Consider the following 144179-nt stretch of genomic DNA (forward strand, 5'->3'; position numbering starts at 1 on the left):
AAGGTATTAGAAGGGAAGGGAAGAAGTCACTAAGGAGAATGAGAGTAGGCAGGTAGAATTCAAGGAAGGGGGGATAAGAAAAATGAAAAGACAAAAGAAGAAAGAAATAGGAACTAAAAAAGAACAAAAATTTAAAAAAATATTAATAATAATTAAAAAAAATTAAAATTGAGATTAGAAGGGAAAGAAGAAAAAAAGAGAGAAAAGAAAGAAAAAAACAAGATAGAAAAATGAAAATGAAAGAAAAACCCCAATCAGAAAAAAAAAAACAAAAAAAAACAACAACAACAACAACAATAAAAAAGATTAATAAATGCCGTCTTAGAGTTTGATTAACTTCTCTTCCACTAGGTGGCGCTGTGCCCCCCAGGTCAAGTCTTTCCCGTCAGTATGCGGGAACCAATCACTGTGCAGCAGCTCCTCCCAGACTGGGCGAGTCTCCAATCCTGAGTGCCTAGGGCCTCCTCTTGTGTCCAAACACTTCCACTTTTCCTCTAACCAGGCCCCTCTCACCACAATACTGGCTACAGGCCAGGTCTGCTGCTCCCGGGAGCCCTGTTTTCATGAACCACTGGGCTCACTCCTCCATATTGCCATTCCCTCAGACCCTAAGCTTGTAGAGCTTGGTGCTGAGAATCCTCAGCGAATTTTGCTTGCCCTCCGGTAGCCACACCCCCGTAGCTGGTGCAAGAGACCTCAGCAGCCAGCCCTGGCAGGAGCGGCAGTCCCACACCACCTCTGACTCCCTCGGGCTGGCTGTAGCACTCTCGGGAGAGCTGGGAGGGGCTCTTAAGGTTTCCCTGATGCGTGGAGAGGGAGAACCAGGAGACCACACACCTGCTGCAGCAGGCTTCAATGAAGTTATCTCCTCCGCCGCAGTCATGCCACGCCAGCCCTCCGCCCCTGTGGTGTCCTCCGCAAACGGCTACAGTTCGCCTCCCCCTGCCGGGCGACCAACGCCACGGGCGGGTCCCCACTGTCACCCAAGCCCCGCCTGGACCCTGCGGCCACTACCCACGAAGGCCCGGCAGGCATCCACCTCTGGGGAAGGAGAAGGGCTGACCCGCCGCCTCAGCCGGATAGCTTAATGCTGAGTCGCAGCTGTCTGTCTCAGCTTTTCAGACGCGGTGGTGCGGGGCACGGAACATGGAGGGGCTTACTCACTTCCCGCCGCCATCTTTCTCCTCTCGCTATTTCGGGATGATGGCGGGGTACTGGCTCGCTCTGTCCGGTGTGTCTCTGCCTCGAGCTCCCACGCCTCTCTCTGCCGCGGTTTCTACAGCCGGCGCTGCCCTATTCGCTCTCTCCGCCCCCGGCGTTCCCGGCTTCTAGCCGCACCGCGGCCCGGTCCGTGTCTTTATGGCTCGCGGCTCCAGCGGCGCCCGGGGCCGGGGAGGCGACGGCCTGACTCCGGCAAGTACCACAGTCCCCAGGCCCCGAGTCCCGGCGGCCACAAACCGACACTTCTAGTAGACCTCCCAGATCCCTGCAGGACCCCTCTTCATGGAATTCTGCTAGAAGTTCCTCAGTGTGAAGACTGCCGCTGTTCCAAAGGGTCTTTTTGATCTCGTTAGTGCGGAGACATTAGAGTCGCTGCTTCCTCCTCGGCGGCCATGCTCCCTCCCATTACAAAGCTCTTGACATATCATATTTCATACATTAGATTGAAGTGGGTTATGAACCCCCAATTTTACCCCAAATGCAGATTGCAGAATCACGTTGGTTACACATCCATGATTTTACATAATGCCCTATTAGTAATTGTTGTATTCTGCTACCTTTCCTATCCCCTACTATCCCCCCTCCCCTCCCCTCCCATCTTCTCTCTCTACCCCATCTACTGTAATTCATTTCTCTCCTTGTTTATTTTCCCATTCCCCTCACAACCTCTTATATGTAATTTTGTATAGCAATGAGCGTCTCCCTTCATTTCCATGCAATTTCCCTTTTATCTCCCTTTCCCTCCCATCTCATGTCTCTGTTTAATGTTAATCTTTTCTTCCTGCTCCTTCTCCCTGCTCTGTTCATAGTTGCTCTCATTATATCAAAGAAGACATTTGGTATTTGTTTTTTAGGGATTGGCTAGCTTCACTAAGCATAATCTGCTCTAGTGCCATCCATTTCCCTGCAAATTCTATGATTTTGTCATTTTTTATTACTGCATAGTACTCCATTGTGTATAGATGCCACATTTTTTTATCCATTCATCTATTGAAGGGCATCTGGGTTGGTTCCACAGTCTAGCTATTGTGAATTGTGCTGCTATGAACATCGATATGGCAGTATCCCTGTAGCATGCTCTTTTAAGGTCTTCAGGGAATAGTCCGAGAAGTGCAATAGCAGGGTCAAATGGTGGTTCCATTCCCAGCTTTCCCAGGAATCTCCAAACTGCTTTCCAAATTGGCCACACCAATTTGCAGTCCCACCAGCAATGTACAAGTGTACCCTTTTCTCCACAACCTCTCCAGCACTTGTTGTTGTTTGACTTCATAGTGGCTGCCAATCTTACTGGAGTGAGATGGTATCTTAGGGTGGTTTTGATTTGCATTTCTCTGACTGCTAGAGATGGTGAGCATTTTTTCATGTACTTGTTAATTGATTGAATATCCTCCTCTGAGAAGTGTCTGTTCAGGTCCTTGGCCCATTTGTTGATTGGGTTATTTGTTATCTTATTGTCTAATTTTTTGAGTTCTTTGTATACTCTGGATATTAGGGCTCTATCTGAAGTGTGAGGAGTAAAAATTTGTTCCCATGATGTAGGCTCCCTATTTACCTCTCTTATTGTTTCTCTTGCTGAGAAAAAACTTTTAAGTTTAAGTAAGTCCCATTTGTTGATTCTTGTTATTAACTCTTGTGCTATGGGTGTTCTATTAAGGAATATGGAGCCCGACCCCACAATATGTAGATTGGAGTCAACTTTTTCTTCTATCAGACGCAGAGTCTGATTCGATATCAAGCTCCTTGATCCATTTTGAATTAACTTTTGTGCATGGCGAGAGAAAGGGATTCAGTTTCATTTTGTTGCATATGGATTTCCAGCTTTCCCAACACCATTTGTTGAAGATGCTATCCTTCCTCCATTGCATGCTTTTAGCCCCTTTATCAAATATAAGATAGTTGTAACTTTGTGGATAGGTCTCTGTGTCCTCTATTCTATACCATTGGTCCACCCGCCTGTTTTGGTACCAAGTACCATGCTGTTTTTGTCACTATTGCTCTGTAATATAGTTTGAAATCTGGTATCGCTATACCGCCTGATTCACACTTCCTGCTTAGAATTGCTTTTGCTATTCTGGGTCTTTTGTTTTTCCATTGAATTTCATGATTGCTTTATCTATTTCTACAAGAAATGCCTTTGGGATTTTGATTGGCATCGCAGTAAACCTGTGGAGAATTTTGGGTAATATCTCCATTTTGATGATGTTAGTTCTGCCTATCCATGAAAAGGGTATATTTTTCCATCTTCTAAGATCTTCTTCTATCTCTCTCTTTAGGGTTCTGTAGTTTTCATTGTATAAATCTTTCACCTCTTTTGTTAGGTTGATTCCCAAGTATCTTATTTTCTTTGAGGATATTGTGAATGGAGTGGTTTTCCTCATTTCCATTTCAGAAGTTTTGTTGCTAACATACAGGAATGCCTTTGATTTATGCGTGTTGATTTTATATCTTGCCACTTTGCTGAATTCATTTATTAACTCTAGCAGTTTTTTGTAGACCCTTTTGGGTCTGTTAAATATATTACCATGTCATCCGCAAATAGCGACAATTTAAGTTCTTCTTTTCCTATTTTTATGCCTTTAATTTCTTTTGGCTGTCTAATTGCTCTGGCTAGAATTTCAAGGACTAAATTTAATAGAAGTGGTGATAGAGGGCATCCCTGTCTTGTTCCAGATTTTAGAGGGAATGCCTTCAGTTTTTCTCCATTTAGGATGATGCTAGCCTGAGGTTTAGCATATATAGCTTTTACCATGTTGAGGTAAGTTCCTGTTATCCCTAGTTTTTCTAGTGTTTTGAACATAAAGGGATGCTGTACTTTGTCGAATGCTTTTTCTGCATCGATCGAGATGATCATATGGTTCTTGTCTTTAAGTCTATTGATGTGGTGGATTACATTTATTGATTTCCATATATTGAACCATCCTTGCATCCCAGGGATGAATCCTACTTAATCATGATGCACAATTTTTTTGATATGCTTTTGCATTCGATTCACCAGGATTTTATTGCGAATTTTTGCATCCAAGTTCATTAGAGATATTGGTCTGTAGTTTTCTTTCTTTGAAGTGTCTTTGGTTTCGGGATCAGGGTGATGTTGGCCTCATAGAATGAATTTGGAAGAACTCCTTCTTTTTCCATTCCTTGGAATAGCTTAAAAAGTATTGGTATTAATACTTCTTTGAAGGTTTTCTAGAACTAAGCTGTATACCCATCTGGTCCAGGGCTTTTTCTGGTTTGTAGTCTTTTGATGGCTTCTTCTATTTCTTCTTTTGTTATTGGTCTGTTTAAATTGTGTGTGTCTTCCTGACTCAATCTGGGCAGATCCTATGACTTAAGAAATTTATCGATGTCTTCATTATCTTCTATTTTCCTGGAATATAGGGTTTCAAAATACTTTCTAATTATCTTCTGTATTTCTGTGGTGCTGTTGTGATATTGCCTTTTTCATCCTGTATGTTAGTAATTTGAGTTCTCTCTCTTCTTCTCTTCGTTAGCATGGCTAAGGGCCTGTCGATATTATTTATTTTTTCAAAGAACCAACTTTTAGTTTTTTCAATTTTTTCAATGGTATTTTTTGTTTCAATTTCGTTGATTTCTGCTCTAATTTTAATTATTTCTTGTCTTCTACTAATTTGCTGTTGTTTTGCTCTTCCTTTTCTAGGTTTTTGAGGTGTAGTGTGAGTTCATTTATTTGTTCTTTTTTTCTTTTTTTGAGGAAAGAACTCCAAGAAATGAATTTCCCTCTTAAAAGTTCTTTCATTGTGTCCCATAGATTTCGGTATGTTGTGTCTGCACTGTCATTTCTCTCTAAGAATTTTTTTATCTCCTCCTTTATGTCTTCTGTAACCCATTGATCATTCAGTAACATATTGTTCATTTTCCAGGTGATGTAGGATTTTTCCTTCCTTCTTTTATCATTGATTTCCAGTTTCATTCCATTATGATCAGATATGGTGCATGGTATTATCTCCACACCTTTATATTTACTGAGAGTCGCCCTATGGCATAATATATGGTCTATCTTTGAGTAGGATCCATATGCTGCTGAAAAGAACGTGTATCCACTTGATGATGGTTGATATATTCTATATATGTCAGTTAAGTCTAGGTTATTGATTGTGTTATTGAGTTTTATAGTTTCTTTGTTCAGCTTTTGTCTAGAGGATCTGTCCAATGGCGAGAGCGGTATGTTGAAAGTCCCCCATAATTATTGTGTTGTGGTCTATTTGACTCTTGAACTTGAGGAGAGTTTGTTTTATGAACGTTGCAGCACCATTGTTTGGTGCATACAAATTGATAATTGTTATGTCTTGATTGTGGATGGTTCCTTCTAACAGTATATAGTGTCCTTCTTTATCCCTTTTGATTAACTTAGGTTTGAAGTTGATTTTATTCGATATGAGTATGGCCACTCCTGCTTGCTTCCGAGGGCCATGTGAGTGGTATGATTTTTCCCAACCTTACCTTCAGCCTATGTGTGTCTTTTCCTTTCATATGAGTCTCCTGAAGGCAGCATATTGTTGGATTTGTTTTTTTAATCCAGGTTACTAGCCTATGTCTCTTGATTGGTGAATTTAAGCCATTAACATTTAAGGTTATAACTGAAATATGGTTTGTACTTCCAGTCATGTTTATTTATTTATTTATTTTAGTTTGGCTAGTTTTCCTCTTTGGTTATTTTTCTCCCCCTTTTCTGAGACACCTCCCACTGTTAGTTTTGGGCGCTATTTTTCAATTCCTCTTCTTGTAGTATTTTGCTCAAAATGCTTGGCAGTGCTGGTTTTCTGGCTGTGAATTCTTTTAGCTTTTGTTTATCGTGAAAGATTTTAATTTCATTGTCAAATCTGAAGCTTAATTTTGCTGGATACAGTATTCTTGGTGGGAATCCATTATTTTTCAGCATTTCAAATACGTTGTTCCAGGATCTTCTCACTTTCAAAGTCTGTGATGAAAAATCAGCCCTTAGCCTAGTTGGTTTACCCCTGAATGTAATCTGCCTCCTTTCTCTCGTAGCTTTTAATATTCTCTCCTTGTTCTGTATGTTAGCTATCTTCATCATTATGTCTTGGAGTTGGTCTATTACGGTTTTGGATGTTTGGGTTTCTGTAGGCTTCCAGGATTTGGCAATCCATTCCATCTTTCATCTCTGGGAAGTTTTCTAGGATTATTTCATTTAATAGGTTGTCCATTCCTTTGGTTTGAACCTCTGTGCCTTCTTCTATCCCAATGACTCTCAAATTTGGTTTTTTTATGGGATCCCATATCTCTTGGATAGAGTGCTCGTGAGATTTAAGCATCTTTTCTGTGTTGACTATATTCTTTTCAAGTTGATAAACTTTGTCTTCATTATCTGATATTCTGACTTCTACTTGATCTAGTCTATTTGTAATATTCTGATTAGAGTTTTTAATCTGGCTTATGGTTTCCTGCATTTCTAGGATTACTGTTTGTTTGTTTTTAAATCTCTATCTCCTCATGAAGCTCGTTCTTTGCAGTTTGAATTTGTTTGTTTAATTCGTTTGTAAGGGTCCGGCGAAACGTCGGAGAAAGAGACCACGAGACTAGCTTCATGCAATTGCAAGGGGGATTTATTGGATCCGTTCCAGCGCGCTGGGACTCTGTGCTCACTCAAGAAGGGAGAGCAGCCCAGAGCCCAGAGCAGAGGTCAAGCAGAGCTTAAGTACACTTTTTGGAGAGGGTGGGGGGCTTTGCATACATCAGAACAAATCATCATGAGGCGCGGGAAAATTGAACAACAACTCTGATACATGATTAGTCCATTCATTGGCGGGAACAGGCTGGGCAGGGGTGATTGGTCACTTCTAAACTGGGTACACATTCAAACTGATTGGTTCGGGCCCTGTGACGAACTGCACAGGGCCCTAGGCTGAATGGCCAGTAGGGCGTTGTCTTAACTATCTCAGGAATCTGGGTGTAACAGAGGAACTTAATAGTACCTAATCTTTTACATTTCAATTCAAGGTTTCCAGCTTAGAAACTTTACCCTTTCATTCCCCACTCCTTTTTCTGACTACTTTTAATCTTAAAAGTAATGAATCATAATTATTGGGGAGTCTCATTTTTCATCTCTGTCGGTGGAGCATATTGCCTTCTGATTACCATGGGTTGTCCTGTGTTTCCTGGAATCATTTTTAGCATGGCCTCCATTTTAGATTTCACTCGGTATTAGACCCTGATTTATCTAACTACACTGACTACCTAACTTTAAATCTGGCTTCATTCCCCCCTCTAATTTGGGAACTCCTTACTGCTGTGAGGAAGGGGGACGAAGAGGATCTCTCTGGCTTCTTCAGGCTGAAAAGGGACGGTGAGGGGCAAGCAGTTTGGAGTCCCCCTTAGAAATATCGGGTCTATCGAGTGGTCCATGCTAAAAGTCCAATTGAGAAGTAATAGGCTGGAGGGCCATTCGAGTGGTAGGTGGTCTATAAGAGAAACAAGAATTCATTAGTACTGGAACCATATTGATGCAGTAATAAATGCCACAGCACAGGAATATGCCAATGAGTATAATGACCAAGACAAAGATTAACAATGTTTTCCATCAGGCAGTACCAGGAACTAAGAGCTAAGATATTGTTTTCACAACAAAGTTGCTGAGGACATGGCTTCCATCTGAGCATGTAAATCTTTAAGGATATTTGTCACATTGTCAGAAATGTCAGGGATGTCAACACAACATTTAGGGTTACAGATGTCTTTTCCTTTAAGATATAGTCTAATAATTTAATGCCATCTGATCCTGCAAAATCCTTTTACTAGTATGACCTCTGTGTCTAATAGAGAAATCTTTAATTTTGCTACTCAGGGCTGGATAACCATACTAGCAAACATCAAGCCTACCTGCGCTGGTTAGAAATAAAGGCCTTAGACTAAAACTACTCTAGCAGTCCCTTTGACAGTTATCAGGCATTTCTGTCTAAGATTCTCTTTTGTAGCCTCCAGTCTACTTATTTATGGAAGTTACATTTAACTATTATTATCATTTAAGATGTCCAGGAACAGCTGTGCTTTGGCTTTGACTGTCTTTGCTAAGTGTTTAAGATGAAGCAAGTCAAACTGACTTCTGTTTCTACCTATTGTTAACAGTCAGCTGAGTCTCTGGGAAGTCCTCGGGAACTTCACAGCAGCTTAGTGCCATTTGCGCTAGGATGGGTCCAGGCCTTGCTTGACCATACGGCTTACCTCAGAAGCATCAGGGATATCTCCCTTTTCTGATGACCCTCCTCTTCACAGCAAATGCACTGATTGGCCTTCTGTCCTCCACTGGTCTCATTAATCTCCCTGCTCGGGAAGTTATGTGGCCTAGAGTTGCAGAGCCCTTTGAAAAAGTTCCCTATTCCCTGATTCAGACTGACTCAGAGGGCAAGAGCCAAATTTTTAATTTTAAAACTTAATCTTAAACATCTAGCAAATAAGTCAACAGTCTTATATGTCTATCTCTCTATCCTGTAGGTGATAACTCCTTATCTTAAGTTAACCCAGGTTGTGAGTTCTTAGAGCAGTACCTCTTTAAAAAATTAACAGGTAATCCTTAGACCATCTAAAAGCAAACTTCAAAACAAAACTAACTAGGATAAAAACATATTTAGTCTATGTAATAGCTACCTAGAATTTTGGCAGAGTACATCCCCTGTTTGAGATCCTGGCAATCGTGACAAAAACCAACTTTTGGACACAACTTTAAATGCACTGAAATCTGGCCTACTTCTTTCATAGTCACTTTCACACGCAGTGAGTTGGGACATAGAGCCTTATCTGAAGTAAGGCGGGGCTCTTCATAAGTCTTAAATACTATAGTTCTAAAGCTGATCTTTGCTTTTTAGACATCATTTTACAAAACTTACATAAATTGTCGCTCAAGTTCACATGAATATTAGCTAACACAACATAATATCACATCTAAAACATGAATTAAAAAAAAGGCTGAAAGCTTTTAACCTCTTGTAGGAAAGTAGCAAAGCACTTTTGTGTTTTACAATAAAACCTTTACCCAGATTAGGCTCTCATTAACTTAAAAATACATTTAAATTGTCTCAGTGTAGAAAGCAACATAGAACTTTACATATCCATCTTATTGATAACAAGTCCAGTTATAGAACACAAATGATATAATTGAATCTCCAACATGTTTGGTTTTTTTTTTCTTGAACCTAAAATTACGATACAACTTTAGAACACCAGCTTGTAAAGCTTCTACCTTACAGACTTGTATACCTGGAAGATATGAACACATTAGTAACATCACAATTACATTGATGATTTTATGCTAACCAAGTTTGGCTTTTAAAGAAATAACATAGCACAATTTTCTAAAACAACAGCATTTGTTTAACCAGCTGCTTAATTTCTTTAAGATTACTTGCTCAAAAACTTACTTATAACCAACTTGCACAGACCTTTTTTATCACTTACTTAAACACTCTTAATTACTTAATCACATAGACTCTCTTATCCAGAAACACATTTTCCCTCTATTAAATCCATACCTAGAACCTTCTAGTTTCTCTTTTCTATCTGTTAACCTCCTTCTGTTCACATCTTGAAACAATACTTGTAAACTTTTTAATTTAAGCAGATTTAACATTTTATTAGGGCCTTTTTGAACACCTAGAAAAACTTATAAGCTTAGTTTAAGACCTCCTTTTTTATCTGTTTACCAAATTTAAAGTGAACCATTTGAATCACGTGAATCAAAGATATTTGGATCCATTTTTAATTTTTTTATGAGCGCTCCTCATCTGTTAATTGTCATATCACTGCAGGATATATGGACATACACACATACAGACATACCGACATACAACACATAACAAGAGTGTGCACACATAACAATAATAAAGGCCTCGTAGTTTTTCGCAGATGAAATCTCCATTGCAATGTTTTAAAAAAAACTCCAGTTGATCAAAAAATAGAACTTATCAGAAAAACATTAACTTGTCTGTAGGATAAAAATCATGAGCTCAAAAAAACATAGAATCTAAGAAAAGGCAAAAGTCCTTTAATCTAGTTTGAGTTCCCATAAAAAGATACCTTTACCTTTTTTTTCCTTGGGCCTGAGTTCCAAGCTGCTTCTGTTTGCATATCAGCTTAAGCCCTGGCTAAGGTCTGGAAGGAGCAGGGAAAAACTGCTATTTTGAACAGATACTTTAGGCCTAAGGCATTTTAGCCATAAGTCATATTTCCAGGTTGGGATGTTGAAAATTATGATACAAATTTAAGAAGCAATTCCCAAAATTTTATATCTTTTTACACTAGAAAAACTTGCTCACATAAAACTGGAAATAGGATCTCTACCATCAGAAGAAATTTCTTTAGGACCTCTAAGCCACTTTCCTTGTTCTGAAGTTCCTAAAGTAGCATTAAGTTACATTAAATTTGCCTAAAAATTTTAGAAAGAACCACACACTACCATGCATATCTGAAATTAGGCTTTGAAAATTCCCAAGACTGTTCCTAAAGTAGCATTAAGTTACATTAAATTTGCCTAAAAAATTTTAGAAAGAACCACACACTACCATGCATATCTGAAATTAGGCTTTGAAAATTCCCAAGACTGTTCCTAAAGTAGCATTAAGTTACATTAAATTTGCCTAAAAAATTTTAGAAAGAACCACACACTACCATGCATATCTGAAATTAGGCTTTGAAAATTCCCAAGACTGTTACTAATTAATGTCATTTCAATAAGCTAGACCAACGTTTTAATTCAACACTTTTTTCCTAAATCTTACACACAGAGAAACAGATACCAAATCATAATTTACTATCCTTGCCCAAATCAATGCACTGTATACCTAGTGAAATCTCCTTAGACTACCCAGTTCAAAATTGAAACTCTTTAGAAGTATCTGAAATCAAACTAAACAATTGCTTAAACCCAACTTTTAACTGCAAGATAGTGCAATGCTTTAGAAACCCATTCAGATACCAGATTGTTACAATAAAGAAATTATTTTTTAGACACACATTTAACCTAGTTTATCTTTAAGAAACAATCAGACAACCAGATAAGAATATATCCCTCCAGGTTTTGAACTCTCATTTAATTATGACTCCCATCAGTGGCACCATAGACTTTCCCACAGGTGGACCAGATGTTTTCACATAGGGGCAACTATAGGTGTAAAATCAAGGGTCTCAGTGTGACTGACTTTACTGCATTTAGGTGGAGTAATCCTTAAGTGCAGGGAAATTATGAGGAAATTTTCCCCAAAGCGAAAATGGCTCTGGCAGCTGCTGGGAATTCCTCAGTTTCCCTTTCACTTGCAAGATTAGCTCCTCCAGTTTGGTTTGACCTTAGGCACTAGGCTTTTTTTTTTTTTCCTAACTTTTTAGTAGCCAGCTCCCAAAAAGCCCATCCTCTGCTTACAGTTATTTCGAGTGCTAGGCTTCCCCAATAAAACATCTCTAAAGCCAATTAACACCAATTTAATAATGAGGACAGGGCTTTGAGAAAAGTCAAAGCGAGATGTCAAAGTTGTTAAATCTCCAGCAAGCATCTCTATATGCACTCAAGCTGATTACGGGAGGGAGAGAAAACATCGCTTTCCTAGTCTCAGTATTAACCTTAGTTGGAATCTATCATCTGCTTTGGGCTTCATTTTTAAGCAGCCCGACTCGAGGAAGACCCATTCGATTCTTTTGCGCCGGGATTTGGTGATTGCAGCCGGGGAGGGCTGTAACATTCGGGGGGGGGGGGTTTGGGGACCCGGTCCCTTCTACCCCCACGAAGGAGGGAGAGGGCCAGGTACTCCAGAGCCGCTTTTTCTGCTCGCCGGGAGGACGGAAGGGGGGGCAATCCCCCGCCAACTCCGCCCGCTCTGCTGTGGTGCGAATGGGCCCAGTGGCAACTGGTTGCCGGCAGAGGAGGGGGAGGAGGGGCGGTCCCCCGCGGACCTCACCCCCGATTCCGTCCGCCCATCCCCCAAACCTGCGGGAGCATTCCCCCTCCCCCCCCAGGGGAGACGGCCACGGGCGGAGAGGACAGATGGGTGGAAGGGCCAGGAGGAACAGGGACAGGATGAATCCGCCATACCACGGAATCCTCCCGGCAGACTGCGCAGACCCCACCCATACAGGAGGAGATTCGCAGAGGTCCTGAAAGGTTAGATCACTATGATCTGGATGGCCATGCGGCCCTGGCTGAAACGGGAGGGACTCTCCTGGGGGCCATTCAACTCCGAGGGTGGGCCACTCTGAAGCGCAGGGAGACAACACAAACGTGACGCAAACACGGACACACAGTAAACGTTTAACACAAATTCAGAAGCAAAAATTAAAGACAGACAGTGAATTCAACAGAAAGAGTTGCCGGCAAAACCAGACGGGTTGGCAGTAAAATACACCGACGAGGGTTCATCCGCCCCTCTACCTGATGGGGAGCACCTCCGTCCCCCCGAGTCCCCCAAAGCATCCCTTGGGGGCGTGGCCTGTGACTCCTGAGGCACGTCTGCCAGTCACCGCCAGGGGGAGCTTACACTCTCCACTGACAGCCACACACACACACACTGCCAACCCCACCCGAGGCTCTGAGAGATTATGCCCTTTGGGGACTTACGCCCACCATTGAGCCGCCAGAGACCAAACCTGAGCGATCGCACCTGAGCCAAACCTGAGCGATCGCACCTGAGCAATTGCGAAAGAAGAACAAGGGGGAGAGAAGGAGAAGAAGGAGAGGGGAGAGAGAGAGAGAAAGAGAGAGAGAGAGAGGCACCTTACTTACCCCCGAAGCAGTTCGTTAGGTCTCCCCGTCCGGCGATGCGCAGTTCCCGGCCAACGCACCAAATGTAAGGGTCCGGCGAAACGTCGGAGAAAGAGACCACGAGACTAGCTTCATGCAATTGCAAGGGGGATTTATTGGATCCGTTCCAGCGTGCTGGGACTCTGTGCTCACTCAAGAAGGGAGAGCAGCCCAGAGCCCAGAGCAGAGGTCAAGCAGAGCTTAAGTACACTTTTTGGAGAGGGTGGGGGGCTTTGCATACATCAGAACAAATCATCATGAGGCGCGGGAAAATTGAACAACAACTCTGATACATGATTAGTCCATTCATTGGCGGGAACAGGCTGGGCAGGGGTGATTGGTCACTTCTAAACTGGGTACACATTCAAACTGATTGGTTCGGGCCCTGTGACGAACTGCACAGGGCCCTAGGCTAAATGGCCAGTAGGGCGTTGTCTTAACTATCTCAGGAATCTGGGTGTAACAGAGGAACTTAATAGTACCTAATCTTTTACATTTCAATTCAAGGTTTCCAGCTTAGAAACTTTACCCTTTCACGTTTTCAAAATATACTTTCAATGCTTGGACTTGCTGTCTCATGTCTTCTCTAATATTCCATTCCATCTGATTTAGGTATTCCTTGATTTCTTTCCCTGTCCATGTTTGTGATGCTTCTAGGTCCTCCTGTAGATTTAAGTTGTCCTGCTTTGTTTGTAATCCTTTTTTCCCTTGTTTTTTCATGTTGTTCACATTACTTTCCAGCTCTGTTTGACTGCTTTGTAACTGCTTTCTCCTATACATTTGTTTTGGCTTTGTATATCTCTGTTGTCTCTCCTTTGTGGTGGGAGATTATGCCTAGAAATGTTGGGCTTTATTGTACTTTAAATCTGATTCATTCAATTCATAAAAGGCTTCCAGGTTCTGTATGCATATAGTGATTTGTTGTTTGTTCTTAGGACTTTATGTTTAGGTTAGGTGCTATGGTGGTATGAGGGTTAGTATGTCTTGACTACTTTAGAAGATTGTTCTACTGAAGGTGGATAATAATAGGCAATTGGATCAGGGTGTTGGTAGTAGCTAGGTATTTAGGAGCCCTATAGACAGCCTCGAGACCTTCACCTATTTGCATTTAGACAATTACACGTAATGGAAGACATAATGCTTGGGATGAAAGTTGGGGGGTAGGGGAATGAAGGTGCTCTTAAAAAGAAAGAAGGAGAGAGAGATAGCTAGATTAGAGGAGAATGAAAAGAACAAGAAAACTTGAAACGGGAAAGAAAGAAAGAAGGAAAAGGGGAAAAGGAAAAGAGAGAGAAGAAGAAAAAAATTGAAGTCTTAGAGATCCATTTTCTTCTCTTCCAGTAGGCGGAGCTGTGCCCTCCGAGCGGAGCTTCTGCTCTCTACCTGCCCATAGCGATCCTTGTAAGGCGTCTCCTGGGAGTCAGTCCAGAGCCCTTTCACTTTTCTGACCCTTACTCCCCTTCCTCCTTTCAGCCAGCCAGCCAGGTCCTGTTCACCAGAAGCGGTTCCCCAGAGATCCAGTTACACTTGCAGCCCTACCGCGTGTCCCATTTAAGCCCCAGTGCTGTGGTAAACTGGTGGCTAAGACCTTGGGAGTCACCGCTGGTGATATGGGGGTTTGGGGGTCAGGGATCCCCTCTACTTCCCTAAGGACACGACCCCTGAGAGGTCCATAAAGTTTCCTGGATGCTTGTATCTGGATGGGGAGGGAGTCACAACCTGCTAAAGTGGATTTTGCTGGGAAGGAATTCCATCGGCTGAACTCCCATGACGTCACCTCTCTGCTATGGCGGGCCTCAGGCTCCTTGCCCGAGTGTCTGAAGGGAGGGGTCGGACTGGTCCTTCCCCAGTTGGCCTCAGCTCCCAGCTCGCTAATTCATGAAGGCTTGGCTAAAGACTTCTTCCTGCCAAGCTGCGTCTCGGAGGCTAGCGGGACCTAGGTACGTTTGCTGCGGGCAGACGGGCCTGCAGCCGCGCGCCACAGTGCGTGGACTGTGGCTGGCGGATCTGGACCTCTGCGTCTAGTGGGGCAATCCAGAATAGCAAGTAAGCGTCTAAGTTGACTTAATAAGCCACAAGTCTTTTCTCTAAGGTGATAAGAGCATGAGTTGTTATTGACACATTGGCTTATTCACAAAGTTCTTAAGTCTATTAGATGCAATGCCAAGTTCCAACCTCTAGATGCCGCTGCCAGACAGTGCAAACAGAGCAAGACAGCAAGCAGAAAGCAAATGGCGGCTCCCAAGGAGTGAATTTTCCGCACAGAAACCAAGGCCCAGCAAACAATCCCAATCCACAAACTCTCCCGGAAAAAAAAATATTCAAAAAGAGGGGCACAGTGAGCTTTCTTTGCCTTGGGTACTTACACATTACACATTCAGCTTCTCTGCCCAGAGCGAAGCAAAAGAGGAAGCAGATGGGAGCAAAGCGCCTCCGGCTCTGAGCAGCAATGCGTCCAGGAGCCAAGCGTCTCCTTTTCGATCTCTTTGTTCCTCCTGCTGCTTGGCAAAGTGATCCGCTACAGATTAACGGTGAAAGGAACTCTAACAAGCTTCACGAAATCTCACTTAAAGCCGCTGCTCTGAGCACCATGCTCAGGACTTCAGCAACCCCCGGTACGCAGCGGCCATGATTATCCAGAATTTCTCTTTAAAGTGTATTAAACATGGTTGCTATGGTCTGAATATGTTCTTCCCAAATGTGTATGTTGTGACAATCACCATTGTGACAGCAGCCAAAGGGACAATGAGACTTAGTATACTCTCCAAATCAACTTAAATAAATTGTTTCTCAATTCTAATGACATGTACGTTTTCACTGGTTGATAGTACAGGTAGAAAAAGTATGTAAAGTGATTAGTAAGTCAAAACATGTGATTAGGTCATGGGGCTCTATATTTTTAACAGAATGAATGCCCTTATTAGAGGCTTCACACATCATTCACATCCCTTTCCCCCCTTCTGCTTTCAGTCAACTGATGATGCAGCAATACACGCCACCTTGGGCAATGTGAATATACTTAGTGTGACTTAACTGTACACTTCAAAATGGTCTAAATGGCAAATTGTAAGTGTATTTTACAATAGAAACATCGAAAGATGCATTTTCTATTGTTCAGTGTTTCCTGCTATTATTTAGTAATCACATTTATTAAGAACACTAACCAGCCAGGCACAGTGGCTCATGTCTGTAATCCCACTGGGAGGCTGAGGCAGGAGAATTGCAAGTTCAAAGCCAGCCTCAGCAAAACAAAAGCAAGGTGCTAAGAAATTCAGTGAGACCCTGCTCTAAATAAAAAACAAAATAGGATTGTGGATGTGTGCTGAGAGCCATTGCCAAGTAGGAATGACGCATGGCAATTTCTTTGTCAGCCTACCCAATGTTGCTTAGAGGAAGGACTCTCCATATTGGACCCAGGTCATTTGCAGTGACATTGCATGTATGCTTGAGTAAAGGGACCTTGCTCAAGGACCAGGGCGGATCCAGGTTTAGGGTGTATCCTGCTGAGATTAGGGAGTATCCCGCTCCTTGGGTTCAGGGCTGTTCCAGGTTTAAGGTGTACCCTGCTGGGAATAGGGTGTATCCTGCTGCCTCAGTTTTGCCGGCTCCTTGAGTTCCCATTGAGTTCTCACGGGATTCAGAGAGTATTTGGGATTCAGAGCCCAGGGGATTTGGCCCAGAACGTGAATTTCCCCAGAACGTGATTGTAGAGTGCCAGTGTGAGTTCGGGAATAAAGAATTGATGTTTGAATCTACAAGGCTGTGAGTCGCTCGTGCTTTTGTGCCCAGCCAGACTGTGGCAGATGTAGCTCTCTGGTACTCCAAAAAAGAAGCACTAATCAAAGTTTCACAACCCTGTATTTGAGATTCAATTCTGCTTGCTGAATCTCTGAAAACTAAAAGCATGTCACTTAGCTAAGCCTCAGTTTCCTCATCTGTAACACAGGAATTATAAAATGCTTCCTTACCCATTAGAGGTTGCTGTGAAACTTCAACTTGGTAAAGTCTAAATACACAAAGCTCAATAAATGTTAGCTCTGATTTTATTTTTAAGTTTTCAAACCAATTTGATTCTTGTACTTTGTATAAGGAAGGCTAAAAAATGGCTTTAGCATTAAAAAGGCCATTTGTTCATTTCTCCTTAGTTCTTAATGTTATGGAGAACTATAAGACAACATGCCCTAAAACCCATTTCATATCATAGTCAAGTGATGAGCCCATGTGTTGATCACTGAGTCAATAGTTAATAATCTTAAAGTATCATACTCCAAGAGGCAACAATTTCAGAGAAGCCACAATAACTTATTGTACTTGAAATAATTCACATATAATAATGTGTGTATAAACCTGTACATATAATTTTTATCAAGTATAATATGATCATACAAAAACATTGACTCACAATATAGTTCACACATACCAAAGAAGGCTATTTTATTTTTGTCCCTTTTACATCATATTTTAGTCAAGATGATGAAACCCAGAAAATAACAGGAATGGACTAGTTTATAAAAACTGGGTATTTTATAAGTGAAACACATTCAGTCATCTACATCTCTCAAATTGCAAACAATGTGATTTACTATACTCCCAAAATGAACTTAAATAAATTATTGCACAATTCTAATGACATATACGTTTTCACTGGTTGATAGTCAGGTAGAAAAAGTATGTAAAGTGATTTATAAGTCAAAACATTTCATACAAAAGGATTTTTTTTGGGGGAACTGGAAATTGAACTAAGGGACACTCAACCATTGAGCCGCATCCCCAGTCTTATTCTGAATTTTATTTAAAGACAGGGTTGCTAAGAGTTTTTCCATTGTTAAGGCTGGCTTTCTACTTGAGATCCACCTGTCTCAGCCTCCCAAGCTACTGGGATTACAGGCATACATCCAAAGGAATGGTTTTAACCAAACCCTCATAATGTCAAGAGAAAATGCATTGAAATTAAAAATATCTGAAGCACGCATTTTTAAGACCATTATAAAAAATACAAAAAAGGTTAAAATGTCATAAAATAAAAATTTATACAGATAAAGTTAAGGGGTTAAAAACTATCAAATGTATTAAAATCATCTAAAGCCAAATAAGAAATAATTTATCTATATAATTTAAATTATAATATTATATAAATGTATTGCATATGTAGTATATAATATATAATAGATAATATATAATATATAAATATAATTTAAATTATATAGTTTAGTTATTTGGCTTTAGATGGTTTTATTGCTTCTGATAGTGTTTTTTCCCTTAGCTTTATCTGTACAAATTTTTATTTTATGACAGTTCTAAACTTTCAGTATTTTTTTTTAAATAACATTTATTGGTGTCACTTACAGTAGAAAAAAGTTCCTACCCCAGATGTGCATGACCCAATTGTTAAATAGAACATTTCTGAGGTGAACACACATCCTGACCCACATTTTAATATCCAGTTTTTTAAGATAGCCAATTCCTCCTCTCTCTCTTCCCCAAAACATGTGAGCAACTGCTAATGGAAAGCAGTAAACAGCCATTTGGGCTATAGCATTTTCAACTCCACTCTGAGGTGAAGATTCCAATTACATTCCAGACTTAAGTTCTCTCAGTTTTCTCCTAAGGAAAGTTATGAGTCCAGTATTTACAATATTACAGCAATAGCAGATCAGTGTCTTCAACTCCTCTCTTTCTGCTGTATCCTCTTCACCAGTTGGGGGAGGGCCTACATTTCCATAGAATTTGCTGATAATTGGCTGAACAATTTCTTCTAGTTCCTTCTTTTTAGTTTTGAAGTCTTCAATGTCAGCTTCTTGGTGACTTTCCAGCCATTCAATCTTTTCCTCGACAGCTTTTTCCATGGTCTCCTTATCTTCAGAGGAAAGTTTGCCTCCCAACTTTTCTTTATCTCCAATCTGATACTTTAGAGAGTAGGCGTACTTTTCCAACTCATTCCAAGTATCAATTCACTCCTTGAGTCTTTTGTCTTCCTCAGCAAACTTCTCAACATCATTAACCATCTTTTCAATTTCTTCAGGTGTCAGGCAATTTTGGTCATTGGTAATTGTAATCTTATTTTTGTTCTCTGTACCTTTGTCTTCAGCTGTCGCCCAAAGAATAGCATTCACATGTATCTCAAAAGTGACTTCAATCTGGGGGACCCCATAGGAGGAATTCCAGTGAGATCAAATGTACCCAGAAGGTGGATGTCTTTTTTCAGGGGTCCTTTACCTTCATAGACCTTGAGTGGAACAGTAGGTTGATTATCAGAAGTTGTAGAAAAGATCTGAGACTTCTTGGTGGGTACCACAGTGTTCCTTGGTATCAGTTTGGTCATGACACCTCCCACAGTTTCAATACCAAGTGTCAGGGGACATACATGAAGCAGTACTAGGTCACCTGTATCTTGATCATCAGAGAGTACACCAGCCTGGACAGTGTCACCATATGCAACAGCCTCATCCGGGTTTATGCCACAGGATGGATCCTTGCCATTCAAGAACTCTTTAACAAGTTGTTGAATCTTTGGAATTTGAGTAGAGCCACCAACAAGAACAATCTCATCAATATCAGACTTCTTCAAGTCAGAATCCTCCAGTACTTTCTGAACAGGCTTCATGTTTTCTCTTCAAATTTTGCCTGAGTCAGGGTTTCAGAAAAGTCTTCTCCTTCATAGAAGGACTCAATTTTAATTCTTGCTTAATGTTGAGCAGACAGGGCCCACTTGGCCTTTTCTACTTTACGCTGGAGTTTCTGCACAGCTCTGTTTTCTTTCCTAACATCTTTGCCAGTCTTCTTTTTGTGCAGCCTGATGAAATGTTCCATAACACGATGGTCAAAGTCTTCTCCATCCCGATGAGTATCTCTATTGGTGGCCATGACTTCGAAGACATCAAATTGTCAATGGGGAGAAGAGACACATAGAAGGTTCCACCACCCAGATCAAACACCAGGATGTTCTTCTCTCCCTCCCTCTTATCCAGACCATAAGCAATAGCAGCTGCTGTAGGCTCATTGATGATCCTCATAACATTCAGACCAGCAATAGTTCCAGCATCTTTGGTTGCTTGCCAGTGGCATCATTAAAATAGGTTGATACAGTAACACCTGCATGGGTAATCTTCTTTCCTAAATAAGCCTCATCAGTTTCTTTCATTTTAGTGAGAATCATAGCAGAGATTTCTTCTGGAGCAAATGTCTTAGTTTGCCCACCTCCAATATCAACCTGAATGTATGATTTATGTTTATGTTTCTCTTCAAACACTTTGAAAGGCAAGAACTTGATGTCTTGCTGCACAGAAGGGTCATTCCCAGTGGTGCCAATGAGCCACTGGGCATCGAAGACCGTGTTCTCAGGATCTGAGGTGAGCTGATTCTTGACTGTATCTCGGATCAGATGTTCTTCTTCAGGGGTGAAGGCCACATAATACGGCCTGATGCACTTGCCCTGATCATTGGAGATGATCTCCAGTGGCCATTCTTGAACACCCTGATGCAGGACTAAGTGGTCCCCAGGTCGATGCCGACCACAGTACCCATGTCCTTTTCTTGTCATCCTCCTCAGCCATGCTGCACAGAGCAGCAGCAGAACCACGGCCACCAGAGAGAGCTTCATCTTGCCCTAGCTATTGGCCAGTTGCTCTCCTCAGCAGACAGCCAGAATTTGCAGGCAATCCAGTAACAGGCCGCAGCTGAGAGGAGTGAGGTTACAGGTCTCTTACACTCGAGATGCCTCAACTCTGTCCATCTGTGTTGTCTCTGCCAATGTCTCAAACTTTTTAGTATTGATGTGCCTTTCCTTTCTACAATTGCATTAATTACCATATGTAAAATTTGACAAGTAGAATGCTAGTAAACACAGATTCGCAAGCTTTTAGTCCACTATGTAAATATTTAAAAAGTTAAGTGAATTGCCAATGCTTCCATACATGCTATAACAACACAAGTGGTCAAAGATGCACTAGAACATTATGTGGGAAAAAAATATATTCATACCCAATCAACATTTTTCAGGCACTTGCATTCAGAAGCATTTTATGAATCAGCACCAGGTTTGCTCCAAAATAAAGCTCATTTTCCCCTACTGCCCCTATTTGTTGAGAACAATATTATACATTAAGGATGCATTTACATGAATCATTTTATAGAGAAAATTATATTAAATTTAAAATTATAATACTTATTTTATGCATAACTTCAAAAACAGAATTTAAAGACAATACCAGTGAGCACTAACATTCTATATGACTAAAACACTGTCATTCTATATGACTAGCAAACACAATACAGGCCAAAAGGCAAAATATACACTTTGGCAATAGTATACAAAAGGGGTTCTATTACAACATTCTTTCATAAAATAAACACAATACATAAAAATGAAACAAGAAAAAGAAAAACTGAATTTTGAAAACCTACACAAACTGTGGCATTTCAAATTCAAGGTCTTGTAACTCTTCCATTTGTTTTAGCCTGAGTCCCTGGCACATTGGATTCATGTCAGGCAGGCCAACCTCCTCACAGTTCTCTTTAGGCTCAGCAACTGGTTTCAAAGCATAAGCTGATGTGCTGTCTGCCTCTGGAACAGATTTTTCCACATGACTCAGGGGAATAAGAGCTGTGCTAGGAGGCACTGCTGCTGAAGGTGAAGCTGGTCTCTCTTCAGTCTCCCTGACTTTGCTGGTCGGGGTAGGTGGTTTGTAAAATGTTGTCCCGAGATGGGGCTGCAGTAATCTGGGTGCTCTTGCAGGAGCAAGACGGTGAGAATGAGAGGACAGTCTCACGGGTGTCTCTCTTGCTGAACTGGCTGGTGTGTTGGGCTGTGTGGCACCGTTGGAATGGTCACCACTAACCTTGATGCTCATTGTCACTTTTTCCTGGAGTACACTTGGCACAATCACTGCACTCCTGCCAGTTAAGTTCTTTGGTTCACATTGTTGTTCCTGAGTTTTTTGTGGAATCTGCAGATCAAAACCATTAATTTGGGAGCCAACAGTAGTAGAGGTATCTTTTCTATTAAGTCCTTCAAAGGTAAGATTCTGGCAAAACTTGTCTGAATTGACATTTCCCACATTTCTGCTGTTTTTCTCATTAGGAGAGCTTGCAAGATGGAACCTATCTACAGGTAAACAGCAACATCTGATCTTGGGGCTTGGCATAGGCCTCTGTATATCATTTGTTGTCACATCAGATTTCAGACTAAGTGGTTTTGTGGTTTTACACATATTGTCCATCTTTTGTGATGATGATTCAAGTTCTTTGTGGTCTGAAAAAGAAGAGATTTTTTTTTAACTTCATGAAGCTTGGTTAATAAGGAAGTGTGGTTATTTATGAATGGGCATTCTCTCAAAGAACAGAGTCTTACATATTTTTTCCAACATTATTTTCTCAGTCATCTATGCAGAGGAATTAAAAATCCATACAATATTAAAGGCACATTTTTAATTAAAGCATTACTTTTTCAAATTCACCTTAAGAGAACAAATAGTCACAAAGCACATAAAATTTAAAAAAAAAAAACACTTCCTGTAATAACTTGTTTTTATATACTACCCATGAATGAATATTTTCTGTGTTAAGATTTTCCTGATTTCAACAGGCAGACAATGGTAACCCTAGAACAGTAACACTACTCTGTACACCAACAAATGCCATGTCCTGAATCCCAAGGACTTTGCCTATCACTTAATCTGCTTTCCAGCTACATTCTGTCCATACTGAGGGCAACACACCAAAGAGGGCTTGGATGCTCTCCCAGCTGATCCACTAATACATGGCAATATCCTCTGGACAAAGGAAGGTTGAAGAGCTGTCAAAATTGCCATTGTGCTACTGGTCCTGGAGACTCCAGATTTACCTCCTTCTCTTTCTCCTCTATTCTGGTCCCAAGGTCCATTTTCTCACCTATAACTCTAGCATCTCCCACTCTGTCTTTGCTGCATGTACCCCAGAATCTCCTGTTGCTAGAAAGGTGCAGCCATCTGGCCATGATCCGCGTCTCCCTGCAGAGAAACATCAGACAACTGTGTGCCTTGCCGCTGGTCTGATGGCTTTCCAACAGCCTTGTTCATAGCCCACAGTCCTCATCCCTACCACCTAGTCTTTCTCCCATATCCTTGGGCAGTGGTTTGTAGACAGGTGCACAGCAGCATCACTTGATGATGATCGCAGGTCATCATCTCATCTGACATCCTTCTTCACCTGAGGCTTCTGGCCTCTCTTTCCTGCTTCCCAGGCAGTGCTCATGTGATTTCCTGTCCTGGACCCTTCTCCACATTGATAGAAGGGAGCTGAGCCATTGTGGTTGGATGGCAACCACCAGAACATATTTATAGTCCTGCAGAACTTCTAGCACCACTTCTAGCTGCCTGGGTGATGTCACAGCTCCTGCTCAAGTACTGCCCTGGGCAAGCCTAGTGCACTAGCTCTACCTGCCTTCTTCTGTCAAGACAAACTCCTATGTGGAGATATGTTGGCATGTGGTGTTAATGATCTTCTAAAGAAAAGGCTCAGAATTACCTGGTATGTAATAAAAATTTCAAATATTTTAAAATTATTTATTGTTATTAGTATACCTATCTGGGAATCAAATTTCATTGGACAGTGAAACAAGGTTCCATTTAGGAATGAGACAGGATGAGGTTCAAATCCTGAATCAACAATAATTTAGGGACATGACCCTTGGCATTATTTACCTTCTTCAGACAGTTAGATATGGCTTAAATGAGGCCAAGATTCATAGCACAGAAGTGCTAATAAGATCAAATCAGATAAATGGAATCAGTGAGTCCAGTGCTTTTCTTTGCAGAGAGGTAATGGACTGTCTTTGTTTTCAGACTTTCTCAGGCTACACTCATTGATATTTTATTAATTTAATATATCAAATTTAACATTTATGACTATGTATTGAAAAATTCGGATTCAGCTCTACTAAAGCAGTAAGGAATGAAAGGTTTTCAACCCCCTTACCAGAAACCATTCACTGAAATAAAATGATCAAAAAACAGAGAACAAAAAGACTGGAGCCAAGAAAATGGAAGACATGTGTGCTTAATGTGCTAAAGTTAGGCCACAGGTAAAGGGACATCAAAAAACTTTAGGAGTCTATTTTTTTTGAGTTTCAGGAGTCCAGCTTTTTTCTATTTTGACTTTAATTGATGACAAAGAAGTAAAGATGAAAACAAATCTCAGAAAGAGAACAAAAATAATTTATGAATTTCAAGATATCTTTTTACAAGAAAGAAACAAACCGTGATATTCATTTAAATGACATTCACTAAACTTTCTCAATGGCTAGAAAAGTTAAATAATAAAACCTTGAAGTTTGAACTTACCTCAACTAAACTAACCTTTTTTTAAAAGGATGAGTATTGTAGATGGACACAATATTTTATCTTCATTTATTTGTTTTATATGGTACTGAGGATCCAACTCATGGCCTCACACAGGCCGAGGCAAGTGTTTTACCACTGAGCTACAAGCCCAGCCCTCACCTTGGTTTTTAATCATGACTTCTTGGCAAGGTTTGAAATATGCAAAGATATATGTTACATGACCACTCACCAATGAGACATGCATCCCTTTTTTCCAATGCATTTTGCTTGCATTCTGATTCCTCAAATGATGTAGCCAATTCATAATTTTTAATTTCAATATCTGCAGTGTGAATATCCTATTGATACAAGAAAAGTTTTAAACTAAAAGCAAAACACACCTCAAACAGTTCAAAGACTATTAACTTGTTAACATAAACATCACAAATTTAATTCAATTCTGTAACGGTCAAAACTCACTTGCTTTGTAGAAAAATATTGTGACATTGTGGAATGTTCTGTTGATATTACGGGTTTGGAAGGAGGGCTTATATCCACCGAAGGTGCAACAACGTCAGTATTAGATGAAACATTTTGTGGCTCTAGGGACCCATCGAAGATCATCTGTGCATTGGTAATAAGGAACTCTACCAACAGGGCCTGATTGGCATAGGCAACAAGAGAGGAGGAGATGGTACCAGGAGTGGTTGTAGGCCTGGGCCTCATGAGACAGGGTCCAAATACCACCCCCAAGTTTTTTGAGTTCATCAGGTTCTCTTCAGAATGGTCTACAACCCTGAAAAGAAGAACACATAAAGTGTATGAGATTTGCCTAATAGAGGTCCTTAATGGTAGTTTACTATGACTTGAGAAGGTTGGAGAAAACTCGGGCTATAGAAGACTACAAAACATTTGTCAAGGGTCAAGTTAGGTAGGTCTAGGGAAAGAATCCTTTGTTTCATTATGATACTTACCACACACCAAACTGAGTTTCAGAGTACTATATTAGGATAAAATGCAAGTAAGTAGAAGGAACTACTGAACTCAGTAGCAGAAGGAAGAAAAACACCTCTAAAAATTGCTCCATCATTGTATGTCGGATATACTCCCCGTTTCTTATACTGGAAACTGGCACTGTCAATTTCTCTCTCACTGCCCAGTTAGTTTTCTTTTTTTAAAAAAATAATTTTTACCTAGAGATGGACACAATACCTTTATTTTATTTATTTATTCTTATGCAGTGCTGGGTATGAAACCCAGTGTCTCACATGTGCTAGGCAAGTGTTCTGTCACTAGCCACACTCCCAGCTGCCCACAGCTAGTTTTCTAGCCTAGATGATTCTCTCTCTTGAACATCTCTCTGTTCTATTGCCACTATCAATGTTCTGGTTTTACTTCAAACACTCTCAGCTTGTTATTTCTATGACTATCCAAAGAAATCTCTCTGCCTGGTTTAGCTATCAGGATGATACTAGATTCATCTATGGGTGAAAAAGCTGTGATATATATATATATATATATATATATATATATATATATATATATATATATATATATATAGTGAATGGGGTAGTTTTGCTATTTGTCTTTCAGAGGATTCATCACTGATGTATACAAATGCATTTGATTTATGGGTGTTAATTTTATATCCTGCTATTTTGCCAAATTCATTTATTATTCTAGAAGTTTTCTGGTGGAGTTTTTTTGATCCTCCAAGTATAAAATTATGTCATTGGCAAAGAATGGTAATTTAAGTTCTTCTTTTCCTATTTGTATTCCCTTGAATTTCTTTCATCTAATTGCTCTGGCTAGAGTGGCAAGGATTATGATGAACAATTTTTAGATGAAATGCCCCCAATTTTTCTTCATTTAGAATGATGTTAGCCTTAGGTTTAGCATAGAGAGCTTTCACTATGTTGAGGTTTATTCCTACTACCCCTAGTTTTTCTAATATTTTGAACATGAAAAGGTACTGTATTTTGTCAAATGCTTTCTCTGCATCAATTGGTATAATCATAGGTTTCTTCTCTTTAAGTTTATTGATGTGATGAATTACATTTATTGATTTCTGTATGTTGAACCAACCTTGCAACCCTGGAATACACAACTTGATCATGGTGCATTGTTTTTTTTTTCATATGTTTTTGTATGTGATTTGCCAGAATTTTATTGAGAATTTTTGCATCTATGTTCATCAGGTAGATATGGATCTGAAATTTTCTTTCCTTGATGTGTCTCTGGCTAGTTTGGGTATCAGGGTGACACTAGCTTCACAGAATGAGTTTGGAAGGGTTTCCTCCTTTTCTATTTCATGGAATAATTTGAAGCCCTTCAAGATATGAATAGTTAAAAAAACTGTGGTATATATACATAATGGACTATTATTCAGCATTACAAGAGAATAAAATAATGGCATTTATGGGTAAATGGATGGAGTTGGTGAATATCATGAAGTAAGCCAATCCCCCAAAATCAAAGGCCAAAATTCTCTCTGATAAATAAATGTTGATACATAATTGGGTCTCTGTGTTTGGAGGAACATTGATTGGGCTCAGGAGAGGGAAGGAAGAGGAGGGGTATGGGGTAGGAAAGATGGTGGAATGAGACAAACACCATTATCCTAAGTACATGTATGATGGCACACGTGGTATGACTCTACATCATGTACAGAGAAATGAAAATTTGTGCTCCATTTGTGTACAATGGATTGAAAAGCATTCTGCTGTCATATATAACTGATTTGAACTACTAAAATTTTTTTAATTTTTATTTTATTTATTTATTTGTATGTGGGGCTGAGGTTCAAACCCAGGGCCTTGCACATGCTCTACTGCTGAGCCACAATTCCAGCCACAAAAAATAAATTTAAAAAAATTTAAAAAGGAGATCTTAATTGTTGTCAGAAAGGTCTAGCAGGCAAATCTGAATATGTGAAATTCCTGATTCCAAGTTCTTTAGTGGGTATAGAAACAACATGGTCAACTAATCTGCCAGGTAGGTAAAATTTTTTATCAAGTCTCTATGAAGGGTAGCACAGTTCCTGCTACTACTTGCTATATTGTAGCCTAATGAAATCAAATTTTCTAAATGCAAAATGCTTTCTTGTGTCTCCATGTCTGTTTCTCTCTGCCTCATATGCTCTTCTGCACATTCACTACCAAATCACCATTCAGTTCTTAAAATCAGACACAAGGGCTTTTGCCTCTTCTGCTCTATTCCTACCCCCAAAACTTCCTCTGCATGCCTACAAGCTGTGCACAGCTACTAGAAAAAGGATGATGGTGGACTGTGGTTATATACAGATCTGTACCCCAAGAGGATAAGCCCACAAATAGCAGAAACCCTATACTTCCATCCTAGTTTCCCCAGCCAGAGCCTCGCACACAGGAAGCATCTGAGGGAACCATGTTTGCTGCATGAACATGTATTCAATGTCTCCCTCTCCCAACACATAATAAAAACATCCTAAAAATCATTTTGAAAATCATAACACAACAGTATAATGTACTGAATACTATTGCCCTGTTCAATTAAAAATGGCTAAGATGGTATAAAAATTCTTACCTCCTAAGATGGATGATAAGGTAATGTAGAGTGTTGAAATTGGACGGTGGCAATTGTCTTAGAAGGTCCTTGGTTTTGAGAATAATTTGGTTGATTTCCGTACACATATTTGGAGATGTGTTGTCTTCAGAGTTGTCCCTTTTGGTGTCCTGTTCTTGGTTAATATGTTGGATGACATTTGCAAGCTCCATAAATTCCTGGTACCATTGGAATAAAACCAATGGTTCTGGTAGCTAAAGAAACAAAATTATATTAAAAATACCTTTGGGTTGAGGTTGTGGCTCAGAGGTAGAGTGTTTGCCTAGCACATGCAGGGACCTGGGTTTGATCCTCAGCACCACATAAAAATTAATAAACAAAATAAAGGTATTGCATCTCGCTACAACCAAAAAATAAATATTTTGAAAAAATCTTCTGCCTGTTTTCTTTGTTAAAGTCAAGTATAAGTGAGAATTGCTCAAATAATTTAGCATGTCCCTTTAGATTAACAAAATTTTCTAAAGTCAATCTGTATTTATTGATATCTTTTTCAGTACTGGAGATTGAACCTAGGACCTCAAGCATGCTATGCAAGCACTCTAGTACTCAGCTTCATCCCTGCCCATAAAATAAAATATATATGTTTGGTAGAGAAGTGACTTAGAAAGCAAATCAAAATCTTGACTATAAATTATATTTATGTCAATAACAAATTAATAATGAGTGAAATTCTAAACTTTAAATGAAGTTTAAGCTTTAAGCTTCATTATGGGATTTTAAAACTCTTCATCTCTATCCTAAACACATTATATTCACATCTGCCCCCCAAATAGCATAATCTTCAGCTGTTTTACTGGAACAAACATAGAATAGTGAACAAAATCTATAAAATGAATCAGAAACCCATGGATTTTATGAGTAAGGGGTAAAAATATCAAAGTGCTAAAGGGCACAGATTTTACTTGGGCAAGAATGAAGATCAGCACAAGATAATATGACCTACAAAAACATACTGTCAACATCTCATGAAACTTTAAAACAGGCTGATTTGCCATGAATAGATCAAAAGAAGTAGTTCTTACAACAAATATCCACTGCCATAATGAATTTCAATGTTTCTACTGATCTACAATAGACAATTCAGTGAACAGTTAGCTACCTGATGTCCTATAATATCTGTGGGAAGTTAAGGTGTTGCCTTGTGATCAGTTTCTATCTTCACCACTCTGGGATCTGAGGCAAGTCACATCACCTCTTGGAGCTTTAGGTCAATGAGTCAGATAAAGGCTACTCTCTAACACTATTGCAAGAATTGAGCACACTTTCCCAAATGAAAGTCTTAGACATACAAAATTCCTCAACAGAATGCAAGTTTATTGTATTGGACCCAATTCATCTCCTCTCCCTGACTGACTAAACAAGGTTAAGGATGACACATTATGAGACTTCCAGTCATTCAAAGGTATCAACCTCCATTTCTCAGTTGAGGGGTCTGTAGAATGTGATTAAAGGGTTATCAATGCTTTCCTGGGCTAACTTTGTAAATCCAGCAATTTATACTTAATTTCTTTCCCTCCTGCAATTCCACTAAAATACAGTAGGCTCATAAGGACTAGGAAAATAGAGAAAACAAAAAGCAACAATTCACAAGTAGAAGAGCAGATGAATAAGTCCTGATGCAGCATTTCCAAGAGAACTGACCCTTTGTCACTCAACATGATCTTCAGAATCCTAAAGGGATGTGGACAATCACTACCAGGTCCTCTGATCTTGGCTTAGGTTGCAGGTGGGCCAGCTGAGAAAGCTTAGCTCTCTATAGAATCCTGTCTCCACTCCATGTACTAGGGCAATCTCCTTTCTAAAACTCTGGAAATTTTTTCTCTGGGCAATGGGATACAGAGGCTCTCTGAATTGAGGCAATGCCAAACATAAGGAACAGAGAAGTAACTGTCTTCAAATGGGGATATGTTGGCTATATGCACACTGAAAGCACAGATCCTACAGTCTTAGTAACCCTGGCTCCCACAGTATTGGTACTGTATCTCTAGGCAAGGAAAAAACCCTTTCCTGGGGGACTGGGGTTGTGGCTCAGTGGTAGTGCACTCATCTGGCATGTGTGAGGCGCTAGGTTTGATCCTCAGCACCACATAAAAATAAATAAATTAATTAAAAGTATTGTGTCCATCAAAATTAACAAAAATGCCATCCCAGGAGGACCACACCAGTGCCAGAACAGGGAACTAGAGACATGTAGTTAGGCATATACCAAACAGTCCACCTAGACCACTTTATAGTAAAGTTCAAAGTTTTTAAAAAGCCTTGATGTGTGTTCAAGTGCTTCCAAAGTGATTTCAAGCCCAAACTCATGTAACTAGACACCATGAAAGACAAAAATCAAAATGGGTAGATAAAGAACAAATTGAAGGTGTAAAATGATGCTGTCAATATGCTGGCAACTAGTCAGATATGGTGAAAGAGCACTGGAAATGCAACTGATCTAAATTGAGATGTGCTCTAAATGAAAAATAGATACCATATTTCAAAGAAGAAGAGCTGCAATACAAATAAATAAATAAACAAAATACCTCATAATTTGAAAAACTAGATATTCAAAATGTTAAATGATATATTAAAATTCGCTTCACTTTATTTTTAATTTTTATGTTGCTATAGAAAATTTAATGTTATATATGAGGGTCACATTGTATTTCTACAAAGGTTAGAGGCCAAATAGAGAAAAGAACCCTTAATGAGAAAAATCTATGAATATCCACAATAAAAGAGCATCATATAATCATTTAAAAAATGTTATCAAAAGAATAGAAAATCAGACTTCTTGAATATTAAAACATGATCTCACAAATGGAGTAATTTACTTATTCAAGAAGAAAAAGACAAGGAAATGTCTTAGAAAGTTTTTGAAGAAAAAAAGAACAATAAAGAAAAGGTAAGGGAACTGGAGAACAAGTATGCTTGCCAAGCAAGTGCAAGACCGTGAATTTTTAATCCCCATGAGTACAAATAACAGATTTATAAATATGTATATGTGTGTTTGTGTATGTGTACACACACACATCCCCAAACAAGAGCTTCAAGTACAAGGGTGGGAGAATGGCAATAAAAATCAAGAAAAGTTCCAAGAACTAAAGTGCTCACAACTGACGGAGCTCATGGAGTGGCCAGAATACTGGATGGAAATATATCCACATCAAAGTACATCATTATAAAATCTTAGAATAATGAGGGGGGTGATGACATAGTCTATACCAATGAAAAATATGAAATATAAAATATTTTTGCTCTTTGCATTTGATGGTAGGTTTAGAATAAAACTTTAACCTGCTGAAGGTAACATTTTAACACTTCACAGATATCGTGTGAAGAAAATTCGGACAGATCTACTAAATGCCTTCCGTTTTCCAGAGCTTGACACAGTATTGCGATTTTTGCCTTGTTGCCACTCACTCGATAAATTCCCTTGAAGAGAAAAGAAAAACAGAATGCAATATTTTACTTTAGTACAAAGGGCTAAATGCAGACATCTAGACAGAGATGATGTATCTACTTCAATTTTATTAGTACTTAAAAAATACAAGTTGAAGTCAAATAAATTAACATTTTCCAAATAAATGTGAATAAATTCAGTTATTACAAATGGAGAGTGCTGATTTTCTTAAAGTCTCTTTTTCATTAAGACAAATCAAAAAGGCATTTATGTTTTTAGAGTTTTAAGAGAAAACAACATACTTGTAAACACAAGGCAGTCTTTTCAATTTCTAAAGTACACATTTTGATTATGAAAGGAATGCCATCTGGCTCCTTTTTGGCAGCACAGGACAATTCTGCTCCAAATAAGTGCATTTTCCCCCGAAGTTTCCGATGTCCGCAAATGATGGTTAAGTTTGCCATGCATTTTTTATGGCAGACAAGAAGACACTATAAGAAAATGATATTTGAAAACTGATTGACTCACCTTAAAATTATTCACAACTAAGCAAAATACAGGCCGAGTAATAACGACAAAAATATGTTAAAAAGTACTATTTGTGGTTTGTGAATTACAGTTAACAGGAAAACAAAGAAGAAAACTATAGAAATAAACTGTGGGACTTTATTAAAATGTACTGGCAAGCCAGGTGTGATGGCATATGCCCATGATTCCAACTACTTGAGGGGTTGAAACAGGAATTTCACAAGTTGAAGGCCAGACCAATCTAGCAAGAACCCATTTCAAAACACAATTTTAAGAAAGGGTAGATGGGCTGGGGATGTGGCTCAAGCGGTAATACTCTTGCCTGGTGTGCGCGGGGCGCTGGGTTCGATCCTCAGCACTACATAAAAATAAAATTTAAAAGAAGATATTGTGTCTACCAAAAACTGAAAAATAAATATTAAAAAAACTCTCTCTCTCCTCTCTCTCTCTCTCCCTCTCTCTCTCCCCCTCTCCTTCTCTCTTTCTCTTCTCTCTCTCTCTAAAAATATGGCATGTGCAAGACCCTGAATTTAGTTCCCAGGAGTACAAGCAACAAATTTATATATATTTAAATGTGTGTTTGTGTGTGGACACACACATCTCTAAATAAGTAAAATCCTAACAAAAAAGTATATGGCAAAAGAAAAAATTGTGATTCCCAAAAGATCTTACCTCTTCGCATTTAAGACCTCTAAATATGAAAATGCGTTCACAGTATCGACATCTTCCTGGAAATCTCCATTTTCTGAACTTATGGGTGGCAGCTGCTTTTGCCATTAATGATTGCTGAAATGTTCCAAAGGAGCTCGGTCCTTACAACAGAAATGTTAGTATGTAAGAAGGGTAAAATGACAAAAACATATACCACATGATATTGTACTTGGAATAATTTTAGACTTTGAGATTACTTATATACTACAAAAAGCTATTATTTTGCATTTCTAACATAGAAAGCATCTCATTTATTGATCTCTTATAAAACACATTTTTATGCTCTTATGACAGTGGAATGCATTACAATTCATATTACACATATAGAGCACAATAGTTCACATCTCTAGTCATATACAAAGTATATTCATACCAATTAGTGTCTTCATACATGTATTTGGCATAATGATGACCTTCTCATTCCACCATCATTTCTAACCCCATGTTCTCTCCCTTCCCCTCCCACCCCTCTGCTCCAGAGTCCTCCCTTGTTCCCCCTCCCTACCCCACTATGAATCCACCTCCTTATATCAGAGAGAACATTTGGCATTTGTTTCTTTGGGCTTGCCTAGCTTCACTGAGCATTATCTTCTCCAACACCATCCATTTATCTGAAAATGCCATGATTTTATTCTCTTTTATTGCTGAATATGTAGGATTTTGGAAGAACCCTGCATGTTTTTATGCAGAAATTAACAAGTTGATTCTAAAGTTTATATGAAAATGTTAAAGATATAGGAGAGCAAAAGAAATTTTAGAGAATCTAGACTACTTGACTTCACAATTCACTGTAGAGCTACAGGATTCAAGCCAGTGTGCTTTTGGCCTGGGAAGAGACATGCAAATCAACAGAATAAAATAGAATTCAAAGTAAACTCTCTTGTATTTAGTGAAGCTATTTCTTTTTTTATAAATTCATTTATTTTTTTAAATACATGACAACACTGGAATGCATTTCAATTCTTATTACACATACAGAGCACAATTTTTTGTATCTCTGGATATAAAGTATGTTCACGTCAGTTTATGCCATTATATATGTTCTATTTTTTGCACTACAATTCGTAATACACATATATACCACAATTTTTCATATCTCTGTTTGTATATAAGGTATGTTGACACCCATTTCAAGTCTTCATATATGTACTTTGTATAATGATGTCCATCACATTCCACCATCCTTGCTAATCCCCTTCCCCCTCTCTTTCCCTCCCACCCCTCCCTAGAATTAATCTCATCCTCCCATGCTGTTCCTCCCAACTCAACTATAAGTCACCCCACTTATAGCAGAGAAAACATTTGACATTGTTGTTTTTTTTTTTGAATTGGCTAACTTCATTTAGCATTATCTTCTCCAACACCATCCATTTACCTGCAAATGCCATAATTTTGTTCTTTTATCAGGCTGAGTAGTATTCCATTGTGTATAAATGCCACTTTTTTTATCCATTCATCCACTGAAGGACATCTAGGTTGGCTCCACAGTTTAGCTATTGTGAATTGTGCTGCTATAAACATTGATGTGGCTTTGTCCCTGTAGGGTTCCGTTGATTTCATTGTATAGTTATTTCACCTCTCTTGTTGATTCTCAGGTATCTTATTTTTTTTTCAGGATATTGTGAAAGGGGAGTTTTCCTCATTTCCTGCTAAGAGGATTTGTGACTGATATACATAAATGCTTTTGATTTATGGGTGTTGACTTTATATCCTGCAACTTTGTTGAATTCATTTACTATTTCTTGAAGTTTATTTAACTTTTGTTTGGAAGATCTCTCTAGTGGTGAGAGAGGTGGGTTAAAATCACCCAAGATTATTGTGCTGGGAGGTCAATTTGACTCTTGAACTTGAGAAGAGTTTGATGAGCATAGCTGCACCATTGTTTGTGGCATATATATTTATGATTGTTATGTATTGTTGATGTATGGTTCCCTTGAACAGTATGGAACGTCCAACTTTATCCCTTTTGATTAGCTTTGGTTGAAGTCTACTTTATTTGATATGAGTTTGGAGACCCCTATTGCTTCCTCACTATATGTGAGTGGTATGATTTTCCCAACCTTTCACCTTCAGTCTGTGTATGTCTTTTTCTATCAAATGAGTATCCTGTAGGCATTATATTCTTGGATCTTTTTTAAAAATCTAATCTGCTAGCCTATGTCTTTTTATTAGTGAGTTTCAGTCATTAATGTTTGGGTGACTATTGAGATATGGTCTGTATTTCCAGTCATATTTGTTTATTTTTATTACTTAACGTGACTTGGTTTCCTCTTTGATTAGTTTTTCTTTTAGTGTACTACCTCCTTCTGCCGGTTATCAATGTTTTTCATTTCCTCTTCATGAAATAATTTGCCAAGGATGTGTTTTAGTGTCGGTTTTCTAGCTGTAAATTCTTTTAACTTTTGTTTATCATGGAAAGTTTTATTTCATCTTAAAATCTGAAGTTTAGTTTGGCTGGATACAAGATTCTTGGTTGGAACCCATTATCTTTCCAGTTTGAAATATGTTGTTCCAGGATCTTCTAGCTCTCAGGGAATGTGTTGAAAAATCTGCCGTTATCCTAATTGGTTTACCCCTATAAGTAATCTGATTCTGTTTGCTTGCGGCTTTTAAAATTCTCTCCTATTACTGTATATTGAGCATTTTCATAATAATGTGTCTTGGTGTGGGTCTGTTGTGATTTTGCACATTCAGTGTCTTGTAGGCTTCTTGGATTTGGATTTCCATTTCATCCTTCATGTCTGGAAGTATTTCTGATACTATTTCATTGAATAGATTGCTCATTCCTTTGGTTTGAACCTCTGTGCCTTCCTCTATCTCAATGACTCTTAAATTTGGTCTTTTTATGCTATGTGATATTTCTTGGGTTTTCTGCTTGTGGTTTCTTATCATTTTTGCTGTGCTTGTCTACATTCTTTTCAAGATGATATACTTTGTCTTTGTGGTCTGATGTCCTATCTTCTAAGTTGTATACTCTGCTGGTGATGCTCTCATTTGTGTTTTTAATTTGGTTCATTATTTCTTTCATTTCAAGGATTTCTGTTAAAATACACACACACACACACACACACACACACACGCATATATATATATATATATATATATATATATATATATATATATATATCCTCAATCTCCCTGTAGAGGTTATCTTTTGCTTCTTGGATTTGTTTATGTAGCTCATTGTCAAAGTGATCTTTCACTGTCTGTATTTGTTGTCTAATGTCTTTTTCAAGATTCCAAAATATCTGAATTATGTAAATCCTGAAATCTTTCTCTGTCATTTTTTTCTGCTGTTTTTGATAATTCTTCTAATGATGCATTGTCTTCAATTGTTTGTGGTATTTTCTTCCCTTGACTTTTCATGTTGCTGGTATTTCTTTCCTGCTCTGTGGGACTGGAGTGTTATTCTTTTTACCCTATAGATTTGTAGTGCTCTTGTATATTCCAAGATCCCTTCTTTGTGGGGAAGAACAATGTTGACAGTTCCCAATATCAACAATACATCACTTATGTGTAAATTACTGCTATTAAGACTTTTATAGTCTCAATGTCTAGTAATGTTAGATTCAATTATATTTTAAAATATAATCAGTAGTTTCATAGAAGATGTACACTTTCTTCTGGTGGTGGACAGAGAACTGGAGGTCAGGTATCTGACATTATGTTAAGGGCGAAAGATGTGAGGGCAATGGATTAATAAAACTTAAGAAATTTGGAGGAGAACTCTAATCAAGAAGGTTAGCAGCAGGGGAATAGACAGGAGGTAATTTAGGGGAGACAAGTATGTGGGAGGACAGTAGAATGCATAAAAACAAACACATATATGTGTTTAGAAAATTACAAGAAGTAAAAATAGTAAAAATTAGGAGGTTTAAAGAGAAAGAGAGGGAGGAAGAAAAATAAAAAGGAAGCAAAAAAGAGAAAAGAGAGAGAGAGAAATAAAAAAGAGGGGTGGCTTATGCAATTCCTTTATATTATATTATTATGGTCACTCAGTTCTATTTCATGCAAAGTTCTTGGTTGTGGGGTTGTGGGGACCAGAGAAGGAGGGGTAGGGGAGAAAGAAAGAGGATAAAATGGAAGAGAAGAAAACAAAAAACAAAACAAACAAACAACAAAATACTCTCAGAGTTCCCTTTTCTTCTCTTTTCTTTCAGTAGGTGGAGTTGTCTATTCCAAACTTGGTTCTCTGACCTCAGGGTGGTGTAGGTAACCAGTGTGAGAAGACTAAAGCTCTTCCTGTCTTATCTGGGCTTCCCTAATCTTGGTCTCTCTGAGTTGCTCCTAAGGTTTTAGCCCCCTTCTCTCTATTGCTTATCAGGTCTCAGCTGGGGGACCTCACTCCCTCCACCTTAGAATCGCACCAGGTGGGCAGCTTCCTGGTGGCACTGCTCTCCTGTTCACCTGAGAGCTGATTTTGTGCTGATCGTTTCTATACTGAGTTATTGCAGCTGGAGGAGGGGATTTGGAACCCAGGTACCTGTTCAGTCACAGATCCGGCTGGTAACCACACCCACCAAAGATGGTGAGAAAGGTCGAGTCAGTCCTTTTCCCAGTTGGGGTGTCTGGTGAGGTGGGGGGAGCTGGGATGTCCTTGTGCTGTGCCTAGAATGTGGTCTGGGGACCTGCGTGAGAGCAGAGCATCCTCTGGAGTTCTGCCACTCCGCCGAGGTGCTGACTTGGTGTCTCTGCTCCCCCACTTGAGAGTGGCACCTGTGCTCAAACTGTGGGCTTTGGGACCAGAGCCTGGAGTCTCACCTGAACACAGAGTTTCTGAGTTCTGTTTGGTGTTCACAGCTCTGGTGGATTCTGCGAAAATCCGCTGGATGGAGTCCTGTCACATGCGCTGAGATGTTGTGTTTCCTCAAGGCAAGACCTGGAGGAGGAGAAGCCACCTGATAGCTTTCACTGATTCAGGCACAGAGAAGCTAGAAACAGGATCTCCTCTACTCTGCCACCTTAGATCCCAGTCAACCGATTTCTGACAGAGATGCCAAAGTAATTCCGTGGTCTTTCAATAAATGGTGCTGAAATAACAGATATCCATAATGTGAGGGATGAACCTCACACCTTATTTCAGTCAACTCTAAAATGAACAGGAACCACACACCTAAACATACAACCTAACACTATCCATCCTTGAATTCAAGGTTATATAGGGCAGCTGCCTATTTTAATAAATAAAGAATGTTTTAGGAACACAGCCATGTTGATGTATTGTGTATAATTGCTTTTAAGGATTATGAAGTATAATGGTAGTAGAGATAAAAGACTGTACAGGTGTTGATAATTTTTGAAACTGAGGTTGTATACACAGAGTTCAAATACTCTTGGGCCTACTTTCATGACTGTTTGAAATTTCCCATGATAAAAACTTGTTTTTCTTTTTTTAGTCTACCTTCAGATCTACTCTGGGCTATCTCAATATCATCCCCATAAGCTCCATCACTCTCCTTCCCATTTCTCTCCAGCAAGGCTCAACCAATCCTAGAGTCCCCTGAATATCCTGTGGAAGCCAGCCATTCATTCTAACATGCTAAGCACAGATGTGACATCATGGTGGTACTGAATGAATATTAGAGAAATATATTGTAAGTAAAATTATGGAAGGTTCTGTCTGCATACACCCTGAAGTTGAAACTGAACTTACCCTTCCCTAACACTTCTATAAACATGTTAATTAGTTCCTACCTCTTCCTTTCAAAGGAAGACTATGGGACTAGACTGTAGTTCAGTGGTAGAGTGCTTGCCTAGCATGCCTGAAGCCCTGGTTCAATATGTAACACCACAACAAATAAAATAAAAAGGAAGACTGTGACATTTGAAAACTTTCTCAGCAATACATCCTGAAACTTTCTTCAAGAAAAATAAAACTCTTATCAAGGGAGGCATTATTGCTGAATATCTGCTCTATGAGCAAGGTGGCTCATTTCCTTATCACGTAATAATAAAGACAATTAATAAAACACATACCACTTTCCACAGAAAAGACCAGAATGTGCTCCCAACCTTTATCAATCCCCTGGATTCTTTACACACATGAATTATCTTTATGTGTGTGGCTCATCACCATGATGAAAGTGAGTGGGAAATTAAAAAGAAACAGCAAACCAACTACTCTTCAGAGCTATTGTCTGTGACTTGTTGTCTCAAATCAAGTGGTTCTGGCTTGATTTGAGACACCTGCACATTCTGGCCATCTACAGAGCTTTCTTTCAGATTCCTCAATGGCTCAGAGCACATGGCTGCACTGTCAAAGCAGTGAGATCCTGGTAGACATTAGAGATAACCAGCAATTCTGTGCAGAAAGCCTCCCCACTTCTGTGCTTATTAAAGTTACCTTTCACTTTCAAGCTCACACAAAAATATCACTTCATTCCCTCCATTGAAAATAATCATTCCTTTGGCTCTAGTATTTGTTATTGTATTCTGCCACTCATTAAATGGAAAGGTTCTACAGGGAGTCTGTCTAGCATAAAGTGAGACCCTGCTAAATTTTCAGAGTGAATGGTGAATAAATTATGATGGACGAGCATCAGAATTCTTCCAGAATCCCTTCTGGGAATCATCTTTGTTCAATGGTAGTACTAACCCCCTGGGACCAAGAGCAGTTGTAAAGGCCCACATTCCTAGGTCAAGGACTTTTGCAGGTGGGAGGTGAAGGGGATGATAATTGAGAAGTTGTTCTATTTTCGGGAGGTGGAGTGGGCTGGTGTTACCCTACGTTCACTGAATAGTGATTCCTCAACTCAGCTAAACTTCAATATCCTGCCAACTTGGGGGCTGAAACTTTTCTACCTGGGCCCATCGGGCTTTCTTCAAATTCAGTCTGAAAGGTTTTATCAAAATCATGAGACCAGAGCTATAGGTATTGTCAACCTAATGAGGCTTAAGTGTCACTGTTCCTCACTTGCACAGTTCTAACAATGAAGTAGCATTTCTAAGTTGGCATTTCTGGCAAACTGCTTAAAGAACTCACTGCAGGGAAAAGGATCTAAATCTCAAAGACACACATGTATAATGTGCTGTGATTTATTTACTCATCCTAAATACTCACCTTCACATCTAATTTTGAATTATTTTTCATGAAGAGGGAGACCCTACACCCAAACTCAATAAGGAGGTGAAGTGAACCCAAAGAAGAAAAGAACAAAACTGATATAGAACAAAAGCTGCCTGCTGTTTAGAAATGGTCTTGGAATATTCACAAAACACCTAACACTCCTCCCTTCCCCCAAAAGATCCAAAGAATTCAGTGGATGTCAAAGATCCAAATGACTCAGTGTGGAACCCTATCCTTGGTCTCTAAGGCAGGGACAGTAGTGAAAAAGTGAAATAAACCAGCACCTGTCTGACTCAAAGAAAAGGACAGTCCTGGTCCACTTGGTTTCCTCAGAAGGGGGGCGACCTTTGGAACACCAGATTTTTAGCACCCACAGGGTCTTGGGGTATCCTGGCCACATACTCACAGGGACATACTCTCCTTGTAGCAGTTGGGATCTCCCAGCTTATCAATTCCAATTTACACCCTAACTTTGTGTGCTAAGGTCATGGTTGAAAAATGGTGAATGGAAACAGAAGGGACAGTAATAAGGAAAGGACAGAGAAGAGGTAGGATAGAGAGGCAACAGAGGGGGCACTCAGAAATAAAGGCAAGGAGAGTGTCCCTGCACCTTTAGACCCCTCTCCCCTCCCCAAAGTAGTCGTCAACCAAGGCCTAGATGAGGTGAAGTGGGTAAAGAAAAAGTAAAAAGGGAACAGCACTTGTTAGTTTCTTTACCTAGGTACTCATCAGAATGAAATTTCAGGAAATGTCACAACACTTACAAAAAGATCCCAGTGGGAAAGACGATTGTGAAGACCCGAAAACCAAGAAGGAAAAGTCAAGTTAACCCGTGAGTATCCTGAGTATCACGAGTATCAGCTCTGGTCCGCAGCTGCCTCAGCGACGTCCTCCTGCTCCAACTGCTCACTGATCACCAAGGACCACAGTGTTCCGGTTCCCATAGTGCCCGCTCCTGAAGTCTAGCGCTTGTGGGCGCCCATCCCAAGGTTCCATCCTCCCAGAAGACCCCGCCCCGCCCGCAGCCGCCTCCCCTCTGGGACCACCGCATGACCCTGTGGCCGCCCTGACCCTGGATGACAATTGGTCAGCAGCCATCTCTGCAGTCCCAAGCCCAATGCAGCGCCAGAGCGACCACCGCCATCCCACACTCATCCCCGCGCTTCCTCCAGTCTCCAGGACTCAATCTCCCGCCAAATGCATGGCAAGAGAGGGCCAGAGCTCCCTGCCTCCATCCCCACGCATGGCCCTTGGATGCCCTATCAAGCCACCTCCAAGACTACCCTGTCCACATAAGCCCCTCCCCGCCATGCACTGCCAAGTCCCCCAGAGACCAGCCACTGGCCAGAGCTGGAGGGGGGGGGGTGTGTGTGGAACCAGGGCCAGGGCAGATGAGGGCGGTTGTGGATCACAGGCTATCCGCTGTGAAGCGCACTGATCCAGTCCCCCAGAGGCAGGTGGATACCCTAGAGAATAAGCCTGACATATATTTCTTGGAGCCCCTGCTGCCAGCAGTGCTGAGGCCAGCAAAGGAAGCAGACCATTACCAAGGAGGATGAGCGAGGGGAAAGGAGACCTTGGAGCATTGTGCCCAGGAGGCCCAGGAAGGGCACTCAACCTGCTGTTCAGAAGAAAACGACCGGCCATCGTGACTTGAATAGCACTTTCACCCGATTCGTCCTCAGAGCTTGCTGCCAGCACTGACCCTGCAGAGTGGGGCTGCAGTCTGCAGAAGCTACAGAAGTGCATGGAGGGGGGGGGGGGCTCTGGCCATTGGCAGATTGGATCCCTTGTCTCAGTGACAGTCTGCCAATGGCTTTTTCCTTCACCTAGTCAAGACTGATGGTGACACAGAGGGGAGGTTATGTGTTGGTCCAAGAAGCTCTGGCACCCCCTATAAGGAGCTCTGGGTTGCCTGAGGCCAGATTCTGACTCTGATGTGGGAGACATAGAAGAAGTGGAACAGGATTTCATTGGCGAGGACCCTGCCGTCAACCCAAGCAGGAGAACAGACCAGGACTGGGAAAAGGCGTTGGCAGCTTCCTCCCTGGCCTAGGTGGCAGAGTACATAGGTCCCAAGCTCTTCAAGGAGCCCAGTAGAAAGTCCAACAAGCCCATCATCCACAAGGCCATCTCCCACCGCTGGGAAGGTGAAGGAGCCTCACAAGAACTCCATATTGGAGGAGCTGGAGAAGTGTGACGCCAATCACTACTTCATCCTATTTCGTGACACAGGCTGCCAGTTCAGGGCGCTGTACTGCTACTACCCGGACACCAAGGAGATCTGCAAGCTCACGGGCCCAGGGCCCAGGAGAACCACCAAGAAGATGATCGACAAGCTGTACAAATACAGCTCGGGCCGGAAACAGTTCAACCTGATCCAGCCAAGACCATGTCTGTCAGCGTGGACACCCTCTGCATCCATAACCACTGTGGCAGCCCAAGTGGCCCACAGTGCCAAAGAAAAACCAGACTCTTAAGTGACCCCAGTACAGCCAGGTGTCTGAGGACGCCATCGGGATCCATAGTTACTGTTTCCTCTACTGGGGTATGAAGCGTGCAGAGACACTGACCTTTTTCAGAGGCATTTAGACCACAACAGGAAGCCCTCTCTCACCTCCTTACACGCACAGGGTATGCCAAGAGGGCCAGAGGGGGCCTCATCACTGCTCCAAAGATCCAATCATCGCACCTGACCTTGCCACATTGGCCCCCCTTGACCTTCATTGGATGAAATTTTCCCCAGAATTTTTTGTTCTCCAATAAAAGCCCTATCCCTAGCATTCTCTCTCTCTCTCTCTCTCCCCCCCCCCCTTTTCAGGAAAACCTCACTGCCCCCTGGGGATCTTGAGGCTGAGGGTTCAAGGAGCCATCCCAGAGCTGGTTTAAAGGTAAAATGGTGTCTGTGTCTTTAAACTCCCTGAGGATTTTCCCAAGTGACCAAACTGTTCACACCATCTGCACTAGCCCTGGACTAAATAGCACCACAAACTCTTCTTGCAATCATACAATGAGAAAGGGCTGACTCTTATGTAGATCAACTAGGAGTTCCTTTGAGTTTGTTGAGATGAAAAGTGCTTAGAACAGTAACTCACCTAATAAATTCTCAGTACACTTCACCATCACCTGGTTAAGATTAACATTTCTTATTGTCTACTATATATCCTGAGATAGTGGAACTGTGTGCCTTTCCAGTGGTCTGATGGCTTTCCATTGGCCCTGTTCATAGCCCATGGTCCTCATCCCTGCCACCTGCTCCTTCTCCCACATCCTTGGGCAGTGGTTTGCAGACAGGGGCCCACCAGCATCATTTGCAGGTCATCATCTCATTTGACCTCCTTCTTCACCTGAGGCTGCTGGCCTCTCTTCCCTGGTTCCCAGGCACTGCTCATGTGATTTGTTCTCCTGGGCCCTTCTCCACATTGATAGAAGGGAGCTGAGCCATTGTGGTTGGATGGTAAACAGCAGAACATAGTTACAGTCCTGCAGAACTTCTAGCACCATGAAGAGTGCAGGCTCTGCAGCCAGCTGCCTGGGTGCTGGCTCAGCTCCTGCTCCAGTTCTGCCCTGGGCAAGTCCACTGCACTAGCTCTACCTGCCTTCCTCTGTCAAGACTGATTCCTATGTGGAGATATGTTGGCATGTGGTCTTAATGATCTACTAAGGAACAGGCTTAGAATTACTTGGTATGTAATAAGCAGTCAAAATTAAAAATTTTAACTTATCTTTTTTAATATTCCTCATTAGGAGCCCTAGATCTTGGGATAGTAAAATTAATGGAAGCTAGCTGGGTTCAAATTCTGACTGAATGACTCATTGGGAGCACATTATTGAACTAAAATCAGCCTGTTAGGCTATAGGATTAATACTACCTACTTCATAACACAGAGTTGTTACAGAAGTAAATAAAATAAATGGAATTAAGCACTTTGTATAATACCCAGCATGTAATAAATAGGAATTACTAAACTTCAGTGCAGTAGTTTTTAGACCTTATGATTACTGATACCAGATTTAAGATCAAAGATATCATATAGGACCCTATTTTCATATATCAATTGGAATTTAGCTCTACTAGTATCTAGAACTGCAGTAGCAAGAAGTAGTTTTTTAAATCAGTGTTTATGAACTCTTACAACAAAAATATATCAGAGAAAATTGAGTGAAATATAGTTAAAAAAGTATATTCACATATGTATATTCACTAAAGGCAGACCACAGTCAAAAAAAGTTAGAAAATTCCTTATGAATTTCAAAAGTCTAGTTTGACTCCTGTGGAGCAGTTAGTCAAGAAAGAACTTTCACTGTGTTAACACACCCCTCACTTGGCTTTGTTTCATGGAAGAATTTCCAGTCTGTTATTTTAATGCTGTGCTATTATGCATTAGATGAACTAGTTTTCCTGGTTGTTTTTCTATTTGTAACATTCAATTGATAATCAACCCAGATTTGTATACAAGAGTTGGGACTTTTAAACTCATTACAATGCTTTTTTGTATATACACAGCAAAGAGGCTACTTTCCAAATGATGTTATTTTGCCAACATCATGAATGAGATGCTGCTGATTTGACTGGCTTGTTAAGAAGGTCCTTTTTTTTTTTTTTTTTTTTTTGGTTTCAGGATGTCCTCTTGTAGGTCACAATTTGCTAAGTGTTTTTTTTTTAACATGTATGGTGTTTAATTTTATTGAATATTCTTTAACACATCCACAATACCAGTATCTTGATGTGATGCTTCCTCTTTATCAGTGTTGTCCAATAGACCTTTCTGCCATGACAGAAATGTACAGTATCTGCACTGCACTGTCAGGTATGATAGCCACCAGCCCATGTGGTTACTAAGCTCTTGAAATAAGTGGTGGTACTGAGATACTGAAATTTGATTTTGTAGAATTTTAATTAATTTAAATAGTCATACGAGGGTTTTGGTTCCTGTATTGAATGACTATTATGTAGGTTAGCAGAAGACATTTTAATTGGTGTTCATTATAATTTTCTTTTCCTGATCTTTTTCCTTACCTGCCTTCCTTTCTTTGATCCTTCCTTCCTTCCATTCCTTTTTCCTCCCTCTCTCCCTCACTTTTCCCTTTCTCTCCTCCTTCCTTCCTTCCTTCCTTCCTTCCTTCCTTCCTTCCTTCCTTCCTTCTCTCTAGCACTGGAGCTCAATCCCAGAGCCTCAGCATGCAAGGAAAGTGCTCTACCACTGAAACACATCCCAGCCTTCAGGACAGTTTTCAATTAAAGTCTCCTGAAAGAAAGCTGGGTGCACAAATATGATAATTACAATTTCAGAAATGGGAGTCCATGCCTTGATCCCAGAGGCTTGGGAGTGTGAGGCAGGAGGATCATGAACTCAAAGCCAGTCTCAATAAATTAGTGAGATCCTGTCTGAAACTATAAGGGAGGAAGGGAGAGAGGAAAAGGATAGAAGAAGGATCTATGGACCTGATCAATGCACAGTATATGCATGTATGGAAATATCATGGTAAATTCCATTAACTTGTACAATTAATATATGCCATTGTTCATGATTTTAAAATCCCCCAAAAAGAGAATTCCTCTTGGCACACAGATTGAGATCTAATGAATTATCAGTTCCACTGAAGTAGCATGGCTATGATCTTCTAACAAATAATAGGAAATACCTAGTAGAGAACACTAGTTATCAAGCTCCTGGTTGGGACAAAGACTTTAATTTATTTTTGTTGTAGAAAGAATCAGGCTATAGAAATAAATGGAGCAAATTCAGAGCTTTCAAAGATCCTCCACTTTATATCAGGTCAAAGGTGATATGTGCAGTTCAGATGGATCTAATTTTGATCTCTTTGATGGTTGTGCCAAGAGTCCTAAAAAGACCAATGGGCTAAAACACTATTCAACTGGGACACAGTAAGACCACCCTGTAATCTCAACAAACCTTAATCCATCACCCTGGGGAACACTGTATACTCTGAATTCTATCAATATACAAGGTGCGGGAGTCTCAGAGATTTACAGACTTCAGGAGGATGCAGGTATACATGAGGAGTTAGTGAAACATGCACCTTTTGAGTTTCCCTTTGAAATCATGTCCATGCTTAACATGTTGGTACTTCCCTTCCTGAGGAACCAGGGCACTGTCTGTCAGGCACTGCCAGGCCCTGCCCAGGCTCACCTTTAGCGTATGGTCCAGATTCCTTTCCAACCTTCTCAGAAGGTTCTCCATTTTCCTGTCCAACTTCTTCTCCAGCTGAGCAATGTGTTCTTTTAAGCTTCCCTTTTGTGCTTCCATCTTTTCCTGCTGCCCTTGCCGTCGCTGTCTTAACAGCTCCTGTTCCTTCTCAGCTGCCTCCCTCTTGAGCCGCTCAACTGTTCCACAAAAGTTTTAGGGAGGGAAAAAACACAAAAACAGTCAGGTCTGAGCTCTACTATCCTAGCTTCACAAACCAAACTTATTTCAGAAAAAGCAAGAGGGATATCTGAATCCTCCCTTTAGCCATGATAGCCACAGTATGTTTCCAAATGTGATGAAAAACTTATTTGCTGGCCTCCCCTGTTGCTCTCAGATTTAGCAGAGCATGTGCTGTCCACAGCAGGAAGAATCTTCTGGTTTCAGGAAGGTTTTCCTGTCCAGTCAGTCAGTCTATGCAGGAACCTCCCCACTCTCTGAGAGCTGTGACCTCCCCTGTACCTGCTATGGCCTTCTTTTGAGCAGTGAGGGCTTTATCTGACTGCAGGATGGATTTTTCTACAGCAAACTGTGACTGCAGGAAGCTCTGAAGGACCTCGTTTGCCTGGGGAACCAAGAAGGAACAAAAACATTTTAGGCATCAAAGATCTAGTCTTCTGATAAGGAAGTTATTATTCAATAGACCACAAAACGGACTTTATTTTGCACCATTCTTAGTTAGGATCCCATAGAGATTCCTGTCCTTCTAAGGACACAACAAAAGTCCGTGCTCTGGTGAGACATGAAAACCCTCTACAGCAGACTCCTCTCCCCTGAGTGCTGCCCACCAGCCACCCCAGTCATATGTAAGAGCAGTTCTACAAACACGTACCCTCTCCATTGTTTGTGGTATGTGCACATCCTTTTTCTGGATCTTTTCTAGCCTTCCTTAACTAGCATCATATCTACAGTTTGTTTGACTTGTGTCTTCCACCTCCTATACTAGAAAGCTTTTCTAGGCTGCCTTCTGAGTTTCTTTTCAGCTTTGTTGAGATTAACAAATAAAAATTGTATACTTTGAAGTTATATAACATGATGTTTGATATATGACTGCATTGTTGAATGGTTCCTACAATCAAGCCAGTTTTCATGCTGATCACATCACACAGTTACATTTTCCATTGTCATGAGAATGCACAAGGCCTACTATCTTAGTAACATTAAGGTACACAATAGAGTATTTTAACTACAGTCACATTTGTACATCAGGTGGGCAGCACTTACTCATCTATACCTGCATGTTTATATATTTTACCAATATCTCCCTTCCCCTCTCTCAGGCCCTGCTAATCACTATTCTACTTTAACTGAACACTGTGTTAATATGAGCTTAATGGCTTTTTGCTCCTTTTGTTGATTGGCGCCACTGAACATGAACCATGCAGCATTTATCTTTCTGTGGCTGACTTATTTCATATAGTGCAGTGTCCCTAGGTTAATCCATGTTGTCGTCATTGACAGTACTTTTCTTTAAGACTGAATGATATTCTATCACATATATGATGTGTATAGTTGTATTACTTAGTATTCATAACTGCATGGTACTACCATAAAAACAGACACATACACCAGTGGATCAGAATAGAGAGCCAGGAAAGAATGAAATTGAACCATTATCTTATGCCTTCTATGAAATGAACTAAAAGTTTATTAAATATTTAAACATAAGACCTGAAACTATAAAACTCCTAGAAGAAATCTTAGGGGGGAAACCTTGACATTTGCCTTTACAAAGATTTCTTGTATTTAAAACCAAAAGACAGGCAACAAAAACAAAAAGTAAAATAAATGTGACTGCAACAAACTAAAGTTTCAGCACAGCCTGGAAACCACTAACCAAATGAAAAAGACAATGTATAGAAGGGGAGAAAATATTTGTAAGCCATATATCTGATAAGGGGTAATATACAAAGCATATTAGAAAATCATAACTCAACAGTAAAAAAAATAAATAACCTGATTACAAAATGTACAATGTATAGAAGGGGAGAAAATATTTGTAAGCCATATATCTGATAAGGGGTAATATACAAAGCATATTAGAAAATCATAACTCAACAGTAAAAAAAATAAATAACCTGATTACAAAATGGGCAAAGGACCTGAATAAACATTTTTCAAAGAAGAAATTCAAATGTTAATCAGATATTTGTAAAAGTGCTCAACATCACTAATACCAGTGAAACACAAATGAAAACTACAATGAGATCTTAGTACATCTGTGAGGAAGCCTATTATCAATTAGTCAAAGACAAGAGATGTTGCTGAGGATGTGGGAAAAAGGGAACCTTGTAGAATAGCTGGAAGAATCTGAAGGGGTGCACTAGGAGTATCCCCCTATCCCCCCACCTTAAAAATAAATTCTGAGTTTAAAATGGCTGCCCCATGAGCTCTGTCACTGGCAGGCTGTTATGATCTTAGGTCACGTATTAGGCCTTCTATGCACTACTTTTCTTAAGGGTATTAATATGGAAGATAGTAATATGTACTTTGTGTATTCTGAGAATTAAATAGGTAATGTAAGGAAATCACCAGAACCTGTACCTGGTGTAGGAAGAGAATGTTCAATGTTTCCTAACAACTACGTCCATCATCATTCTCTGCTACTATGAGTACACACCAGTTACCGTTAACTTATAATAAACTTATCACTTCATATACCATTGACTATTATTTGTCCAACTGAAATATGTTAAACCTCACAAGAACAAAGTCATTTCTTTCATATTGTACCTTCTGTGTTTTAGCAGAAAAAAATTAAAACCGCTTTTTTAATAAGTAAAAGAAATGGTTGGTTTCACCTGAATTCCTGGTTCTAAACCCTCTCTGGGAAGAACTGTTTCTGGTTTACTTAAGAGGATCTAACTAACAGGGGATATAAAATTATATAAATGTCAACATATAGCCATTCTCTGCTTTTGTTTCACAAATAATGGTGGCAGCTTAGTTTTAGAAGGAGCAGCACAGACCCTCTGACCACATACTGGCCCTCTCCCCTCCCCTTACTCCTCACCTTCACTCCTTTCCTGGACCCTAGATTGTACTGAAGTTCTACCTTCTTCTTTGCTTCTAAGTAGAGCCTATGGCCTCCAGGAACAGAGAAGGCTCCTCTTGAGATGCTTTGCATCAGGGGCTCTGAAAGCTGCTTCAGCCGAGCCTCGCAGCAGTTGACAGATACCTCTTCATTCTGCAGCAGGAGAGCTTTTTTTTTTCTCTCTCTATGGTGTCCTGGAAGGGAAATGTAGGGAAGTAAAATACAAAGAAGTTGTTAGAAGGAAGGCCCAACTGGTATCCCCTCAGAAAAAGCAGTCTGACCGCCTCAAAGAGAACTGGAACATAGAAGGAGTCAGGAGACATGCTTCAGTCCCAGGTCTGGCCAATTCAGTGTGTGACTCTGAAAAATCTCTTACCTCAATGTCAGTCTCAATATATGTGAAATGATGGAGTTGGAAGACATAAACTCTATAGTTTATTTAGTAATAGTATGATTAACAGCAACCGAAACCCTAACAATCACTAATAAAATGTTTAATGTTTAATTCTGGTTGAAGTAAAATTCCCCTCAGAGAATGCGGGTTGCTACAGATGAAAATATATTCATGGCACACCTACCCACCAGAAACAAGTTAAGTATATTCTGAGCAGAGTTTTGACTGCTTTGCAAGTTCTTTCCGTGACAGTTTCAGTGTGTGAGGATATAAGAATAGGTGCATTTGTTTGTCTGTTTCTATTTGGAAGTTACAATCCAGCTGGATTTTCCTCAATATGCAATAAGAGAATTTTGTCAAATTAAGATCTGTACTAAATGGTCTGAAAGAAAAACTTTCAGTGAAGGTGCATCTGATCAGCCAAACTAAGTTGTCACCTGAGAGTTCTCTCCACTTCCTGCCTTGTCCCCGGGTCTGTGAATATGATGGTTAGTAATCCTATGGTTACAATATGTGGCATTACACAGGATGAATATAATAAATGAACAGTACCCTATTGAACCTAACCACATCTGCACATTAGAACAGTTTTTTCCAGCTGTGGCAGAAGGGAAAACAGAGAGACTAGAAAGGAAGGAAAGATGGGATGCATCACTGGTATGTTGAAGATGAAAAGGGTACCCAGGTGTCCAGATGAGAACTAAGCCCATTTTATATCTTGTTTTCAGCTTGTGAGGCACTGAGTAGAACCCCCACATACCCTATGCTGGGATCTAACCTTACTGTGAGCTAATGAATGCATGCTATTTTAGGCTGTTGAGTACATGATCATTTGTTTTGCAGCAATAGAAAACAAAGTGTCATCTTTTAGATAAAGAGAGCACTTGTAGCCTGCAGAGTCTTGTTACCCACAAAAATCTAGGTTATTTCTGAGATAAGAAGGATACAAACCCTGGAATAAAAATGTGAGGCCTAGGGGTTTGGGATGTGGCTCAGTGGTGGAGTGGTGTTTAAGGCCCTGGATTTCATCCTTGGCACCACACACACACACAAAAAGACTATCAACCTTATTCCAGGACAAGATCAGGAAAGGTATAAGCTAAGGTTAATTACCATCAGCTTCTTCTGGAACTCCAGCTTGTCATCCTTGAAGGAGTGCTCCATGAAGACTTCGATGGCTTCCCTCTCACAGGCTGCGTGCACCTCCAGCAGCTCCTGGAGTGTGTCTGTGGGGAACTGCACCCGCTAGGCCATCTGCTCACTGTAGTGGTTGGCTGCCTTCTGCACAGCTGCTGAGTTCTCACGCTGGGCCAGAGTGGTCACTGCATTCTCCAAACAAGGCACCATTCCGCTGTTGATGGCATTCACATAGGTCTCCACCAAACTCCCCAGCCCTGAATAAGGCCGAGAATAGGTATGCATGTCAAGTTCTCACTCAATAGGATACAAGAGTCTGAGACTGTTTTTAAAATCACACATAACACCATGGACTGATTATTAATTCCCACCATGAAGGTGATTGAACTAGGAGGTGGTGCCTTCTGTGAAGTGATTAGAGACAATGGGGGAACAGTTCTCATGAACAGAATTAGTATGTTACAGGAGACCCCAGAGAGCTAAATTGCCCCTTCTACCATGTGAGGTCACAGCAAGAACTCAGCAATCTGCAACCTGGAAGAGTTCTCAAAGACTCTACCGTGTTGGCACCCTGATCTTGGAGTTCCCAGCCTACAAAACCTGGAGAAAAAAAATGTATGTTGTTTCATACTCCCAGTTTAAGGTATTTTTAAATAATAGTCCAAAGGACAAAGATAAACAAACACATGCTTTGCATACTTTTTCTATCAGCACATACAATTTCACACCTTTTCTTCATTCTATTACTCACTGGGACTTAACAGTTTAAAATATTGAATACCAACCTTCATCTAAAATCTGATTTAGATGATTATGACCCAGTTATCCCACTTCTTGGTGTTAATCCAAGAGTACTAAAATCAGCATACTATAGCAATACAGCCACCTCAATATTTATAGTAGCAAAATTCACAACACCCAAATTATGGAATCAAACCAGGTATCCTTCAATTAATAAATGGGATAAGAAATTATGGTGTATATATACCTATTGTGGCTAAATACAACTCCATATATACAATGGAGTTGTATTTAGCCACAAAAAAATAAATAAAATTATATCATTTGTTGGTAAATTCATGGAAATGGAGAACATCATGCTAACTGAAATAAGTCAGTCTCATAAAATCAAGAGTCAAATGTTTTCTTTTATATGGGGAAGCTAGGGCAAAATAAAGAAATGAAAGAGAGGGGATTAAATATATAAAAATATAGAGAAGATCATGGAATAGAAGAAGGAAATTGAGAGGGAGAGAAAAGAGATGGGAAATAGAGAAATGTGGAATGAATTTTTTAAAATCATGCTAAGTACATTCATAAATATACCACAGGGAATCTCACTTTTATATATAAATAGAAAGAATTAATCAAATATAAATAAATAGGTGAGTGATAGGAAGATCAGTGGAGAAGAGGAAGGAGAATGGGGGAAGGGAGGAGGGAAGAGAAGAAGGGCAGACATGAACTGAAATTGAACTCCATGCATGTGTGATTTTGTTGGGAGGAACCCAACTACTATACTAACTATAATGTTCTAAAAAGTTTTAAAGATATGGTCTGAGATCTTTACAAAGCTGAGTTTTAAATGGTTACGGTGATGAAAGCAACTGAACCATGAAAATCAATGTGGACAAGGGACTAAAGGAGGTAGGATCTAGGCAGGTTCCTCAAGCCCACATCCCATTAGTAAGGAATTGTGATTATTTACAAATACCATAATATTGTGATTCTTCTTTCTCTTTTGAAAGATAAAAATAAAATAAAATAATCATGGTTGTTCAGGAAAAAAAGAAACTATTTTTTGTTTACATACCTGAAGAGAAAAGTAGGATAAACAGATAGACTAAGGAGGTAGGGGAATCCAAAAATCATTTATTTCTAATTATCAAGCATTCAAAGGATTTTCAGGGCCTCATAAGCTAACATTTATTTTGGACTGGTTTAAACTGCCAGATAGTCTCCCTTTTCACAGGACCTCCCATGAAAAGACAATGCAGTCTGTTTTTGACCCTATCACTTCTATTTCATCCAAGATGGGTCCCTTCATATATGTAGGAACTGTCCATACCAGTGATGTTTGAAGTTTTGGAAAATAAAATAAATAATAGGATTTTGTAAATCCTATGACATGAACACTTACACATTTTCATGTGGTATATGAATATTGATAAATAGTCTATATGCTTCTGTATAAAAATAAATAAAAAACTGAATAGCATGTACTATGATTCAACAAATATTAGACCACACAGAAGTTTCATTTAAGAAAAGTAAACTCACGATCCCTAGTGACTTTGACTCCTTCCCTGAGGGTCTTGATCTTTGCGTGGGTTAAGATGTGAGAACGGAAATTTTTTGATTGTTCCTGGAATTCAGGATTTAGTTGATTTTCCAACACGTCCTCAATATGAGCTAGGAGCTCCTTTTCGTATTTTGGCCGGTCAAAGACAAAACACTTCCAGTTGGGAAAGAAACGCCTAATACAATCCCTTGATGTGTTAGTATTTTTCGCTTTATCATTATCACCTGAGGAAGAGGAAAAGCAGAGTCACCCTGAGCACAAACTAGGGACAAGGCATCTCAAGCATATCATGACTTGGAATTATTGTTCATTGGAATCTTCTTAAAGATCCAATTTTATATATTCATTCAATGGCTTAGTGCAAATCAAATTCATATCAGTGATGCATCTCTGTAAATGAATTGTGGGAGGCATGTGCCAAGGAATAAAAAAAAAAAAAGAAAAACTTGGGTTGATATCCACTGAACCAAGATCAGCACCTGGCTTATAAGAATTTCAGGAGTGATTTGATTGGTAGATGGTTACATATCAATTTCTGGTCTGATAGTACTGATAGTGGAAGTCCAACTGTAAGACTGAATGAAGAGGAGCCACAAATAAAGATAGTAGAGCAATAACTAAAATAAGACAGATGACACATTGTTAAGGAAAACTGTAATCACTGTTATTCACACAACAAATAGGATTATGTAGTTTGGGTATAAACTCTAAAGAATATAAACTCTCAAAATGTAAGATATATAATTTGTCTCTACTTAATAAATTCATGGGTTTTATCAGACACTCACCCACCTAAATGCAATACATTAGAATAATTTATTAACTGAGAACAGTATCATCATAGGTGTTAATATGAAGAGAATGACATGGTAGGGAAACAAATGAAGGCTCTGGCAGACAGTAGAAATATTGAAAAAGTTTGGAAGGGACTGTTGAGGCCTATTTGGAGTGTAAAGTTGCTTTTATGGAAGACATAACTAGCCATTCTCTTAAAAGTTAATACATGTCTGTTATGGTTTGGATGTGAGGTGTCCCCCAAAAATTCATGAGTGAGACAATGCAAGAAGTTTCAGAGGAGAAATGATTGGTTTACGAGAGCCTTAATCTATCAGTGATTTAATCACCTAATGGAGTTGAGGCAGGCGTCATGTGGCTGAAGGCAGGTGATGTGTGGCTGGAGGAAGTAGGCATTGGGGGCGTGGCTTTGGGGTATATATTTGTATCTGGCAAGTGGAGTCTCTCTCTCAGCTTCCTGATCATCATGTAAGCTGCGTTCCACTTTCACACTCTTCTGCCATGATGTTCTGCCTAAGACCTCTGAAACCGTGAGTCCTCAAATAAACTTTTCCTCATTTATAATTGTTCTGGTCAGGACCTTTAGTCACTGCAGTGAAAAAGCTGACTAAAACAATGTCTGAAAGGAGAATAAATAAAACTGAACAAAGTAGGTTCTGCGTTGTAATTCTATGACTAACAATTAACTAGTACATTGTTTTTCTCATTGTTTTTCCACAAAAAAAAAAAAAAAAAAAAAAAAGGAGAAGCAAAAGAAAGAGCAATGCCAGGTATCTGGAAAGGTTTAGTGCCTGACATAAGCTAAATGCTAAAGTACAAATTATTTTAAGTGAAAATTGGTTTGGAATAACTTTGTACACATTCATGCCCTACTATCACTGGGTGAGTTAACTCTAGTCATTAGAACTTATCAAAGAGTAATAACCAACAACCCCAGTCATTTCTGTAGACCTGAGCTAGTCTGAAGTACAATGCAACCCCAGAGATGATGGACAATGTTTATCAAATATCATCCTTTACTAGACCTTACTAGACAGCTCCCGACCCACATCATGCTCACATACCTGGACTCATCCTCAAGGCATTCTCCAGGTACTCGTCTTCTGTGATGGGGTGACCATGTAGGTTCAGCTCCAGAGTGAAATCCCGTACAGTCCAAACAAAGTCTGGAAAGAAACTCACAAATTCTGTGGAATCTTCTACTCCATCAAGTCTCTGGGAAAACTTCACCCTGATTAGTTCTGTGAGTTCTGTCACATAACTAGGACTTGGCTAAGGAAAAGGAGCGGCCAGGCACAATTTCCTTGTTCCCCTTAAAAAATTATTACGAATGCTCTCCCTTCCCCTGGGTCCTCTCTGACCTACCAAAGGCAACTCAGCCACTGGAGGAAGGATTCAGCTTGGTTTCCATTCCCTCCACAATTTCTCAATAAACTAGAAAGGATACTGCATCTTCTCCAAGGCATCATTGTTGATGGTGCCCATGCTGTTGTACACCAACATGCTGCTCAGAAGCACAGCCAGGACAAAGATCCACGTGTCATTCTTAGGGTCACCCTGGAAAACATGTGAAAACAAGCACTGAATGATCTTTTCCTTCAATGTTCATTCAGGTTTTGTTGTTGTTGTTGTTGTTGTTGTTGTTCAGTTATTTTTCATTTGTTATTACAGACAGCACAGTGTTGACACAAAGAAAATAAAACATGAAAACAAAATTAAATCTCAGCTTTGGCAATGAAATTTCTGTGACCCCTGTTTCCTCATCTATGGAAGTATTCTAACAATACTTTCTTCAAATGATCCTTCTTTTTCTGAATGAGATGAAATAAGAAAATACAGGTTGAAAAAACAGAGTCCAATATGCAACTAGTTGCTTAGTAGTAAGAGACCAAGTCTCACTTAACAATAAGAGGGCCACATAATACATGCTGTGCTAATCACCACTGAGCACTTAAGTCAAATCCACAGAGCATATATATATATATGTGTGAGCTACTAAAAAATGTTGCTCACCTTGTTTATTTGGTGAAAAACATACTTAAGCACAGCAAGTTTTACAATCTATGTGATTATCTAATAATGCATTAATTTAAAAACAACGACAAACAAGGATAATAACATAATTAAAGCGTTTACATATTAGTAATGGATCTAAAGTAAAAAGAACAGTTATTATATTGAATAAAAATAATGAAAGTGTCAATGAGAACAAAAGTTACTGAAAGTAGGAAATGACTGTATGTGACATAGAATATAACTGGAAATTACATCTGAATGCTGAAGTTTTTATAAAATGTGGACATAACAAAAGGGTATGCAAAATAGAAATACTTGCAGAAGCCAAATCAACATTAGAATTAAATAAGCATAGAGTTCTTAGGTCTGACTGTCTCAGAGCCAAGGGTAGATACAGAAGATGTGACTTCAAAGCTAGCTCTGTGGCAAGATGGTGAGAGCCTTGAAGAGGCAAAGCTGCTTTTGTGTTGACTGAATCACTGAAGCCAGCAGTCAGTTGTAGTAAAACTCTGATATGTTTTATTACCTGCTTGAGGAAATGAAAATCCTGAAATTCAAATCCAGAATATGGGAATTTGGAAAAGAAAAAAAAATATTATGAATATACTGCATTTCCCAAATTCTAATTATTTAAGAAGTAAATTGACTGAGATCAGAACAAGTTGGACTTAGAGAAACAACAATAGGTTTTGGCACCAAGACCGTATCTTTGGTATGTTGTTTTATAAGTAAGGACAGAATATCTGCTTAAACTTGGGAGTAAATGAACCCTACAGAAATATAGATCTTGTTTCTAATTTAATCTCTAAATAGGGAAGGAGGAAAAGAGGGAGAGACAGATACAGAAATAGACATGGTGTCTTAATTGCACTCTAACGTAAGAATAGGCAAACTAAAACCTGAATTAAAAGACCTCCTGCCTGTTGGTGTCTCTTAGTCTGCTTTCTAGGAAATTCACCTGGTTCACTCACACCCAAGCAGTGATCACATGGTATTCTAGTTGACTTATACACACCATCTCCTCAACAGAGTTGAAGGCTCTGAGAGAGCAGGACCTTTACCTCATCAAGAGTACTTGCCCAAGACCCTATATCTCAGCTTCTCCATAAAGACTTACTAAAATGAATGAAACTGTTCAATTCACTTCTCAGGAATACAATTTTACCTAACGTATCACATTATATGGTATAAATTCAAAGAGATCGAAGTAAGTCTCATTCCATAGAGTAGCATTTGGGGATTTCAGGAATGAAATACATAAGTTGAAGTAAAAAGTATCATGGAAAGCTAAGAAAAAATACCAGAATAAAAAATATCTGTCTGAGCTTCTTCCTCACCTTTTGCACATCTCCCAGGCCCTCAGTGTCCAAAAGAACCAGACTGTGGTTTGGCTTGTTGGGGTGGGGCATACACCACATCCAGATGCCCTTGGTTTCAGATTGCACTGTGGATCCCAGAGGAAAGCCTGCAAGCGAAGAGCAGATATTCAGGAACCTCCTGAACTACAGAATCGCACTTGTAGGATCATAAGAGCCGGTGATACGAGACACTACTTCTCTGATTTTATATATTTACATGTATGTTTCATATATTTATAAAGTATAAGCATGTATATCCATATGTATATGTGTGTGAATATTTGTTTTTAGTGGGTGTGGATATGTTGTTGCATATAGTATATTTATGTTTTACAATAATACTTATTGCAATGAAAAAAAAAGATGATGCTTCTCTGTTCTTTGAGGATATCCAACTTAAGTGTCACATAAACACCCCATATTTTTCTCTGTCAGCTTCTCCCACATTTTAAAGTTTGGTTTGTTCATAATTTCTAATTCCTCTTCCCATTGTAAGAAAATGTGCCTTCCTGTTGGTGTGGCCCACCAGTGCACTGGATGAAAGAAGTTACACTACACACAAAGATGCTTTGATTCTTAGCTGTCCAACCACCCTGACTTCAAAAGGAAGTTAAGCTAGTGATGGTATTGTAATTAGATCAAGCCCTTTTAATCATCTGAGGAATAAACAAAGAAATTTAGTCAACAATTACTTATTAAGTAACTATTATTTTCCAGGTACTATCGATAAGTTAAAGCTCCAGGAGATACAATAGGACTGAATGAGGCTGAAATACCCGCCCTTCTGAGGCTAAAGCCTGTGAGTACCTTGAAAAGATGGAGATGGAGACTCAGAGATAGAAAGAAACCAAGAGTGTGTGGTATAGAGATAATAAGAAAGGAAAGTGTTTTTAGGAGCAAGCTGGTGAAACAGGAGAAGTGATGCTAAGCAAGGGTCTGGGATGGATAAAAAGAAACATTTTGAATCAGAAAAGACAGGGTCATTGGTATATATTGAAAGAGAAAGAGCAATTCAGTGGAATGTTGGGTTTTAAGAAAATAGAGGAGTTGATTGAAAAGTGGGAAGAAAGTAGAAAAAGGAAATTGAGACAATATAATTTTGCTTGTGATAGAGTTTTAAAAAAACACAGTGATATGGAAGCCATAATGAGATACAGAATTCAGAGAAAGCATCAAGTTAATAAGAATAAGATAGTGGAAAAAGGAAAACCACAGGTGGGTGAAGGTCATTGTAAGAGCTCAGGTCCTAAGCTGCTAGAAATGAAGGATATCCCTTTTACAGGAAGCTGAAATGACAGATGTAAATCAAAGCATTGGACACATTGACAAGGCTGCAATTTTGCTGGAAAGAATTAGATTTGTTGGAGAGGAGATTCAGAATCTCCCTCCTTGTTACCCTGAAGATGCAGTGACAGATAGAGCTGGATTGAAGTAAATAGCCCTGCCGAGGGACCTCACTCACCAAGGTTTTCTCCAGCAAGACGGTTCATCAAGTAAGACTTTCCTGTGCGATAAGGCCCTACAATAGCCACAACCACTACAGGCTGAGAAATCTTGCGAAGAATCTTCAAGGCTTTCTGGTTCACCCTTAGCTGCTCATTGTTGTTTTCTACCAGACACACTGGGACCAACATAATTGGTCCAGACGTCATGGCGATCTACAAAAATAAAAGGGCCTCCCTGTAGAAACAAGATCGCAAATTAGTTCCCCCAACCCCTGAAGTTTAATCAAACATGTTATGACAGGAGGGAGCTCAGAGGATTTCCATATTTTTCTATGGCACAAAATGTAGGATATCATTTGCATAGGGCTTCCTCTACTAAAAATCTGAAGTTAAAAGTAAAATGAAAAAATCTGAAGTAATGAAGTAGTGGTTTTACTTCCATAATAAAAATAAAATTCAAGCAATGTTTATCATGCATTGACAGTCTATACAAAGCTGTCACGTAGGTGTTACATACCTGAGCTCATTGATGTTTACAGGAGTTTTGAAATTTAACACTATTTATACTCACTTTGCATATGTACAAGATGAAGTTCAGAAAGACTGAGGAGTTTGCTTCATCATATCTAGTGAATAGTGGGAGTCCCAACGTTTGAAGCCAGGAATGTCACTTCCCTACACCATGCTTTGTGACCACTCATTCTGGCAGAATGATCTTTGTCAACAACATTGCTTCCTGTGCTCCTTAATCAGTATCATACAGGGGCTTTCCATTGACACTCCTTTACCAACAGCATGATGCTCTGATCCATTAGGGTGGTGGAGTGGACTCCACTTATTCCTGTAGAGTCAGGCCTGCACACATGAGAGGTCTTGTTCTCTGCTATTTTGTCAACTAAAAATTGGAATAGGAATGAAAATAGAAAAACTATGCTTCCATTTGTAAAACAAAAGCACATAAATGATGTCCAAAATATCACCAGGAATGAATCTAAGAGAAGAAATATCTGAACTTTCATGTAGTCTTAAACTTTCTCTATAATTCAGAATTACTTTGTTTAAAACAAAGATTTAATTAGAGCTTATTAAGCATTAAAAGTACTATAATTGTATGAATCTCTTGGCAAGCATTTATTTAGCTTTGTATATCAGTGGCTTTCTATGATATATCCAATTTTTTTATTGTAATAATATGTAAGAACATTCTGTTGAAGTCACTCAAATATATTTATATTTTAAATGCTACATATTTAGCATGTATCTATGACTTTCAAAAATTTTCAGCTCTACAGTTTACTACTGCTACAGTTTGTACATTGAATGTGTCTCAAAGGCCCATGTGTTAAAGCTTGGTCCCCAAGGTAGCACTGTGGGGAGATGGTAGAACTTTGAACATGTGATGCCTCATGGTAGGTCTTCAAGTCACTGGGGGTGTGCTTTTGAAAATAACTGCAGATTTCAGCCACTTCCTCTTTTGTCTCTACTGCTTCTTGGCCATAAGGAGGATAGTATTGCTCTGCCACACACTCTTGCTATGATGTGTTATGCTAGTGTCATCATAGACCCAAATAAATGAAACCAATTGACATTGACTGGAAGCTCCAAAACTGTGAGCCAAAAGAAACCTTTTCTCTTGTGTGCTGATCATCTCAGATCTGTGTTATAGTACTGGAAAGCTGACTAACACATCTACCCATGTAACTTGTGCAAAGAGCTTAAGCTAGCTGGGTGTCAAGGAATGAAAACAAAACACATTCATCATTTTATGAGGGTTACAGGTTAAAAAAAAAATTCTTCCTACCTCAAGTTTGTTTTGAGATTTAAATGGAATGATGTAACCTTTATTGTAACATTATTTAATCAACAGATTGTTGGTTTTGATAAAATTAATCTCCATTTGTGCACAATATGCAAAATGCATTCTATTGTAAATTTAATTAATTAATTAATTTTTAGAAAGATGAATCTGCAAAAACTACCATGAAGATTGGTCTACCAGATAATGTATTTCAAAATATTCTGTAAATGCAAGTTAAAGAGACATACAGTGTAAAATAAATTTTTCATTGGAATGAGACATTAGTAGGCTGAAAACATTGTTTTTGTTTATGTTTATTTTGTTAGAACCTTTAGGCTCTATGAATATGGAAAATAAGAACTCCTTTTGGCCACATTAGAATTCTGGATTTGCTTTCCTTTTTTCAAGGAGCAGATTAAGGGGACTGCAAAATTATATGAATTTGATTGCAGAACTTATTTATAAAAACCAGGCCTGTCATGCCTCTATTATTAAAGAACCACAAATTGTAGCTTCACATTATCAGAATAATGTTTTTCACTCTTTCTCAGAAAGTCTTTTTCAAAATGTAAGACAGAAGAGTATCACTCAGAGTGGTTGTAAAACCCAGATTCCCAAACTTAAGAATCAATGTATGGCCAGGCATGGTGGCACACACCTATAATCCCAGTAGCTTGGTAGGCTGAGGCAGGAGGATCATGAGTTCAAAGCCAACTTCAGCAACACCAAAGCACTAAGCAATTCCGTGAGACCCTGCCTCTAAATAAAATATAAGAAAGGGAGGGGATGTGGCTCAGTGGTTGAGTGAGTGCCCCTGAATTTGATTCTGCGTTCCCACCCCCGAAAAAGAAACAATGTGTGTAAAAAAGTCACCACACATGGGGTACATACACATTGATACACATTGGATTACCTTAGATTAATCCTGATATCCCTAAAGAAAATAAATCTATGGAAAAGAAAAAGAAAAACCTCAGCTTTGACTACAGAGCTATTATTTGACCTAAAGGGAATAGATGTAGTAGGTACTTATTTTTTCCACCAGTATAAATAAGAAACAATCTTTTCCAATGATAAGAGTGATAAAATACTAGGGACAAACTCTTTTTTCTCTGTATTTGCAAACCACCATCTTTGTGAGGGATGCTATTTGATCAGGAAGGTCCTTGAGGAAAACTAAAATTTTCCTTTTTTCCATTTTCTCAATTGTGGTAGAATTAACAACATAAAACCTTGTTAAACGTACAGCTCAGTGGTTTCAAATATCTTTATGTCGTTTTTGCACCAAAACCTCTATCCATCTACAAGATGGTTTTCATTTTGCACAACTAATACTCTGTATCCATTAAACAATATAATCCTACATCTCTGTTACCCATCCCTAGGCTACTACATTCTATTTTCTGTCTCTATGATTTTATAATACTTGAAGTTTCAAAATAGTTCAAATAAGGAATCACCAACTATCCTTTTGTGACTGGCAAATAAACCACTTGGCACAATGACCTCAAGCTTTATTCATATTTGTAATATATGTCAGAATATTCTTCATTTAAAAGGCTAAATAATATTCTATCAAATACATATACCACAATTTGCTTATTAATTCATGCATAATTATGAATAACTAGTGGCTTCTATGTTTTACACATTACAAATAATTCTGCTTTGAACACTGGTGAGCAAATGTCTCTTTGAGACCCTGCTTTCAATACTTGTGGGAATATAATCACAAGTGGAATTGATGAATTATATGATAATTACATTTTTTAATTTTCTAAGGAACCATCATTATCATTATTCACAGCAGTTATACCCTTTCACATTCCCACCAAGAGCTCAGAAGCATTTCAGTTTCTCCATATTCCTCTCAACACTGGTTATTGTGTATATGTGTGTTTGTCTCCCTTTATTAACTTTTATTATTAATTTACTTATTTCATTTGCAGGGTGAGGGGTGGGGGTGGGGATTGTACCCAGGACTTCACTCATGATAGGCAAGTGCTCTATCATTGAGCTACATCCCTAATCTATGTGAATAACCTTCCTACTGAGTATAAGGTGGTTTCTCATGGTAGTATTGATTTATGTTTTCATAATAATTTGTAATCCCGGGTATCTTTTCATGTTCTCATTGTATATTTGTATATTGTCTTTGGAGAAATGTTAATTCAAATACACTGCCATTTTTGCTTCAGTTTAGTTTTGCACTACTGGATTTAGAAGTTCACTATATAGTTTGAATATTAATCCTTAATTAGATATACTATTTACAAATATTGTTTCCCATTCTCTAGGTTGCCTATTTATCTTATGTCTTCTTTTATTTCTTTCAGTAATATTTTGTTGTGTTTTTTATTTCAATTTTTTAAGCCATTGTAAATGAAATTGTATTTTTAAAATTTCCTTGTGCAGTATATTCATTGTTAATATACAGGAGTGCATCTAATATTTGAGTGTTGATTTGATAGCCTGCCACTTTACATAAATTTTTATGAAATTACCAGAGTTTTCTACATCTCATTACTTAGGAACAGAAAAGTTTAATTTTTCCTTTCCAATTTGGGTGTCTTTTCTTTCTTTTTCTTGCTTATTTTCTCTAGCTAGTTCTTCCCAGTACTATGTTGGAAAGAAGTAAAAAAAGAGAGCATCCTTGTTTTATTCCTGATCTTAGGGGAGGAGTCTCCCATCTGTTACTTCCAAACTAGCAGTGAGACTAGCTTTTAGACTAATAACAACTAAAGCTAGCAACTGCACCCTGCAATCCAGGCCATCAGACTATCTTCTCCCTCACTTCCCCATTTCTCATATGCCACTTTAAATCAGAAATGAAGGGACTTAAGCTCAAGACTAAATTATATGTAAAAGAAAGTCCTTGAATAAGCATTTCTGCTCTCTCTCTGTGCAGGGCAGTGTGATCCAAAAAAACTGCCAATTGTTGTCCACTCATCTTGTTCCCTTTCTTCCACCCAATTTTCTGTTGTTATTTTATAGAAGATGTAAACATACTGAGGATGTTTTTGTTTTGTTTTGTTTCATTCTCACAAAGGAAAACAGAGTGAAAAACTGAACTTGAAAGTGAAAATAATTTTTGTGTTTGGTTGCTTGGATGACACATTGAGAGAAACCACAAGTTTAAACCATTTAGTAATTGTTTTCATTAGCTTTTTCACCACTGTGACCAAAAGATCTGACAAAAACAACTTTAGAGGAGGAAAAGTTTGATTGGCATTCCCAATTTCAAAAGGTCTCAGTCCTTTAGATAGCCAACAGCATTGCTCTGGAACTCAGTGAGGCAGAACATTATAGCAGAAAAGGATGCAGGAGGAAAGCAGCACAGGTCATGATACTAGGTAGCAAAGAGCAACCTCTGCTCACCAGCAACAAACCCATAGGCACGTCCCAAGTGACCTATCTTCTCCACCCTACCTGCATACAGATACCACTCAGTTAATCCATTCAGTTGGATTAATGCACTAATTAGGTTAGAGCTCTCATAACCCAATTATTTACCTCTAACCTTTCTTGTATTATCTCACACATGAGCTTTTAGGGGACACCATATAATCCAAACCTTAATAATAATTATTTTAACTGTTGACTGACAGATAATTACAATCTCTTAAGATCAGTATTTTCTCTTAAAGATCATCTTTCTCACTGTTTTCTCAGTGGTCAACAGAGTACAGTCAGGAAACATTAGAGAATGGGAATGGGAATGGGAAGGAGGAAGCTACTCCACAGCCACCTGTCTACCAGAGTGCTGGATTTTGGTCTCTAGTTAAGGTCAGGGTGAAGAGAATCAAAATCAAAAGTATGTGATTTTTTTCAAGGATTCAACTGTTTGGGGGGCTTTTCATTTCATTTTAACCAAAATGGAAATTGGAGTGAATGGCTGAAGCCAAGTGAACCATCCTCTGTTGCTGCACACCTGGACTTTGATTTCAACACCCTGGGTGTGTCCCTTCTCCCCAGTTGGCCTAGGGATCCTTGATCTCCACAATAAATATAGAACAGCAGGCAAGAATGTCACCACAGTGACCAAAGACTAGAGCATTTCAACATCCTACCTCAGTGGTACTTTTTAGTAGGGTAAGGATTGATGTTTATTTTAAATTTTTACTTGCTCATCTCTTGCTCACATGTGCTCTCTCTCTCTCTCTCTCTCTCTCTCTCTCTCTCTCTCTTCTTGTTATTATTATCTAGTGTTATCAGCACTTTTCATTAAGACTAAAATCATACATGTGTATGTTGTCTCCAACTTTACATTCCAAATTCATTCCTATTATTTCCAAGCTTATTCTACCAATTTTTTCACTAGAGTAAATCTAGACAATGGGAACCTGGAATTTATATATTTGGGGTGTTTTATTTAAGTAAACATGACAAAATATTAATTCAAAAGTGATTACTGGGGCTGTGGGTGTTGGTTCATTGTTAGAGGACTAGAGTGTTAGGCTCTGGGTTCAATTCTTAGCACACACACACACAAAAGTGATTATCTATTGAAAATTAACAGAGTCAGAACCATGAACAATTAAAAGCTAACAAATGCACCAGATGTGGTGGTACACATCTGTAATCCCAGTGGCTTGGGAGACTGACACAGAAAGATCACAAGTTTGAAGTCAGCCTCATCAATTAAGCAAGTCCCTAAGCAACTTAGTGAGACCCTATCTCAAAAAATAAAAAGGGTTGAGAATGTGGCTCAGTGATTAAGTGCTCCTGAGCTCAATCTCCAGTACAGGAAAAAAAAATGCTGACAAATGCTGCAAATATCATCTCTACTTATTGTTTTTGATCTTTAATTAAGGCACTTCCTCTCATATTTAAGTTTCAGTATGAGCAATCATTCAGAAAACAATGTAGTAATTTAAATCATTTTACTATGTTAAACTATAGGAAAAAATCATATGTAATCAAATTATATAAGATTATATATTACATTACATTACATCTTTTGCTATACATGCTGCCTTCTGAATGCATATAACTAGGCACTGGGTTATTAGAATTGCTGTCAACTTAGTTTCATTGGGTATTTTTCTTTGCCTCGAAAGTTTTATGTTGCTAGAAAAGTCATCAAGAGTATCCACCCCATTTTCATATTTGAATAGAATGGAATCTTTGACAATAACATGACAGAAACTAAGTACCAACAGCTAGATGTCCATTTGCATAGCATCATCAAAATAAATTGCTAAAATAACAGTTATTCACAACTATTTCTTGAATACAGTACAAGAATGAATTTCAAAGTGAATTTTTCAAAACCCCTCATTTTCTTCACTATGTTATGCAACGCTATAGATAGTGTTTTTATTGGAATACTTGTGGTTTTATGGCTCATTTCTAGCACTTCCTAACTTCCCAGTTAAAATTTACTATTGTTTGTGAAATTAGTTGGTCAATTTTCATGAATTGTCTTTACTTTTTTTTTTATTTTTTAACTGAGCAATGCTATTTTTTTCTTCAATACTTAGATGACATATAATCATTCAGTCAATAGCAATGTGGGGCCTATTGCTATTGAATACTTAAAGATGAACAAAACAAGTTTCTTCCTTCAGCCAGTCTGTCTTGATAGGAAAAAAATATTGTAAACTATAGCAAGAAGCAATGGATGTTAAAATGTTGATTCAAATAAGGTGTGGTCTCTACCCAAGTAATAGTTTTAGTTGTAAGCATTATAGATGGCTTCACAGAAGAGACATTTCTATTGGATCTAAAAATTGGAGTTCTGCAAAACGATTTTGGAGAAAATATATTTTAGAACAGGAGATCCACCATGGTAGGAGCTAAAGCTGGGAAACAGCCTGGGTCCAATGCAGCCAGTGGAACAGGCTTACTGAGGATGAAGTAGAAAAGTAATTGGGGACCCCAGTCTTGGGCTTTGTTGCACACACAGGAAGAGACTTTCAAGACTACTAGGTACTCAGCTGTGTTGGAGTTCCTTCTTTCTGATAGGAGGAAGAAACAGAGAATAAGGTTATGGCATTGTTGACACAGATTGCTTAAAGAGCTATTGATACAACTTGAAAGATATGTTTAACCCTTCCACCTTAGACATGAGTGGAAGCTTTGCTTCACATGGTCATTCAGAGATTCAGATTCCTGCCTCCCCCTTGTTTCCTACATACTAAAGCACTGCATTCATCTGCGAGATCAAAGATTGACTTCTACCACATCTGGTATCCTGAGTAAACAGGAACAGAAAAGAGATACTGCTTGAATAATGGCTCAGAGTTCTCTAGATAAGACCTACAGAGTAACATAAAAGTAATTCTGATGAAATCTCATGTATAAATATAATCACCAGGACAACTCAGTTGCAAGAGCAGCTAGAAAAATCCAATTTCTGCCTGGGCTCATCTTATAGTATCAGAAACAGATATTTTTTAAAATCCTGAAAGAAATTGAAACTGCTGATCTAATAAAGTGGACTTAACTTCCTCAGACACAAAGATTGGTGATATAAAGTGAGATATGGGCACCCAAAAAATGGATCAAAGTCAGTCTCTCTCTCTCTCTCTCTCTCTCTCTCTCTCTCTCTCTCTTTCCCCCTCACTCCTGCTCTTATTTTACTTTATTATTTTAACTACTATCTTCTTGGATTTAAAACATTTTTAAATGGGAAAAAATTATCTATTTATTTCAGTCCCTGCCAGTGTAGATCCATATTCAAGGGAGAATGGGGATAATCTCAAGAGAGAGGCCTTTGGGGTAAAGGAAGGAATGCACATTCAAGGGAGAGTGAAGGCTCTCTCCAGAGGGGAGTGCTAATATTTTTAGTGGGTGTGGGGTGCTAATATTTTTAGAGGCCCAGTTCTAGAGACTGGATTAGAGCTGAAACCAGAGTGACCTACATACATTTGTGCCAGTTTTCTCTGCACTCATGGTACAAGGGCATGGCTCAAGGGCATGAGCCAAGGGCATGTGTTCAGGAGTTATGATTTTTCCTGGGCACTTTTCGCATCAGTAGTTCATTTGAGACTCGGTATCTCACCCTTTATTCCCAAATTCCTGTCTCAGAATGGTGAAAGAAGCCTAAGTTCTTAAGCTCATGTGGGGATAATGTGTTTTTATTTAGATTTCTTCTCCAAGAGAAAGAGAACTGAATTCATTCAACCTTTCCCCTTCTTCATTTTTAACTCATTGTTCTGACTATGAGAGGGCTGCTTATCTTTACACACAGTAAATTTACCTATTTGCTCCAATCTAGCACACACGGAAAGTAATTTTAAAGTTGATGATTCAGAACTCTACAAAAAAATACATTTACTAACTAGAGTACATTTTTAGCAGACAGTTCTTTTTTTTTGTCTTTAGACTTATGCACATGATCAGAACACTATATTCCAAAGTTGCTTAGACAACTTCTTCCACTTTTCACTTTCTGAGGTGTGCTCAATTCATTTGTAGCACACTCAGATTCACTCATTACTGTTTCTGTTTCATTTGGGCCTTCTTCATATGTTGGTGTATTCATTAATTTTCAGTATGTGTTTATTTTTGGACTATGTGAAACACCACGGTTCTATAAGTCAGAGCTTTAAGCATAGTGAGACACTGTCTCAAAATAAAAGTCAAAAAGGACTGGGGATGTAGCTCACTGGTAAAGCTTCCCAGATTCAATCCCCAGTACCAAAAAAGGAGAGGGGAAATCAGAGTTTTCAAAAAGATTTAGTTGGAAAAAATGTCACTTCATCTTACCACTGAGAATGTATTAAAAATTACATACATCTAGAATGTATTTATAAATTTTAATACATCTAGAATATATTAGAAATTAAATTTTTTCCATTATTAATGAATTAACTTACTGATTTTTTTGTCAGCATCACAATCCCTGTTACTCAAAGAGTTTGCAATGAAATGAGTAAATTCTTTGAGATACAAACAAATATTTAGCATAAGCACCCAAGTTTTCATTCTTTAACTTGAAAATGTTGGTTACTTCTGACTTGTTCCATTTTAATCAATCAGTCTAGCTTCCCAAGTCTTTCCCCCAGCCCCACCACAAAAAAAGCCTTTAATTTTTCTCTGATCAGAACCCATTTCCTCTTACAATTCTCCACCGAGATTACCACCAAGCTGATAATCTATTCAATTATACAGCATAAGGCATTACACCACGAAATGAGAACCAGTCAGTGACTGGCCCAGAGAAAATGTCTGCACAAGATTTTAAAAGTTCCCAAATTTGGGACAATGGCCTTTTTAGGCAAATTCCAAGTTGTTAAATTTTATCTACCTAGAGCTATGAAAATAATCAATAAAGCAAGATTTCATTTGAATTTTATTAGGTAATTTAAGTGTCAAGAAAGAAATGACAATCTTAAAACCTTCCCAGTTCCCTCTGTGGGCTCCACTTTTGCTGGAGCCAGATTCAACACAGGAAGAGCAGTGGGCACTTAATGGACAGCTGCCTCCTGATATCCCCAGGATTATAAGTGAGCTCCTATCCCACATCTGGCTCAGGAGCAGCCTCTCTTGGGAGATGCTCATTTCAGAAAGAATGAATTCACCTCGTAAACTGTGTCCCAGTCTCACCTGGAGCAAGGATCCTTTAGAGAAGTATCCTTTGGGAAGAAGGCTGCTTTCAGGAGGTGATGAGTGCTGATGAGCTCCTCCCCTTCTGTTTCACCTGTCACTTTGCTTTATAACCTTACTGCGCTGACTTCCTGGGACTTTATAGACTTCTTTCAGTGACCAATGAGGAAACATTTAAATAATAAAGCAAACTATGCAAAAAACTAGGAATAGGAAACTGAAAGTACTGAATTCCAATTCTTCCAGTGGCCCAATGAGGAAATGTTTAAATAAAGCAAACTGCAAAAATCTAGGAAGAGGAAACTGAAAGTACTGAATTTGAAGCATTTGCTCAACAATCATAAAAACAATCACTGAGAGGAAGATTTGACACAATTTCTCAACTAGAATCTTCCAATTGGAAGAGACTGCTTGCAACAATAATATTCATAAATAAACTTCTATACACACAGAGTGTCTCGGATCCAATAGGAAAGTGTTCTCTGGAAAGATAAATTATATTCATTCCCTCCATATAGAAAGAATCTAGACTCATTTGGTATAGTTGTGGGAGACAATAAAGATGTTTTTGGTTTTTGTCTTCCTGGTGAGCAAATAAGATAAGCCTAAATTCTTATTTTGTCCATGTGAAAATATACTTTAAATTATTTCAAGGGACCTTAGTCCTTCCTTTCTGGTGGCTAGAACAAAATACCATAGAGTGTCTGGGTTTGTTTGTGCAATGGGTAATTCTTTCTCATAGTTCTAGAGTCCGGGAAGTTCAAGATCAACTCATTGGCAGATGCAGTGTCTGGTGGGGCCCAACTTCAGATCCACAGATGGTGGCTCCTAGTTACATCTTCATATGGTGGAAGGAAAAAACTCTGTTCTCTTGGGTACAGAGTTAGTGCCCTCAGAAGGGCACTAAATCTCATTCTTGAGGGCTCCACACTCATGGTCTGAACACTTCCCATGGCCTCCCTTGCTAGTACCATCACACTGGGGATCAGGTTTCAACATGTGCATTTTGGGCAACGTAAACAGTCAGTCCATTGCACAGAATAAGTGCTGTGCTATAGCTGTTTAAAACCGATTGAAACTACAGCGATGAGGCGGTCAATGAGCAGATGAATTGGCCTGATCTGAAGTGATCACCTTAATAGCAGATGATTTAGCCCAGGAATCATTGCTCTCTGTAAAAAACGAGAAAGGTTTGAAGAATTTGCAAAGGACATGATAGAAGCAATGACACCACTCAGCTTGAAAGGACATGATTGTTTATGAGAAGAAGCAGGCGCCTGTTCACTTTCATGACCGTGACCTACAAGCCTGTGTAGGTACCACAGTCCTACAAGCCCATGGCAGTTGTGCCATGTTCCAGGGTTTAGAGCTGCTGCCCACTTCCTCTCTCCAGAAAGGAGGCAGCTCTTGATCTCACTTTGAGGCAGAGAACCTGCCTTAGAACCTTCCTAAATCCCCCTTGAGTGAGGCTTTGCTTCACAGAGGGCTCTCACTGGGATTAGGCAGCTTGGTTATATGTTCTTAGTTCCTCCCTCTGAAGGATGTATACTTCTGTGACAGAATGTAATCTGAGACTGAGGAGTCCAGAAGGAGACTGCAATTGTCTCCTCAACTAACCTCTTTCCTCACATTATTTCCAGTTCTGTGGGACAGAGGTCAACTACATTTCTTTATATTTTTAATGATTTCCCAGCCCTAACTTCTACTGCACAACAGGAGAGTTTCCCAAAGGACTGGTTTATTCTGGATTGTTCAAACTCAGCCCAACACATGAGAAGGTGGCACTAGCAAGTTTAGCTGTGGATACAGTCTGAGAATATGCACAAGGGGTTTTAGAAATGGCTAAATACCATGTAGAGGATTGGGTGTGCATTTGTCTTCCTACAAAATTGTTGAGAAGGTATTTGAAATAGATCTGTTGTACCTTCAAAAATTCAACAACTATTTATTAATCTTCAAATGCAGGAGAGATCATTGCTTGGAAAACTATTTGAAATAGATAGATACATACAAACACATATATATGTATGTATTAATACACAAACACACACACACATACACACCACACACACACACAAACCAAACAGATGATAACTTATGCCCTAACTTAACTGAGAGGAGAATAATTACTTTGCTTTTATTGTTATTTACCTCACTCCTGAATCCTCATTATTGTATTATGAAATAGCTACAGTTTAATACCAACTTTTCCTGATTTATGGTTTTGTATTCCACTGATGGTCACGTGTGTTGGGGAGAGGTGATAGGGCACCAGAGCTCTTGGTGCTCTTTGCCCTTGACCAGACCATCCAGATGTGCAGTATTCAGGGCATTCCTCTGATTGACAGAAGCAGGTCCTTGGCGACTGGCTATCCACAGGCCTTCTGCTGCCAGTGGGAAAAGTGTGTGTGTGTGTGTGTGTGTGTGTGTGTGTGTGTGTTATTTGTTTGTTTTCCCCTTTTGTGATGCTGGAAACAGAACACGCATATGCCAGTCACGCTTTCTTTCAATACAGAAACACTCCAGCCCTTGCCAGTGCTTTTGGGGTGGGGAAACTGGAAGGCAACTAAACATTACTTTAAAATCCTGAGGAAAGCAGAGGCATGCTTTTAGGACCTCAGTGAAAGGAGGAAATAAGGAGAGTTCACAATGTTGTCGTCCTGTGGCTCTGTGGACAACATGCAGATCCCTCTTACACTGTGGGTATCCTTTTCAGTGAGAATTTGATCCTCATATAAAATGTATGGTTTATCTACATAGTACAGCAACAGAGCCACATCACTGTTTATAGCAGCACAATTCATGACAGCTAAATTATGGAATCCATCCAGATGTGTCTTGATAGATGAATGGATTAAGAAATACTGATATATATATATATATATATATATATATATATATATATATATATATATATATATATTCCAGTATACACACACACACACACACGGGCAATGGAGTTCTACTCAGCCAAAAAAAAATGAATGAAATTATAGCATTTGCTGGTAAATGGATAGAAATGGAGAATTTTATGCTAAGTGAAATTAGCCAAGCTCAGAAATTCGAAAGTCTAAATTTTTCTCTCATATGTGGAAGCCAGAGTAAAATAAAGAAAATGGGAAGAGAAAGATAACACAAATACAAATTAATAGATAAGCAAAAGAAAGTCTAGTAGAGTAGAGGAAAGAGAATGGGAGAGGGAAGTGAGGACAGGAAGGGAAAGAGGAGGGAAAGAACTGAAACAGATTTCCATGCATGCATGAGTTTGTCAGGAGGAACCCAACTTCTCTGTATCACTACGTAGCTCTAGGAATAATAATAAAAAAATTGAAAAGCTGATTTTCAGAACTAGCCTGGACTGAGAGAAGAACTCTGGTAGGAGAGAGGTTTGCATGATTATGGCATGTATTTACTATGGTAAACCTCATAGTTTTGCTAAGAACTAAAGATAGTGATGTCATTCCTGGGTAGCTACTGTGAGTGGGAAGCTTGAAGAATATAAAGCACACGAGTGTCCAGCCCCTCAGCCATAACAGGCAGAAGTTCTCCACTAATGTGTAGGTACTGGGGTTCAAGTCTCATGCTTTCTAGTTTCCTATTCTCGTGAGCAGACTTTTCCTGTTGATCTGACTTATGCTATTGCTAGTAGTATTAAACGCTTTCATCCTCTCCTGGAAATGTGTCCAGCCATGTGCAATTTTGTTTTGAAGTGTGTTTTTACCATTTTTCAGAATGATTAGTATTACATAACTCCTGCCCCCAGTATTCAAGTTGTTGCAATTATTATTGCTGTAGATGACAGAATTGAAGCCTGCTGTTCACTTTAATACCATATTTAGTTCACAGTTACTGTTTTTTGCTGTTGACAACTGCTGGCTTCATCATTCCTGTTCTGGTGGTAGCTAGTGTTGTAGAAGTCACCATACATGTTGGGTATTTATTTTAATGCTGTTCATTGTTTGCTTTGGATGTTCATACTGTTGGTTTTCCCCTTTTCTGCGAGGTCCTAGGAATCTAAAGGAACACTACAAGTTCATAGGGTACAGACTCTGCTTCTGAACTAAATTCAGCCAAAAAAAAAAAAAAAACTTTGGATCTCGCTCTACACACAAATTAAAAGCACTCAAGATTCAGCTATATCTTATTTAAAAGGATAGAAAAAACAAAACAAAAACTAATGACTAGGCTTCAGGTATGAATACCTAGAAGTGGGCCTTAAGGACCCATATATGGACATCCACTCTTACAACAAAAACAGAAAAGAAGTAACACAAAAGTTGTAGATACCATACCTATGAGAGGGTCTCAAACTAGATCACTCTTGGACATTTTAATAGGAAAAGTCTATGACCTAAAAAGGTCCATATAGAAGAGTAGAGAAGAAATTCATCACAAAAGATGCATAAAACACAATACAGGTATACAAGAAACATGAAAAAAACAAGGTAAAATTATAACTTCTAAAGGTCACAATTCACCAGCAACTGACTCCAAAGGTATCGAAGTGGATGAAGTACCCGATAAAGAATTCAAAAGATAATGTTAGTTCTGCCTATCCATGAACAGGGTATATTTTTCCATCTTCTAAGATCTTCTTCTACTTCTCTCTTTAGGGTTCTGTAGTTTTCATTGTATAAATCTTTCACCTCTTTTGTTGATTCCCAAGTATTTTATTTTATTTTTTTGGAGGATATTGTGAATGGAGTGTTTTTCCTCATTTCCAAGTTTTGTCGCTGATATACAGAAATGCCTTTGATTTATGCATGTTGATTTTATATCCTGCCACTTTGCTGAATTCATTTATTAGTTCTAGTAGTTTCTTTGTAGACCCTTTTGGGTCTTCTAGGTATAGAATCATGTCATCTGCAAATAGTGATAATTTAAGTTCTTCTTGTCTTATTTTTATGCCTTTAATTTCTTTCGTCTGAGATTCCTGGGAAAGCTGGGAATGGAACCACCATTTGACCCTGCTATTGCCCTTCTTGGACTATTCCCTGAAGACCTTAAAAGAGCATGCTACAGGGATACTGCCACATCGATGTTCATAGCAGCACAATTCACAATAGCTAGACTGTGGAACCAACCCAGATGCCCTTCAATAGATGAATGGAAAAAAAAACGTGGCATTTATACACCATGGAATATTATGCAGCACTAAAAAATGACAAAATCATGGAATTTGCAGGGAAATGGATGGCACTAGAGCAGATTATGCTTAGTGAAGCTAGCAAATCCCTAAAAAACAAATACCAAATGTCTTCTTTGATATAATGAGAGCAACTATGATCAGAGTAGGGAGGAAGAGCAGGAAAAAAAGATTAACTTTAAACAGAGACATGAGATGGGAGGGAAAGGGAGAGAAAAGGGAAATTGCATGGAAATGAAGGGAGACCCTCATTGCTATACAAAATTACATATAAGAGGTTGTGAGGGGAATGGGAAAATAAACAAGGAGAGAAATGAATTACAGGAGATGGGGTAGAGAGAGAAGATGGGAGGGGAGGGGAGGGGGGATAGTAGGGGATAGGAAAGGTAGCAGAATACAACAGTTACTAATAGGGCATTATGTAAAATTGTGGATGTGTAACCGATGTGATTCTGCAATCTGCATTTGGGGTAAAAATTGGGAGTTCATAACCCACTTCAATCTAATGTATGAAATATGATATGTCAAGAGCTTTGTAATGTTGTGAACAACCAACAAAAAATAAAATAAAATAAAAATAAATAAATAAATAAAAGAAAAAAAATAATTCAAAAGAATAATTATTAAAATGATCAATAAATTATAAGAAAACAACAACAAAAAAAACAACTGAGTGAGAGTAGATCATGCTGAAGACAACATCTCAAAGCTGGAAGGTAAAATGGACAGCACTGAACATTCAGACCGTATTAAAGAAAGGAAAATAAGTCACCATGGTAATAATTTAAAAGAACTCTTAGATACATTATGAGATCAGATTTAAGAATATTTGGAATTGAATTGGGGTGTGAGATATAGGTGAATAGAAAGGTCAACCTCTTCAGGAAGATACTAACAGAAAATGTTCCAAATCTTGGAAATGAGATGAACAGCCAGATATTTGAGAACCACAAATATATAAGATCACAAAAAGAAGCTCTCGCTTATGGCACACATGTATAATTCCAGTGGCTCGGGAGGCTGAGGAAAGAGGATCACAAGTTCAAAGACAGCCTCAGCAACTTAGTAAGTCCCTATGTAACTTAGCAAGACCCTGTCTCAAAATTTAGAAAAATAAATATAAAGAGCTGGAGATGGACTCAGAAGTTAAGCATCCCTGGGTTAAATTCCATGATATGAAAAGAAGGAAGGAAGGAAGGAAGGAAGGAAGGAAGGAAGGAAGGAAGGAAGGAAGGAAGGAAAAGAAAGAAAGAAAGAAAGAAAGAATAAAAGAAAGAAAGAAAGAAAGAAGGAAAGAAGGAAGGAAGGAAGGAAGGAAGGAAGAAAAGAAAGGAAGGAAGAAAGGAAGGAAGGAAGGAAGGAAGGAAGGAAATAACTTTTCCACAATACATTATTATAAAATATACTGAACAAGAATAGAATTTTTCAACCTCAAAATAAAAACATCAGGTCACATTTAGAATGAAGCCATCTGATTCCTCAGCAAACTCAACAGGTAGATTTGGAAGGATGTGTTCTAAGTCCTGAAAGAAAATAACTGTCAACCTAGACTGTTACATAAAACAAAGCAATTCTTCCAAAACTAAAGAAAAATAAACACCTTCCAAGATAAGAAGAAACTAAAAGAATTCATGGCTACTAACTCAGTACTACAGAACTTATATAAGGAGACGTTCCACTTATTTTTCCAAATGAATATCATGACTGCTTTTTCTATTTCTGTGATGAATGTCATCAGAACCTTAATAAGAATTGCATTGAATCTGTATAGCACTCTTGATAATATGCCATTTTGATAATAACAATTCCGCCTATCCAAGAACATCTTCTAAATTCATCTTCTAAATTCTTCTTCAATTTCTTTCTTTGGTCGTTTGTAGATTTCATTGTACAGATCTTTCACTTCTTTGGTTAGAGTGATACCCAAGGTTTTTTTTTGTTTTGTTTTGTTTTGGTTTGGTTTGGTTTTGGGTTATTTTGAATGAAATAGCATTTCTAATTTCTTTTTCAGCTGATTCATCATTAGTATAGGAATGCAATTGCTTTATGGATGTTAATTTTATATCCTACTACTTTGCTGAATTCCTTTATGAGTTCTAGACATTTTCTGGTGGAGATTGTTTTTTTGGTGTGTGGAGGGGTTCTAAATATAGAATCATGTCATCAGTAAATAAAGACAGTTTGAGCTTTTCTTTTCCTAATCATACCCATTTAACTTCTTTCTTCTGTATAATTGCTTTGCCTAGAATTTCAAGGACTCTGTTGAATAGAAGTGATGTAAGAGGTCATTTCAGTCTTGTTCCAGTTTTCAGAGGGAATTCTTTCAATTTTTCTCAGTTTAGAATAATGATGGCCTTGGTTTTAACAGGTATAGCTTTTACAATATTGAGATATATCCTACTATCCAAATTTTCTTACTTTTTTTTAACATGAATGAATGCTGTATTTTTTCAAATGCTTTTTCTGCATCTATTGAGATAAACGTGTGACTCCTGTCTTTAAGTCTATTGATGTGTTTAATTACACTTTTTGATTTCCATATATTGAAGCAACCTTGCATCCCTGGGATGAACCCCATTCGATCATGGTGCACTGTCTTTTTAATATGTTTTTGTGTGTGATATGTCAGAATTTTATTGGGAATTTTTGCATTTATGTTCATCAGGATATTGGTCTGAAGTTTTCTTTCCTTGATGTGTCTGTTTGGTTGGGTATAAGGGTGAGACTAATATTACAGAATGAGTTTGGAAGAGTTCCCTCCTTTTCTGTTTCATAGAATAATTTGAGAATTTGTATTAGTTCTTGGAAGATGGTAGGACTCAGCTGAAAATCCGTCTGATCCTGGGTTTTTCTTTGTTGATAGGCTTTTAATGGTGTCTTCAGAAACTGTAAATTTGTATGTAGCAGAATAAAACAAAACCCCAATCTCTCACCCTACACAAAACTCAACTCAAAGTAGATTAAGAACCAGGCATTAGACCAGAGACCCTGTGCTTACTAGGAAAAAAAAATGTAGGCCTAAATCTCCATCATGTCAGCTTAGGAACCAACTTGCTCAACAAGACTCCTAAAGCCAAAGATGTAAAATCAATAATAAATAAATGGGATGGTATCAAACTAAAAAGCTTCTTAATAGCAAAAGAAACAATCAAGAATGTGAAGAGAGAGTCCACAAAATGGCCACCTGCCCCTCAGATAGAGCATTAATCTCCAGGATATATAAATAATTCAAAAAACCTAGCACACACACACAAAAATTACCCAATCAAAAAGTGGGCAAAGAAACTGAACAGACACTTCACAGAAGAAGAAATATAGTAGGTCAACAAATATATGAAAAAAATTTCAACATTTTACCAATTAGAGAAATGCAAATTAAAACTAGACTGAGATTTCTTTTCAATTCAGTCAGAATGGCAATTATCAAGAATACAAGTAACAATAAATATTGTCAAGGATGTGGGGAGAAAGGTATGCTCATAAATTGCTGGTGGGACTGCAAATTGGTGCAACCACTCTGGAAGTAGTATGGAGATTGCTCAGAAAACTTGGAATGGAACCACCATTTGACCCAATTATCCCACTCCTTGGTATATACCCAAAGTACTTAAAAATAGCATATAGGGGCTGGGATATAATTCAGTTGGTAGAGTCCTTGTCTAGCATGCATAAGATCCTGGGTTCAATTCCTGGCAGAAGAAGGAGGAGGAGGAGGAGGAGGAGGAGGAGAAGAAGAAAAAGAAGAAGAAGAAGAAGAAGAAGAAGAAGAAGAAGAAGAAGAAGAAGAAGAAGAAGAAGAATTCCATACAACAGTGATGTAGCCACATCAAAGTTTATACCAACTCAATTCACATTAGCTAAACTGTGGAACCAACCTAGATGCCCTTCAGTAGATGAATGGATAAAGAAAATATGGTATCTATATACAATGGAATATTACTCAGCCATAAAAAGAATTATTTTATGACTTTTGAAGATAAATGGGTGGATCTGGAGACTCTCATGCTAAGTGAAACAAGACAATCCCCAAAAAACTAAAGGCTAAATTTTCTCTCTGATATGTGGATGTTGACACAGTACAATACAAAGGCGGGGACGGGGGCTGGGGGGGTGGGAATAGAAGTTCATCGGATTAGACAAAGACGAATGAAGGGAGGGAGTGGGCTAGGAAGAGGAAAGACAGTAGAATGAACTGGACATAGCTTTCCTATGCTCTATATATGAATATACGACCAGTGAAATGCCACATCATGTACAACCACAAGGATGGAATCCTAGTGAAGAATGAGTTATATTTCATTACTTCATGTAAGTATACTATGTCAGAATATACTCTACAGTTACATATATCCAAAATAGAACAAAAGAAAGATGGTAAAAAAAATTTTAAAAAAACAGGGAAATGAACTGGAAAAAAGAAAGAAAATACTCCACTCAAATCAAAAGCAAACTCCAGAGCTCACAAGTGAACAAATATCATTTCAAAATCAGCCAAGTAAATGAGAGACAGGATCACATTAAACATTAGAAATAAATCAAAGAGTCAGGAGTCAATAAACAACTCTCTATAATTTTATTAACTACAAATAATCTTAACTATCCCACTAAAAGACATAGGCTTGCAGAAAGGATGTAAAAAGAGGACACAACTATGTTTTTTGCAAGATATCCACTTTACTGGCAAAGACAGTCATAAGCTGAAATTAAAAGGGTTGAAATTGATATATCATGCACATGGAATATGAAAACAAGGAGTAGTGGCTACTCTCATATCTGACAAAGCTGAATTCAAGCCACAACTAATCAGAAAAGGCAAGGAAGGTCACTTCGTGCTGGTAAAGAGAACAATCCAACAAGAAGATATAACAATAATAAATATTTATGCCCCAAATATGGATACAGCCAATTACATGAATGAGACACAACTCAAAGTGAAGCTTCACATAGACTCCAGTCCAAAAATACAGAATGATTTCAACACACCTTTCTCACCAATAAATAGGTCATCCAGACATGTGCTCAGTAATGACCCTTTGAATTTGAAAAAATTATAAACCAAATGGACTTAACAGACATCTATAGAGTATTTCATCCAACAACAGCTGAATTCATTTTCTTCTCAGTGGCTCACGAAAATTTCTCCAAAATACACCATATTTGATACTACAAAGAAACACTTATAAAATACAAAAAAATTATATAATTCCTTGCATCTTTTTTTGATCATAGTAGAATGAGATTAAAAATCTACACCAAAAAACATTGCAGAATCTATATAAATGTGTGGATATTGAATGATACACTTGGTTTTTGTTGTTGGTATTGTTGTTGGGGGAGACTGGGTTTGGTATTGAACTCAGTGATGCTTACCACTGAGCCACATCCCCAGCCCTTTTAATATTTTATGTTGAAACAGGGTCTCACTGAGCTGCTTAGAGCCTTCCTAAATTGCTGAGGCTGGCTTTTAACTTGCAATCCTCCTGCCTTAGACTTCTGAGCCACTGGGATTACAGGCGTATACCACTGCACCCGGCTTGAATGATACACTTTTGAATGATGAATGTGTGATAGAAGAAATAGGGGAGAAATTAGAAAGTTCTCAGAAGCAAAAGAGAATACTGGCAAAGACAGTCATAAGCTGAACCAGAACCTCTCGAACAATATGAAGGCAATTCTAAGAGAAAAGTGTATAGCTATGAGTGCCCACATAAGAAAATCTGAAATAAACAATTTAATGATGCACCTTAAGGCCTTTGAAAAAGAACACACCAATTCCAAAATCTGTAAAGGGGAAGAAAAACATAAGATCAGAAGTAAAATAAATGAAATTGAAAGTTTAAAAAAAAATAAAAGGATCAATGAAATGAAGAGTTCGTTCTTTGAAAAGATAAACAAGAGTATTCTCCTCTGGTACAAGACAGGGATGCCCTCTCTCACCACTTCTGTTCAACATAGTCCTCGAAACACTGGCCAGAGCAATTAGACAGATGAAAGAAATTAAAGGCATAAAAATAGGAAAAGAAGAACTTAAATTATCACCATTTGCAGACGATATGATTCTATACCTAACAGACCCAAAAGGGTCTACAAAGAAACTATTAGAGTTAATAAATGAATTCAGCAAAGTGGCGGGATATAAAATAAACACGCATAAATCAAATGCATTCCTGTATATCAGCGACAAATCCTCTGAAACAGAAATGAGGACAACAACTCCATTCACAATATCCCCCCAAAAAATAAAATACCTGGGAATCAACCTAACAAAAGAGGTGAAAGACCTATACAATGAAAACTACAGAACCCTAAAAAGAGACATAGAAGAAGACCTCAGAAGATGGAAAAATATACCCTGCTCATGGATAGGCAGAACTAACATCATCAAAATGGCGATATTACCAAAAGTTCTCTATAAGTTCAATGCTATCCCAATCAAAATCCCAACAGCATTTCTTCTAGAAATAGATAAAACAATCAGGAAATTCATATGGAATAATAAAAGACCCAGAATAGCAAAAACAATGCTAAGCAGGAAGTGTGAATCAGGTGGTATAGCGATACCAGACTTCAAACTATACTACAGAGCAATAGTAACAAAAACAGCATGGTACTGGTACCAAAACAGGCGAGTGGACCAATGGTACAGAATAGAAGACACAGTAACCAATCCGCAAAACTACAACTATCTTATATTTGATAAAGGGGCTAAAAGCATGCAATGGAGGAAGGATAGCATCTTCAACAAATGGTGCTGGGAAAACTGGAAATCCATTTGCATCAAAATGAAACTGAATCCCTTTCTCTCGCCATGCACAAAAGTTAACTCAAAATGGATCAAGGAGCTCGATATTAAATCAGAGACACGGCGTCTGATAGAAGAAAAAGTCGGCTATGATCTACATACTGTGGGGTCAGGCCCCAAATTCCTCAATAGGACACCCATAGCGCAAGAGTTAACAACCAGAATCAACAAATGGGACTTACTCAAACTAAAAAGTTTTCTCTCAACAAAAGAAACAATAAGAGAGATAAACAGGGAGCCTACATCCTGGGAACAAATCTTTACCCCACACACTTCAGATAGAGCCCTAATATCCAGAGTATACAAAGAACTCAAAAAATTAGATAATAAGATAACAAATAACCCAATCAACAAATGGGCCAAGGACCTGAACAGACACTTCTCAGAGGAGGACATACAATCAATCAACAAGTACATGAAAAAATGCTCAACATCGCTAGCAGTCAGAGAAATGCAAATCAAAACCACCCTAAGATACCATCTCACTCCAGTAAGATTGGCAGCCATTAAGAAGTCCAACAACAACAAGTGCTGGCGAGGATGCGGGGAAAAGGGTACACTTGTTCATTGTTGGTGGGACTGCAAAATGGTGCAGCCAATTTGGAAAGCAGTATGGAGATTTCTTGGAAAGCTGGGAATGGAACCACCATTTGACCCAGCTATTCCCCTTCTCGGTCTATTCCCTAAAGACCTAACAAGAGCATGCTACAGGGACACTGCTATATCGATGTTCATAGCAGCACAATTCACGATAGCAAGATTGTGGAACCAACCTAGAAGCCCTTCAATAGATGAATGGATTAAAAAAATGTGGCATTTATACACAATGGAGTATTACTCTGCAATAAGAAATGACAAAATCATAGAATTTGGAGGATAATGGATGGCATTAGAGCAGATTATGCTAAGTGAAGCTAGCCAATCCTTAAAAAACAAATGTCAAATGTCTTCTTTGATATAAGGGGAGTAACCAAGGACAGGGTAGAGACGAAGAGCTGGAGAAGAAGAATAACATTAAACAGGGATGATAGGCGGGAGGGAAAGTGAGAGTTAAGGGAAATTGCATGGAATTGGAAGGTGAGCCTCAGGGTTATACACAATTACATATAAGAGGAAAGGAGGAGTAGGAGAAAAATTATATAAGTGGAAGAAATGATTTATAGTAGAGGGGATGGAGAGAGAGAAGGGGAGGGGAGGGGAGGGGAGGGGTGAGGGGACAGTGGAGAATGGGATAGACAGCAGAATACATCAGTCACTAGAAAGGCAATTTGTAAATCAATGGAAATGTAACTGATGTGACACAGCAATCTGTATACGGGGTAAAAATGGGAGTTCATAACCCACTTGAATCAATCTGTGAAATATGGTATATTAAGAACTATGTAATGTTTTGAACAACCAACAATAAAGATCCTAAGATGGCGGCCGGCAAGGAAGCAGCACGTTCAGTATCTTCACAGTAACGAGATCAAAAAGATCCATTAATACACCCAGATTCTACCTACTGATGAACTTCGAGCAAAATTCCGCTGAAAAGAGACCTGCCAGAAATTAGTAAGTTTAGTAGAGGTGACAGTTTGTCCCAGACGAGTGAATCTTGGCCACGCGGTGCAGAGGACCAGTCCCGCTGCCAGCCGCCGCCAAACGGCTGCCGGTGCCGCCCGCCCGGTTCGGCAAATGGCCCCCCGCGGCGGGACCTGGCACGGCGAGAAGGGTCCCCGCCCGCACATCAAACAGCCCCCCGCCCGCCCAGCCCAGGAGGCGACATGAAGGGAATCTAACCAAGCCTCTATGAAATAACGAACTGGGCTGCCTATGGGGGTGGCTGAAGTGCTGAGCCTGGAGCTCAAAGTAGAGGCTTTAATCGAGTCTTTGCGCAGCTTGTTAGAGCTCCTTTCACCATTAGTCTGTAGTAGACCACCCGGCCAAACAGCAGTAAAAACAAAGAAATTGAAAAAGAGACACTTGGCTCCCGGACGCTTTTCTGCTCAGAGCCAGGGGCGCTTTGCGCCCATCTGCTTCCTCTTCCACTTCGCTCCCCGCAGAGAAGCTGAATGGGTAATCAGCAGTGGATCCTAAGTACCTGAGGCTAAGAAAGCTCAGTACACCCCCGCCCTTTTTTTTTTTTTTTTTAATATTGTCTATACAGGGAGAATTAGTGGACTGAAATTGTTGGCTGGGCTGGGGTTTCAGGGCCGAAAATCCACTCCGTGGGAGCTGCCATTTGCTTTCGGCATGCTGTCTTGAGGGCCCTGTCTACACGGTCTAGCTGCCGCATCTAGAGACTAGAACTGGGCTGCGTGCCGAGCCCTGTCCTCCGAAGGCTGGGTCGTTTGGCATCCCCCTGCGAGAGGACCCGTGCTCCAGAGGAGGCGGTTGGGGAGCCGCGGCGGCAGCCGCTTGGGTCCCGGGAGCTAGGCACCGGGCCGAGGAACAGCGGAGGCCGCGGCGGCGCTGCTATCTAAAGCCTATTTGCTCAGGATCACTAGGCAATGCTGAGCTGACGTGGAGCTAGGGCGTACACTTTGGGCCCCTCAGAAAACACACACTGAACACGTATCTGCTGCGTTTAAGCCCCGGATCGCCTGCTTCTCATGACTCAGCACTAACGACCCAGCTGAAATAACTACTCGGCCCACATGATCTCACAGAGGTAAAAAAAAAAAAAAAAACAAAAAAAAACAGAGCACCATAGCCAGACCCAGGGAATCAGGAGTGATGTGGGATTAGCGGCACAGAAATCCCGGCTATCGCCCCCACCAGGGCTGACAACAGAGGTCCCTTGCACCAACTACCAGGGGAGTTGCTACCTGAGGGCAAACAAATTCGCTGGGGGTCCTCAGCCCCAAACCCTACAAACTTAGGGCCTGAGGGAGGCAAACAGAAAGGGTGTGCCCAGACATCCATGAAAACAAGGCTCCCAGGAGCAGCAGACCCGACGTGTAGACAGTAATGTGGTAAGCGTCACAGGCGACTGGGGCCTGGATTGAGGAACCACAAGAGAAGGACCCAGGCATTCAGGACTGGAGACCCGCACAGTCTGGGAAGAAGAGCTGAGGCACAGTGATTGGCTCCCACCTATCAAGAGGAGAAGCCTGGCCCAGTGGGCATAGCTCCACCCACTGGAAGAGAAGTCAATTGAGCTTTATGACTGCATTTATTATTAGTATTTTTTTTAATGATTATTATTAGTATTTTTTTTTATTCTCACTTTTTGTAGTTGACGTTGTTGTGTTCTTTAACTTTCTTACTAATGGTTTCAATTTTTTTTGTTAATTTTTCTTATTCTATTATTATTACTATTATTTTTTTAAACCTCAATTTCCATTTTTTTTTACCATTATAATTTTTTTCGTTTGTTTTAAATTTTTATTTTTTCGTTTTTTCTCTCTTTCTTCTCACTTTTTTTCTTTTGTCTTTTCATTTCTTTTCAACTTTCTTATTCCCCCTCTCTTGAACTCCACCTGCCTACACTTACTCTCTTTAGTGACTTCTTCCCTTCCCTTCTAATACCTCTCCTCCCAAGGATCAAATAAACTTATAAGAGTAAACAGTAACTCAACAGTCAAACAGAACAAGAAGTATCATGAGCATAAAAAAGCAAGGAAGAAAAGGAGTACAAACAATGAAAGACAGCCTAAATATTCAGGAGGACCTGGAGTCATCAGAAAAATGGCTATATAAAGAACTCAAGGAACACCTTAGACAGATGGAAAGGAACATTAAAGATCACATTGAAAATGAATTACAAAAACAGATAAAAGAAGAAGTTAAGCATCTTTATCAGGAGATAGAGATTATAAAAAAAATCAAACAATAATTCTAGAAATGAAGGAAACGATAAACCAAATTAAAAACTCAATCGAGAGTATCACTAACAGAGTGGAGCAAGTAGAAGCCAGAACGTCAGATAATGAAGACAAAATATATCACCTTGAAAAGAGTCTAGCCAACTCAGATAGGCTGGTAGAAAATCACGAGAAAAACATCCAAGAGATTTGGGATAACATAAAAAAACCAAACTTACAGGTCATCGGGATAGAGGAGGGCACAGAGATTCATGCCAAGGGAATGGGTAACTTACTGAAGGAAATAATTACAGAAAACTTTCCAGAAATAAAAAAGGAAACAGATATACAAACTGTAGATGCATACAGGACACCGAGCACACAAAATCACAATAGACCAACGCCAAGACACATTGTTATGAAGCTATCCAATATACAGAACAAAGAGAAAATATTAAAAGCTACAAGAGAAAAGAGGCAGATTACATTTAGGGATAAACCAATAAGGTTGACAACGGATTTTTCATCACAGACGCTGAAAGCAAGAAGATCCTGGAACAATGTATTTCAAACACTGAAAGACAATGGATGCCAACCAAGAATCCTGTATCCAGCAAAATTAAGCTTCAGATACGACAACGAAATAAAAATCTTCCATGATAAACAAAAGCTAAAAGAATTTGTAGCCAGAAAACCAGCATTGCAAAGCGTCTTGAGCAAAACTCTACAGGAGGAAGAAATGGAAAACAATAACCAAAACCATCAGCGGGAAGTGCCTCAGTAAAGACAGAGGATGGGAGGAAAGCTAATCATGGAGAAACAAACTAAATTAGGGGAAAAAAAAGAGATAAATAATCAAACATGGCAGGAAGTACAAACCATATATCAATAGTAACTCTAAACGTAATGGCTTAAACTCTCCAATAAAGCGACATATGCTGGTAACATGGATTAAAAAAACAAATCCAACAATATGCTGCCTCCAGGAGACACATCTGACTGGAAAAGACATACACAGGCTCAAGATAAAAGGTTGGGAAAAAATATACCAAGCACACGGTCCTCGTAAGCAAGCAGGCGTGGCCATTCTCATATGGAATCAAATCGACTTCAAGACTAAGTTAATCAAAAGGGATAAGGAAGGACATTATATACTGTTAAAAGGAACCATTCACCAACAAGACATAACAATTATCAATATTTATGCACCAAATAATGGTGCTGCAACGTTCATAAAACAAACTCTCCTCAAGTTCAAGAATCAAATAGACCACAACACAATAATCATGGGTGACTTCAACACACCTCTCTCACCATTGGACAGATCCTCCAAACAACAGTTGAATAAAGAAACTATTGACCTCAATATCACTATCAATAACCTAGACTTAACTGACATATATAGAATATATCAACCATCATCAAGTGGATATACTTTTTTCTCAGCAGCACATGGAACCTTCTCAAAAATAGATCATATATTATGCCATAGGGCAACCCTCAGTAAATATAAAGGGGTTGAGATAATACCATGCACTTTATCAGATCATAATGGAATGAAACTGGAAATCAATGATAAAAGAAGGAAGGAAAAATCCTACATCACATGGACAATGAACAATATGTTACTGAATGATCAATGGGTTACAGAAGACATAAAGGAGGAAATCAAAAAATTCTTAGAGATAAATGAAAATACAGACACAACATATCGGAATCTATGGGACACAATGAAAGCAGTTTTAAGAGGGAAATTCATCGCCTGGAGATCATTCCTCAAAAAAAGGAAAAACCAACAAATAAATGAGCTCACACTTCATCTCAAAGCCCTAGAAAAGGAAGAGCAAAACAATAGCAAATGTAGCAGAAGGCAAGAACTAATTAAAATCAGAGCAGAAATCAATGAAATTGAAACAAAAGAAACTATTGAAAAAATTAACAAAACAAAAAGTTGGTTCTTTGAAAAAATAAATAAGATCGACAGACCCCTAGCCATACTAACGAAGAGGAGAGAGAACTCAAATCACTAACATACGGGATGAAAAAGGCAATATTACAACAGACGCTTCAGAAATACAGAAAACAATTAGAAATTATTTTGAAAACCTATATTCCAATAAAATAGAAGAAAGTGAAGACATCGATAAATTCCTTAAGTCATATGATTTGCCCAGACTGAGTCAGGAGGAAACTCACAACCTAAACAGACCAATATCAATAGATGAAATAGAAGAAGCAATTAAAAAACTTCCAACCAAGAAAAGCCCAGGACCGGATGGGTATACAGCAGAGTTCTACAAAACCTTTAAAGAAGAATTAATACCAGTACTTTTCAAGTTATTTCAGGAAATAGAAAAAGAGGGAGCTCTTCCAAATTCATTCTATGAGGCCAACATCACCCTGATTCCGAAACCAGACAAAGACGCCTCAAAGAAAGAAAACTACAGACCAATATCTCTAATGAACCTAGATGCAAAAATCCTCAATAAAATTCTGGCGAATCGGATACAAAGACATATCAAAAAAATTGTGCACCATGATCAAGTAGGATTCATCCCTGGGATGCAAGGATGGCTCAATATACGGAAATCAATAAATGTTATTCACCACATCAATAGGCTTAAAGAGAAGAACCATATGATCATCTCAATAGACGCAGAAAAAGCATTCGACAAAGTACAGCATCCCTTTATGTTCAAAACGTTAGAAAAAATAGGGATAACAGGAACTTACCTCGACATTGTAAAAACTATCTATGCCAAGCCTCAGGCTAGCATCATTCTGAATGGAGAAAAATTGAAGGCATTCCCTCTAAAATCTGGAACAAGACAGGGATGCCCCCTATCACCACTTCTATTCAATATAGTTCTCGAAACACTGGCCAGAGCAATTAGACAAACGAAAGAAATTAAAGGCATAAAAATAGGAAAAGAAGAACTTAAATTATCACTATTTGGGGATGACATGATTCTATACCTAGAAGACCCAAAAGGGTCTACAAAAAAACTACTAGAACTAATAAATGAATTCAGCAAAGTGGCAGGATATAAAATCAACACACATAAATCAAAGGCATTTCTGTATATCAGCGACAAAACTTCTGAAATGGAAATGAGGAAAAACACTCCATTCACAATATCCTCAAAAAAAATAAAGTACTTGGGAATCAACCTAACAAAAGAGGTGAAGGACCTATACAATGAAAACTACAGAACCCTAAAGAAAGAAATAGAAGAGGATCTTAGAAGATGGAAAAATATACCCTGTTCATGGTTAGGCAGAACTAACATCATCAAAATGGCGATATTACCAAAAGTTCTCTATAGGTTCAATGCAATGCCAATCAAAATCCCAATGGCATTTCTTGTAGAAATAGATAAAGCAATCATGAAATTCATATGGAAAAACAAAAGACCCAGAATAGCAAAAACAATTCTAAGCAGGAAGTGTGAATCAGGTGGTATAGCGATACCAGACTTCAAACTATATTACAGAGCAATAGTAATAAAAACAGCATGGTACTGGTACCAGAACAGGCGGGTGGACCAATGGTACAGAATAGAGGACACAGAGACTAATCCACAAAGCTACAACTATCTTATATTTGATAAAGGAGCTAAAAACATGCAATGGAGAAAGGATAGCATCTTCAACAAATGGTGTTGGGAAAACTGGAAATCCATATGAAAAATGAAACTAAATCCCCTCCTCTCGCCACGCACAAAAGTCAACTCAAAGTGGATAAAGGAGCTAGATATCAAATCAGAGACTCTCCATCTGATAGAAGAAAAAGTTGGCTCCGATCTACAGATTGTGGGGACGGACTCCAAATTCCTTAATAGGACACCCATAGCACAAGAGTTAACAAGAATCAACAAATGGGACTTTCTTAAACTGAAAAGTTTTTTCTCAGCAAGAGAAACAATAAGAGAGGTAAATAGGGAGCCTACATCCTGGGAACAAATTTTTACTCCTCACACTTCAGATAGAGCCCTAATATCCAGAGTATACAAAGAACTCAAAAAATTAGACAATAACAAACAACCCAATCAACAAATGGGCCAAGGACATGAACAAACACTTCACAGAGGAGGACATACAAACAATCAACAAGTACATGAAAAAATGCTCACCATCTCTAGCAGTCAAGGAAATGCAAATCAAAACCACCCTAAGATACCATCTCACCCCAGTAAGATTGGCAGCCATGATGAAGTCAAACAACAACAAGTGCTGGCGAGGATGTGGGGAAAAGGGTACTCTTGTACACTGCTGGTGGGACTGCAAACGGGTGCGGCCAATTTGGAAAGCAGTATGGAGATTCCTGGGAAAGCTGGGAATGGAACCACCATTTGACCCAGCTATTGCCCTACTCGGACTATTTCCTGAAGACCTTAAAAGAGCACACTACAGGGATACTGCCACATCGATGTTCATAGCAGCACAATTCACAATTGCTAGACTGTGGAATCAACCCAGATGCCCTTCAATAGATGAATGGATAAAAAAATGTGGCATTTATATACCATGGAGTATTACGCAGCACTAAAAAATGACAAAATCACGGAATTTGCATGGAAATGGATGGCACTAGAGCAGATTATGCTTAGTGAAGCTAGCCAATCCCTAAAAAACAAATACCAAATGTCTTCTTTGATATAATGAGAGCAACTAAGAGCAGAACAGTGAGGCTGAGCAGGAAGAAAAGATTAGCATTAAACAGAGGCATGAGGCGGGAGGGAAAGGGAGAAAAAAAAAAGGGGAAATCACATGGAAATGGAGGGAGACCCTCATTGTTATACAAAATTATATATAAGAGTTTACGAGGGGAATGGGATAACAAACATGGAGGGAAATGAATTTCAATAGATGGGGTAGAGAGAGAAGATGGGAGGGAAGAGGAGGGGGGATATTAGAGGATAGTAAAGGTAGCAGAATACAACAGTCACTAATATGGCAGTATGTAAAAATGTGATGTGTAGCCGATATGATTCTGCAATTTGTATTTGGGGTAAAAATGGGAGTTCATAACCCAATTGATTCTAATCTATGAAATATGATTTGTCCTGAGCTTTGTAATGTTGTGAACATCCAATAAAAAAAAAAAAAAAAAAACCAACAATAAAATAAAAAAAAAGAAAAAACAACTGAAAAAAAAAGAAAAGATAAACAAGATTCATAAGCCCTTACCAAATTAAACAAAAGAAAAAGAGAAGATTCAAATTCATAACTTTAATTTAATAAATTAATTAAATCAAGCTAGACTGCTGAATTTCAGTCCCTGGGTTTAAAAAACCCATCTTTCTGCAGATGAGGATGTGAAGCACTGCTGAATCGTTCATGCAGAAATTCTTTGGGGTAGTCCAAGGTGGATGTCAGAGAAGCTGCAGCACAGGAAGGAAATGCAGGGTATGTGCTTTCACTATTCAGTTACCTCTTTACAAAACCAACACACACAACCGAGTGCAGCCCAGCGTAACATAGGCTGCAACCTCCTGCCACCTGCACTGTCCTTCTGCTGCCTTCACCCACCCTCCAATATGGGCTCCTCACCCCAAGTGCTGAGTGTGCACTTGGGATTTCAATATTGTTAATGAATGGAAGGCCAGCTTAGGAGAAGATTTACTTGGCCAGGGCAACAAAGTCTGGGGACAAGTGTTCAGCCACCCTGTTTCCACAAGTTCTGTGTCTGGCTATTTCCAAAACCCAGGATTTTCAAAAACTGGAAAAGAAATCTGATTTATAGCCAGCTAGTTAAGGGATGGCTGACTTGAGACAAAGAAAATTGCATTCCAAAATACAGGATCTTTTCAAGGATTTGATTGTTTTATACATTTTCGCCCCTGGCTGGAAACTCAGTGAGTGGCTGAGGCCAGGCGGATTGTGCCCTGTTTCTCCACACAAGGACTTTGGCTTCAGAAGCCAAGGCATGTCCCTCCTCCCCAGGTGGCTTAGGTATCATTGGCCCCACAATAGATGTAGAACAACAGGCAGGAATGTCAAAACAGTGACCAGAGACTAAGTATCTCAATACCCTCTCTCTCAGTTGTACTTTTCGGGGAGGGAAAATAATTTTTTGTTTGTTTTAAATTTTTACTCCCTCATCACTTGCTCTCCCTCTCACTCAAGTTTTTTAAAGTATTCTCCTCATGAGTACCAGTATTTCTTCATTAGCAATAAAATTACATATATCCATCTATCTATGCACACACGTGTAGTGTGTGTGCATAGATAGATGGATATATGTCCTCCAACTTCACATTCCAGATATGATTACTGTTCCTTTGAAACAGTCTTCCAATGTATCCACTAGATTGGATCTAAGTCTTGAAGACCTAGAATGTATATATTTTGGATCTTTGCTTTAAATAAAAGACAAAAACACAAAATAAAAATGATTAGTGATGTCTGTAGGAGAAGAGAGTTCAGTGGTAGAGGGCTGCAGTGTTAGACTCTGGGGTCAATCTCCAACAAAAAAAAAAAAAAAGAAAAAAGAAAGAAAAATGGGGACTATTTATTGAAAATTAGCAAAGAATCATAACCATAAGCAATTTTCTAAAGCTGACAAATGCCATAAATATCATCTGTTTGTTGTCTTTATCTTGGATTAAGTAACTTCTTCTCACATTTAAATTTTAGTATGAGCAATAATTTAAACAACTAAAAATGTATTAACTTAAGGAAGGAAGTCTGATGTGTTAAATCATAGGACAAAATTATATAATCAGATTACTCCTTGCCTGTACATGCTGCCTTCATGGTTCTAGGTGCAAATAAATAGACACCGTGTTCTTAAAACAGATGTGGATGTTTCACTGGCTAATTTCTCTACCTAGAAGGCTCTGGGCTCCTCAAAAAGATATCAAGAGTGTCCCTCCCATTTTCAGCAGTATATTTGTGTAGAATTTATTTTTTGAAAATAACATGACAAAAACTAAGTACTGATAGCTAGAAGTCACAGCTCTGTTTTTATAATATCATCTAAAATAACAATTATCCAACATTGTTACTTTGAATACAATATCAGAAGATAAACTTCAAAATGATAATTTTGAATCTTCTAATTTTTCTTTGATGTGTCCTGAAGTGCTACCAATCACATATTTGAAAGTTTATGTTTATATGAGCTTATTACTAGCACCTCCTAATTTCACAGTTAAAATACACTATTATTTTGTGAAATGAGTTTTATCAGTTTTCATAAATAATCTTTGTTTTGTTTTGTTTTAATTGAACCGTACTTCTTTTGCCTGCAACATTTAGGTACAATTACTCATACAGATAATACAAATGTGGAGCTCATTGCTATTGGGTGTTTAAAGATGGAGAAAAAAAAAAAAACAAGGTTATTATTTCAATCAGTTTGTATATTGATGGGGAAAAATCTAATAAAATATAGCAAAAAGCAATGGATATCAAATGGATCTTGAAAATTACTCAGAATTTAGAAAAAAGATCTTGAAGAAAATATATTTTAGAGCAGAAAATACAGAGTAGTAGGGGCTAATCCTAGGAACAAGCCTCCATCCAAATTCTCTCTCAGCAAATCGATCAAATGTCTTTCTCTCTTTCTCTTTGTGTCTCTCTCCCTCTCTCTCCTTCTGTCTTTTGCTCTTATTTTTCTTTTTTTTATTTTGTTCATGAGTTTTAAAAGATACAATTGTAGAAATGAAGAATATAAAACATGTAATTTTAGTCTTTAAATTAAAATTTGTAGCATTGCTATTTTATTAGTATTTATCATATTTTAATAAGTATTATTTATTATATATATTTTGGTGGTAGATTCTAGTTATTATTCTTTTTAATACAGAAGAAAAACACATTTGGAGCCTATCTCCTGGCTTTTATGGTGGGTAACTTTTGCAAGGAAAAATACTTAAAAAAAAAAACATTCTGTAAGCCTGTCGGAAGTATACAATATTGGGGGAAGGACAGTATTGTTAAAATGATTTCTTAAATTGATGGAATGAGACTTACAACTGAAATGAACTTTTTCATGTTTCAGTGGTCTAGTAAGACAACTCTACAAAAGATGAGCCAACATCATTGTTTAGAAATTGTGATTTTTTAAAAATTTTATTTTCTTTATTTTTATTCATTCATTTATCTTAGTGCCTGTACTCAGCTTTGGAGTTTGGTGGAAATTCTCAGGTGGGAATTCTTGTTTACTATCACACTACTCAAAGCTTGATGAGGGAACCACAAAACCACAGATGTCACAGCCCTTCCAGAGAAGCACAGACTTGAAGTAGTTTCCGTACAGAATTCTGAATAAAATTAAATCAGAAGTACATGGATTCATGGGTGCATCAAAATCATATTAAAGAAACCAGGCAACAGTCTGTGAGGAAGTGAGCACTCGCTAAGGATGAAGTCTGCTGATAACTTGATCTTTTTTTTTTAAATAAAAAACATTTATTTATGTTTACATGGTGAATTATGTATATATGATTGAGCAATGGGGTGGAGAGAGTTTGATTAGAACATTATCTTTGAAAGTGATTGACATGATAGCATACATTTATTTTGTCTTACATCAACCACACTTATGCCCATTGTATAAACAACTTAGTATAATTTTTTTAATTGGTTGTTCACAACATTACAAAGCTCTTGACATATCATATTTCATACATTAGATTGAAGTGGGTTATGAACTCCCAATTTTACCCCAAATGCAGATTTGAATTACAGTAGATGGGGTAGAGAGAGAAGATGTGAGGGAAGGGGAGGGGGGATAGTAGGGGATAGGAAAGGTAGCAGAATACAACAATTACTAATAGGGCATTATGTAAAATTGTGGATGTGTAACCGACGTGATTCTGCAATCTGCATTTGATAAGTTGATCTTGAACTTACAAATCTGTTTATTAGCCAGTCTATGGGTGACTAATAAACAGCAGTCCAAATGGACTACACACCTCCACTCCAGCTTATAAGTAAAAAAAAAAAAAAATACGTTTGTACTTTATAGTGGTGCTAGGCAACTTGTGGTTGTTTACTTGCAAAAACTAGGAGTCAATCTATGTTGGCACTTGGGCTCAAAACGGAACAACACATGGCAAACCACTGCTGCAGAAAATGGAGTGATTCAGAGCTGGGCACAACCTGAAAACCGTGTTCTATTATTCATCATGGATGGACTCACAGAAGGACACAGGCTGCTCTCCACAGGATTAAAGAGAAGGCTTTCTAAAAGCCACTATCAATCAAGGACTATGAAAAGTAGGCCAAAAGTAGGAGAAAAAAATAAATCTGAGAGAAAAATTTAATGAACAAGAAAACAAATATGCAAAAGAGAGAATCAAAGCATGCAAAATCTGGTGTCCGATGAACATTAATGGAATTGGCAAAACACAAAGAAGCAACAAATTGCCATTTTATTTGCAAAGGATATAAAAATGATTCAGAAAATCTTCTACTATACTAACAATTAGAAACAAGCAGATAATCAAAGCATCTTTATTGTGTTAATCTACTAGAGAACTGAATTCATAAGACTAGTGGATAACCTGAATTTCCAAAGGAAATAATGTTCCTTGTAGACATACATTTTAATTTTTGTCAATGTGGAATTGAAAAGTAATAAACTTAAGATTTCTTGTAGCAAAATTCAAAAAAGTTATTTCTTTCAAGTAATAGTTTTTGGGCAAGTTTTATATATCATATGTTGCAATGCAATTGGTCATTTATGTGCTAAAAAGTATTCCATAGACACTGGCTACATTCAATACTCGGACACACAGCAGGTCATACCTGGGTACATCTGAATTATTGACATTGAGATGGGTTGATATGAAAGGCTACTTAGATGATTAGTTGTTCTCACCCTCATGGTGTGAGCAGAAACCAAGCACTTGATAAGGTTGCAGGGCCAAAAAAAAAAAAAAAAAAAAAAAAAAAAGAGATGACGTGAAAAGGCAGGAGGCACGGCAGGCACAGATCTGCTCATGCCAGCTGTACACAATCCAAAACTACAAACCCTGACCCATCTCTACTCATTCCACAGAGGATCCCACCATAGACCTTACAGTGTCCATGCTGGACTGAGTCTTGCTTCATAGGAAGCACCTCTCTAGGCTACAGATGTACTGTGAACATTTTCACCTCCCTGTCATTTTCTATGTGTACATCATTGGCAAAATTTAATCTGAAGCTATTGTGACTATCATTGAAAATCAGGTTGTCAAATATGTGGCATTGGGAATCCATGGTCCATGACTTCTAAGCACCAGGGACTACAAATATCAACACAAGAACCCAGCATCTCATAATAGGCCACGTGGTTAGTCAGCACAGCAGAATTCAAAGGACTAAGGTGAAAAGCTAGAGAGCCCTCAGGGGCAGATGTCAGGCACACTGGGAATCCAGAAGAGTTCAGAGCTTCCAAGAGTCCAGTCAGTGCAATCAGGACTCATCCCCTCCAAGGGAATCTAACTTACACCCCCATTCCAGGAGAGACGATGACTTAAGTAGTCACAGTTACAAGTCTGCAAGGAAATGGGATATTAAACATGTTACATGAAGAGAAATCTTAAAACAAGGATCAAGCTCAAGAAGGATGTGAAAGCTCTGGCAAGCCATGGACAGCTGGAGCTCACATAAGACGCAGGATTATCTTGAAAGGTGGATCTTCTCAAACCTAACCCAAATGTAACAAAGCCTCCTGTGCTGGTTACCCACCCTGCTGGTGCCCACATGGACTCCGGAAGGCCAGAGGGGACCATGTAACATTGTCTTATAACAGATGACAGATTATGACTTAAAGCCAAAGTGAATGAAGAATTGCTGAGAGCCACAGCTGAGTCGGAATGGCCCCTGGCATTTTGCCAATAGTATTGGTTGAGAGGCGAGCCATTAAGATGATGCTGGATTGATTCAATTATATATTAGATCTTTACTATCCACCTCGGCCTGCTACTTTGGAGTTCTCACAGGGATTCCTGGAGAGTTCGCATTGGTTGGGGAAGTGCCGGAGGAGGGATTTCCGGTTGGTGGTTCCTGGAGGAGCCCCGTGGGTGGTGTTCGGGAGAGTTCCCGGGGAGTATGCTGGTGGAGTTTGGAAATAAAGTTTGTTCCTGCTTGAGTGGCTCGTGATTTGTGCCCAGCCAGACTGCAGCAAAGAATCTTGTCGCACACCTGTTATTTTTCATTTTCTCACCTTTAATCTTTATCTCTAAACCACAATCATCTCAAGTCAACATTATGATATAACTATTTCTTAACATTATTGCTGGTTGTGCAAATTGGAGAGATTTTATGGGAGTGCAGCACCACCCTACTTTAGCACTTTATCTAAATAAATAATAAACTATGTACTCTTTAGTATTCAGGGTTTTATACCTTTATTTTGTTTATTTAGTTTTTGTTTTGTTTTGTTTTGTTTGTTTTATGTGGTGCTAGGGATCAAAACCAGTGCCTAATGCATGCTAGGCAAGCGCTCTACCACTGAGACACAATCCCAGCAACTATATTTAGGGTTTTTTAATATGCTGTTTTTGACATTAGTCTACACTTTTGTGCATGGCTAGAGGATCACTGACTCCCATTGACATTAAGTACTCCATCTGTAAGTATATCATAATATTTATCCATGCAAGTGCTGATAAACATTTCAGTAGTGTCTAGTGTTTGAGGATAATGGAAAAAAAAATTATTATGAAAATTCCTATACCTCCCAGTTAGTTCACAGGCAGGCACACAGTGCTGAAACACAGTCCCTCTAAAAGTAAGAGCAACTTTATCATACCGAAAAATAAAGCTCCAAGTTTTTCTAACTTCCCCACATGACACTGACTAGCTAAATCTATACTCCATTACCATTAAAATCTATTACTGCCTTTTGTCCCACTTTGCCATCACTTCCCTTGTAAAATCTTCCCTTGCCCTTGAGTTTTCTGAAGATGGTAATTTAAAATGAAAAGGTTTCCTCTATCTTCCATCAAAGTTGGTCTTGAGTAAAAACTATTTTCCTGCCATTTTACCTCCTGAGGACAAGAGGTAATGCCTCACCTCTTGTCCCCATAGAGAAGAATTCTGTGCAATAATACTGTGGGCAATTTGGAGGGAGGAAAATAAAAAAAACATGTTTAAGAGTTCCAGCTCTTCCCATTATTGTTGTTCAAGAACAAGCATATGACATTTACTCTTTCAAGCATTTCTACAAACACGCAGGTCATTTTATAGGCTAAATTTGTGGGATTTTAGTAAGAACTGATGGCTTGGCAGGAACTATTACTTTTTACCATCTCCAATTCATTCTACCTGCTGCAGTCATGGGGAGTTGTCAAAACATAAATTAAGTCATGTCACCATTCTTTTTTTAAAAAAAAATTAATTTTAATTTAATTTTATTTTTTAAATTCATATGACAGCAGAATGCATTACAATTCTTATACATATAGAGCACAATTTTTCAAATCTCTGGTTGAATACAAAGTATATTCAAACCAATTCGTGTCTTCATACATGTACTTTGGATAATAATGATCATCAAATTCCATCATCATTTCTAACCCCATGCTCCCTCCCTTCTCCTCCAACACCTTGACCCTACCTAGAGTTCATCTATTCCTCCCTCTCCCTATGCCATTATGCTCCCTCTCCCTACCCCACTATGAATCAGCCTCCTTATATCAAAGAAAACATTTGGCATTTGGTTGGAGGATTGGCTAACTTCTCTTAGCATTATCTTCTCTAACTCCTCCATTTATCTGCAAATGCCATAATTTTATTCTCTTTTATTGCTGAGTAATATACCATTGTGTATATATGCCACATTTTTTTTATCCATTCATCTATTGAAGGGCATCTAGGTTGGTTCCACACTTTAGCTATTGTGAATTGTGCTCCTATAAACATTGATGTGGCTGTGTCCCTGTAGTATGCTGTTTTTAAATCCTTTGGGTATAGACTGAGGAGAGGGATAGCTGGGTCAAATGGTGGTTCTATTCCCAATTTTCCAAGGAATCTCTATACTGTTTTCCATATTGGCTGTACCAATTTGCCGTCCCACCAGCAGTGTATGAGTGTACCTTTTTCCCCACATCCTCGCCAACACTTATTGTTCTTTGTCTGCATAATAGCTGCCAGTCTGACTGGAGTGAGATTAAATATTAGAGTAGTCTTGATTTGCATTTCTCTAATTGCTAGTGATAATGAGCATTTTTTCATATATTTGTTGATTGATTGTATATCATCTGAGAAATGTCTGTTCAGGTCCTTGGCCCATTTATTGACTGGGTTATTTGGGGTTTTTTTTTGTGTGTGTGTGCTTAGCTTTTTGAGTTCTTTATATACCCTAGAGATTAGTGCTCTATCTGATGTGTGAGGAATAAGGATTTGCTCCCAAGATGTAGGCTCTCTATTCATCTCACAGATTGTTTCTTTTGCTGAAAAGAAACTTTTTAGTTTGAGTCTTTTGCTACCTGTATTTGCTCTCTTATCTCTTATTTTAAAGCTTGCACCACAGGAGTCTTATTAAAGAAGTTGGGGCTTAATCCCACATGATGGAGATTAGGGCCTACTTTTTCTTCTATTAGACACAGAGTCTCTGGTTGTATTTCTAAGTTCTTGATCCATTTTGAATTGAGTTTTTGTGCTTGGTGAGAGATAGGGTCTTAATTTTATTTTGTTGCATATGGATTTCCAGTTTTCCAAGCACCATTTGTTGAAATGGATATCTTTTCTCTAATGCATGTTTTGGGCACCTTTGTCTAATATAATTGTAGTTCTGTGGGTTAGTCTCTGTGTCCTCTATTCTGTACCATTGGTCTACCAGTCTGTTTTGGTGCCAATTCCATGCTGTTTTTGTTACTATCGCTCTGTAGTGTCATTTAAAGTCTGGTATAGTGATGCCACCTGCTTCTACTTTTCCTTCTAAGGATTTCTTTAGTTATTCTGGGTCTCTTATTTTTCCAGATAAATTTCATAATTGCCTTTTCTATTTCTATTAGGAATGTCATTGGAATTTTGATCAGAATTGCATTAAATCTGTATAGAGCTTTTGGTAGTATGGTCATTTTGATAATATTAATTCTGCCTATCCAAGAGCAAGGTAGATCTGCTAAGATCTTCTTTGACTCCTTTCTTTAGAGTTCTATAATTTTCATTATATAGATCTTTCAACTCTTTCATTAAGTTGACTCCCAAGTTTTTTTTTTTTGAGGCTATTGAAAATAGAGTAGTTTTCTTTATTTCCCTTTCTGAGGATTTGTCACTGATATACAGAAATGCCTTTGATTTATGGGTGTTGATTTTATATCTTGCTACTTTGCCAAATTCATTTACTAGTTCTAGAAGTTTTCTGGTGGAACTTTTAGGGTCTTCCAAGTATAGAATCATATCATCAGCAAATAGGGCCAATTTGAGTTCTTCTTTTCCTATGTGTATACCTTTAATTTCTTTCGTCTGCCTAATTGCTCTGGCCAGTATTTCAAGAACTATGTTAAATAGAAGTGGTAAAAGAGGCTATCTCTGTCTTGTTCCAGTTTTTAGAGGGAATGCCTTCAATTTTTCTCCGTTTAGAATGATGTTGGCCTGAGGCTTAGTGGATAGCCTTTATAATGTTGAGATATGTTCCTGTTATCCCTAGTTTTTCTAGTGTTTTGAACATGAAGGGGTGCTGTATTTTGTCAAACGCATTTTTCTGCATCTATTGAGATGATCATATGATTCTTATCTTTGAGTCTATTGATGTGATGAATTACATGTATTGATTTCCATATGTTGAAACAACCTTGCATCCCTGGGATGAATCCCACTTGATCATGGTGCACAATCTTTTTGATATGTTTTTGTATTCAATTTGCCAGAATTTTACTGAGAATATTTGCATCTATGTTCATTAGAGATATTGGTCTGAAGTTTTCTTTTTTTGATATGTGTTTGCCAGGTTTTGAAATCAGAGTGATATTGGTCTCATAGGATGAGTTTGGAAGTGCTGCCTCTTTTTCTATTTCCTGAAATAAATTGAAGAGTATTGGTATTAGTTGTTCTTTAAATATCTTGTAGAATTCAGCTGTGTAACTGTCTGGTCCTAGGCTTTTCTGGGTTGGTAGACTTTTGATGGTGTCTTCTATTTCATCACTTAAAATTGATCTGCTTAAATTGTGTATATTATCCTGATTCAATTTGGGCAAATTATATGACTCTAGAAATTTGCCAATGCCTTCGATATTTTTTATTTTATTGGAATACAAGTTTTCAAAATAATTTCTAATTATCTTCTGTATTTCTATAGTGTCTGTTGTGATATTTCCTTTTTCATTACATATGTTAATGATTTGAGTTTTCTCTCTCCTTCTCTTCATTAGCATGGCTAAGAGTCTATCAATTTTATTTATTTTTTCAAAGAACCAACTTTTTGTTTTGTCAATTTTTTTGATTTTTTTTTGTTTGTTTGTTTCAATTTCATTGATTTCAGCTCTGATTTTAATTATTACCTGTCTTCTACTACTTTTGGTGTTGATTTGTTGTTCTTTTTCTAGGGCTTTGAGATGTAATGTTAAGTCATTTATTTGTTGACTTTTTCTTCTTTTAAGGAATGAACTCTATGCAATGAACTTTCCTCTTAAAACTGTTTTCATAGTGTCCCAGAGATTTCAATATGTTGTATTTGTGTTCTCATTCACCTCTAAAAATTTTATTAATCTCCTCCTTGATGTCTCATGTAACCCATTGTTCATTCAGTAGCATATTATTTAGTCTCCAGGTGTTGGAGTGGATTTTATTTCTTATTTTACATTGATTTCTAATTTCATTCCATTATTATCTGATAGAATGCAGGGTAGTATCTCTATCTTTTTATATTTGCTAAGAGTTGCTTTGCAGGATAATATATGGTCTATTTTAGAGAAGGATCCATGTGCTGCTAAGAAGAAAGTGTATTCCCTCGTTGAAGGATAAAATATTCTATATATGTCAGTTAAGTCTAAGTTATTGATTGTATTATTATTGTGTTCTATAGTTTCTTTGTTCAGCTTTTGTTTGGAAGATCTATCCAGTGATGAAAGAGGTGTGTTAAAGTCATCCAAAATTATTGTGTTGTGGTCTATTTGATTCTTGAACTTGAGAAGAGTTTGTTTGATGAATGTAGATGCTCCATTGTTTGGGGCATGCATATTTATAATTGTTAAGTCTTGTTGGTGTATGGTTCCCTTGAGCAGTATGTAGTGTCCTTCTAATTGACTTTAATTTGAAGTCTACTTTATTTGATAGGAGGACGGAAACCCTGCTTGCTTCCACAGTCCATCTGAGTGGAATGATTTTTCCCAGCCCTTCACCTTCAGTCTGTGGATGTCTTCTCCTATGAGATGAGTCTTTTGGAGGCAGCAGATTGTTGGGTCTTTTTTTTTAATCCAGTCTGCAAGTCTATTTCTTTTGATTGGTGAGTTTAGGCCATTCACATTCAGGGTTATTATTGAGACATGATATGTATTCCCAGCCATTTTTGTTATTTAACATGAGTTGGTTTCTCCTCTGATTAGATTCCTTTAGTGTAATCCCTCCCTCTGCTGATTTTCATCATTGTTTTCCATTTCCTTTTCTTGGAATATTTTGTTGAGGAGGTTCTGTAGTGCAGACTTTCTGGTTGTAAATTCTTTTAACTTTTGTTTTTTATGGAAAGTTTTTATTTTATCATCAAACCTAAAGCTTAGTTTTTCTGTATATAAGATTCTTGATTGGCATCCATTTTCTTTCAGAGCTTCAAATATGTTGTTCAACCATCTCCTGGCTTTGAGGGTCTGGGTTGAAAAATCCACTGCAATATGAATTGGTCTCCCCCTATAAGTGATTTGATTCCTCTCTCTTGTGGCTTTTAAGATTCTATCCTTATTCTATATGCTAATCATTTTCATTATAATGTGCCTTGGTGTAGATCTGTTGTAATTTTGTACATTTGGTGTCCTGTAAGCCTCTTGTATTTTGTTTTCCAATTAATTCTTTATGCTTAGGAAACTTTCTGATATTATCTCATTGAAGAGATTGTGCATTCCTTTGCTTTGAAATTCTGTGCCTTCCTCTATCCTAATTACTCCTATATTTGGTCTTTTGATGCTGTTCCATAATTCTTGAATGTTCTGTTCATGGTTTCTAACTAGTTTCACTAACTTTATTTTCCAGATTATATAATTTGTCTTCATTATCTGACCTTCTTTCTCCCAGGTGATCTAGTCTGTTGGTTATGCTTTCTATTGAGTTTTTTATTTGATTTATTGTATCCTTCATTTCAAGGATTTTTGACTGTTGTTTTTTCTGTCTCCATCTCTCTCTTGAAGTAATCTTTTGCTACCTGTATTTGCTCTCTTATCTCATTGTTGGAGTGATCAATCTTTGCCTGTATTTGCTCATTTAGGTTATTCTTTAATTCACAGATCATTTTAATTATGAAACTTCTGAACTTCTTCTCTGACATTTCATCAACTTTACTGTCCATAGTGTCCTGGTTTGTTTGGGGCACTTTCCTCCCTTGTTTTTTCATGTTGTCTATGTGTCTTCCTTTCTTGCAGTGTGGATCCTATATTCTTGTAGTACCTGTGCAGATTTTCTGAGCCTCATCTTGATGTTGGGCTTCCAGACCCTGCTGGTGTCCCTCAAAGGATGATACTGCATCCTGGACCTGGGTCCTGCACAAGTTGGTGTGGGCAGATCTGGGCCTGGCCTAATTCCTGCGGTAGTCTGCTGGTTGGAAGAGAAGGTCCTATGCCAGAGGCTAGGTTCCAACAGGTGCCTGCTGATGAAGGGGTGGACCCAGGTCTACTGTGAGACTGGGTCCCACAAGGGCTGGGCTGGATCTTGGCTCCCGTGGTAGTCTGAGGTCATGTCACCATTCTTACAAGTCTTTAAGAAGGAATTTTTAAGTCTCCCATTATAGGAAAAATGAAGTCTATATGCACACTGCTCACCCTCTTTTCACCATACCCATATTCCCATTTTCTTCTTTATCCATCTTATATTCTATGGTTCTGATATATACTGTTTCCTCAAAAATAAATAAAAATAAAAACTCTATTTTCAGTCTCTTTCTGAAGAAAGTCACAGGCTTCAGGATGACTGGTCTCTTCTCTTTCCGAGTTTTCTGACTGCCATGAGAACCTCTGCTCTCCAGAGCCTTCCAATGCAGTTAGTGAAGCCATTACTGAGTCTGCATCACAATTACACTCCTCTTCTTCACAATGCCATCTTCTTCTACACCTTTGCATGAATGTTCACTTCAGAAGTACTCCTGCAAATGTGCATCTCATGATTTGCTTCCTGTAGAATCCAATCGGCAGTGGATTGTAACAGGAAAGATCTGAAATCTAAGATGCTAAGATGAGATTCTGGGTCTAGATCACTGGCTGCTGGAATGCAGGAACCCTGGTGGTATTAGGTGTGGCCTGCATGGTCTTGCACAATGCAGTTGTGCAGTTGCTATTTTTACTACTGCTGTCATTAGAATCTCGCCCAAATCCCCTTTTCCAAACCACTGAACCCATAACTCTATAGCTGGGAGTTTGCATTGATAAAGGTTCAGAGCTGCCCCTTTCTCCAGAGAAACTCCCTTGACTAAATGGGAGCTGCTCTGCCGGGAGCTTACACAGCCTCTCCCAACTGAATGGCCCACTGAAGATGACTGACTAAGGTGGGTACAGATATCCAGCACCTTAAGAAGAAGCCAATTCAGGCAACATTTGGACAATTCAGCCCTAAGCTAGTTTCACTTGAGGCAAAATATTTTCTTAGTTTTTATTTTCCTGCTTTCCCCTGCCTCCCTCAATCTCACTGTACTAAAGGCACCCTTGATAAATCACTTGGACAAAAATCTCTTCCGGAAGCTTTGCCTCTAGAGAATCTTACAAAATCCTGCTTTGTGGCTTATATAAACTTTATTCTTTATTCCGTGTGTGTTTATAAAGAATGAGCTGAGTATTACATTAATATATTTGGCCATACTTGTTAATCATGATTTTCAAAATACTCTTAAGTTTATTGATATTTTGATCTGTTATTTTTTTAACTCAATTACTGTATTATAGTTAAAGCAATGTCCCAGAGTTTCATAAGTTGACTTCCAGACCATTCATGTATAATCGAATCAAGCCTTTATTGAAACACACCAGTAGTGACTGACCAGAACATAAAGCTATTCCCCTGATCAGCCCCAAACAATTGCAAGGGTGCTCCTTATAAGCCTGAAAACCACAAAAGGGACTTTGGGGGTCCAGCAAATGAAAGCAAGCCAAGTTACAGAAGCCGGAGAGTGCAGTCAGGTCGTGGGACACTTAGTCAATCACAATTAGCCCAGTCACCCCAGTTACAGAAACAGAGCTGCATTACCCTAGTTACAGAAACAATGGCCCATTAGGTAGTTCCGTGTTCTTAAGGGTTTCTATTGCAAAAGGAAAAGAACAACTTGCCCCAGTCATGACCTTTCTATTTGGCAAGGTTGTTTTACAAAATGGAGTGTTACTAAACAAAATGGAGTCACTTTGGGTTGACTATCACAACTGAAATATAAAATAATTTGTACATCTCCTAGTATCAAAATTTTAAAACTTTCCCTATTCTTGAATTAATTACCTTGTAAGTGACAATATTCATCCTTAAATCATCAACTTCAAATTTATTCACCTTTATTTTCCTCCAAAATAAGTCAAGGACTTCAAAATATTTGACTTGTATCTCATGTTGGCTTAATTATTTTTTGTTAATTCTTCTCTCTTTTTTAATCAAGTACATGATTACAGCAGTTTCACACAATCAATATTTATTGATCATTTTACATATAAACTGCTATCTTGATTCTTCATTCTCCTCTGACTTCAGACTTTCTATTTGAGATCTCTTTACTTCTGCCTATGGTAATAGTTGGTTGGCCATTCCAGTTTGCCCAGTACAGAGGTACTGAGTACAGGTCAGAGGTCCCCTAAGGGGAAAACTGGGAAAATCATTACCATTGATCCCTGTCCTGGAGTTGCAGGGTCCTTTAGCCTGAGTCCTGCTCTCCTCTCAACTGATGGGTTTGGGGGATGTAAAATCAGCTCAGATTGAGGCACCAGCATGGGAAATTTTACTTGGACTTCTCACCTGAAAAGCATTCTTCATTCCCTTTGATTGCTATCTCCCTATCCTTTGTGACTCTGTGTTAGTCAACTCTATTCATTGTGACAAAAATACCTGATAAGAACAACCTAGAGGAGGAAAAGTTTATGTGGGTTTCCAGTTTCAGGGGATCACTTCATGGACAGCTGACTCTATTGCTCTGGGCCTGAAGTGAGGTAGAACATCATGATGGAAACACATGAAGGAGTAAAGCTGCTCAATTCATGGCAGCAGGGAAGGGGGCCAGTATGCGCTACTCACCAGGTACAAAATATAAAAACCAAAGGCCTGTCCCCAGTGATGTACTTCCTACAGTCACTACCCACCTGCGTTTAGTTACCTCCCAGTACAGTTGTCCTTTCAAAGTATCAGTCGTTTGGGTAGATTAATCCACTGATTGGGCTTTAGCTCTCATAATCCAATCACTTCACCAGTGAATATTCCTGCATTAACACAGAGGCTTTTGGGAGACACCTCATATCCAAACCATAAGAGACCCCATTTCCCATCTTTCTGGACAGGTCCAGCAGCAGCTCATTTACTATGCCTGTATCTGTTTGGATTCTGCTCATTGCAAGCCAACACCTGGCCTTCATGTGTCAGGCTCATTCCCCACCAACGGGTCCAGTTGTAGAAAAAACATTGTACCCTCTGCCCTTTCACCACAGAGAGCACCTCTAAAATTGCAGGGAAGCCAAGATTCTTCCACCAATGCACATTCTTTTTTTTTTTTTTCTCTTTTTTCTGGTACCAGTGATTGAACCCAGGGATGCTTTACCACTAAGCCACATCTCCATAACATATTTATTTTTTATTTTGACAATATCTTGCTAAGTTTCTTAGGGAATCATTAACTTGTTGAGGCTGGCTTTGAACTCACTATCTTCCTGCCTCATGCTCCCCAGCCACTGAGATTATAGGCGAGCACCACCAAAGCCAGCCCATGCACACTATGAAAATGTGGTCATTGTGCTTTTCACAACTTAAATTAACTCAGAATTAGGAAACAGAGATAAGATTGAATTGATATTTCAACAGTCACAGAAAAATTTATACCTCAATTATGAAACAAATATAGGGATTATAAAACAAGGCCACATTGAAAATAAGATTAGGATGCAAATGTTTTGCTTTCTAGTACTCAGATAGCAGTTTTACATCCCATCCATCATTGAGCTACCATTTATTGAAATAATGAGCATATTTCATCATATAATAGTCAAATTCACTTTCATTGTTATCAGTTTTAGTATAAGAAATTAAAGTTTCTAATTTATTTCTAAATAAGTAGATACAAGTTTTCTTTACAAATTTCAAAAGATGGAGTATACAATGAAAGGTACATGTCTCTTCAACTCCTGATTTCACCCAGCTCTCCCCCAAAGGGGCCAATGATACTAGTTTCTCATTAATCTTTCACAAAATATTTTTGTACATATATTGGTTACATGTAATTGCATTTTTAATAGTGATCAGAATACATACACTGTTTCAGACATGGTTTTGAACTTCACATTACATCTTTAGAATCACTATATATTAAGCTATAGAGAACTTCATGATATTTTGTTTCATGGCTATTCCAATATCAGCACATATGAAAATTTATGGTACCAATTTTATGTAGTTATCAAATTTTTGCTGTTAAAAATCAATGCATCAAATGACTCTTACATATGTATAATATTGTAAGTGTGTGTTTCCTAAAAGTGAACATCATTTGCCAATGTATGCATGCTATATGTCTGTCTAATATAGGACAGGCACTGATATCTTCTACAAAGTACTTTTTATCTTGTTTAAAACTTTGCTGAATGAAAATGAAAACCATGTACATCAAAACAGGCCAAGCATACACCATAATCTACAGATTTCTTAAGGATAAACTAATCCTTTTTAAATAGGGAGGCAAACTTTTTTACAAGATTACCAATACATTTACCAGGAGCAGACAATACTGAAGTCAGGTTATCACCAAATGCATCCAACACTCCTGCAATCCAGGGAGTATTATCATTTTCTGTAACTTCAATTCTTTCTTTCAGTTGATTAATTATTTCATTCATTTCCTTGGATTTCTTCCTAAATCCTTCCTCAAGCAAATCCTTTTGAATCTAAAATAAATAAATATGCATTAGAAGGGATTTAAATATTTTATAATTCTGATTCTTGAAGAATCACAATGAGTCAAAATTTTGTAAAATATCTCTTACCCCTAGAATGTTTTCTCCATTATTGTTAAGATAATTTAGTAACAAAAACTACCATCTGGAATAGACCTAGACACTCTTAAGGAAACATAGTTTCCAACTTGCTTAATATTAACCTACCATTACAATTCTGCTGCTATGATAACCAAGGTGATAAAAACTTCTTCACATTCTTCCCAAAAGAAAAGCCACTGGTCTGACCAAATATACACTCAGTGCCACTGGGGTTGCATGGTCTCAATACTATAGTGATGATGAGAACTCACCAGCTAATCTAGAAATCTGTTCTCATATAACATCTAGATGGAATCTGAAAGATTTCCTCCCATGCAATATGCGTGCTCAGGCAGCTATACAAACCTGGAGCAGATTGTAGCAATCTTAGAAGCTGTCACTTCCCTGTGCTTTTAATTTCAGAAATTTCTAACAGTTTTATATTGGTATGAATCTACCTAGGGTTTTTGGGATATGAGTAGGTATCTTGATAATATGAGTCTTGGGAATGCAAACCAATCGCTGCTCATATTTACTACAACTCAATGGAAAAATCTATTTACCCTGACACTTGTGAGTGAGACCACTTTAAATCTCCCAAAACAGCAGCTTAAAATAAATTTGTAATCTCCAAGGATTGATGAGTCATAAGACCTGGATCTCCAGACCCCAAATAGGAGAAAAAAATTCAAAGAAATTTTAAGGGAAAAAAATAGTGTTTGTGGGCAGGGGGAGGGGGGATTAATAAGTATATATTAACACTTAGAATAAATCATAAGCAACACATGGTGATTATCTTCCTTCTGTGAGCTGAGTGTAATCTGCACTATTCCTTCTGGGGCCCCAGGACCATGAGAACTACTGAGCAGGGCATCACCCACCTTCAGCTGGTGCTCCAACATGGTGTTCTGGTTTTTCAGGAGCTCTTCTCTCTCCTCCTCCAGCTTCTTTTTCAGTTGCTCCACGTTTTCCTTGAAACTCCTCTCTTGAGCCTCCATCTGTTGCTATTGTTCCTGTAGTCTCTGTCTTGAAAGCTCCTCTTCCCTCTCAGCTGCCTCCTTCTTGGCCCGCTCCTCTGTCACAGGAAAGTTTTAGAGAAGGAAGAAAGAAACAGCAACTATACTATAATTTCCTGAGCTCAGAGACCAAACCAAATCTGAAAGGCAGGGCAAGGCAGGAAATCACAGAATTCACACAAGTCCACACCATCAAGTGCACATTTCAGAAACTGATAGAAAAGACCCTGCCCATCAGGCTGAAGTCTGACCTTCACTACCCCTTGTTCTTCACACATTCAGCAGAGCATGCATTCCACAGATTCACAGACCTGTTGGAGGGCATTACAGGAATCCAACCACCATCTAGATTGCACAAAGCCCTGGTTTCGATCTCCAGCTTTGAGGAAGAAGGAGGGAGATAAAGGTATCATGCTTTCTTATCACTCACAAGTAGTGCTGTGTCCTCAGATTTAAGATATCCTGGACTCTTCTGTAAGCTCCCCATGACCCCATATTCCTCACCTTGACTCCTTTCTTGGGCACTCGCAAGTAGTCCTGTTCAACATTTTCCCTTGCTTTCATGTAGAGCTTGTGGCCTCCAGGAACAGAGAAAGTTCCTGCAAAAATGCTTTCCATTAGGGACTTTGAAAGCAAATTCAGTTCATCCTGACAGTATTTTTCAGAGGTCTCTTCATTCTTCAGCAAGAAGTAGTTCTTCTTCTCCTCTATTATTTTCCGCAATGGAATTACAGACATGTTACTGGAAGATAGGAATGGAAAAGAGAAAAGTCCAAAGAATCTGATAGAAAGGCTAAACTAACTGAATTTATCCTGAGAAAAGCATTCAAGTGGAGTAAGATTTGGGATGAGTTGGAAATCACAAAACATGTCTTATTGCAACCCTGAAGATTCTCTGTAAGTCTATAGGAAAATTTTTTAAATTTCCTGGGCCTCAAAATGCTCATCTCTGAGGTGAAGGGATTGCATTCCAGAAATTCTGTGGTGTCTTGCAGCTGTGAAGTCCTGTGATTCCATCTTCAATGATGCAATGATACAAGGAGTAACATAAGATGAACAGCAACATGGAAAGAGGATCTGGTGATAGAAACTGATTCCTAGGAAAAGGAGAGTGTGCACAGAAGAAGAAACAGTATGGGGGTGACTTGTGAATATTCCAAGCTGGCTTATCACCCATAGAAGGATTAACAAGTATCCATTAAATCATTCAGGGGGATATCTATACCAATTTAGCTTCAATAGTCAGGATATTACAGAAGATATCTATTTGGGTTTTCCTTTAGTCATCTGAGACATTTCTGGATAATGTGCCCCAAGTTTTGGGGGAGGGGGCAAAGCGGTATATATGGTCATTGGGAACTGTATTCCTCATGAGAATCCAAAGTGCTTTATCCTTGAATTAGAGAGAGGAACCACAAGGTCCATAAAGGTACCTGTAGGCTTCATTTTCAAGGGAACCATCATAAAAGGTAATAACTGAGACAATTACCACCAGTTCCTTTTGGAACTCCTGATTTTCATCCTTGAAGGAGTGCTCCATGAAGACTGTGATGGTTCCCTCTCACAGGCTGCGTGCACCTCCAGCAGCTCCTGGAGTGTGTCTGTGGGGAACTGCACCCGCTGGGCCATCTGCTCACTGTAGTGGTCGGCTGCCTTCTGCACAGCTTCTAAGTTCTCACGCAGGGCCAGAGTAGTCACTGCATTCTCCAAACAAGGCACTGATCCACTAGCGATGGTATCTACATAGGTCACCACCAGAGTCCCCAGGCCTGAGGAAGCCAGAAATTTTAGAGGATAAATTGGAATCTTTAACTCAATAAGATCCAAGATTCTAAGACAATATTTCTAAAACCTCATACACATAAAAACACACATGCCTACCTCTTTCTACTATCATCACTTTGGTGTTACTATTCACCTCAGTTTTATGGTTCCATAGGCCACAGTATTTAAAATGTTAACTGTCCACCTCCCTGTAATATACTAAGTGTATATGGAAAACATAACATCTCAAAAGTCAAAGGAAAACATTTTATATAGGTTGACCAATGAGGAAAGGTATATCAGATTATATTTATTGCCAAAACTTTCAAAGGATTTTCAGGTATTTACAAACCAGTACTTATATATGAACTACTATAAATTTCCAAAATACACATCATATTCTCCTTGCAAACAACACTTAACATATAAGAATTCCCCTAAAAAATAGTATTTATCTGTTTTTAATACCCTGTTAGTGATTTTATTATCAATGGAGGATTTTTCAGACATGTGGAAGCCACAGACACCAGTAACAAAGTGCACAATTTTCAGAAGGTCTATAAACCCTACCAAGTAATTTGATTAAAAAGTGTACACATTTCTTCAATTATGAATATACATTACGACAGTTATACATAGAATCAAACAAAACTAATGGGAACACATTGTATAGTATATTCAACATGTATTAGTCAACACAGAAATATGAAAAGACTCACTATTGCCAGTAACCACAATCCCCTCTCTGAGTGTCTTGATCTTTGCCTGGGTGAAGATGTAAGAACTGAAACTATTTGTTTGTTTCTGGAATTTAGGATCCAGTTGGTCTTCTGAGACACTCTCAATATGGGCAAGGTGTTCTTTGTTATTTGTTGGCCGGTCAAAGACAAAACACTTCCGTTTTGGAAAGAAATTCCTAATGCATTCCCTGGGCTGATTGAACATTGCAACTTTGTGGCTCCTCCCTGAGGGATGGAGAAAACAAAGAATACAATAGAAATTGTCTTGGGACAGGGAAATAAAGTTTTTTTGACAGGGGTTGTAACTATAAGAGATGACAGATATAGATGCCACACCCAGATTACAAAGGTTTTCATATGAATGAAATAAATACACTAGTATTTTTAAATTATATTTTTGAAAGAATATCTGTGTGAGATATGTATTTTTTCCATGAGATGGGCTTTGGATTATAATTTCATGTCTAACAATTTTGAGGCCATTTGTTCTACTAAACAGAGGAAAGCAGATGCCAAAGAGGGTACAGCAGTGTCTGGTCACTAGGAAGTTTTAGCCTCCATTGTAATCAGGAAACTAAAGTAAAAATTGTTAAAAAAGAACTTGGTTTTGAATAATTTTATTGTACTTTAGGCCTTACATTTCTTAAGTAAACATCAGTTCCTGGAACTTTTCAACCTACACTCCACTCACCATTTCTACAGACCTCAGTTCAGTTTCAAATACCAATAGAACCCCAGAAATGATGGACAGTTTTCAGTGATCCTGCCCACTCCTGAGCCACACTCTGGTACCTTTAATCAGCTTCAAGGCATTCTCCAGGTACTGGTCTTCTGTGATGAGCTGACCATCAAACTTCAGTTCCACGGTGAAATCCCGGACAGTCCAGACAAAGTCTGGAAAGAAACTCACAAACTCTGTGCAATCTTCTATTTCATCAGGATCTGAGGAGGACTTTGCCCTGATTAATTCTGTCAGCTCTGTCACATAACTAGGTCTTGGCTGAGGAAAAAACACCATTTCCGTGTTTCCCTATTAAAAAATTCTAATAAACAGTCTCTTTTGCCATAAGTGCTCCCTGCTTCACTAGAAACTACTAATTGACAGGGCAAAAGATAATGACTCAATATTCATTCCCCTAAACTCAATGACAGGGAGGTTGAGTTCCTGGAAGGATACTGCAGCTGGTCCAGGGCCTGCTGATTGATGGTGCCCATGCTGTTGTAGACAAAGGTGCTGCTGAGAAGCACAGCCAGCGCAAAGATCCAGGAGTCATTCTTAGGGTCACCCTAGGAAGCACATTACAGCAAGGGACTTAAGGGTTATATTTTACAAATTCATTCAGACTTTATTCTGTCAGTCTTTCATTTATGGGTTTACTAAAGTACTCATATGCAATAAAGAAAGACCTGAACAAATAACAGCTTTGATAATTATAATGTTTCTTAGAATCATAATTTCCTCATATGATGATTTCCATCTTCACTTACATTTTTTTCCCTCAACTGGATGAAACAGGATAATATACATATAAAAACTAGTACTCTATTGGGTTCTCAGTGGAACACTGAGAAGAAATAGCATTTCTTCATTCTATACATATGTATTGGCCATAGGCTATATATATACACACACACACACACACACACACACACATATACACACACACACAGGCATATATATGTACTTATCATAGTAGATATACCTGGGCATAGATGGCTACTGAACTCACTGCTCTTAGTTTTGGAAAAACAAATTTAATAATGACACGTTACTTTAAGATGACTAATTCAGAGCAATAATAAATATTCACAATAATAAATACAACTAAAGATAATAATATATATTTTAAAAATTGGATCTTAGTAATTTGTATCAGTAGTGAAGTCCATATCTATAATATTAAATTAAAAACTACATGTCAATCAAAAAAGAACAAAGCTTTGAAAATTCGAGAGAAACATGTATGAAGACTTCCTAGAGATCACAAGCTGACCATTAAAGAGTTGGCAGAAGGTTGACAGAACAAATAAAGATGATCCTACAAGTAGAAAGATCCACAGAAAGAATACTAGAGATTGTAGGTTTCAGGGATCTTTGCAATAAAAATAGTTATTTTGTTCAACTGAGAAGCAGGAAACAATGTTGGATGGTGAGTGCTGACACAGGTTGATGAAGAGCACTAAAAACGTCAACCTAATTGTTCCTATAAATTATAGCATTTGTCTAAACTTAATATAGAATTTACTTCTAATATAAAGAGTATATAAAGCTTATTACTTGAGAGCAAGGTAATAACAGATTCAGGCCTATAATATTCTATATAGCAGTTTAAGGGTGAGGAGATTAACCTAGTCATTTCTTTATTTCTCCAAACCCTAATTTTTAAAAAGTAATCAGAGTTCTCTGTAAAACTAGGATTTGTGGCAAACAGAAACTCATTTAGATAAACACGTACCATTGTTTTATACATGGCTTTCAAATGCCTATGACAATGACATCCTAAGTAAACAGAAAGAAAAATTCTAAAATTTATACAGGACCTCAGAAGACACTGAAAAACCAAACCAATCTTGAGCAAGAAGAACAAAGGTCAAGGTATCACACATCCTGATTTAAAATGTTACAAAGCTACAGTGATTAAAATAGTATGATAATTTTGTGAAAGCAGGCATCTAAACTCATGGAACAGAAGAGCAACCAGAAATAAATCCATGCTTTAATAGTCAATCAGCTTGGATAACAGTGCCAAGAACACACAATAGGGACAAAATGGCCTTGTTAACAAATGATGTCAGAAGAACTGGATATCCATAGGCAGAAGAGTGGCTAAAATCAACTCAAGATAGATTTGAAACTTTCATGTAAGAACTGAAAGTGGATGTACTACTGTGTGTATATCCAAAAGAAATGAAGTTGAGGGATGGAATCAAACCAAGTGTTCATCAATGGATAAATGGATGCAGAAAATGTGGGAAATGCACACACCAGAATAACATCATCCATAAAAGCGAGGAAATCTTGTCATTTGCAACCACATACATGAACCTGCAGAACTTTAAGCTAAAGTGAAACAAAGAGAGGCACAAAAAGGTAAATACCACCTGACCTCACTTGTATGGAACTTAGAGAAGTTGCATCCATTCAAGTAGAGAGTGCAATGGTTGTTGAAAGGGTGGTTCAAAGGCAGGGAAAGGGTCATAGAGAAATGTTGGTCAAAGGACACAAATTTTCAGTTAAATAGTAGGAAATAAATGACCCTATGTCATAAAATTTCAAGAGGAAAATAGGCAAAAGCTTCTTAGCATTGGTTTGGCATTGGTTTTTGTAGAAAATATACCAAAAGTAGAGACAACAAAAGCAAAATTAGACAAGTGGGAGAACATCCAACTAAAAACCTTCTTGCAAGCAACATAAACAACCAGCCATGTAAAAATAAACTACAGAATGGGATAAAAATATTAGCAAACCATATCTGATAAGGGGTTAATTTTCAAAGTATATAAGAAATAAATATGAGCAAATAACTGGAAAATACATTTCTCAAAAGTTAATACACAAATTGCCAATCGATACATGAAAAGTTATTCCACATCACTAATCATCAGGGAAATTAAAGTCAAAATCACAATGAGCTATCACAACAATTAGGATGGCTAAGAACAAAAAGATAAAAGATTACATGTGTTGATGAGGTTATAGAAAAAAGAACACTTGTATGCTGTTGATTGTAATGTAAATTGGTATAGCCGTTATGGAAAACATCCTAGAAATTCCTCAAAAAATAGAAGTACCATATAATCCAGCAATATTACCTCTAACTAGAAAGTCAAAGGAGGTAATGTCAATATTTCAGAGAGATACCTGCCCTCCCTATTTATTGCAGCATTATTTCACAATAACAAAGATACAGACATTTATCAAGGAATAAATGGGTAAAGAAAGTATGGAGTAAGAGTATTCAAACCTAAAAAAAAAAAAAAAAAAGGAAATCCTGCCATTTGAAAAACATGTATGAAAATTGAGGGCATTATGCTAAGTGAAATACACCAGGTTCAAAAACAAAAATACTACGTCATCTCATTCAAATGTGGAATATAAAATGGTCTAGTAATCAAACCTGTAGCAGCAGAGAATGGAACAGTATGTCTGGAATCTGCAGGATGGGAGAAATAAAGAGATATTGGACAAAAAGTACAAAGTTTCAGTCATGCAAGATAAGTTCTGGAAGTCTAAGGTACAGCATGGTCACTAAGTTAACACTGTATCATATACTTGAATTTTGCTAAGAAGCTGTGTCTTTAGCGTTCTCATTACAAAAAGAAAAAGAAAACTGTGTGAGGTGATACATATATTAATTTGTGCTGATCATTTCACAAAGTAAATCAAAACATTAAGTTGTACATCTTATATACATACAATCTTTTTTTAAATGTTTATTTTTATTTTTTAGTTATATTTAGACACATATTTTTATTTTATTTTTATGTGGTGCTGAGGATCAAATCCAGTGCCACACAGATGGTAGGCAAGCGCTCTACTTCTGAGCCACAACCCCACCCCAAATACATACAATTTTATTTGTTAATTATATTTTTTGAATTTGCAAAAAATAATTTGTTAATTATATTTTTAAAGCTGAATAAATATTATTACAGAATATCTATCTCCTTATGGAAAACAGGAGAGTATGAAAATTTAGACACTTTAATAAGTCTCAAAAATAGGCATAAAAGGAAGATCACAGGTTGGTATTGTACCTCTGTCGTGGTGTGCTTGCCTAGTACATGTGAGGCACTGGGTTCCAGCCTTAGCGCAACATAAAAATAAATAAGCAAAATAAAGTTATTATGTCAAAAAAGGACAGATTACTCAGTTTACCTATTGTTAGAAAGCTAAAATATCAAAAAACCATCTTAAAATGTGTATTATAAGTCAAAAACATGCTTTGATAGAACCAGCATAGTTGTGGATTTCTAAAAGATTTCCAGAATGTTCTGTGGGTTACTGATGAGCTTCACCATAAGAAATGCAAACTTAACTCTTCAAACTCTAACACTCAAATACAAATTGCATTTTATAGTTTGAATGGTGGATCAGAAGCCTTTCCTCATCCATGGAGATGCAGCCAATACCTCTCCACCCTCCTATCAAGTTCTCTTTATACACAACTCTATGTATTGGAAGAAATTATCCACAGCTATTAGAAGTGCAGAAGGACGACAGGCCTCAGAAGTCAGCACTCTTAATGAGAAAGGCTTCCAGGGCAGACCTCCAAGGACTGATCAGCACCAGGGATCAAGACCCAACTTCCTTGTCTCAACGCAGGATCCCTCAAAAGGGCCAACCCAGCCACAGATTTCCCCGTGGAAGTGACAGAGGTCAGACATTACTGCAGTATGGGGTCTTCCTCTCTCCAACCTGCTTCTTTCCCAGGCCCTGTGCTTAATCTGAAGCATAGGTGTGGTCTCTTCAATGGGACTAAAGGGTATTTTTGAGGACAGAGCCTTTACTTTGTCAGTAATGCCTATCTACTGAGCCCAGAAGCCTTGAACTTAATTACTTATTAGGCTTTTTTATAGAGAATCAAAACATTCACCCCAGCATCAAGAAATAAAGTATCCTCTCTAATGTACCACAGATTCATCTCAAAAAGAACAAAAGGGCAGTCAGTTAGGGTAGATAGATGATGGGGTGGGCAAGATGGGGCCTAATTCAAAAGGAAATAAAATCCTAATACCTCCAGAACACTTCCTCCGCCTCACAACCTGTTGCCAATGTTACTTCCCCTCCAGGGAATTGTTCCTCCCAGAAAGGAGTTATTAATGAGTAATTCCTGGGGGCTCCTTTCCCACTTTTTGGGTTAATCCCACCTTTTGGTCTTATAGGCAGTATAGGAAAAGGGGGCATGAGAATAAAGGAAACATGAAATCTATATAAGGACAGGACTCACCCCATCCCATGGATACTAACACTGAATCACCACCCCCTACCCGGAAGAAGTCTGTTTCTATTTTATCCTTTAAATAAAACTTCTTTTCTGTACTACATCGGCATTGCTCTGGTATTTAATTTCAACACCAGGGAAATAAGGACCTTATCCTGATTTTCAAGACCTGTTTCAGGAAGATTCAAGATTCAGTTTGCGGGTCTGGGGATGTGGCTCAAGCGGTAGCGCGCTCGCCTGGCATGCATGTGGCCCAGGTTCGATCCTCAGCACCACATACAAACAAAGATGTTGTGTCCGCCAAGAACTAAAAAATAAATATTAAAAAAATTCTCTCTCTCTCTCTCTCAAAAAAAAAAAAGATTCAGTTTGCCTCATTCACTATAGTTCTGTTTCCAAATTTCACAAATACATCAAAGCAGTTAAATTGTAAAGGATCATAAGGCAATAAGGAGAAAATTCAGCATACTGAGGATCTGAGACTCACTGCCTCATCTCACCTTTTCCACATCGCCCAGGCCCTCAGTGTCCAGAAGGACAAGGGTGTGGTTTGGCTTGTTGGGGTGGGGCACACACCACATCCAGATGCCCTTGGTTTCAGATTGCACTGTGGAGCCCAGTGGGAAGCCTGCAACGGAAGAGGAGAGAGCAGCATATGGTAGGAGCAGATCTTCTAAGCAGCCTAGGACACACATAGCCAGAAGTCTTGGATTGTAAATACCACAGTAGTCAGGATGGTACATTCTCTATTTCCTCAAGAATGTCTTACTTTGCAAGCCACCTGTTTCAATGTGCAGAGGTCATTAAACATGAGAGTGATAGCATTCTCAAGGTGGTGGCAATATCAAAATCTCAATAACCACATAAGCATAATGGCTATCTTGTATGGCATTAAAAAATGGGAACATAGTTTGTCATCATGTAAGTTTCTTTTCAATAGCGCTGCTATGTCAATGTTTTAGCACTTCCACGTTACTATAAAGCAATATTTTTTTTTATTTTTTACATTTTAAGAAACCTTTACATAAGAGATAGAAATCTGTCTTTTAATTATTGGTGATTTTATTTAGTTTCCATAGAAAGATTGCTGTCATTTCATGGTAAAGCTAAAGATTATGGAAAGGAATGGTTAAGAATGAAAAGATAATAAAATTTTCTTCTGCTCTGAAAAAAAAAAAGATGGAGGCAAATCATCTATGAATCAGACTAAATGGAAGGCAGCAAGAGTTTCTTGGAAGAATGGTTGGGTTCAATGTCAGAGAGGAGTTTATAGAAGAGAGATATGAGAAAATGAAAGATAGTCAAAGGAAACTCGGATAATATTATTCATACTGAACAATTGATGTTTGAGGGGTAAGGATTTGCTCCCAAGATGTAGGATCTCTATTCACTTCACAGATTGTTTCTTTTGCTGAAAAGAAACTTTTTAGTTTGAATTCATCCCATTTATTGATTCTTGATTTTAATTCTTACACCACAGGAGTCTTATTAAGGAAGTTGGGGCCTAATTCGACATGATGGAGGTTTAGGCCTACTTTTTCTTCTATTAGACGCAGGGTCTCAGATTGTATTCCTAAGTCCTTAATCCATTTTGAGTTGAGTTTTGTGCATGGTGAGACACAGGGGTTCAATTTCATTTTCTTGCATATGGATTTCCAGTTTTCTCAGTACCATTTGTTAAAGAGACTATCTTTTCTCCAATGCGTGTTTTTGGCGCCTTTGTCTAATATAAGATAATCTCTAGGTTATATAAAGAACTCAAAAAGTTAAACATCAAAAAAACAAATAATCCAATCAATAGATGAGCCAAGGACCTGAACAGACATTTCTCAGAAGATGATATACAATCAATCAACAAATGTATGAAAAAAATTTTAATCATCACTAGAAATTAGAGAAATACAAATCAAAAGTACTCTAAGATTTTATTTCACTCCAGTCAGAATGGCAGCTATTATGAAGACAAACAATAAGTGTTGGTGAGGATGTGGGGAAATATGCACACTCATACACTGCTGGTGGGATTGCAAATTGGTACAGCCAATATGGAAAGCAGTATGGAGATTCCTTGGAAAATGGGGAATGGAACCACCATTTGACCCAGCTATCCCACTCCTCAGTCTATACCCAAAGGACTTAAAGACAGCATACTACAGGGACACAGCCACATCAATGTTTATAGGAGCACAATTCCCAATAGCTAAACTGTGGAACCAACCTAGATGCCCTTCAATAGATGAATGGATTAAAAATGTGGCATATATGCACAATGGAATATTATTCAGCAATATAAGAGAATAAAATCATGGCATTTGCAGGTAAATGGATGGAGTTAGAGAAGATAATGCTAAGTGAAGTTAGCCAATCCCCAAAAAACAAATGCTGAATGTTTTCTTTGATATAAGAAGGCTGATTCTAGTGGGGCAGGGAGGAGGAGCATGGGAGGAATAGATGAACTCTAGATAGGGCAGAGGGGTGAAATGCAAATCAAAGCCATAACAAAGTGTCACTTCACACCCATGAGGATTGCTACAATAAAAAATTAAACAAAATATGAGTTAGTTTTACGATGTGGAGAAATTAGAAATTGGTAGCAGAAACATAAAGTGGGAAAAATCTGATGATTCATCAAAAAAATTAAACTCAACATTAGCATTTGATCCAACAATTCCACATTTGAGTACATATATCACACACACACAAAAAAAGAAAAAATCAAAACAATGAAGTTAAGGACTTGAACAGAGAACTATACCCATAATTATGACAGCATTATTCACAAGAATCAAAGTGTGGAAACACTCAAATTTTCATTGGTAGATAAATAGATTAACAAAGTATCCAATTCTGTACAATGGAATGTAATCACCCATAAAAAGAGGTGAAGCCCTGACACATACCCCAACATTGATGAATTTTAAGGACATGATGCTAAGTGATATAACCCAGACACAGAAAGACAAATATATACTTCTGCTTATGTGAGGTACCTGATAAAGCTCAATACATCTAACAGAAAAAGTAGAGTAGCGATTATTATGTGCTGTTGGGAGGAAGAATGGGGGATCACTATTTAAAAGGTACAGAGTTTAGGTCTGGATTGTTGAAAAAGTGCTGGAAATGTTTAGTGGGAGTAGTCGCACAACAATGTGAAACACTCATGTCCCCAAACTGTACTCTGAAAAAGTACAGAGAATTCTTAATCCAGTAAATTTTGCAATGTACAGTTTACCAGCAAAAGGAGGAGGAGGAGCAGGAGGAGGAGGAGCAGGAGGAGGAGGAAGAGGAGGAGGAGGAGGAGGAGGAGGAGAGGAAGAAGAGAAAGAAGAAGAAAAAATAATAATCTTGGATATTATGAAAATCTATTTCTCTGTGCTATGCTATAACAACCACCTGGAAGAAAATCCTCCTCAAAGACATTGATTATGCTAGAAGTTCTTTGATCAATAGCTTGCACTAGCTTTGGAATGACCAAAACATATTCTTGAATGCACCAGTGTGACTTAAGTGCACTTTTATTTCCAGGATTAGAGGAGTGTTGGGAATGAGGGCTGGAAGCCCTGGGAATGAGGCTTGAACAGAGACAAGAGAATCAACTTGAGCCCCTGAGACCAGGGTGGGGAACATAGTGAGATCCATTCTCAAACAAATAAACATAAAGAGATGGGGATGCAGGAGAATGTCTGGAATTTTAAGAATTCAGATACAGCCTGTACTAATTGACTGAGAAGGATCCAGTTCTCTGCAACCTACTCCCATGGATGAGAATTAAAATGCATATAATATTGTATCTCTTTAGTGAAACAAAGGGGAAGGCATAGGAGATTTCATTGTCATTTATTTTTAGATAAAAGTTTAATGTAAAAAATGAACTGCTCTGTGTCTAATTACTTATCCCATGCATCTCCTGGCACATTTTTTGTTTTCACTACTTTAAAATGCTTTTCTATGATAACTGCTTATTTTTTTCATTCTTGGAATATGCAAGCATAATGTTGCATAGAAATGTCACCTATATTCAGTTTTATAATTATTTGTTAAATATTCAAGATGCATCTAGTGCCATCAAAATTATCAGCTCTATCATTTACTACTAGAGTGGACTTTATCAAAGAGTTTCCTTTAGTTGAGCCTAAGTTCTTTAGGATAATTATAGAGCTAATGTGAGTAAAATTAAGGTTGAATCTGATTGTTAAATGAGACACCACAAACATATCTTAGCATAGTATGAAACACAAAATATGAATTCACTAAATGTCAAGTTAGATGAAAATTAAATTATAATTACAATAAGCAAATGGGCCCATTAGATTATATATTTCAACAAAATCTGTATACTATGAATTACAAAAAAAAAATTACCATTAAATTTTTCAGCAGACAGAATAGTAGTCAAGTTCAAACATACTGTTCCTGTATGACAACCTCTTGTCTGCTTCTTCAGTATAAGGAGTGGGGCATATGGAGGTAAAACGTGAATTCCTAGCACCTACATTATAATTCCTGGAACTGTGTGCTCCCTTCTCTGAAGTAAGATCAAAGGCAGGCCTAGGATGATGTAGCTGTTAACTGCAATCAACTTTAGATACATCTCTGGTCTCTTGGCTTTAAATGAAGCCTGGGACTTTTAAATTCAAATTATTCTATTTGATCCCGTTCAAAATGTTTTTCATTATACATAAGATTCACTCTAAGCTATTGTTAAAATGTAGATTCCCAGCTAGCCATGTGTCTCAGTAGTACAGTGATTACCTAGCATGCAAGAGGTCCCCAGCACCACCACCACCAAAAAAAAAAAGAATTCCTAGTGCTGTGGTGCACACATAATCCGAACAACTTGAGAGGCTGAGACAGGAGGTTCATAAATTTGAGGGCAGCCTCAGCAATGTAGTGAGACCCTGACTCGTAATTTAAAAACTAAGCACTTGATATGTGGCTCAGTAGTACAAAGATTCTGGGTGCAATCCTCACTATCAAAATTTTTTTTAATTAAAATCTAGATTCCAAGGCCTAAGTATTTACACCTAACAAATGCTACAGGGGACTCTGAGGTCCCTGTGAGAAACAAACATCACACATGCACATACAAAGTTTTGACTATGAAGTTATTTTGAACTAATAAAAATTATGAATTTGAACTAATAATGTAAAAATGATAAATAAAGTCAAGGTAAAGACTGAATTGCATGTTTTTTTTTTTTTTAAAAAAAAAGCCTTCTCCCAGCACCAGAGGTTCCAGCGCAGTTCTCAGCTGCCTCACACTCACTCCTTGCTGTTTTTCTCTCTTCCACTTGTCTGCCACCCTTTACATAGCTATAAAAACAAACAAAAGAAAAACATAAAAATACTTAGAAAACTCATCCTTTCCACAAATAGAATGCTGCAGTAAAACTGAAATTGAAAGTGAATAATTTATACTGTTTTTTTCACTGATTAGAATGGGTTTGCTCGTTAGTGAACTCAGAGCCAAAAAGCACAACCAGGAGATAAGAGCAAAGGAAGCCCTAGTACTCACAGCCAGTAAAGAGAGCACTGGGGATATTATCCAAAACACTGTCTGTTTTATTGTAGAAACTTATGCATATTCATATTGGAAAGACTCCGGCATCATCACTTGAGAGATGGGCACATTTCTGAGCATGCTCAGTTAGAGACCATGCTGCCTCTTACATTCAAATGTTCCCAGGACACCTTTGGGATGACGGAGAATTTAGAATTATAATGGGATTATAATGTGGAAAGTTTACTCTAGGCTACCTAGAGAAATGACTACGTGGTGATTTTGGCTGGTTTAAATGATGCCTTGTGGTTTTCTCTGGCAGGCCTTATCTGAAACAAGAAGACAACTTAGCAGCTTCTTTGCCAGAAAGTGCTGGTACTTGCCCCCAAAGTTCCTGCCTAGAAGTTGGCATCATTAAAGGTAGCAAAGGCATGTCTGGAACATCTGAGCAGAGCTCAAATATGGATGTTTGGTGCAGAGGTGAGAGGTCAGAAAAGCCACAGACACTCCACTGTTATACCCAGGCAACACAATCCTGCCAGGTTTTATTTGTCCTTGTCTTGGAAGCTTTCACGGGATCCTTTCTGGATTCATCTCTCAGGCTGCCTTAAGATTCCTGAACACACAAGGAATATAGAAAATCCATGGCATAAATGTTTACAAAGATATTATTTCAAATCATTTCTTCTTTTAAAACATTATTTACTTAATGGAAATTCCTAGAAGTTTTATTAATAAAGACTTTTAGTAAATTTTAACATATTTTTTCATAAAATAAGGAACATTAAACAGGTAATTGCTTATTAGTAAATTATCTAGACAATAAAGATAAGATAAAGTGAATAACATCTAATTTAATTTATTCAGAGATATTCACTGTTAACATTTTTCTCAAGATTTTTATGCTTCCCTGATATAGAATCTCTCCCAAAACAGGTGTCCCTTTTTTACAGAAACATAGACAATTGGCCCAAATACAAGGCCTTTATATAGTCAAGAAAGTTATTGAGTGTACCTATTCATGGAATGAAGAAATTAATCAGTTCAAAGAGGAAGATGAGAGATGAAATAGGAAAACCCCTGAGGAAGCAGGCCTTATTTGAGGGCAGAGGGTAGTTTCTGTCCTCTATTCCTTCCCCACTATCACCTTCCTTATCTATGCTATTGTTTTTTTTTAAAGGCAATGCAGTACTATTTTAAGCCATAAGGTCTCTATTGTGACCAATTTTCTAGAGCATCAGCAGAAAATAAATGGGAGTGACTGTGTTCCTATAGCACCTTATTTACAATAGCAGGCAGAAGGCAGATTTGGCTCATGTGCTGGCCCTTGGTTTGGGTAAATGGATGCTACAACATGCAGAGTGTGATCACCACCCTAGTATGGTTGTCTTAAGGGGTAGTGGATCCATTCCCCACCCAAATCTGAGTGCCTTTTTCTAGTGTCACCTAGGTCAAATAGCATATAAAAATCTGAGAGCTTTTTAAGCTGAGGTGTTGAAAGAGAGTATGTTTCCTCCTCTGTTTTTCACCCATGAGAGCTCTTGCCTGGGTGTCTTGGCAATGTGATCACAGGTCCGCACAACTAATAGTCCAACTCCCAATATCAGAGCACAGGCCACATTGCTCACATAAGCCAAAGATGAACAGGTGGTGAAGGAGTATAGTCATCTCTATTGCAGGAGAATGTGGTTTGCTTGGGGAATAGCTGCCCAGGTCTGCCAGCTTCTGTGAGTGAGCAAGGAAGTCTATTCAGCTATGCATCATGGTGGTGAGTCCAGTTAGCCTAGTGGGATAGGAAAAGGCAAAGATAATGATTACAAAGACAGACCTTTCTGTCTACATTCACCAGGAACAGGCTTGTTCATTCTAACCATGGATTAAAGAATAACACAGTTGTCATGCATGTATCACAAGCCATACTTGAGAGAAGAGTTCTCAGGCCCTCCTAATATGTAGTAACTCAAAAACATAATTTATTCAGTAACATGTTCATGATTAGATTTTTCCAATGAAAAGCAATTTATTGATGTCAATGTGAAATTTATGGAAATATATTGATATTAATATAAAACTTACAGAGATTTTTCAATTTAATATAAAATATATAATAAAAATTAAAAGATAGGCAGAAATCCACATGCAAATGTACCAAATGCACTCAACAATAATGATGCCACTCTATGTTCCCTCACACACATTGGCTATAATGTAGTTTCTGAAAAGTTTCACTGCAATTGTCCTAGGAGGGGACATGTCTTTGAAGAAGGGTCTTAGCAGTTAGCAGAAAATACAGGAAACTTGTCTCAGAACCAGCAAGGTTCTTGTCATAAGTGATGGGAAAGGGGTTTAAACACATGCCTGGCAAAAACAGAGGTTTAGTTAGAAGAGCAGATCTATATTCAAGGGAAAATTGGAGCAATCTCAAGAGAGATGCCTTTTGGGTAAAAGAAGAAATGCATATTCAAAGGAGAGTGAAGGCTCTCTCCAGAGGGGGACACAGCAGCCCCTTGGTGTGGGGTATCAATATTTATAGAGCACACGTGCTAGAGGTTGAACTAGAGTTGGATCTAGGGTGGACCAACCTACTTTTGTGCCTGTTTCTGCATCATGTTAAAAGAGCATGGATAAAGGGTGTGGGCCAAGGGCATATGTTCAGGAATTGTGATTCTTCCTGTATACTTGTTGCATTGCAATGGTTCATAGGTGTTTGATTTGAGGCTCAGGATCTCTCCCTTTACTCCCAAGTTTCTATCTTGGAATGATATGAGAGATCAAAGGTCTTAAGCGCCTGTGGAGATAAAGGGGTTTTGTTTGAATTCCTCCTGCAAGAGAAAAAGATGTGAATGCATGTGGTTTATTTGGGATGTGATGACAGGAAGACAATTGGGAGGAGAAAATGTAGTGTAAAAATGGGAATATGGAAACACTAATAACACAAAGTATTGAGTTGGTAAACATCATGGGAAACTTGATATTAATCCCAGAATATCCCACTAATTATAATCATTGTTTCCAGACCCTCTCAGAAGGAGAGATGAAATGTGTGTCTGTCTGTGTGTGTGTATGCCCATACACCCTAGCATGAGCATACAAACATCTATATGAACTTTGTATCTATGAATTGTCATATATAATTTGAGTTTCTAATATTTTCATTTCCAATCCAGCACAACTAAACTCATTCAAGTTTTCCCCCACTCTTTATTTTTAACTCCTCTTTCTATGAGAGTGTTGGTTGTTATTATATACAATAAGTTTAACTATTTGCTCAAGTCTAGCTTACACAGAAAGTAATTTCAAAGTTGTTGACCTAAAACTCTATAAGAAACAAATTTACTAACCAGAGTTACACTAATAGTGGACAGTTCTTTTGGTATATGTGTGTATGCAATTGGTCAAAACACTGTATTCCAAAGTTGCTTAGACAGCTTGTTTCTTCTTCAACTACTGTGGTGTTAATTCACTTGTAGTTCAGAAAGATTCATTCATTACTGTGTCTGTTCCACTTGGGGCTCCTCCATTTTTTGTGTCTTAGTTGATTTTCAGTTTGCATTTATTTATTTATTTTTTTACTATATCACGGTTCTAAAATGCAAAGTTAAGCATAGTGAGACCCTGTCACAAAATAAAAGATAAAAAGGACTGGAGATGTAGCTCACTGATAAAACATCCCTGATTCAATCCCCAGTACTCAAAATAAAAAAAATAAAATAAAATAAATCAGAGATTTCAAAAGATGTAGTTAGAAAAATGTCACTACATCTTACCACTTTATTCCAATTCTAGTTGTCTTTCTCTTCTTTCTACCCCATTTCCACCTCCATCTTCTATTGATATATAATCTTGTTAGTCACTGGTTTGTCCTTCCTGGCTTTCCTTTTCAAATTTAATAATCAAGGTAGTAAGCATTTCCATCACTTCCAACATTAATCATTTTCATGTGTGAGGAATTTCAATCTTGGTTATTACCTCCATGCACATCAGCTGCATGTAGCTTTAGATTATTTCAGGAAATGAAGCCTCCATCACAGAACAGTCTCTGATGAATGTGCCTTGTTTTTTCTCTGAATTCCGCTCCATATGGAATATTATAATTATATACACAATTCTAGGCAAATCTCCTTTAACCAAAGCTTGATGATTGGATAATTTTGAAAAGTTTATGAAGTTAAAAGGAGAAAACATTTTTCATTACAAATGCAGTAACAGAGTGTTTATTATGTTAGCATTTCAATCCCTGTCACTCAAAGAGTTCATGATAAAACTTGTGAGGTCCTTGAGATACAAATATACAGCATAAACACTAAGTTTTCATTCTTTCACTTTGTAAAGTTGGTTACTTCTGACTTGTTTCACCTAAATCATAGAATGCAATTCCTGCCTCAATCTTACTTCCAAAGTCTTCAGGGAGAGATTGAGGATAATTCAATACATTGTGTGTGTGTGTGTGTGTACGTAACACACACACACACACACACATATATATATATATATATATATATACACTATATATATATATATATACACATACATATATATATGTATGTATATATATATAACATACATACACTATATAATCCATTGTGTATATATATTGTATATGGCACATATATACCACATGTTGAATTATTTTAATACATAGTATATATACACATAGTATATATACTATGTATTGAATATATATATATATAATTAACATATTTATTATTTTTAAATCAATAATAAAAATGTAGAAGAGTGTATACTCAAAATTAAACAGTAGTTTCAGCTCATAGTTTTTATTCATAATTATTTGACACTAGTATGCTTTCCTGAGTAGTGTGAATTTTATACACAAATGATTTTATTATAGAAAAAACATGCATAGCAAAAAAGAAATATCCCTTTGAAGAACAAAATCACTTATTCATAAAATACTTTCTGCTGGTTATTATGTGCTGCAATTTTTTTGTGTGTATAGTGCTGGGGATTGAACCCAGGTTCTTGTGCATGCTAGGCAAGCACTCTACCAACTGAGCTATATCCCCAGCCCTGTGTTGTGATTCTTTTGAGACAGTTGGAACCACCTTGGTGGGAGAAAAAGAATGGGACAATGAAATAAAACCCTGATTGCAATAAATATTTGCTCTTTGTAGCATGGCAGATGGCATCTCTACCCTTGGACTAGTTCTAACATACCCATTATAAGACCCTGTTAAAACTAGAAGCAGAATGTTTATATGAGATTTTTAAGAACAAGTGAAGCTGGGGAAAAAAAAACCTAATTAAAACCTCCAGCTTCACTTGTTCTTATTCATCATTTATTTTGGAGGTCACACAGCTGGACAATACATTATTAGTGTCCCACTAGTTTGCTGTGGATAACACCTCTGACATGTGGGTCATGATGATAATGAAGGCTGCTTTTGCTGAAAACTGACTCATCACTGAATTTTTGGTAAGATTATCCTCAGCTCTGCATACAGACATATTGCCTGTGGGAGCTGGTTTGTGTTTTCCTCTACTCCACCCTTGTGCTTTTTCATCAGCTACAGCAGCCCAAACATGCAAAGTCCTTCAGCCTATTATCAGACCCAGACTGAAGGACAAGGCCAGGATGATTGCACAGTATGATGGCACCTGAGTCACTCAGCAGTTCCTAGCACAAGTTGAAGGTGACCACCTGGTGCTCTGAGTCTCTGGTACAAGAAGAAATATTTTTTTGAAAAGGTGTCTCTGGTCAATGGAAAACAACCAGATTTGAGGCCACTCCAGAAAATTAATAAAAGCTTGTGGGTCATTTTTCTCAGAATGCAGCCTGGTACTTGATTACTGAGATCTCACTTCAGCTAAATCACTTTTCTCCCTTAGGCCTACACCCCAGTAAAAGCCTTGCATGTATATTTGTGCTCATTTAACTAGATTTTGTTTCCATTGTCTCTATGTCAGGAACTTTTGGCATAGAGACAATGGAAACAAAATCTAGTTAAATGAGCACAAATGTGTTTGTTTGATAATTGTTGAATAGGCAATGAATATACACAGTGTCTCAGTGCATTAATGTTCATCAGAATACAGTTCTTATATTAAATTATATCACATAGGAAAATTTACTCTGGAAAGATGAATTATACTTGTTTCCTTTAGAATAAAACTAGGAACATTTGTTATATATCCAGGGGGGAGCAATAAAGGTGTTCCTTTGGTCAAGGTGAGTAAATAAGATAAGACTTTTTGAAAATAGCAGGTTAGAATTTTCCCAAATTGTTATTTTCACCATGTAAAAATAATTTTAAATTATTTGGGGGTATCTTAATTTTTTATGAGTGGCTAAAACAAAATATCATAAACTAGCTGGCATCATCTATATGATAGATAACTAATCCTTACAGTACTGGAGTCTGGGAAGTTCAAAATCAACTCATTGGCAGATGAAGGGTCTAGAGAGGGCCCACGTTCTGGGTTCAGATGGTGGCTTCTACTTATGTCCTCATAGGGTGTAAGGAAAAAATTCTGTTCTTTTAGGCACCTCAGAAAGACAATAATCTCATTCTTGCAGGCTCCACACTTGTGATCTGAGCACTTCCTATGACCTCCCTTCCTAGTAACCATCACATTGGGGATTAGGTCTCAACATGTGAATTTAGGGTCATTCATAAGCATTAATTCCTTTTCACAGAATAAGTACTGTGCTATAGCTGTTTAAAAGCAGATTCCAGCTACAGCGATGATGAGCAGGTGAATTGGCCTGATCTGAAATGATCATCTTAATAGCTGATGATTTAGCATGGGAGTCATTCTTCTCTATAAAAACAAGAACGGATTGACTAACTTATAGAAGAAATGATAGAGGACTGGGGTTGTGGCTCAGTGATAGAGTGCCCGCCTAGCATGAGATTCAATCCCCAACACCAGATAAAAATAAATAAATAAAGACATAAAAAATCGAATCATCTTAAAAAGAAGAAAAGAAATGATAGAAATAATGGGTCTTAAAGGGTGTGATTGTTTATGAGAAGTAAGCAGTTGCCTATTCCCTTTCATGATTATGAAATAAGGCACCAAAGTCCTGGAAGCTCATGGCAATTATGTCATGTTCCAGGGACTGGAGCTGCTGCCCACTTCCCTCACTCCAGAGAGGAGGCAGCTCTTGATCTCACTTTGAGGCAGAGAACCTGCCTCAGAACCTCCTTAAATCCCCATTGGGTGAGGCTTTGCTAGAGATGTGTTAAAGTCACCCAGGATTATTGTGTTGTGCTCTATTTGATTCTTGGAATTGAGAAGGGTTTGTTTGATATATGTAGATGCTCCATTTTGGGGGGCATAAATGTTTAATGATTGTTATGTCTTGTTGATATATGCTTCCCTTAAGCAGTATGAAATGTACTTCTTTGTCCATTATGATTAATTTTGGCTTGAAATCCACTTTATCTGAGGATAGAAACCCCCTCTTATTTACACAATCCTTGTGAGTGGTATGTTTTTCCCATCCTTTCACCTTCAGTCTGTGGCTGTCTTTACCTATGAGGTGAGTCTCTTGGAGACTTCATATTGTAGGATCTTGGTTTTTAATCCAATCTGCCAGTCTATGTGTTTTGATGGATGAGTTTAGGCCATTAACATTCAAGGTTATTATTGAGATTGATTTGTATTTCTGCTCATTTCAGTTTATTTCTAGTTTTCAGTGTGGATTAGTTTCTCCTTTAATTGAATTTTCCTTTAGTGTAGTTCTTCCCTTTGCTGGTTTTTACTTTTTCTTTTTAATTTCATCTTCATGGAATATTTTGTTGAGATGTTCTCTACTGCAGGCTTTCTAGTTGTGAATTCTTTTAACTTTTGTTTACCATGGATGGTTTTTATTGAGTCTTTACATACAGAGCTTAATTTGCCGGGATGTAGTTGGATGACATTTTGGTTGACATCCATTTTTTTCAGAGCTTAGTATATGTTATTCCACAGCCTCCTAGCTTTGAGGATCTGGGTTGAGAAATCAGCTAAGATCTGTTTTCTCTCTATACATAATCAAATATTTTTTTCTTGCAGGCTTTAAAATTCTATTCTTATCTGTATGTTAGGCATTTTCATTGTAATGTGTCTATTATTTTGCACATTTAGAGTTCTTAAGCCTTTTGTATTTGATTTTTCATTTTATTCTTTAGGTTTGGGACATTTTCTGATATTATTTCATTGAAAAGTTGTCTATTCCTTTGGTTTATATTTCTGTACTTTCATCTATCCCAATAAACCTGAAATTTTGTCATTTTATGTTAAACCTAGTTCTTGGAAAAATCTGTTTAGGGTTTCTTAACATCTTCTCTCTGTTATATAGATATATTTTTCATTGCCTGAGGTTCTGTCTTCCAAGGTGGTCTAGTCTGTTGGTGATGCTTTCTATTAAATTTTCTATTAAATTTTTAATTTGGTTTATTGTTTCCTTAATTTCAAATATTTCTGCTTTTTCTTTTTCAGAATCTCTGCCTCTTGATTGAAGTGATCTTTCACTTCCTGTATTTTCTGATTTCATTCCTTTTGCTATCCTTTCCTTTGCAGATCAGTTTAACTATGTACATTCTAAACTCCTTCTCTAACATTTCTCCCATTGTGGTGTTGATAGATTCTGTTACTTGAGTATCTTGGTTTGTTTGGGGCAATTTGTTCCCTACCTTTTTAATGTTGTTTTTGTGTCTATCCATCTAATAGTATGGATCTGAGGAAGTAGAGTTCATATTCTGTGGACTTAAGAGTGTCCCTGAAGGTTTCCAGTATCACATTGTTTAGGGAAAGACAAATAATACCAACAAACAATTCAAACAATGTACAGCATTAAATCAAATAATTCCTATTATAATATCTATAATGTTAATTATCACAACAAACAGAAATAATATAATCAGTTATTGCTTACAAAAAACAGCAAGTTGCCAGGCGTGGTGGTGCCGGGCGTGGTTTTGCCAGGCATGGTAGTGCACATCTGTAATCCTAAAGGCTTAGGAGGCTAAGTCAAGAGGATCATGAGTTCAAAGCCAAATCTCAGCAGTAGAAAGGCATTTAGCAACTCAGGGAGACCCTTTATCTAAGTTAAATACAAAATAGGGCTGGAGTTGTGGCTCAGTGGTCAAATGCCTCTGAGTTCAATCCCTAGTACCAAACGAAGAAGAAGAAGGAAAAAAAAAACAGCAGCTTATAAAAGGGTTTATAATTTCAAATGGTAGAGAGAAAGAGGACAGAAGAGACATGAGATGTGATGATTATGAGGGAGGAGGAGAGACAATAGAAGTAAAAAATTTTAAAAAGTGTGAAAGAGTAAACAATAGAGATTGGTTGATAGTGGAAGAAAAGAACAAATCAAGGGAAGCAGGTAGGTGAAAAATATATATAAAGTAAAAAAATTTTAAGAGTAAAAATTAAAATGGAAGAATACAAAATAAAACTAAAATACACTAACCAAACATTGTAGTTCACACACACACACACACACACACACACACACACACACACACAACTAGTCCATGAAAAATAACTGGCTTCAAAAATGCTATGGAAAGCAGTATGGAGATTCCTCAGAAAACTCAGAATGGAACCACCATTTGATTCAGCTATCACACTCCTTGGTCTATACCAAAAGGACTTAAAATCAGCATACTACAGTGATGCAGCCACATCAATATTTATAGCAGCTTAAATCAATCACAATAGCTAAACTATGGAACCAACCTAGGTGTCCTTCAATAGATGAATGGATAAAGAAAATGTGGCATATATATTTGAAATCCACCTTATCTGAGGATATATATATATATATATATATATATATATATATATATATATATATATAATATGTTTTCCTATAGTTCCCTAATCCCTCCACTCAGCTCCCTCAGCTGCTAGCCCCCTTAACATGGCTGCCAAATTTTTCCTTCCTTTGTCCTCTGCACACCACCTAGAGAGAGGGTGGGTTTTTTCCTTGCACACAGATATTATGCAGCACACCTTTCAGGTTTGTCAGTCAATGTCCTTGGTCTCTAAATGCTCCATACCCAGACATCCCTTGGGCCTCCCCAAAATATGGATTCCTATAGTTCTCTAATCCCTCTACTATGCTCACAGGAGAATGACTCTTGCTGGTGCTTCTGGCCTGGGTTGTGGCAGGAGCTGTGCCACTGGGGATTTTTTTCCCTTACTTTATTATATCCAATCTCCTGTGTCCCCATTCCTTTGAATGTTCAGTTTTAAATTACGGTAAAGTTCACTTTTTTTTTCCCACCCACCTTGAAGAGAAGCTGCCTGTCTGCTTTCATGATTTCATGCCATGAAGCTACCAGGAAAGTAACCTCCCCTATTCCACTGTCTTGAAAAGCCCCCAAATAGCTATAATTTCACACAAATGTTTTTTATGACAGCTTTATATTTCATTGCTGGTCACATGTGTTGGGGAAATGTGATGGGGAAACAGAGCTCTTGCCTGACCACCTAAACGCCTTCACCAGACCATCCCAATATGCAGTATTCAGGGCTTTTATCTGAGGGATGGAAAAAGTTCCTTAGGCACTTGTTATCCACAAGCCTTCTGTTTTCAGTGGTGTGTGTGTGTGTGTGTGTGTGTGTGTGTGTGTGTGTATTGTTTTTGTATCTGTTTTTCCCATTTGCCAAGCTGGAGACAGAACCTAGGGCCTCACATATGCTAGGTAAGCTCTCTTTCCTGAAGCCACACACTAGTCCCTTACAATTCTTTTGTGGCCAGGCGAGGGTGAGGGAATGGGGGTGATGGATTGGAAGGCAAATAGACATTACTGTAAAACCCCAAGGAAAACATGGTCATGCTCTTAGGGACTTAGTGGAAGAAAGAAATAAGGAGAATTCACAATGTTAACATCTTGTGGCTCTGTGGACAACATGCACATTCCTCTGACAGCCTGTGGGTATCTTTTTTAGTGAGATTTTGTTCCTCATATAAAAGGTATTGCATATTGGCATACCACAGCAAAACAGCTACATCAATATTTATAGCAGTATAATTCAAAATAGCTAAAATACAGAATCAATCCAGATGACTGTAATTGATGAATGGATTAAGAAATTCTGCGATACACACACACACACACACACACACACACATACACAAATGGTGTTCTTCTAAGGCCTTAAAAGAGAATGAAAATATGGCAATTGCCAGTAAATGGATGGAAATGGAGAATATTATGTTAAATCAAATTAGCCAAACTAGATAATAAAAGGTTCAGTGTTTTCTCTAATACATAAAAGATAGAGTAAAATAAAGAAAAGAGGGAGGGAAGGATAAGATAACATAAAGAACTAATCAAGTGAGAATTTATAGATGATTGAAAGAAAGTCTACTAGAGTAGGGAAAGGAGAATGGGAGAGATGAGGGAAGACAGGAAGGAAACAGGAGAGATCAATAACTGAAATAGATTCCCATGCATGTGTGAGTTTGTCAGGATGAACTTACTACTGTGTAAATCTATATAGTCTTAATAATAATAAAAAATAAAATGCATGGTTACATTTCAGCAGAACGATCTTGGACTGATAAAGGACTACAACAGGTGTAAGGTTTACACGATTTGGCATGTTTTTTACTATGCTAAATGTCATCTGTCTGTTGGAACTAAAGATAGTGATGCCATTCTTGGGTATTTACTGTGAGGGAGAAGCTTGAAGAAGCAGACATGTGGGGTGTCCAGTCCTGAGAGACAACAGGCATCAGTTTCACATCAATGTGTAGGTGTTGGGGTACAAGTCTTCTGCTTTCTAGTTTCTTGTTCTCATGAGCAGATTTTCTCCTGTTGATCTGACTTATGCTATTCCTACTCATTCTAAACATTTTTATCCTTTATATAAATAAATAAAATAAAAGCCCATTGACAACTAAAAATATTTTAAAAAATAAAATAAAATATTTCTTTCTTCCACCCGGGAATGGGCCCATCCATGTGCTTTTTAATTTTGAACTGTGTTTTCACCATCTTTGAAAACAATTTGGTTTGTATTACTCCAGCCCTCATCATTCAAATTGTTGCAATTATTATTGCTGTAGATGACATAGTTGACACCTGCTACCTACTTTAAATGTGCTACCAGATTTGTTTTACAGTTTTTTCTTGTTTTTGCTGTTGGCAATAGGTGACTTCATCATTACTGTTCTGATGGTAGTTAGTGTGGTAGAAGTTACTGTATTCACTGTGAATTTATTTATTTTATTTTTTTTTAAATATTTTTTAGTTGTCAATGGACCTTTATTTTATTTATTTATATGCAGTGCTAAGAATGGAACCCAGTCTCTCACACATGTTAGGCAAGCGTTCTACCATTGAGCCACAACTCCAGCCCTGGAAATTTATATTAATGCTGTTTATTGTTTGCTTTGATTGTTGCTACTGTTTGTTTTCCCACTTTCTTTGAGGTCCTGGGAATCTAAGATAGAGGCTTTGCTGCTGAAAGAAAATCAGCCAAAAAATGGACCATGTTCTGCATACAAATTTAAAAACACTCAAGCATTGGCTCTACTTTCGTACAAAGCATAAAAGAGACTAAAACCCCAAACCAATGACCAGGTGCCCGGTAGAAATGTCTAGAGGTGGGCCCTTGTGCCCCACATATGGATATCCATTCCTAAATCAAAATAGAGAATTAATACAAAGCCTGTGGATACCAAACCTATGAGGGGGTCTCAAACTTGATCACTCTTGGACATTTTGGTAGGAAAAAGCTGTGACCCAAACAGACCCACATGTAAGAATAGAAGAGGAATCTGTCACAAAAGATGCATACAATCCAACATATGGATATAAAAAAGTTGAACAAAAAAGGTAACACGGCAACTTCTAAGGTCATAATTCACCAGCAACTGACTCCAAAGGTATTGAAGTGGTGAAGTACTAGGTAAATAATTAAAATGAATGATTATAAAATTGATAAAGACTACAGAAGAACAACTGAGTGAGAGTACACTATGCTGAAGACAGAATCTCAAAGCTGGACACAAAGTGAATAGGCTTAAATATTCAGTCAGAATTAAAGAAAAGAAAATGAGTCACCATGATAAAAATATAAAAAGAACTCTAAGACACACGAAGAGATCAGATTTAAGACTCAATTAAATTGAATAGGGGTGTAACATGAAAGTGAATACAATGGATAATCTCTTCAGGAGAATACTAACAAGAATTTTTCTAATACTTCAGTCATTCTGAATCTCAAATAGATAAGATCAAAAAAGAACCTCTCACCAGGTATGGTGGCATATACCTGTAATCCCAGTGGCTTGGGAGGTTGAGAATGGAGAATCAGAAATCCAAAGCCAGGCTTTGCCAATTAGTGAGGCTTTAAGTAACTTAGCAAGACCCTGTCTCAAAATTAAAAAGTAAATAAATAAAAAGGACTGGGAAGGTAACCCAGTGGTTAAACACCCTTAACTCGACCCCTTATTTAAAATAAAAACAAAGCAAAACAAAACAAAACAAAACAAAAACTCTCCAGAACACATTATGATGAAAATGCCTAACATATTAACAAGGATAGAATTTTTTTTCTGTGTGAGGTGGGGGAGGGGCAGTGGTTCTGGGGATTCAACCCAGGGTCTTGGGCATGGGAGGCAAGCACTCTACCAACTGAGCTCTATTTCCAGCCCAAAGATAGAATTTTTAATGCATCAAAATAAAAATAAACGTCAGGTTACATTTAGAGGCCAGCCAATTCGATTACTTCTGATTCCTTATCAAACTCTAATTGACAGGTAGATTTTGGAATAATGTGTTCTAAGTCCTGAGAGAAAATAACAGTCAACCTATACTGCTATATAAAGCAAAGTTATCCTCAAAAACTATAGAGAAATAAGTACCCACCAAGATAAGAAGAAATTGAAAGAATTCATGATTACTAATGGAGCACTACAGAAATCAATTAAAGAAATACTGCACTCAAGTTAAAAGCAAACTCCAGAGCTCACAAATATCATTAAAAGAGTAGTTCAGCAAATGAGAAACAGGATCACTTCAAACATTAGAAATAAATCAAAATGGCAGGGGTTTGTAAACATCTCTCCATAATAACATTGCTATAAATATATTCAGCTATCCAACTTAAAGACATAGGCTTGCAAAATGGATTTAAGGGGAAGACCCATATCCAAGTTGTTTGCAAGAGATTCAGTTTACTGGCAAAGAAAAGAGATTCACTTTACTGGCTGAAAGTGAAAGTGTTGAAATTGATATTCCATGCAAATGGAGTGTCAAAGTAAGAAGGAGTAGCTAGTCTCATATCTGAAAAAGCTGAATTCAAGAAAAAAAATAATCAGAAGAAACAAAGAAGGTCACTTCACACTAGTAACAGGAACATTCCAAAAAGAAGATATAACAATAATAAGTATTTATAGCCCAAATATGGGTGCAACTAATTACATAAAATAGACACTACTCAAACTGAAGCATCAGATTGACACCAGTACAATAATGTTGGATGATTTCAACACACCTATCTCACAAATAATTTGGTCATCCAAACATTCCCTCAGTAATGACTCTTTGGACCTGAAACATGTTATAAATCAAATTGACTTAACAGACATCTAAGAAGTATTTCATCCAAGAACAGCATCTAAGTACACTTTCTTCTCAGTTACTCATGGAATGTTCTCCAAAATAGACCATATTCAATACCACAAAACCACACTTGTAAAATACAAAAAAAGAGATATGATTCCTTTCATCTTATTTGATCATAATAGAATGAAATTTAAAATATCCACCAAAAAACTCTACAGAAATTATATAAATGCATGAAGATTGAATAAAAGACTTTTGAATGGTGAATATGTGATAGAAGAAACAGAACAGAAATTGCAAAATTCATAGAAGCAAATGAGAAGGGTTATACATACCAGAACATTTGGGACACCATGAGGACAATTCTAAGAGGAAAGTTTATAGGTATGAGCTCTTATGTAAGAAAATCAAAAAGATCCCAAATAAATAACTCAATGATGTATCTCAAGACCTTTGAAAATGAACAAACCAAAAACAAAACAATACAAACCAGTTACCAAACCAGTGGAGGGAAGGAAATACATAAAATCAAAGTAAAATAAATGAAATTGAGAGTTTAAAAAAATGCAAAGGATCAATTAAATGAAAAATTTATTCTTTGAAAGATAAACAAGTTTCATAAACACTAGCATACTAACAAGAAGGAGAAGGAGGAAGAGAAGGAGGAGGAAGAGGAGGAGGAGGAGGAGGAGAAGGAGAAGATTCAAATTAATAAAATTAGAGATGAATTAGAAAACATCACATAAATTTAGAGGATCTTCAGGGTCTATGTTGAAGATATATGTTTCAATAAATTGGAAAACTTTAGTTTGAGCATTCAAACTAGGGTGGACTGATTAGGTTGAAGCTCTCACAACCGAATCACTTTACCTCTGAACATCCCTATATTAACAGGAGTTCTGGGGAAATAGCTTATTTTCAAACCATAACTTATACTTTTATAATTTTGAGTCTTACAGTGAAGTCTCTCAACAATTTTTACTACTTTTTTGTATCTGGTATGAGATAAAGTCTAATTCATTCCCCTTCATGTGGCTATCCAGTTAACCTAACACCTTCAATAAAGATACTATCCTTTCACCATTATGTGCTCTTAGCAACTTTTGCCCAAATCATTTGACCATGAAAGTTTGAATTTTTTTCTGGGTTCTTAAATATGTTCCATTGGTCTACATATCTGTTTTCATGCCAGCACTGTGCCTACTTGTATCAATTGCTATCACTTTGTAGCACATTTTGAAATCAGACTGTAAGATGTTTCCTGCTTTGTTTTTGCTTTGCTTTGTTTTATTTCTCAAAAAAAAAAAACTGTATATTCAGTCTTTCATGGTTCTATACTAATTTTAGTATTTTTTTATATTTATGTGAAAAATAATTTTGACTGATATTACATTAAATGTCTAGGTCACATTGGGTAATGTAGACAATATTAATTCTTCCAATCTATGACAACAGGATTTCTTTCAATTATTTGTGTCAGTTTCGGTTTTGTTCACTAATACTTTAGAGCTGATAGTGCATAGGTTTTATACCTTCTTGTTTAAATTTACTCTCAACTACATCATTTTATGTAGCTATTTTTATAGAATTATTTTCTTGATTTTATTTTCAGGTAATTCATTATAAGCATATGGAATCACTTTTGATTTTTTTAAATTTTATTTTTTTTAATTACTTATACATGACAATAGAATGCACTCTGATACATCATATATAATGGAGCATTATTTCTCATTCTTCTGGTTGTACACAATGGAGAATCCCACAAGTCATAAGGTTATATATGTACATAGGGTAATAAGTCATTCTACTCTTTTTTCTACCCCCATACCCACTCCCATCCCTTCACTCTCTTCTGCCCAGTCCAGAGTTCCTCCATTTTTCCCCTGCCCCCCACTCCCATTATGGATCAGCATCTCCATATCAGAGAAAATATTTGGCCTTTGGTGTTGGGGGATTGGCTTATTTTGCTTAGCATGATATTCTCCAGCTCCATCCATTCACTAGCAAATGCCACAGTTACATTTTTCTTTAAGGCTGAATAATATTCCATCGTATATATATGCCACATTTTCTTATCCATTCATCTATTGAAGGGCAGCCCCTCAGTTGGTTCCATAGTTTAGCTTTTGTGAGCTACTACAACCATTGATGTGGCTGCTTCACTGTAATATACTGATTTTAAGTCCTTTGGGTATAAACAAAGAAGTGGGATAGCTGGGTCAAATGGTGGTTCCAATCCAAGTGTTTTGAGGAATTTCCATACGGCTTTCCATAATGGTTGCACCAACTTGCATTCTTACCAGCAATGTATGAGTGTATCTTTTCCCCCACATCCTCTCCAACATTTATTGTTGTTTGTATTCTTGATAATTACCATTCTGACTGAGGGGAGATGAAATTTTAGTTTTGATTTGCATTTCTCTAATTGCTAAAGATGTTGAATATGTTTAATTTGTTGATTGATTATAAAGTGTTCAGTTCCTTAGCCATTTATTGATTGAGTTACTTGGGTTTGGGGTGTTACATCTTTTGAGTTCTTTATATATCCTGGAGATTAATGCTCTATGTGAAGTGCATATGATGAAGATTTTCTCCCATTCTGTAGGCTCTCTGTTTATGTCATTGACTGTTTCCTTTGATGAGAAGAACCTTTTTGGTTTGAATCCCTCCCATTTATTGATTCTTGATTTTATATCTTGTACTTCAGGAGTCTTATTAAAGAAGTCAGGTTCTAAGCCAACATGGTGAAGATTTGGGTCTACATTTTATTATTATTATTATTATTATTATTATTATTATTAGGCACAGGGTTTCTGTTCTAGTGCATGAGTCTTTGATCTACTTTGAGTTGAGTTTCATGCAGGGTGAGAGATAGGGGTTTAATTTCATTTTGTTACATGTGGATTTCCAATTTTCCCAGCACCATTTATTGAATAGGCTAACTTTCCTCTTGTGAATGTTTTTGGTTCCTTTGTCTAGTATGAGATAATTGTATTTATGTGGATTTGTCTCTGTGTCTTCTATTCTTTACCGTTAGTCTACATGTTTGTTTGGGTGCCAATACCATGATGTTTTTGTTACTATTGCTCTTTAGTTTTGTGTAAGTTCTGGTCTTGTGATGTCTCTTGTTTCACTCTTGTTGCTAAGGATTGCTTTCTATCCTAGGTCTCTTATTTTTCCCAATGAATTCCATAATTGCTTTTTCTAGGTCTATGAAGAATGTCATTTGGATTTTATTTGGAATTGCATTAAATCTGTATAACACTTTTGGTAGTATGGCCATTTTGACAATATTAATTCTGCCTATCTAGAAGCATGGGAGGTATTTCCATCTTCTAAGGTCTTCTTCAGTTTTTGTTTGTTTGTTTGTTTGTTTGTTTTGTTTTGTTTTGTTTTTAGTGTTCTGTAGTTTTCATTGTACAGAACTTTCATCTCTTTTTAGATTGAGTTCTAAGTTTTGTCTTTTGTTTTTTGTTTGTTTGTTTTCTTAATTATTGTGAATAGATTAGTTTTCCTAATTTCTCTTTCAGTAGATTCATCCCTGATGTGTGGGAACATGTTTGATTTATAGGTGCTGATTTTATAACCTGCTAATTTGATGAATTCATTTTTGAGCTTTAGAAGATTTCAGGTGGAACTTTTTGGCTCTTTTAAATGTAGAATCATGTCATTGGCAAATAGTGATAGTTTGAGTTCTTCTTTTCCTATTTGTATCCATTTAATTTCTTTCCCCTGTCTAATTGCTCTGGCTAGAGTTTCAAGGACAACGTTGAATAGAAGTTGTGAAAGAGGGCATCCTTATCTTGTTCCAGTTTTTAGAGAGCATACTTTCAATTTTTCTCCATTTAGAATGATGTTGGCCTTAAGTTTATCATATATAGCTTTTATAATGTTGAGGTATGTTCCTTCTATCCCTAGTTTTTCTAGTGTTTTGAACACAAAGAGGTGCTATATTTTTGTCAAATGCTTTTTGTACATCTATTGAGATGATTGTATGATTCTTGTTTTTAAGTAAGTCTATTGATGTGATGAATTATGTTTGTTGATTTCTGTATGTTAAAACAATCTTGCATCCCTGGGCTGAACCCCACTTGATTGTGGTGCACTATCTTTTAAATATGTTTTTGTATGTGATTTGCCACAATTTTATTGAAAATTTTTGCATCTATGTTCATCAGGGATATTGATCTGAAGTTTTCTCTTTGATGTGTCTTTGTCTCACTTTCAATTTTTATATGCTAATTTTATATTATACAAGTTTACTTAATTCATTTACTAGTTTTGACAAATTTTTAGGTTTTGGACAAATTATTAGATTTTCTATATGAGATCATGTTATCCTTGAACGGGGAAAATGTAACTTCCATTTTTATAGTTTGCATGCCTTTCCTTTCTTTCTCTTGCCTCATTTCTCTAGCTAGAATTTCCAGTGAGCTGTTGAACAGATGTAAGCATGAGGTAAGAAGTTTATCTCCTTGGTAGAGCACCAGCCTGTGGGTTTGAGTCCTTGAGCGTGGGCATTCATATGCACATATGCAGTGCAAGCCTGAACATCTATGTCTTGTTCCTATTCTAAGAAGAAAGGCTTTGATCTTTCCATCACTGAGTGTGATGTTAAGTATGAATATGTTATAGACAGCCATTATTGTGCTGTGTTACATTCCTTCCATACCTAAATTGTTAATCATAGGGCTGGGGATGTAGCTTAGTGGTAGAGGGTTTGTCTATCTTGCTTTAGGCTCTGGGTTCAATCCTTAGTACCACCAATATATATATATATATATATATATATATATATATATATATATATATATATATCTTAAAAGAATGTGATATTTTGTCAAATGCTTCTTCTGCATCCATTGAGGTAATCACAAGATTTTTTATCCTTCATTAAGTTAATATAGTGTATCACTCTATTGAATTGCTTGTGTTCAACCATCCTTGCATCCCTGGGATAAATGTCACTTGATAATTTTAAATGACAATTCTCATGAGCTGTTGAAATTGACTTAATATTTTGTTCAGAATTTTGCAAAGGGGATGTTGGGCTGTAGTTGTCTTCTTTTGGGGGAACCCTGACCTTGCTTTGCTATCAGAATTTTGTTACCTTTTGAATGAGTTAGGAAGTACCTCCTTCTCAGCTTTTGCAAGGAAATAAATAATGTTGGTATTAGTTCTTATTTAAAAGTTTGGTAAGAAGAATTAAGTCAATAATATGTCCTGAATTTTCTTTTTTTATTTTCTTTTCTTTTTTTTTTTTTTTTTTGTTGTTGTTGTTGTTGTTGCTGTTGTTTTGTTCTTTTGTTTTGTTTTGGTGGAAGACTCTACTTATTTTCTTTTTATTATTAAAAATAAAATCCACACATTTGGAGCCTTTCTCCTGGCTTTATTGTGGGTAATTGTTGTAAGGAAAACTATCATCCAAAATAATATTCTGGCGGGGCGCCGCCGAGCTCTTGGCCTGTGGGTCACGAGCGGCGCTCCGCGGAAGCCGGCGCCAGCCAGGCGCTGTCCGGCGGCCCGGATGGAGGAGGCCGGAGCGGTGGTGGCCACTGGCGGAGAAGCGGAACTGAGCTGGTCCCGCCTCAGTGTGTCCGCCGAGACGCTGGAGTCGGAGCTGGAGGCGCGCGGCGAGGAGCGGCGTTGCTGCGGCTGCTGCTGCCCCATAACCGTCTGGTGTCACTGCCACGGGCTCTGGGCAGTGGCTTCCAGCACCTCCAGCTGCTGGACGTGAGCGGTAACGCGTTGACCGCGCTGGGATCAGAACTGCTTGCGCTGACCGGCCTGCGCACGCTGCTGGCTAGAAACAACAGGCTTGGCGGGTCAGGCGCGCTACCCAGGGGCTTGGCCGAGTCGCCACTCCGCCACAGCCTCCAAGTGCTCAATCTCAGCGGCAACTGCTTCCAGGAGGTGCCCGCCTCGCTGCTGGAGCTGCGTGCGCTGCAGACCCTCAGCCTGGGCGGCAACCAGTTGCAGAGCATCCCGGCCGAAATCGAGAACTTGCAGAGTTTAGAGTGTTTATATCTTGGAGGAAACTTCATCAAAGAAATCCCACCAGAATTAGCAAATTTGCCTTCTCTGACTTACTTGGTATTATGTGACAACAAAATCCAAAGTGTGCCTCCTCAGCTTTCACAGCTGCATTCACTTCGTTCCCTCAGTCTCCACAATAACTTGCTGACATACCTGCCTCGAGAGATCCTCAACCTTATTCATTTGGAAGAGTTGAGTTTACGAGGAAATCCATTGGTTGTTCGTTTGGTCAGAGATTTAACATATGACCCTCCAACTCTCCTGGAATTAGCTGCACGGACCATTAAGATCCGGAACATTTCCTACACTCCTTATGATCTTCCGGGGAATCTTCTTAGATACTTAAGTTTAGCCAGCAATTGCCCAAACCCAAAGTGTGGAGGAGTCTACTTTGACTGCTGTGTCAGACAAATTAAATTTGTGGATTTCTGTGGGAAGTATCGCCTCCCACTGATGCACTACTTATGTTCACCCTGCAGTTCTGCCTCTCACAGCTCCACTTCCCAGAGTGAATCTGACTCAGAAGACGAAGCTAGTGTTGCTGCACACAGAATGCAGAAAGTTCTTCTTGGCTGAACAGAAATACAGGATGTTGTGAAATACTTAAAAAAAATGAGCAAAGATGATTAGAAAAGAAAATAGAGCTAGAAGTTGACTAGAAACTGTATTATCTTCATCTTGAATGTCCATGAAAGAATCTGAGATGATGTGAAAGATTTTATGTTCATCTACCCATTCAGCAGGAATAAGTTCAATACCATGTTTGGAATCTTTGAATATAATTTGAATATAATCCGAATGGCAGATTCAAATTTGGCTGATTGTTGTGCAATTTCACAAGTTTTGCATGAATCACATAGCAGAATGGTATATTTTGAAGAGCAGTGGTATAATAAGGCCATGAATAGTGAAACTTGTGGCAGGTGAGATGAAAAAAAGTAAGAAATTATCAAAGCTATAATTATTACCAGGGTTATCCTTGGGTTTAGGCTGAACACCATACAACAAACAAGGTTACCTCTTTGCTTATTTTGTCTGTCTGTGTAGATTGCAGACCTATTCATATAAGCTCACAGATGGTTACATAGGACCTAAACTTTTCTGACCAACTAACTGTAAAGTAAGGGGTATAACTTGTAAGTGGGATAACTTTTCATTTCTTCTTCTTTGTTTTGTAAGATTGTTATTAACTTTATATAGTTCAGCAATGACTTGTTATAGTGCCTTAATCCTAGCAAGAATATGGAAACTTACTCAAGAAATAATGCCAGAGCAGCCTATAACCTAATGTACTATGCAAGACACTTTAAAATATGCTTTAACAGAACTATGTAAAAACTGTATAACTAACAGCTGAGCTCATGGCCACCTTATTTTTTTTTTATTATTTATAATTTTTTTCAGTGTGCAGTGGTCCCTTGTAAGCAAATCACTTTTTATAGTTAATGGGAAGCTACCATCTTGATCAGTTTATTCCTTATCAGACAGAATAATACTTTTAATAAAAACCTGGAAAAGATGTAAGCCAAGAAAGCTTCTTTGTATCTTGAATGAATAGGGGGGAAATTTTAACAGTCAAATGTGACTCCTTTGTGTAGTGTACTAAAGCTGCAACTTTCTCTGCATTTTAAAGAAAAATGAATAAAACTAGAAAAACATGGCAATAAGGCAAATAAAGTTAGGAGCAGGAGTCGTGTTCATACACAATAGAATACCAAAACTAGTTATCCATGGAATAATTTTTTGAAAATAAAGTACTGATAGAATAGAGGGGGGGAAAAACAGAATATGAGATACAGGGAGTTGATGATACATTTAAAATGTATCCTTGAAGTATAGGAGAAAAATAGTTTCAAAAATTACCAAATTTTTATTAACTAAGTGCTTATAAACTAATATTATAAATCGATATTACAGAATACACAACACTTTCATCATAATTAGCTAACCAATCTATGATAAAATGATGGCTAGTTGGCAAACGTTAAGTATACAGT

The 144179-nt window shown here is 38.0% G+C and overlaps 2 protein-coding genes and 3 pseudogenes across 5 annotated transcripts; 1 reads left to right on the forward strand and 4 right to left on the reverse strand.

The window, feature by feature from the left end:
- Window positions 1-14905: 14905 nt before the first annotated feature.
- On the reverse strand, window positions 14906-20579 carry LOC308655520 (endoplasmic reticulum chaperone BiP-like; annotated as a pseudogene). The gene is made up of 3 exons: window positions 18554-20579; window positions 15346-15497; window positions 14906-15000 (listed from the first exon to the last, which is right to left on the reverse strand). The product of its transcript is annotated as an endoplasmic reticulum chaperone BiP-like (transcript).
- A 799-nt stretch (window positions 20580-21378) lies between these two features.
- On the reverse strand, window positions 21379-29505 carry LOC308655521 (rho GTPase-activating protein 29-like; the record flags this gene model as incomplete). Its single annotated transcript, XM_081305603.1, has 5 exons — window positions 28979-29505; window positions 27841-28073; window positions 24757-25072; window positions 24527-24635; window positions 21379-22229 (listed from the first exon to the last, which is right to left on the reverse strand). The coding sequence occupies exons 2-5, from the start codon at window positions 28029-28031 to the stop codon at window positions 21379-21381; spliced, it is 1467 nt and encodes a 488-aa protein (XP_081161729.1). The 5' UTR covers window positions 28032-28073; window positions 28979-29505.
- A 2964-nt stretch (window positions 29506-32469) lies between these two features.
- LOC308655522 (guanylate-binding protein 6-like) lies at window positions 32470-60866 on the reverse strand (annotated as a pseudogene). The gene is made up of 14 exons (XR_014024292.1): window positions 58831-60866; window positions 58277-58494; window positions 56794-56921; window positions 54888-54997; window positions 54505-54701; window positions 52624-52869; window positions 50841-50943; window positions 50698-50744; window positions 50320-50636; window positions 48792-49006; window positions 46205-46343; window positions 45756-45918; window positions 37265-37382; window positions 32470-32604 (listed from the first exon to the last, which is right to left on the reverse strand). The product of XR_014024292.1 is annotated as a guanylate-binding protein 6-like (transcript).
- LOC308655523 (guanylate-binding protein 6-like) lies at window positions 59015-116699 on the reverse strand (annotated as a pseudogene). The gene is made up of 9 exons: window positions 116604-116699; window positions 111336-111445; window positions 110951-111147; window positions 110138-110383; window positions 109132-109423; window positions 108081-108359; window positions 107520-107713; window positions 106377-106548; window positions 59015-59154 (listed from the first exon to the last, which is right to left on the reverse strand). The product of its transcript is annotated as a guanylate-binding protein 6-like (transcript).
- A 24959-nt stretch (window positions 116700-141658) lies between these two features.
- LOC308656370 (leucine-rich repeat-containing protein 58-like) lies at window positions 141659-142785 on the forward strand. The gene is given in 2 exon segments (XM_081307405.1): window positions 141659-141791; window positions 141794-142785. Coding segments are annotated over 2 exon segments (1083 nt in total). The 5' UTR covers window positions 141659-141673; the 3' UTR covers window positions 142759-142785.
- Window positions 142786-144179: the final 1394 nt, after the last annotated feature.

The sequence above is a fragment of the Spermophilus citellus genome, assembly GCF_964194105.1.
Source record: "Spermophilus citellus genome assembly, chromosome: 9".
In the NCBI taxonomy this organism is placed as follows: domain Eukaryota; kingdom Metazoa; phylum Chordata; class Mammalia; order Rodentia; family Sciuridae; genus Spermophilus; species Spermophilus citellus.